The sequence below is a fragment of the Osmerus eperlanus genome, chromosome 25, assembly GCF_963692335.1.
Source record: "Osmerus eperlanus chromosome 25, fOsmEpe2.1, whole genome shotgun sequence".
Classification (NCBI taxonomy): domain Eukaryota; kingdom Metazoa; phylum Chordata; class Actinopteri; order Osmeriformes; family Osmeridae; genus Osmerus; species Osmerus eperlanus.
In genome coordinates this window covers 2,780,373-2,917,064 of record NC_085042.1, presented here as the reverse complement: position 1 = coordinate 2,917,064, position 136,692 = coordinate 2,780,373, and the positions used below count along the sequence as shown (strand labels likewise).

General features: G+C 46.5%; 4 protein-coding genes and 1 long non-coding RNA gene across 20 annotated transcripts in view; 4 read left to right on the top strand and 1 right to left on the bottom strand.

Annotated features, from left to right (window-relative positions):
* Positions 1-19,321, bottom strand: part of taok3a (TAO kinase 3a) — a 39,413-nt gene extending 20,092 nt beyond the window's left edge. For 3 of the 5 annotated variants that reach the window (XM_062451100.1, XM_062451105.1, XM_062451103.1), the window contains exons 1-3: positions 19,076-19,321; positions 2,585-2,663; positions 623-852 (exon numbers count right to left, since the gene is read on the bottom strand). In XM_062451100.1, the coding sequence (XP_062307084.1) occupies positions 623-760 (138 nt within the window). In that variant the 5' untranslated portion in view covers positions 761-852; positions 2,585-2,663; positions 19,076-19,321. Of the gene's footprint in view, positions 1-622; positions 853-2,461; positions 2,480-2,584; positions 2,664-18,615; positions 18,827-19,075 lie in introns of those variants that run through there. The other 2 variants (XM_062451101.1, XM_062451102.1) reach the window with 2 other exon arrangements.
* Positions 19,322-19,756: 435 nt separating this feature from the next.
* On the top strand, positions 19,757-26,815 carry suds3 (SDS3 homolog, SIN3A corepressor complex component). Of its 8 annotated transcripts, none has more exons than XM_062451120.1 (13): positions 19,757-19,822; positions 20,506-20,586; positions 22,384-22,453; positions 22,613-22,677; positions 22,771-22,842; positions 23,066-23,085; positions 23,248-23,404; positions 23,889-23,984; positions 24,172-24,233; positions 24,415-24,436; positions 24,568-24,673; positions 25,446-25,533; positions 25,787-26,815. In XM_062451120.1, the coding sequence occupies exons 4-13, from the start codon at positions 22,614-22,616 to the stop codon at positions 25,883-25,885; spliced, it is 786 nt and encodes a 261-aa protein (XP_062307104.1). In that variant the 5' UTR covers positions 19,757-19,822; positions 20,506-20,586; positions 22,384-22,453; position 22,613; the 3' UTR covers positions 25,886-26,815. The 8 variants fall into 8 exon arrangements, 6 of the variants coding, with proteins under 6 accessions (XP_062307104.1, XP_062307099.1, XP_062307101.1 ...); XR_009928498.1 differs by lacking the exon at positions 19,757-19,822 and having other exon boundaries at positions 20,382-20,586; positions 25,787-26,470; positions 26,519-26,815; XR_009928497.1 differs by lacking the exon at positions 19,757-19,822 and having other exon boundaries at positions 20,382-20,586; positions 25,787-26,487; positions 26,519-26,815.
* Positions 26,816-55,817: 29,002 nt separating this feature from the next.
* LOC134012222 (uncharacterized) lies at positions 55,818-61,239 on the top strand. Its single transcript, XR_009928540.1, has 3 exons — positions 55,818-55,930; positions 56,168-56,254; positions 61,206-61,239. It is a non-coding gene; the product is annotated as an uncharacterized LOC134012222 (long non-coding RNA).
* Positions 61,240-80,304: 19,065 nt separating this feature from the next.
* On the top strand, positions 80,305-130,774 carry srrm4 (serine/arginine repetitive matrix 4). Of its 4 annotated transcripts, XM_062451442.1 has the most exons (14): positions 80,307-81,002; positions 81,054-81,274; positions 115,873-116,013; positions 118,284-118,373; positions 118,482-118,565; positions 118,729-118,755; positions 118,950-119,000; positions 120,055-120,141; positions 123,939-124,074; positions 126,720-127,051; positions 127,215-127,418; positions 127,523-127,624; positions 127,914-128,072; positions 128,253-130,774. In XM_062451442.1, the coding sequence occupies exons 1-14, from the start codon at positions 80,937-80,939 to the stop codon at positions 128,509-128,511; spliced, it is 1,959 nt and encodes a 652-aa protein (XP_062307426.1). In that variant the 5' UTR covers positions 80,307-80,936; the 3' UTR covers positions 128,512-130,774. The 4 variants fall into 4 exon arrangements, with proteins under 4 accessions (XP_062307424.1, XP_062307425.1, XP_062307426.1 ...); XM_062451440.1 differs by having other exon boundaries at positions 80,305-81,274; positions 127,917-128,072; XM_062451441.1 differs by having other exon boundaries at positions 80,306-81,274; positions 127,218-127,418.
* Positions 130,775-131,099: 325 nt separating this feature from the next.
* hspb8 (heat shock protein b8) lies at positions 131,100-134,129 on the top strand. 2 transcript variants are annotated; one of them, XM_062451444.1, is made up of 3 exons: positions 131,100-131,263; positions 131,497-131,913; positions 133,936-134,129. In XM_062451444.1, exons 2-3 carry the CDS (start codon positions 131,523-131,525, stop codon positions 134,001-134,003), a joined length of 459 nt encoding a protein of 152 aa, XP_062307428.1. In that variant the 5' UTR covers positions 131,100-131,263; positions 131,497-131,522; the 3' UTR covers positions 134,004-134,129. The 2 variants fall into 2 exon arrangements, with proteins under 2 accessions (XP_062307428.1, XP_062307427.1); XM_062451443.1 differs by having other exon boundaries at positions 131,102-131,913; positions 133,936-134,127.
* Positions 134,130-136,692: the final 2,563 nt, after the last annotated feature.

Below are 136,692 nucleotides of genomic sequence, written 5' to 3'. Positions count from 1 at the left end.
TCTGCTTTCCTGTCCGTCTCTCTGCTTTCCTGTCCGTCTCTCTGCTTTCCTGTCCGTCTCTCTGCTTTCCTGTCCGTCTCTCTGCTTTCCTGTCTGTCTCTCTGCTTTCCTGTCTGTCTCTCTGCTTTCCTGTCTGTCTCTCTGCTTTCCTGTCTGTCTCTCTGCTTTCCTGTCTGTCTCTCTGCTTTTCTGTCTGTCTCTCTGCTTTCCTGTCTGTCCCTCTGCTTTCCTGTCTGTCCTCTGCTTTCCTGTCTGTCCCTCTGCTTTCCTGTCTGTCTCTCTGCTTTCCTGTCTGTCTCTCTGCTTTCCTGCCTTCCTGCCTGTCTGTGTCTGTCTCTCTGCCTGCCTGCCTGTCTCTCTGCCTGCCTGCCTGTCTCTCTGCCTGCCTGCCTGTCTCTCTGCCTGCCTGTCTCTCTGCCTGCCTGCCTGTCTCTCTGCCTGCCTGCCTGTCTCTCTGCCTGCCTGTCTCTCTGCCTGCCTGTCTCTCTGCCTGCCTGTCTCTCTGCCTGCCTGCCTCTCTGCCGCCTGTGTACAGCCGTCAGCAGAGCACAACCCTAACCGCCTCTTAAAAGACGAACCCCCCCCCCCCCCCCTTGCACCTCCACCTCCTCCATCTACTCACAAAGTACACGGCCCCGAAGCTGCCATGGCCGATCTCGTGCAGGTCACAGAACACCTCGGCAGGGTCATCCTTGAAGAACAGGTCGGCCGGCTCCGGCTCCTTGGGCGCCGCCCCCTTCCTGGTGGATGAGGGCATCATTGGCTAGACATGTGGAGGAGAGGGGAGCTTCTGGTAGCGGAACACGCCCTCCTCACACACACCCCCCCGGGGTCAGCACGGACCATCAGGAGCTGGAGGAGACACGCCACATGCATGTGCTGGTTAGGGTATTGTGTGTGTGTGCGCGCGTTGGTTAGGGTCCTATGAAATAACATCCTGTCTGTATCATACAGGAAGACATGCTGCTACTTGTTACATAGAAACATAGAGGAGGACAAACAAGGTGTGTGTGAGACAGAGAGAGAGAGAGCCGGTGTGTGTCTCGTTATTGCATCACTCCCATCTGTTTCCTTTCCCTCCTGTTGAGCTGAACCTCAGAAATTCACCCTGATGTAATATACACACACACACACACACACACACACACACCCACCAAACACACACACGACCCCCCCACCCCCAACACCATACACACCCACCTCCCACCGCCACCCACGACCCCGCCCACACCATACACACACCACCCCCTCCCCAGTGAACACCATACAGTGAAGAATGACAGAGTAACAGAGTTAAGAGAGATACAGTGGAGGGAGGGAGGGAGGGAGAGAGAGAGAGATGCAGTGGAGAGAGAGAGAGATACAGTGGAGAGAGAGAGAGAGAGAGAGAGAGAGAGAGAGAGAGAGAGAGAGAGCGACGGAGAGAGATAGAGGAATGGAGGGATGGGGGTCGGAGATGAAAATAGATCACATGCAGCAGTCACATGATCACCCTGGAGACGCTACCCTTCCATCTTCGCCATCTCTTTCCCACCCTCCCTCCTCCTCCTCCTCCTCCTCCTCATCCTCCTCCTCCTCCGTTCACACATGTGATGCAACATGGCAACAACAGGTTGAAACAGTGAAGCAGCAGTTAAGACACCGGGCCAGCCTGGACTTGGGGGATAATCGTGTGTGTGTGCGCGTGCGTGCGTGCGCGCGAGTGTGTGTACGGAGAGTAGCTGAACGCCATTGTACTGAGGGAGGTGATTAAGGAGGCAGCTTAGACAGATTAGTGGTTAGTTCAATCTTAATGGTGTGTGTGTGTGTGTGCGAGCGTGCAAGCTTCCAGGGGGCGTGTGAAAGCGAGCGTGTGAGAGTGCATACGGATGTAGACGGAGCAGGAAGGAGTGTGTGAGTGCATGCGCGTGTGTGTGTGTGGGCGTGGAGCTGCGTGGAGGAGGGGGGAGGGGATAGTAGTGATTCTGCTAGACTGGTTCGGTGATCATATGGACCTGGTCTCTCCCACACGCACACACACACACACTGTGCTCTCAGGCAGGCCCTGGGGGGATGGCGGGGGGGAGCAACCACCTCACATGCCACTATAACTTCCTTTCTAGAAGTACAGACATCTGATCCAAGAGAGCTGGAATATAGGTTACACACACCCCAATCTCTGTTTGTGGGCTCCCCAACTGGCTGTGTGTGACTCAGCAGGAAGCTCTGCCCCTGGCACTGTGTGTCTGTGTGTGTGTGTGAGTGTGTGTGTGTCAGCAGGATAAACTGGAGCAGGCTGGCTTCTCCCAGGTTTCCTTACTTCCGACTGGCTGCTTCAGCCAGACATCGGCATCTCGACACAGCACAGCACACACCAGACAAGCTCAACACAACACACCACTCACTTCTGGCTGCCTGCCTTACACGCTGTGTGTGTGTGTGTTGGTGTGTGTGTGTGTGTGTGTGTGTTGAAGCGGCCTACCTCACAGCCTGTGTGTGTGTGTGTGTTGAAGCGGCCTACCTCACAGCCTGTGTGTGTGTGTGTGTGTGTGTTGAAGCGGCCTACCTCACAGCCTGTGTGTGTGTGTGTGTTGAAGCGGCCTACCTCACAGCCTGTGTGTGAGGTGTGTGCTGTTCTTTCCAGGCTCGGTGAGTGTCTACAGCTTGTTCCTCCTCATCATGACCTGGAGTTAGAGAGACAGGAAGAGGAGGAGAGGAGGGGAGAGACAGATATGAGACTGGGGGTACAGACACGAGTTATACTAGGAACAGCACTAGGACATACAAACGCACACACAGGACACATTGATACACAGGACAAGCACTCAGCAGTAAGGCGGACCAGCAACAACACATTTTTTCAACAACTTTTGTCTACAACCACCCGGAGAACACAAACGATAAATAAAGGGATCCATTATTCATCAGCTGACCTTTGACATTCAGCAGAGAGGACCACTTCCTCTTGCTACAACCCCCTCAAAGTAGGGCTACTTCCTGTCACTGTCTCTCTCCCTTCTCTTGACTTCCTCCCCCACCCCCCTTCTCTCTTCCTCTTTCTCCCTCTTTCCCCTTTCCCCTTTCTCTTCCCCTTCCCCCCCCCAAGGCTACAGATTCAAAAAGAAACTTTAAATAATGAAGCGATGTCAAGAAAAGAGGATGACTGTATTGTTGCTTCTCAGAGTGAGTCTGAATGATTTATAAGTCAAGCTGACAGCAACAAGAGCCCGAGGAAACCAACACTCCGGCCCTCAACTCTCCTCCTGCACTCCGGCCCTCAACTCTCCTCCTCTCCGGCCCTCAACTCTCCTCCTCTCCTCCACTCCGGCCCTCAACTCTCCTCCTCCACTCCGGCCCTCAACTCTCCTCCTCCACTCCGGCCCTCAACTCTCCTCCTCCACTCCGGCCCTCAACTCTCCTCCTCTCCTCCACTCCGGCCCTCAACTCTCCTCCTCTCCGGCCCTCAACTCTCCTCCTCTCCTCCACTCCGGCCCTCAACTCTCCTCCTCCACTCCGGCCCTCAACTCTCCTCCTCTCCTCCACTCCGGCCCTCAACTCTCCTCCTCTCCTCCTCCACTCCGGCCCTCAACTCTCCTCCTCTCCTCCTCCACCTCCCATCCTTCAGCAGAAGAGGGGAGAGGAAGGGGTAGGGTGGGATGTGAGAACCCCTATTTTAGAGTGTGTGACAGTGTGCGTTTAATAGTTCTTGTGGGTACCAGCCAGAAGCCCCCTTCAGAACAGTAAAAAACAAGGAAAGTTTGAACTTGAAGGAATATTTTCTTGGTCCCTCTCTAGGTTAGGAGTTAGGGATGGTTTTAGGGTTAGGATTAGGGTTCAGGTTAGGTTTTGGGGGAATATTATGGTAAGGCCAATCATGAGGACTTTGAATGGAACTGGATTGTGAGTCCCCACAAGAACAGAATTACAAACGTGTGTGTGTGTGTGTGTGTGTGTGTGTGTGTGTGTGTGTGAGAGAGACTGAGCTGGGTCAGAAAACGCCTGGAAGTCAAGGACATGAGACATCACGCAGAGAGATAAGTACCCAGATCAAGAGGCCACAACTAGACAAGGGGGGGGGGGGGACAAGGAGAGAAAGACAAAAGAGAGAGGGACAAAGACAGACAAAAAGAAAGACAAGGAGGAAGAGAAAGATAGCGAGAGGGTGAGAGGTGAAGTGGCAGTCAGCAGTGATCCATTTGACAACTTTCAGAATCCTGGGTGTCTTTTTTTAGAGACAAATTTTAATCAGATTTCCACTGACGGTCTGGGGAAAATTAATTGGACAGAAATGGGAGCGTATTAAAGTCACAGTGCTCACTGTGAGAGGACCAGCATGGAAAGAGAGAAAAAAGAGAGGGGCGAGAAAGAAGGAGAAAGTTCATGAGAGACAGAGGAGAGAGAGACAGACGAGACTGGGGGTAAAGACATGACCTGCTGCTACACCTGTCATCATCTCAAAGCAACAGCTTTAAACAACGCCCTGTAAATCCAAATAAACGAATTATACTAGAGCTAAGAGTCCATTCTGAGGGGGGGGGGGAGTATATGTTAGAGGATAGAAATGAGAATGAGGTCCAGCCTGAGCCTGGGTTCAGATAGGGATCCCAGCCACAGCTCAGTCTGCTACTGCGCTGCTACAGGCCTTCCACCACACACACACACAGCAAGGTTGAATCCATGCAGCCCTTGTGGGTGAGTGGGTAACCTCATTTGGCTGTAGAATGTTTTGGCTTCCCTCTCTCCCTCCCTCACACACACACACACACGTCCCACTTTCACAAGGCTGCAATCGTTACATTTCTTTTTTTAGGAAAAGCCCTTTAGTTCCGACCCAAACTAGCAGAGGCTGTCGTGTGTGTGAGCGTGCCGTGTGTGTCCAAACATCGTCTGGATTGCAGTGCTCATTGAATACATTTAAAAAATAATTAAACATGGTCAAAAGAATAATAACACCTCTGCTGTGATGTGGGTCACTGTGAAAGGAGCTGAGAGAGAGAGAGAAAGAGAGAGACAACGAGAGAGAGAGAGAGAGAGACAACGAGAGAGACAACGAGAGAGAGAGAGACAACGAGAGAGAGAGAGAGAGAGAGAGAGAGAGAGAGAGACAACGAGAGAGAGAGAGAGAGAGAGAGAGAGAGAGAGAGAGAGAGAGAGAGAGAGAGAGAGAGCTTTGAGGGATGGAGATTGGACTCAAACAGACCCCTGTGTTGAAGACAAACACAATGACAGGTAACCCAGAGATCTCCCTACCACGGCCATCTCTGCAAGGGCTGCCATAGTGGACCGGGGCCTCACACAAACACTACAGCCCTCCTGCTCACAAGCTCAGAGCTGGGATGCCTTTCATGACTCATCTTCCCCAGGAGAAGAGAGATAGGGGAGGAGGCAAAAAATCTGGATTCACCCCAGGGCCTGTGATAACCTAGATACTTTCTAACTTGAATATGCTAAATACATTTTACATAGCTTTCCCTGTGTGTTTGCAGACCTGGGGTTGTACAGAGTTGGGGGGAGTCCTTGCTTCCTTATGGCTGGCCTCTATGGTCACCTCAGCTCCTGCTAGCATGTCTTTATGTTACCTCAGCTCCTGCTAGCATCAGCTAGCATGTCTATGTTACCTCAGCTCATGCTAGCATGTCTATGTTACCTCAACTCATGCTAGCATCAGCAAGCATGTCTATCAACTCAGCTCCTGCTAGCATGTCTTTATGTTACCTCAGCTCATGCTAGCATCAGCTAGCATGTCTATGTTACCTCAGCTCCTGCTAGCATGTCTTTATGTTGCTAGCATCAGCTAGCATGTCTATGTCACCTCAGCTCCTGCTAGCATGTCTTTATGTTACCTCAGCTCCTTCTAGCATCAGCTAGCATGTCTATGTTAGCTCAGCTCCTGCTAGCATCAGCAAGCATCTCTATGTTACCTCAGCTCCTGCTAGCATCAGCAAGCATGTCTATGTTACCTCAGCTCATGCTAGCATCAGCAAGCATGTCTATGTTACCTCAGCTCATGCTAGCATCAGCAAGCATGTCTGTTACCTTGGCTCATGCTAGCATCAGCAAGCATGTCTGTTACCTCAGCTCATGCTAGCATCAGCAAGCATGTCTATGTTACCTCAGCTCATGCTAGCATCAGCAAGCATGTCTATGTTACCTCAGCTCATGCTAGCATCAGCTAGCAAGCAGAGACACTGGGAAAACAAACCATACACACACAGCCACACTGATCAGCTAGCCTACTTTTTAGTAGTCTGTGTGTGCCTGACTGTGTGTGTTGGGATGATAGAAAGGCAAAGGGCAAAAGTTCATCTGTTCACATACTTGTCTCAGTCTGTGGGCGCGCACACACACAGTCAACAACAAGGAACCTCAGGGCCGAGTGAACACAATTAGAACTAGAGAGGGTACAATTTCTGGGGAAATTGTAGGGTGTGCTTGCTTGCGTCGGTTGCACAGGGGTCCGTTTTTGAATGACATTTTTACAACTGATATTTCTGTATATTTTATATAAAAATGCATAGGGCCTACTTATTATTTATAGAGATTACATAGATTTTGCTGCTCCGTTACAACTCAAAACACGAGTAAAGTGTATAATGAAATATGATGTCTTGTCATTTCCCCTGCAAGAGGCAGCCTCATAGCTGAATCAAAACGAATAAATTTGGCAGACCGGTCTAAAAATTGACCTAATCTCTATGACTTAAAACGTCCTTTTAAGTTTTCCCTTCTCATGATATTTTCAGGCATTTAGCCTACCGCATTCATTCATAATAAAGAACCCCCTTTGAAGATAATTCTACGACGTTACCGGCAGTAGAAGATGGAATCGCGATTCAAACAGTACCATCTTCTAACTGAAAATATGCCCCCAAAACGTAAATAAGCTTGACATTTATTTAGTGGAAAATCGCTCATTCATAAAAAGCTCACTGGTAGCGATCATTGTCAGTAACAACGCAAAATGCGATATAGCCCTGTGTGGAGAAACTGCCCCGGTAAATTCTACTACAGTACACTAGACTACTGCTGTGTTCGTCTTGGTAGTGATTGCGCTGGTTGAATTCGATTGAACGTTCCGTTGTACGGTTTAGGCTGAAATTAATTATTTTCATGAACAGATTGACAAAGTTTAGGCCGTGGCAATGAAGTTCAGGTTAGTATTCAGATAGTTTCACCACCTATTGAAAGACTTTTGATTTAAGTAAGGGGAGTGCCGAACATGTTCTGTCGCCGTTTGACTTCCTAAACAGCTGTGTACTGTAGATGTTTTTGTAGTGTCTCGCGTAAGCTACAGCGTTGCAGTGAGCAACACTGGTTTGAAACCACAGGTAATGATAATTTCACCAACAAATCGTTTACTTGTAATGTAATGTCATAATAAATCCTACAACGAAAATGTATTTGTGAGGAATGTTTATTTTAACGATTGAAAACAGATGCATCATAGACCACAGTAGTATGTGTTGCCCGGGCAACAGAGGCTAATGTCATGCTAATGCTTCAGTGAAATAGTAGACTACCGTTTCCGAAAGTAGATGTGGGCCTACTTCCTTAATAATATCAGCTAATATTGTACATTACATTTCACAATTGTGTTTCCCATCACAAAGTAAAATGAGTAAATAGTTATCACCCTGGCCTCTTTGCTTGTGGCGTTTCTGCAGCTGCCTTGCAGTAAAGCTATAGTTAGCCTAGCTATCCCCCAAGTTAACAGATGCGAAACGAATGTTCTGCTACAGGTAGTCACGCGTGTTTTCGTGACGTTAGTGACGTAGTGACGTTAGTAACGTCAGTGACTGTGGTTAGCAAATTAGCCACCGTTAGCTTCACTTTTCGCCACAAAAACTTAACTTCAGCCTAAACCATGCAACGGAACGTAAATAAAAATACAAGCAACTCAATCGCTACCAAGACGAAACTTTTGACACCTAGGTTGTCTATGTAGGCCAAATATTGACAAAGATTTAGGGGGGCAAAAATAAATAATAATAATAAATATATATGTGAGAGAACAAAGGTTGTGCTCTCGCCGAAGGCTTGAGCACACCCAACTATAACGATGAACAGAAAAAGACTGGAGGCATAGAGAGCAAGAGAGTGATAGCGAGAGAAAGAAAGAGACAGAAAGACAGGCTGACTGAGCTGGAAGAAACAAGCCAACGCTACAAAACATGGTATCCGTGGACCTTCTCCCCTGCTAGGGAGTCAGGTGGCTGAGCGGTTAGGGAATTGGGCTAGTAATCAGAAGGTTGCCGGTTCAATTCTCGTCTGTGCCAAATGACGACGTGTCCTTGGGCAAGGCACTTCACCCTACTTGCCTCAGGGGAAATGTCCCTGTACTTACTCTAAGTCGCTCTGGATAAGAGCGTCTGCTAAATGACTAAATGCAAACGTGTCTGGGACGTGGACGCTCCTCCTCGTGGTTTCTGGAAGCTTCTCAAACACGAATGAAGCTCGTCGTGACGACGTCTCTCAGCTCTGCACACTGGTGTGGCGCTCAGCCAAACGCGCTCTGACAATGCCACACTGGTTCCATGCTCACTGCCTCCTCACCCGGACGCTAACAGAGGCCACACAGGACTGTTAGCATATTTTTAACAGAATCCTGACATATTTTATAATCTGCTATCGTCACTCGATAGCCTACACTACATTATCGGGCCACAACAGTGGGATCACACGTGTGTACACACACACACACACACACACACACACACACACACACACACACACACACACAGCACAGGTTTATTCAGTTCAGATGAGGCATCAGAAATCCTCCTATTGAAATTTAAAAAAATCGGTTTAGTCAGGCACACCTCCTGTGTGACTCACCATGGTGGTCATAAGGGTCTTGGAGGACGGTCATTTGGTTAATCTGAGGTTACCCCGAGTTTAATCTGAGGATGATTGTCCTGAACATGAGGACTGATTTGCAGGTCTAGAGGTCATGGGTCAGGTCAGGCTAATTTCGTTTTACACACCAAGACGGGCTCAACACGCCTCGAGGGAAAATCCTTAAACGAAAGAGTATATTTTTAGGCTAAATAGTAGAACCAGGTTGAACAGAGGAACCAGGCTACACAGTGGAACCAGGCTAAACAGTGGAACCCTCATCGACAGAACAATATATTCCTGGCTTGGTCTACGACTATCAATTCGGTGCAGCATTGATTTCTGACTGGGCAGTCAAACACGCTCCCACACACTCTCTTCAAAGAGGAGTCTGTCTACATGGTGAGTAGGAGGGATGACAGCAGTATGATAAGAGCCCACGTGACAGTGTGGATTAACTCTGATTTACTGCCACTGTGTCAGGCTGCAGCCAGCACATCCCTGTGCAGGCTCTGACAACCCTCATATGCACTGTTCATGCGTGCGTGTTGCCCTTTGTGTCTGTATGTGTGTGTGTGTGTAAGCATCTGTATGGGTGTGTGTCTGTATGTGTGTGTACGCAGTGTATATTGCTCTGTGTGTCCTTTAATAGGTGTGTGTGTGTGTGTGTGTGCACAGGCCTCTGACACCCCAGTCTGTGGTGATCCATCTCTTTTGGCTGGTGTGTCACTTGGTCTGTTAGCCTGTCTGCCAGGACCATGCAATATGCATGACTCTTGCGTCTGTGTGTTTCCCCTGAGTGTGACGTGTGTGTCTTTATGAACCGGTCATCAATTCAGGGTCAGGGCACGCATGCACTCTGCTGTTCAAACACACACACACACACACACACATGTTACGACACTTTGTCAGTGGTAGCACATACTAAGTGATCTACTTCCAGTCATGTATGTGCATGTTGAGAAGTGGGGGAAGGGAAGGGGGAGGGGGGGGGGGGTAGAGCTGATAGGGGGAAGGAGCAGCTCCAAAGCCCAACAGGATTTTCCAATCAAGAGCAGCAGATTAATAGCACTCCGCTCGCATGTTCTGCAGAGACGGGTCGGCCTGGTCCGGTCCGGGACACGCAACGCAGGCTAGGGGAGGGTTTTGCCATCAAATATTAAAGAAGGGCAAATTACCACCCAGGCTCACGTTAGACTGGTGTGTGGAGTCACGCCTGCTTCTACCGGATTCCCCCCACGGGATCTTGCGTATTCTCGCGTGATCTCGAGTTTCGGCCGTGTGAGCTGGGGTTGAGGTTGGAGATGTGGAACTGACCTGGGTTGTGTCGTTAATAGTCCATCCTGAAATCCTTTCCTCTGACCTTCCCTAATGTGTGGACTGGTTAGCTGTAGCCATGGTCTCGTATAACTCGGATGCAGCGCCAACCGCAAATTTCATTCCCGTTAATTCCTTCGAACCGACAGAGGGGCGGCCTCAGAGGGATTGAGTTTCTCTCTCCCCCTCTTCCCTGGTTCTTGGAACAGCGGCGGTGATGTCACCATCCAGCCAGACTCCGCCCCTTCGAGGGGAGGCTGTGGGTGACAGCGTATTCAGGAGCCAGCCAGCCAATCACAGGGGAGGCCCTAACTTGAGCCCAGCGCCAGAGAGCGCCTTGGAAAGGGAGACTCGATTTCAACTCCCTCAAACAAAACAACGGAGAGTCAGGGATGGGGATAGAGACTGAGGGCTGGAGAACGAAGGAGAGCGAGAAATAGGAGAGAAAACAATAGAAAGACAGGGAGAGAGAGAAAAACCCAGAAAGGAAACAGCATCTAGGCCACTGAGTCATTTCCCTCGTGAGCATCTCTCTTCCTTTTTCTGTTTTTTTTCTTTTTCCACATTAGAAACTGACAGCATAAATTATGTACATGATCACTGGAGTTTACATGGAGCGTGGAGGGCCCATGGGTTTAGGCTGGGATTTCAGCTTTTATCCCTGTAAAGTCTGCCCGCAATTAATTTGGGAATTAATTCAGGCTCAGAACTCTCCCTCCCTCCCCCACACACAGTTTCATCCTCTCAATTTAAACACCCCTCGACCCCGCTCCCAACCAATGGAGAAAAAATAAATGAAATCACTACCAGGCTTGTGGTGTGAAATTGACATATTTCCACCAATTTCCCTAGTTATATTTTCCAGGTAACACCTTGGAGTGCTGTGGTGTTGATAACGTGGCTAGGGTTGTGTCTGGGGTTACTGGTGGAGCTGACCTGTGTCTGGAGGTGATGGTGTTGATAACGTGGCTAGGGCTGGGTCTGGGTGGTGGAGCTGACTTGTGTCTGGGTTACTGGTGGAGCTGACCTGTGTCTGGAGGTGATGGTGTTGATAACGTGGCTAGGGCTGGGTCTGGGTGGTGGAGCTGACTTGTGTCTGGGGTTACTGGTGGAGCTGACCTGTCTGGAGGTGATGGTGTTGATAACGTGGCTAGGGCTGGGTCTGGAGGTGATGGTGTTGATAACGTGGCTAGGGCTGGGTCTGGCTGGTGGAGCTGACTTGTGTCTGGAGGTGATGGTGTTGATAACGTGGCTTGGGCTGGCTGGTGGAGCTGATGATAGTGTGAGCTGATATCCCAGCCTGTGAGGTTAATGTCTTGTCCTGTTATGGTGAGGTCCATTACATAAAGAATCAATACACTCCAATAACAGAACGCTATCTCAGCATCAAACCTTTAAGCCCCGGGCAATGAATTATTTACAGATTCTTTTCAATTATTAGCAGCCACACACGCCTACACAAATACTGTATGGTCTGACTGATAGGACTGTACCCAGAGCAGGACATGGACCAGTCCTCTCCACTCTTCTGCAGCTGTCAGACACTTTATCACATCACCTCACAGAGTGGCATCGTAATTCGTCTGCATGCCATGTGTGTGTGTGTGTGTGTCTGCAGCCTGAGGCCCAATGTACAGCGATGGTTCGGAGTCTGACTGAACACAGTCGTATTAGACACTCATCCCTGAGTCATCGCTCAGTGTGTGTGTGTGTGTGTAGACCCCATCATGAGCGTCTGGCAGTGACAAGCCATCGTTGTGGCGGCTGGTTGACTGTACAGGAGGACATTGCTGTCATGGCCTCCCTGTCTCTAATCTCCGTATCTCTTATGTTGGACATTCATTATTTAATGGCTGAATCATTTTTGCTGGCAAACATTGCCTGGAAAAAGAAAAAAAAAAAACACCCCCATAAATTAGTAACACGAACACTTTACAATGCGCGTGCAGAGCACAAATACATCTAGAGGTAGAAAAGGGGGGGGGGGGGGAGGGAGAGACGGAGACAAAAGGAACCGTGCTCATGTTTATCTCCACCATATGAATCTAGTCTAGTGATTCCTTCACAGCGGGGGCTTCCGTGTTGTGTACTATATAATATGCTGTGTATTATTCTGTGTACTGTAGTCTGCTGTGTGACTCAGTCTGCACTAACCACCGGCAGCGCCAAGGATACAGGACCGTTGCCACGGCAACCGTCCCGTCACAACAGGAAGTGGCGGCTGGGTGGCCGTCACCCATGGCGCCGGACACGGACCTGTAGGAGGGCGTGTCACGGTCAGGGTTTCGACCCCATAAGGTCAGGGCTCGACCTCCAGCCTTCAGCTCATAGGTCGTCTCGTCCGAGCAGAGCTGCACATCTGTTTGAGACTGACGTGTGTGTGACATTTGCGTGAGTAAGAGAGGGGGAGGGGGTGGAGGGAGGGAGGGAGAGAGACATACAGAAAGGGAAGGATGGGGGGAGAGAGGATGGCACAGTTTTCAGCGAGTCTCAGTTTAATTGGAGTACTGTTCAGTTCAACCCCAGGCTGTCTCTTCATAGAGGCGTACAGAAAGCCAGGCAGCACGCACTATTAAGCAAGAACAAGAACCCCACAACTACCGAGTGGGATCCACGTTTCTCTGTTTCCTTATGGACCGTCGGGATGTTCATTCACTGGCAGCGCAGACACCTCTGAAGAACCAGAGACTCAGGTCACGGAAGTAAAGATGGTACACAACAGGACCAGAACCGTCACCATGACAGGACCAGAACTGTCACCATGATAGCACCAGAACAGTTACCATGACAGTCCAGTAAGCAGGGCTCAAAACTGTCCACTCCTACCACAGACACACACACACACACACACACATTTCAAACGTCAACCTTGATGGTGTCATGCATAAAAAGATGAAATCTCTCTCTCTCACAGCTTGAACACTGAGAGAAAAGAGAGACTTAAATAAAAATCAAGTTTAGCCTTCAGATTCACTGCTGGCTAACGAGAGCACGGACCAATCTCCCCCTGTGCAATCTCCACTTGACCCAATGGAGGCTGTCCAGTGACAGCTTCCAGCCCAGGCTTGGGTCTGGTGAACCATGACACTGCTCTGGGCTGAGAGAGTGTGTGAGTGTGTGTGTGCGCGTGCCGTGGTGTGTGTGTGTGTGTGCGTGTGCCGTGGCAGATGAAAGAGCTCCCCAGCTTGCTGACGTCAGGTCCTCATGTAGCCGACAAGCATGGCTAGCTCCTCGCTCGCTCGCTAGATTAGGAATCTGACATCATCCACTTGTGGTGCAGATGGAAAGAGCAGGATGGAGAGAAAGATGGACCTGGAAAGAGAGAGAGGTGGATGGAGCTGGATAGAGTTGTTTAGACAGAGAGAAGGGGAGCGCTGGATAGGGAGAGAGGAAAGCGAGAGAGAGGGAGAGGGTGGAGCTGCCTTCCGAGAGGACCTCGCTAGTTCCCAGCGCTCCGTGTGGCGCTCTCCTCCATCTCAGCCATCCCACTGGTGAATTATGCATCGGAGAGACACTTTAAAGAACGGACGCCGGTTAAAGCGGGCGTGGGGGACGGGTCTTCGCCGCACGGCGCCAGCGATGTGGAGCGGAGGGGGGGGGGGACGGGGTAGGCTGCTGGCGGGCCGAGGGGGGGGGGGAGGAGAGCCAAAAATAGCCCTCCGTGGAGGCGCGGCGCATTACCTCACCACACACTGGCATCAGCAAACCTGTCCGTCACAATCACCCTCTCCGCCAGCCATACACACGCCATGACACACACGCCTCGCTGTGCCACACACTCCTCAGTTGGTTTGTCTAGCCTTGGGAATCCTCCCAGCATAGGCTCATGCTACATACATGACACTTCAGTGTTGAAGCAGCCCTAGGCTGCAGCAGGACATGAGGGTGTATAAATACACCAGTCCTGGTCTGCCTCAACAGGCCTGGGCCCTGACAGGGGGAAGCCTTCAGCCAGGATGGTGTTGATGATGGGGGTGGAGGTGATGGGGGTGGAGGTGATGATGGTGATTGATGGGGGTGGTGGAGGTGATGTTAGCGAGGATGGTGGAGGTGATGATAGTGAGGATGGTGGAGGTGTTTGTGGTGGTGATTTTGATGATGGTGATAGTAAGAGAGAGCGAGAGAGAGGCGCTTGCAGCTTTCGTGCTAAGCAGCCTTGGACAGATGGGCAGCAGAGAGAATGGTGGGGCTGGATGTGAGGGGGCGGAGGGGGGTGGTTGTGCGAGGGCGGGGAAAGGCCCTCACTCATGGTCGCAGCTGCACTGCGGAGCGTAGAGAATGCGAAGGCAGCGTACAACCGCAGGGCTGTAATTAAGGTCGTCCTGACAAGAATGCCTCCGTCATGGTGGAGGAGGAAGGGGGGGCGGGAGGTCTGTGAGACAGCATGGAGAGAAGCCTGCGAGATTCCACCAGCAACACTTTGGATCTGTACGCTTTTGTCACATGGAATCCTGGGATACCAGCGAGGGGCCAGACAGTCCCTTGACTGGGACAGGAGACCAGGTGTTGAGGGGAAGAAAAGAAAATATCCTTCATTAGGTCAGCTAATGGCGCAAATGGGTCAGCACATGTGCAGCCTGACTGGGAGAGAAGCCACCATGGCTGCTCTGGTCAGACTGATGAAACTCTCTGCTGCCGACAGCTGTACCCTGCTGTACCCCCCCCCCCCCCCCTACCCCCACATCTCAAAGCTCCAAGTCTTCTGATTAAACTGGGCAGTCCCCAGGAGAGAGAGATTGAGGGGAGGGGGTTCTCACTGGGAAGGCATTAGCCACAGACATGTGCTCTTTTGGGAGACTTGAACCTGGTGGAACTTGAGACCCTGTGAGTCGACCCTGGTGCAGCTTGTGGGCCATGTGTGCCATGACTCCCTACGTGGTCATGTACAGGGTGGAAGGAGCCCAGCTTCCTCCAGACAGGGAGGAGCAGAGAGGGAGGCCAAGGAGACTAGGGGAGACTAGGGGAGGCCAGGAAGAACAGGGGAGGCCAGGAAGAACAGGGGAGGCCATGGGAGACCAGGAAAAACAGGGGAGGCCATCCTCAGGCCCTGCCCCAGCCTCCAGGCCTCACTGGAACAGCAGACTGCATTAAGGAAGCGCGAAGAACAGCTGATGCATGAAACACGCTTTGAAAAAAATCCTGCTGTTTTTCCGCACAAACACACACACACACACACACACACCTTTGACTGGGCTGACGGGAAAGCGGTTGTCTGGGCACAAGCGCTGCATTGACAGCAGTGAGGTGACCCTGAGCGGCACTCGATGTGAACAGAGCTGTCTATTGTCAGGGCCGGCTTGGTGGGGATGTGGTCAATAAGGCTAATTAAATATGGTTGCTGCTGCTGTGTGTGCAGTAATCCCGTTAGGAGAAACATCTGCGGTAAGGTTCTCTCACCAGGTTCACAGGACCAACCCTCGCTATGGCCCAGAAGCCTTACGTCCACAGAGATCAGCATTAAAACGGCACACATGACTGCATCTCGCCAGAGACACAGGAAGAAGAGGAAAAAAAAGCAAAGGGCGTAATTCTACTCGTCATCCAAGAAGGCATTCTTATATTAGACATGCTAAACCAGATCACTGCAGAACATTACGCCTGACAGCCACGCTTTAATATTTGATGCGCTTTGCTACCGTGGCATAAACAGCCAAACTGCTGCAGCGCCGCGGCTAAACTGACAATCTCAAGGTGTGTGTGTGTGTGTGTTTTTTTTTTAACAGAAGTCGAGCGTCTCTCACGTGGAAGAGAGAGAAGGGGGAGGGGGAAGACGAGGAGAGGGGAAGTTCAGCGTGTTTCCGCTTGTGGGGAGCTGTCAGGGGAAGAGGGGGTGTTGGTGGGGGGGAGGTAGAGAGGGAGGGAGGGCTGATAGCTCAGCCACCTTCCACAGGTTAGCCCCTCTGCCACCGACGCCCGAGAGCCAGCCGGGATCCGCTCGCCCTGGGAGTGGAGGACGCCGTGGAGGACGCGGCGGCGGCGGCAGCAGCTGGTGAACCATTCACACGTCTGGACCGCGACTGGAACCTGGCATCGGGAGGCGGTGCTGTAACGACCCTAGCAGGCCTCCGCGCACACAGCCTCCTCACGCACACAACTGCAACCCCACATGCCGGTCACCAGGGCCCCTTGACGCTGCAACCGGGTAAACTCGTTTGTGTTGACCTCTCCGTGTAGCCCAGACCCGAGGTGAAGGAGGGGACGGGGGGAGGGTGTCAGGTGACATCCAGGACGGAGGAAGCCATCCTCCGGTGCCCCCGGTCGGAGCTGCTAATTAGAAAGACAGGGGTCTGACCAGGACAAGAGCTGGCCTTTCCCGCCCTCCGATCGCCATTAAAATGTTTATCGTTATGCCATTTGTTGTTATGTTTAATGTGTATTCAAATGAGCCTGTTTGGGATGGCACCCTGGACGAGAGTGCCTGCGTTAATCCGCCTCAGGCAGGAGCAACGCAGTCGGCAAAAGGAGAGAAAAAGAAAAGATCAGAATTGGAATCGGGAACCATCCAGAACATGAGGTGCAGGGGGTCCCTGAGGACACCAGGGTTTAGAACCACTGGTCTACTACAAGCGATTGTGGGGTCTTTGTGCCTTGTCCTTGGGCCTGGGGAACACGCGTCTGGGCAGGACTGCTAGCTCTGGGGGAGGTTATGGCCCAGTAGGAGCAGACACTACAGAATACATCCTCTTCCTGCTGCCCTGCGATGGCTGACATCCTAAACACAGAGGACCTTGGGAGGAGAGCAAGACAGCGTGGGGCGAGAGAGGCCCAGCAGCAGCAGGAGAGCTCCCTCTCTCCTCTGATTTCTGAAAACTTTCTTCACATTCAGATTATCCAAAGCCTTTTCTACAGAGCAGTCAGTGTGTAGTGATTAAGCCTGTTGCCAGGATTTTAAACCTCCTCTCTGAAGTCTCAAAGTCTCAAGCCTGTGAGCTTCCGCTGCCTCGCTTTCTGCCTCCATGGGGGGGGGGGGGGTTGAGATTGGCCTGTCTGCCTCAGCTGCCTCTGACTGCCACTTGTCAGGAGCAGCTGATGTGGTTCCACCTCACAAAAGCACTCGCACTCCCTCACTCTGCCCTGCCCTGCCTCACTCCACCAGGCTGCCCTGCCTCACACTCAATCAGGGGCTGGCTGCTCAGTCACCCTTATGCTCCATCTGGAAGAACTCTGACAGAAAGCGCTGGACCATCAGTCCCGTTTACCGATTCCTACACATGTACAACAGAGCCTACTGCATTACCCAGACACCCCGGCTCATGCTTTTAGCTCGCATTAGTGACCTCACATCTGTGGGAGAAAGAAGAGTCCGGGGAGAACGACACCGGATGTAGGCATGGCATCTACACAATCAGTACAGCAGGCGTTCAGTTGAGTTTCAACCCACTCCTACCCCTCCCCCTCTCTTGCATGCACACACACACAGACCCGCACGCGCGCACACACACAGTGCTTTTTCAGCCTATACTTTCCCAGTGGAATGATGCTAAACATTATCTTGATACAATAAACATCAAATTGCCCTAGATAACAGCATTACCCGCAAGACAGAGGACAGACAGTTTTATGGAGCAGTGCTCTAATATCACTTTCAGTTCCACGTCCTGCTCTCGGTGTGTGACAGGGCAGGTGTGGAGCTTGATGCTGTCACCACTGTGCCTAGCAGAGACCTGTTACGTTCTCGTATAGGCACACTGAAAATGTGGACTGCACACATTCTACAGCACCTGATCGTTAACAACACGTTCACACTGGTACAACGGCTGGATAAAACGGTAACGGTGACAAAGAAGGAAAATGGATCAAAAGCCAGCTCTCTCGCAGCTCTCACTCATGCGCTTTACACACGGGGATGACATCATGTTGGGTCAATTTAGGTTTTGGTGCCGTTCAGCTGGCTATCTCCATCTGCACGCCGCCTCGCTCAGACGTTACAAGCGGACACGGCTTGTAAAACGAAACAAAGCACAGCCTTTGCCAGAAATCGCTGTGAACATGTAATGGAAAATCGAATATAATGCATTATCATTTCACTGTGAGATAGATGCGAAGCTCCGAGCTCAACAAACGCAGAGACAATAAGGATTATTCCTATGGTTGTCAGTAGCTACAACAATTGCATTTAACTAAGCTGGGGGAAATTCCCATTTGCAATCTAACAGTGTCTTTGCGAAAAAACGTTCCTTACTGATGTGACCCACATTAAAAAGACAGTTGGTCGAAGCGTCTCATCCGCAACAATGTATCATCCACTAATGAAAGCAGCAAGACTACAAGCACCCACAAACTAGACATCCTGTTACGTTGACGCTCCAGATGGACTCTACCGAGTTATCTTTCGGAGCAAAATTAAAACAGTCAGCAACTGAATCGGGATTTAGTATTCGGAGCCACTGTAGCTGTCCAACAAACATTTATTAGCCTTCCGTTCACCAAGCAAGTATTTTTTCCGCAACATTAGAAACTGACGTTTGTTCAAAATCCACTCACCCACAAGATCAGTTCCTTTGAAACACGTCCTTATGGTTTGCAATGGTCGCATCGATCCAAATACTTAAAGCAAGTGTGAACGATGTCAGTCCAGTCCACATAAAACAATGGAAGGAATTAATGCGAGCAGATGTAGCCAACGGGACAATTATTTAGCTTCAGTTCTACTACGCACTTAATTATCTTTTCGCCGCGTCTGAGTGACGTTGAGACAACAAGCGTTCAAGTCAACTTAACCGACCCCATGTCTAAAATGAAAAATGAATTAGTGGCAACTCGATAATTAACGCTAAATGGTTACACATGGTGCAGTCGACACCGCTTGCTAGCTTTGGACTAAAGTGAGACGATGGTTGGACGACAGCCGGCTTCTATAAGGAAGTCACTATCACGAAGCAAGCATTTCACAACTACCCCAAAATAAATACATATTGTAGTAGTATCTTAACGAAACACTGACCACTGAACGTATTGCTGGAGAAATCCACGCTTCCGTGAACATTAAGTCCAACTCCGGAGATGTCGGTGTGACTTTCAGAAGTGTTGTCAGTCAGTACTTCCTGGATGAGGGTTCGCTCCTCACCCCAGCACCAGCACAGCGCCTTGCCGCTGACAGCTCCTTCGGCAGGCGGAAACCAATTCAGATAATCTACAGTTGCAGGATGGCAAAGGACAGAAGTGACAGTGTCTGTGCTTCACCGCAAATGTTTAAAAATGCCATAATAATATGTTTTAACATCTGTGGATATATCGGCTATCGTTAACGAGTTTTATATGTAGCCTAATTGTCTACTCTTTATTTTAAGGCTCTTACATAAACATAGCCTATTTTTTTCTCTCGCGCGAATACGTTATTTTAAAAATGCATGTAGACTACTCTTGATATTCCTTTAGCCGTTGTGCTCATTAAGCAGGCAGTATATTTTGTAGTAAATGTAGCCTACGTGTTTGTGGACTAGAAGAATAGCCTACTCCCAATCGCGATGACTATATGAATGGCAGCCTACTCTTACCACAGCGCACGCAAACTCATGACAAAAACTACTTTCTGATTTAAACTAAAACACTCCTGTCCTCTGGTGTTTTATCTGGGTATTACAACACCAATAACCAATGCAAGGCACCTGTGGCTATTGTGAAAGGGCCCTAATCTTTTACTGGGAAATGACAGGACTGCGCAACATTATTGTCTTGGTGTGACACAAGGGTGAGTGGCAGGCAGACCGTATCGCATACGCAGGTCTGCCCACTTTATTGTTAATATGGACCAGGTGGACAGAACCATAGATATAAAGCCTTTATATATATATATATATCTATGGACAGAACGACAGTCGGCAGACGGGGAATGCGTAATACTGTCAGGATACGTATGGTTATAGACTCACAGAAACCAACTGTATGAAACTACATAGCGTGCTTGACTTTACAAACATTTACCTTTTCAAACTTTAAAGCGCTAACCCACAGTCCATTTTATGAATTTGTCTAGTCACATTTGACATAAATAGTAAACAAGTGAGCAAAACCGCGAAATATGTCCTGCTCCCTTTAGACTTACAACGCATGCCTGTTTGGAAAAATAATCTAAAATGTGATGATCTCTGTTATTATCAGTCATTGTCTGTGAATTCGGAAACTTATCGATTCTAACCATTATATATAGTTGCGTTTTGCTCTTAAATGTTTTCCTAAAGTAGTTTAGCAAATGTATTCATTCCCTTTTTTTAGTCAGGCGCACAATCTGCTTTTTCTGTAAGAGCCGTGGGTCTTTACAATTGTAGGCGCTGTTTTGTTCCGACCTGCCTATTCTATATCGATTGTTTATTTAGTGTTTGTTTACATTTTCAAGCCATATAATGGCTTCTACTTTACTATCACCAATGGTAGATTATTACAACGATGAAGAGGAGCTCGATAGTGTGGGCGACGATGATGATCGGAGCTTCAGGGGAAGAGACTCCGAAGAAGGTAGGCTAGACTAACGTTATTAGCGTTATGAGCTAGCTGCTACTGTAACGCTAATACGAATAGCAAGCTAGTTTTTTTTCAGTCTTCAGTCAAACAATTCCATGGAACAAAACATTTCATTCCGTTCGCCAGTGTTCAACTAGCTCCCACTCAATACAGTATGACTAGCGCAACAAAAACGACAACACATGCTGAAATTGCACGGATTCTAGACGTTTTAAAAGCGTGCAGCAGTACTAGCTAAATTTCTTACTATGTTGATGCATCGAATTATTACTTTAGCTAGCCAGCTAGTCTACGTACTGTAGTGCTAACGAGTTGTTGTGGTGGTTGTGCTACTTTGATGATGGTAGCAGAGTGTATTACTTTTTACTTCGCGAACCTTTGGTTCAGTCGCAAATAAAAGCTTTACTGTACCGTTGCACACACACGGCTCGTCGTGGGAGCTCAGTGGGCTAGCTAATAGTCTACTCACTCAGTTAGTACCTGCTTGTCGATACGCAAGAGGGGAGGAGTTCACTGTTTGCATAATCGTCACTTTTTAACAACGTTAGCCAGCTTGCTTGATGTCACTGGTGGAGGGGTTAGCCATCACATCGTCCTTGCTTGGTGATCCTGTGCAAATATATACTAGTATTACTAGCCTGCCGTGTTGAGTCTTAAGTTTTATCTATAACTAGCTAGGTTTAGTAATCGTTAGGTCATGTATACATAGAAGTTACGTTTGCCAGGGCAGTGTCGGTAAGAACAGTCAAATGCCATTGAAAGTTCACATTAGCCGAAGTCTTAGTTGCTGTCCTACACTACAGCTGTTAATTCCAAATGGCATCTGATTTATACTAGTCTAGATCACATTAGGAAAGTTGGCTAGCCTAGTTTCTTACAAACTGCATAAATGCCGAGGTCACTAGCTAGGGCTAGCAGCTAGTTGACCAGCAATTTTCCACTTGGTGTTAAGGGCGGCTAGATAGCTTAGTCTTCAAATGTGTATTACAAGTTTTACATAGGTATAAGACTTCTGATCTCAGCTGACATGTTGGTTAAGGCCGGGGCATTTCGCATACTTTGCTAGCTAGCTACTGACAGGTCACCGGCGACGGAACATTGCATTTTTTTTTGGTTTAATCCACGAGACGAGTGTCTATCTAAGGGAGTTTTACTGACGTTGATACGGTAGCAAAGGTTTAGGGTTAGATCCATTTTGACATTAGGTTGCCAAGTCTCTTCTGCGTTGTATTCGTGGATCTTTATTTTTGCAAGCTAAGTCGCTAGCTGCTAACGTTGGTTAAACTGCTCGACAGCTGGCTACTAGCTAGCTAGCTTGTACAGTAGTGTGACTGGTCACCATGCGGCAAATGCACGGCACTCAAGGTAATGACCGCATCATTAAATTGTTAATAGGTTGTCAATAACAAGCTAGAGCTGTTACGAACTAAAGACAGCAATATATTGGCTTGCTTAGTGTCTTATGGTATCTATTTGCTCGCCAGGCTTGTGTAATTATTATTGGTAATGGTATGAAGGCAAACTTTTCTATCATGATTTAGGTGTGACTTGCTAGCTGGTCACCTTGCTTAAATCAGAGCTGTGTCGGTGCTTAAGTCACGGGATCTTACGTGGCCCCCCCAGTCACATAATTACTTCTAGCCAGTAGTATAAACTATTTTGTTGGTTGATTTAAAAATGTAATTGTTGACGTCTACTATTTCCAACTGCTTGGGAAAGTATGGTTACTCACATTGAATGTGGTGGTCTTTACATGCCCTTCTCTGAAACTTTCTTTTCTGCCTTTTCCAGACACGGAGGATGCCAGTGAAACAGACCTTGCAAAGCATGACGAGGATGACTATGTAGAAATCAAAGAACAGTGAGTGTTCACCGTCAAGGCCAGTCACGGTTATCACAAATAATGTGAACATCACGTAGACACAATTCTTAGTTTGTCTCTGAATTTGAAGAAATATTGTTCAAAATATTAGTCTAGTGATTAAACCATTATCTGTATACTTCCCCCCCCCCACCCCAGAATGTACCAAGACAAATTGGCCTCCCTGAAAAGGCAATTACAACAACTCCAAGAAGGTAGAAAAAGTAATTTCATTGCTTGTTGTGTTGCTAAAAACTTCCAAGGTATTGGTTTTGGTACAAGTTGCAGAGTTATAGTCCTAAAATGTATTCCCTCAGGCACACTACAGGAGTACCAGAAGAGAATGAAAAAGCTGGACCAACAGTACAAAGAGAGACTCCGCAACGCAGGTAAGAATGCTGTGTCATGTTTTCAAAACTAATGTTTTGTCATAGTCTCTTAATCAATGGAAGTTTTCCGTGCTAGCTTTACGTACTATTCTGTCTAGATCAAGGTCACATTCTGTATCATAGCAGTGGGTGTTTTTATGATATTTAATCAAAGGTGATTTGATGTTGGTTTGTTAAACCAGTGATATCATTAATGAATAATACTTTGTTTTTGTTGCTACAGATCTCTTCCTACAACTCGAGGTAAGTGTTATAAGGTAGTGTACCCTGGAAGTCCTTAAAGGGCACTTCCACCTTTTGTAGTCCTTCTCAAATATTGCTCTCTCTCTCTCTCTCTCTCTCTCTTTTAACCTCCACCTCCTACCCTCTCTCGCCATCTTCCCTTTCTCGGCCCCTCTGTCACAGACAGACCAGGTAGAGAGGAACTACGTCAAAGAGAAGCAGGCAGCTGTAAAAGAGTTTGACGATAAGAAGGTAGAGCTGAAGGAAAACCTCATTGCGGAGCTGGAGGAGAAGAAGAAGATGATCGAGAATGAGAAGTTAACCATGGAGCTGACAGGAGGTATGAGACCAACGGCAAGATCACAGGGCAAATCTCTAGAGCAGGAATGAAAAGAAAGAAAGAAAAAGAAACTTCAGAAGAGGAAGATTCCTTTTTCTGCCCTTAGTGGACCGGGGGGGGGGGGGGGGGTGAGATTGGAAGAAGGACTTCATCTAAGCTCCCCTGTGTATCTTAGTATAAACCAACGATCCAATTAAAATGGCTGGTTCTAAGATGCATCCGAATCTTTAAATCCGACTGCCCCTCTGAGGTGTTAGACGTTTATGCTAATAGCTCTGTTCGCAAAGCTCATCTGGGCGCTGTCAACGGCATTAGGAATGTGAACCAAGATAGCGTCATGCTAGTGGTTGCAACTCCCTCGTTTCCATCCATACACCCAAATGGGGATGTAGCGACGCAGTTGCAGCCCTCCATGACGGTTGGCTGCGACCCAGGGGGCCGTCAGCTACCTGTCCGACAGCTCATCTCTCCCGTCCTCTCCTAGACTCCATGGAGGTGAAGCCCATCATGACCAGGAAGCTGAGGAGGCGACCCAACGACCCCCTCCCCATTCCTGACAAACGGAGAAAGCCGGCGCCCGATATCCTTTGTGCGCCATTACGACCATGCGTTATCCAGATGTTGTTATCAGACATGAATTGTAGGGTGAATCCATATCAAGCGGGGGGAAAAATGTCACGAAGAAGCCTCGTCGTGTTGATGCGTACGGATGGTTTTGTTGTGCGTATGATTATCTGCAGAACAGCGCTGTCCTTAACTCCCCTCACCTCAGTTAAACTACCTGCTGACAGACGAACAGATCATGGAGGACCTGCGAACGCTCAACAAGGTGAACCCTCCTTGGCCAGCGTTCTAAGAACGCTCCTAAGAAGCTCTTAGCGTTAAGAGCTTCTTAAGGAATCTTGGAAACCCGGCCCTTCTCATTCTCTTCTCTTTTTCTTTTTTTTTTTTTAAAACAATGTAATTTCACCGGCACGTATTTTAACCGTCCTATATTTGTTCGCTTACAGCTGAAGTCGCCTAAACGTCCAGGTATGTCAGTTCCCTCCCTTTTTTTTTTTTTTCCCCCCGCAACCTTTATTTTTGTATGTTCTCTCGCCGTCACTTGTTCAAGTCCCAGGCTGAGGTGAGAGGTGTTGAGAAGGTTTTGCTTTCCTCCCCAGTGTCCCCGTCCACTCCAGAGCACCTGCCCACCACACCCATGGAGACCCCCTCACAGCGCTACGAGGCCCGCATCGAGGAGGGGAAACTGTACTACGACAAAAGATGGTACACGGTTTCATCATACCAATAGCAATGGTCAAATCCCCATGAGAGATCAGTATACATTTTTAAAGGTGTTGCAGTTCATAAACTGTCCACTAGATGGCCCCAGATACATGTAAATCCTCAGCAGGAACTAACGTTATTATTTTATGTTTGTATTTATTTGTCTTTGTCTGATATGGCTCAGATATTTTGAAAGGACTTTGTGGACTTTAACATGCTTTCGGGAGGGTTTCCAAACCAGAGAGGTACAGTAGGTTTTCTTAATCTCAGTATTGGGATTACAACATGGCCGACAGATGACCAGTATAAACGGACATGGACGGATGTGTCATTTGTTTGAACGGTAAACACCTGACCGAGCGCAGCATCTGGATGTGGAGCAGACCAGCTGACTGGTGGCTCCACCCCTTTGCTCTGTGGGGAGAGGGTGAACCATGAATAATTCCCCTTGAAGAAGAGGGACACGGCAATAATATGCTCCTGTGTGATATTACAAATTCCTCCGACTTTCGCGTAGGCTCCTATACGTTCCTGCTTCATGCCTTTCATGTGGGCGCTGAAGTGTGATAGGGAGGAAGGGGGAGAGAGACCTAAGCAGCCATGCTCACCTGCAGACTGTGTGTCACACGACTGAGGCCAAACAATGGAGGAAGTGATCCCCAACACAGCTGCAGAAAGCCTAGCCAGAGAGACCCTGTATTACACCGACTCCTCTGCCTGTCCTGGGTGTGACTGCTGACTCCCACCTAACCGGTTGCTGTTCCCTGGCCAGGTATCACAAGAGCCAGGCCATTTACCTGGAGTACACCAAGGAGAACACCAAGATCAGCTGTGTCATCAGCTCTGTGGGGACCAATGAGGTGAGCCGCACACTCTGATGTCATCATCACCTGATGTCCTTACTTCCTGTCTCCTGGCTTACACTCTTGCCTTTGACTGAATAAAGTCAAATGAATGATTGAAACTCAGATTGAACTGAAAACACTTGAAAAGCGATTTGACAGTAATGTACTATTAATGTATATATTTGCTGAGTCATGCGTACTGGGTGTATATGAACTCCTTGTTGCTCCTACCTGTGGACGGACTAATGAACCCGTTGCTCCTCCGTAGATCTGGGTGAGGAAGACGAGCGACAGTACGAAGATGAGGATCTACCTGGGGCAGTTACAGAGGGGAGCCCTCGTCATTCGCAGGAGGTCGGCAGCATAGAGGTCCCCCCCCCCCCCCCCCCCCCAAACCCCCTCTACCTGTCAAGCTACTCATCCATCCATCCCATCACAGTCTGGGTCTGACCATCCTGGCTCCTTCCATCTCCCACACCCCCTCCCCAAACATGTGCCACTCAACCACTTCCTGTTTTCTCAACCCGTCGGGAGCAGAGGATTGTCGTCATCCTCAGCCTAGCCCACCATCAAGCACAGGTGGCTGCAACTTCTCGTGCGTACGTGCGTGTTCGTCTCGTGTTGTGTTGACCTGGTTTTGTCCAGGGTTCTTCCGTGACCTACGCCAAATAACACCTCAGTCCCTACCTGCCAAACCATGTGTATCTATCTGCTATGAAGCAACCACAGGTGTGGTAGATCTTCAACACGCGTACAGCCATGTTGCTGACTCCTATCAAACAATTTGACATCTAGTAGTGCCTGGGAGGCAGAGGCTGGGACTGGGTTTGGCTGAAGTCTTATGTACACTTATCCTGGATCTGTAGTTTCTTAAACTCTGCTCTCGAGCACGTTGCTGAGTTTCATCCGTCAGCCAGTGTGTCCTGTCATCCAGCGTGTCCTGTCATCCAGCGTGTCCTGTCATCCAGCGTGTCTGTCATCCAGCGTGTCTGTCATCCAGCGTGTCTGTCATCCAGCGTGTCTGTCATCCAGTATTTCAAACTGTCATATGTTGGTCTGGTAATTTTTTTTTTTTTTTGTACTTGTGTGTGTTGAACTCTTGTTTCTTATGGAAAAAATATATAATGTATTGCATTGAACTTTTTTTTAAAGGTTTTAATTTTGTATCTGTTCTGACAGTTCATGGGTTTAGTTCACCTTTGTGGATTATCTGAACTGTGTTGCACATGGCAAACAAAAGTTAACCATTTGTTGATTTCTTGTGCGTTTCATTCAATAAAAATGTTTCTGCCTTTTGTCAATGGTTTCTAATTTCTAAAGGAGATAAAACATCTTTCACCCACGAATCATCACAATTCTTCTTAAAACACACAACATATTGATCACACCACAGAAGGCATGCATTTGTGGGTGGTGATGGACTCCTGTTTGCTGCTGTCCTAATGTCAAAACAAACAGACACATTGGTGTTGCACACTTGTCTCTACTTGCCAAGAACAATATCCATCATATATCATGCCTTATCCTGTCTTTCGTCAGCCCTGGGCTGAGAATGCTGACAGCTCATTGTCTCGCTTAACCACACGACCGTCGAATGGAGGCGATCACCGTTCGTTTGCCTCATCGCTTCAGAGTTTTGAAAGTCAAGATCCGTAATTGCTTTGTGCTTCATACAAGCCAATAAATAACAGGGGTTTGTCCGCTTGTCTTGGTTGTCACGCATTTGCTACCCAAGCGAAAGGCTGTTTATGTTGTCTATGCTAACAACAGGTTTCCGGCTTTCCTTTACATAGCTGAGCAATTCCAATTGTAATTTTCTTGCTGTTGTGATTGTGTTTGCATGCGTGAACAGAGGACAAATACTGGGTGACTTATATTTTTCAAATTCTACATCTGAGTCATGGAATAAATCAAGCAATTTCAAAAACATGAGGAAAATGTATGAATAAAATCAGATCAGTGGAAGAGAACAATTGATTTCTGATACATACCAAGACAGTATCTCATGGCACGAATAATTGCTTTGTGCTTCAAACAAGCCAATAAATAACGGGTTCGTCCGCTTGTCTGTGTTGTCGCGCGTTTGCTACCCAATCGAAAGGCTGTTTATGTTGTAATAACAGGTTTTCAGGTTATCCTTCACATAGCTAACCAGCGTGAGTGACGGCTCTCCCAGGACATTAATTGATCCCAGATCAATAACTCATCTCTGGGATTTACAGATATACCGTTGGTTGTAAGAGGCCGGTTTATAAGGGGGAGTTAACAAGATTCACATTTACATTTAAATGCTGCGTGGAGGTGTGAATGTCGATGTTGTCAGGATCAGGGTGGTCCTGGGGTCATGCAGAGGTCATCAGGTCCGATTGAAGGATGTTTTCAACCATCTGAAGGTGCATGGGACCAACTTGTCCTCCTCTTCTTCCTTCCTCATTCTCTTCCCCTCTTCTCCCCTCTCGCCCTCTTCTCCACCAACACATCCACACTTGTGTGTGTTAACATCTGTAAGTCTTGTCGCTCCTCGTGATTAGAACATCAGATCTGCAGGCCTCCTGCTGGCTGAACGACTCAACGGTTTTGATCTCACGAGAGAGAAAATGCACGACTAAGCAAGGAAAGATGTGAAGTTTTGGTGTTTCCTGCTAATGAATCCATCATGAGTCGATGCCTCATGCTTCACATCAATAGAGGAGACAGTGTGTCCAAAAATATCTGCAGACACACCCTCCTTTAAATCTCAAATCCCTACCCCTGGTACGCTTTATGTACCCTAACTCAGTTGGCTAACCAGTAGAGCATATTTCATGAAATAACTACTTCCTGGTGCTGTTTTGATGTGTGCTTGTTGCTTGAGCAAGTCACCCAGGGCATCAATAAAAATCCCTCACACTTTCAGTGTCCCAACTCTGCCTCCTGCTTTCATCCTCTGGGTAAAGCCAGCATTCGCTCCACCAACAGCGAGAGCATCAATACATGACTCCGGGAAGCGAGCAGCATTCTGCTCAACGCGGTATGAAGGGAGCGGAGTGGGCTAGAGACGACTCAGACTCGCCTGAGGTAGTGTGTCGGGTGGAGACTCGGAGAGCTCGTTTAATCGGTCTCTGGCAGGCCCACATACTTCTGTCTGGTGGGTTCAGTTTAGCGGCTAGGCTGATCGCTGCCTCTCGGATGTGAGATGCGTTAACGCACAGCGCTCAAATGCAGATAGGCCTACCATAGAAACTTTACGCAGTAATGCTTTTTATTCAAGCATTACGAGCTTGGTCATTTCCATAAGGGACAATTGGTGTGGGATCCTGTGTTTCCGTGAACATACGGAATGTTTTCCTACGTTCAATAACAGTCAACATGCTGAGCAATTCCAGTTAATTATGTAATATTTATGCTGTAGTGATTGTGTTTGCATGCGTGAACAGAGGACAAATAGCACATACTGGGTGACCTATATTTTTCAAATTCTACGTCTGAGTCATGGAATAAATCCTTATGTAAAGCAATTTCAGAAACATGAGGAAGATCTATGAATAATATCAAATCAGTGGAAGAGAACAATTGATTTCTGATACATACCAAGACAGCATTGCACAAACTGTCACGAATATATAGTATGAATAGCGAGTTTATACATTCGCTATTCTATACAGTAACCTCCCTCAGCCTAGCACAAATCCAAACATGAATACTGAAATGCAGGGGCATAGGTTTGTTTTCAAATGTGGATGGGACAACTTTAAAAAAAAGTTACATTAAATGTTCTTAGTAAAACGTGGGGGGTAGGACAATTGTTGTTGTTTTCAAAAAGTCTCTCTCTCTCTCTCTCTCTCTCTCTCTCTCTTTCTCTCTCTCTCTCCCGCTCTCTCTTTCTGTCTGCGTCACTCTCTCGCTATGTCTCTGGCTAGATAAATGTCAAGGATACTGGATATTATGTGTGTGTGAGTGAATGGCAGGATGTGGCATAGTGTGTGTGTGTGTGTGCAGGACAACATTGGTGACAAGATACCAATGGTTACCTGTGAACATCTGTTCCACCCATGGATCACAGCAAGGTGTACAACAATAATGAAAATCCTTTGAATACAAATAGCCAACCTCCTGCTGTACTGATCAATATATTTAAATGTTTGGGTCCTCTGTTATTGATGTGTATCAGTGTTCACAAGCTTTGCTGAACTCTCAAGAAGAAAGTATGGGTCTGTGCTGTCTGCAGGAATGGATACAAATTCTGCCGCAGTTCTCGGCAAGCCTTTCTCCCAGAATCACACCTCTCCCTTCTCCTGTCACAGTCTATTCCCAGACTTACAGTTAACACTCTCAATCGGGAGGGTTTACGCAGCGAGTCGAAACTAAAATAGAGCTAATGGTTGTGATCTGGTGGAATTCAGCATTGCTGTGTAATGTGTTAGCATTTCAAATGTGTTCTCCAATGTGTTAGCATTTCAAACAGATAGCATAAGGAGTACTTCGGCCTTGTTAATACAGATGGTGTTAGCAGTATAGTGGCATGCTGATTGGTGCAGGCAGCAGCAGAGACAGACGAATATTCTGAAGTCATCAACAAAGAATAATAAAATCCCAAAACTCACATTCCACTCAAACGACATCTCATCCTCCACACTAGGAGTGGATTGGCACAACTAAGTGATAGAACATTTGACTGCAGATCAAAAGGTTATGTTCAAATCCATCCTCGTACATCCAGACAAATACAAGCTCCTGTTAAATTTAAACATTATTCGTTTTATCACCATGAGTACATTCTGGAACGAGCAACCTTGACCATGCCTTTGGGGCCGAAACTGAGATCACCCTTTTGCAGATAAAGATTGGATGCGATAAGACAAGATATCTGGAGAGCTATCTTCACACCAACTCCCCAGGCTCCTCATATTACCAGCGCCTCCTTAGCTCTCTCCTCCTCCGCATGCGGCCTCTCCCCCTCACCGCATGTTTTATTCAGCAGGGCTGGGAGAGGGAGACTCTCTGTCAAGGGCCGTGAAGGACGGCCGACTGCCTCGCCGCTCTTCTCTGGGTCTGCCGAGTCATCACTGCCGACCGGCTCGGCTCGTCCCACCACTGCCGGACTCGCGCCCGGTCTCCTCGGGTGTCTCCTTGGTTTTGGACCCAAACAGATTAGGGAGAGAGGGAGAGAGAGCTTCCCTGCCCCATAGCACCCTGGCTCAGGCCTGATTTGAGAGGGAAGTCAACATTTTCCAAAACTGGGCCCCCTCATCCACACACACAACAGGATGGGGGTGCGACTTAACCGAACAGAATCAACCCCCCCGGGGGACACCTGTACCCTTTTACCCCGCCCTGATGGCAACCCTGCCCTGGCTGCTCTCCATGGAGCGACGGAGCTGGGGGCAGTATGTATCTGTCGTCTTCCTGGAGGGGGCGCGTGTGGGGGATTCTCGGGGTCGCAGCAGGTACTGCCCGCTGGGACGGGTGTGGTGGAAGGAGAGGCCGATGCAGGGAGCTGTGGATGGTTGTTCAGCTCTCAAGTGGAAACCTCTGTGTGGTTTGTGGTGTTGTGTGTTTGTGCCGAACAACAGCACAGGAGAATGACATTTCCATTTGACTGCTATTCACATAACAAGCCTTTGAAATGTAGTACAGAGTAAATGCAGCAGATAATCAATGACTGAAGTATTTCTGGATGCTCGTTTAAAGTAGTTAAAAAAAATAGTATTTTGGTAGAGTCCTTGTCAACGTCTACCATGCGACCTGGGCGCACCTCTGAGCCACTTCAACGTGTTGTTAGTGACAAATGGTATTTGTGTTTGTGGGGTCAAGCAGAGATCTTGTTGTTTTCTAATCTTGTCGAGGCGAGCCTTTTCGCTTTCTCTCTCTCGTTCCTCTCTTTATCTCTCTCTCTCTTTCTCTGTGTGTCAAAGTGAAGCATGACATCATGGCAGCGGATCGATGCTCCCCTGCTCCCTCTCATGTCCACCAGGCCAGCGTTCGACAGCTATACAGGCCTGGTGTTTGTACAGTTCACAACTTCTTCCTTGTAGCTGAAAAGAGTGTCGCTGTGACACAGTCCATTCAGTGGTCCTCTTGTGCAATTAGAATCCTTCAGGAAACAACAGTACAGAGAGTGGATGAGCGGTCGAATCACGGGTCTGAGTCAGACAAAGAATGGAAACACTGCTGCGAGGACAGCCAACAATGTCTACTGAAGAACTGACACAGAGAGAATCACAGAGAGACATACCGAGGGGATCACTAAGAACCAGGAGACACATGCAGAGAGGATCAGTAACAACCAGGAGAGACATGCAGAGAGGATCAGTAAGAACCAGGAGAGACATGCAGAGAGGATCAGTAAGAACCAGGAGAGACATGCAGAGGGGATCGCAGCCTCTCAGAGCTCCACTACAGATAAAAGGAGGATGCCACCAACTAATGACCCTTCCGTTCCCCTCCCGCTTCCCCCACCGGGCAACTCGACCCCCCCCCCCCTCTCCCCGCCCTCCAGATGTCATTAGAGCCTATTGAACAGAGACCAATTTTCTTCATCCACAGTCTGAAGGGGTGGGGGACTGGGGTGATTAAAGCCCATTGATTGAGAGACATCTGAGGGCTGTTTTTGTCCTAGGCCCTGAGTGCTTGTCGACACAACTTCTCGGCTCATCGCCGAGGCGTTAATGGATTCCAACAGCCTTCCTCAGGTTTCTTTATGACTCGTGACAAAGACAAAATGTCAGTTTGTTGTCGCCCTCTCCACTGAGTTGTTACCCTCACCCTGCAGATCTCAAGAGCCTTCCTCGCTTTCTCTCTTGCTCACTTCCTCGCTTCTTAGCTGTCTATCTTCCCAGCCACCTAGCTCTCAACACTCCTTAGAAATGTTACGAACATTTCTATGCAATACAAATTATAAACGTAACGTCACAGCATTGTACGTTAATATATAGATACCAACCTATATTACAACATTCCGGTTTTAAAATCAAATAGGGATATGCCTAGAAATGTTATTTTTTTCATTTTAGCAGTTAGCCAGGGGGCCCCATTATCATCCGTCCAACCACTTTCAATAGAACATTTTCAAGTTTGACATTGCTGCGCAATACACCTAACACTAACCCTAACCCTATGCTACACACAGGCCTGGTTCTAGCCCACTTTTGTAATTTTTTTTACATATTAGCAGTATAAAGATTCAATTTGGTGCTATCTGAGAGAAACTTTGATTTGCTAAAACCAGCGAGGTGAACAGAGCAATCTAGCGACACGTGCTGCTACAGCTGTGTGCTCCTCACGTGCAACAGCCTACAATCCAACACTAACCGCCCCCTCTCCCAAAGAGCAAAAAAAAACAAAAAATGAAAACGTTTAAATTTTAAAACTAAAAATGTCAAATGCAGTAACTCTAGCTTCCTCGATTCTGAGCTTCCTAGCTTCTTTGCTTCTTAGCTTCCTCATTTCCGATGGAGTTAACCCTCCTAGAAATCCAGCCTCACCTTGACTACCGCATCACAGACTCAAATTGGCACTCCCCTCTGTCTCTGTGTTCCTCTTTATTAGGACTGAGATCCCCCCCCCCCCACCACCACCACTGCCATGGTTACAAGGTATTGAGCAGTGAGCAGCAGGGGGAGCACCACTCTCCTCTCTCTCTCTCTCTCTCTCTCTCTCTCTCTCTCTCTCTCTCTCTCTCTCTCTCTCTCTCTCTCTCTCCTCTTATTAGAATAGAGAGCGAAATTACCTCCAATTAGTGTTTCCATGACAACGTGGCATGATGTAATGATATTCTTAGTCCCTCAACCACACTCTCCATTCCCTTCTACCCCCCTCCTCGTCTTAAGTGTGTCCTGCTTGTCAGGGAAATTGTTTTCCGTCAGTCTGCATGCAACTGCCTGGGAGCGTTCAGAAGGCACTGTGACTCACAATGATGAGGGGGGGGGCTCACTTGTTTTGCACTTTGCCTGGGTTGTCAAGCAGTGGTATCATATCCAGCATTGTTCACAGATGACTGCATTAGACGGGGGATCAGTCGTAGCCTTTGACGAGAGCCACAGGAGGCCTGTTTCAGGACGGTCTCTGTGAAAGTTTCCCAGTCTCGCCGCATAGTATTAGGAGCGATTACCCGGCTATGCTCTCTCCCTATACGTCAGCCAACACATGCAGACAGGAAGCGCATACTGATGACCTCACTTCCTGGCCCATACGAATTTTGGAACGCTCAGCATGCACAGTTCTGTTTTCGAGCTGGCCGGAATCTAAAACAACTGAAGGACACCTGAAGGACAGACACCACACGTGTTTGAACTGACGGATGGAGGACACACACGTCTATTGAAGCCGGGCGTGAGAGGACACACAGGGAAGCTGTACTCTTCTGGACATCCACACCAGAGAGACTGTGTCTCTAGATACGGGAGCTTCACGTGTTGACCTTCACGGTCACTCTCCACATGGCCGTTCTTTCATCTGGTGAACACGTCTGGTCTGGTCTCTCTGTTCATCCCAGGGTATCACCTCCGCTCTGGTGTCTCTGTACAGCACAGTGGTGAAAACAGAAGCTCCAATCAAGGGTAGACGTGTTAGGTTGTCCTTCCAGGAAGCTGGTGTGATGCCACTTAGACTGGGACTGCTGGAAGCTGCTGTTGATTGAGGCTGTGTTAATGAGGAGGTGCGCTGGTGGCTGGCAGGGCTGTGAAACGATGCTGTTCATATGCAGTGAGAGGCGTTGGTTGTGTTTATGGGGTGAAATATCCCTGTCGAGTGTGTGTGTGTGTGTGTGTGTGTGTGTGAAAGGTTCACTTTGAGTCTTCAAGAAAGTCAACAAATATTGTAATGAACTGCAGTGTGTGTGGGAGTGTTTCAGAGGCCCCTGGCAGGCCTTTGTTCTGATGTGGTTACGTCTGATTCTGGTACTGGCTGGTCCACTGGCTCCTGACCTGCAGCTCCGACAGAGGGGAACACATGAGAGTCCCATCCAAACAAACTTGTAAAGGTTGGACGTTATGAGACAGCCAAATAAACAGCTGTGCATTCACCTCCCTTCCTTCTTCCTCGTTTTGGTCTGTCTTTCTGTTTGTCTGGCTGGCTGTCTGGTTACTGGCTGTCTGTTTGCTGTCTTTCTGTCTGGCTGCTGTCTAACTGTATGTCTGACTGTCTGAGTCTCCGTCTGTCTGTCTGACTAGCTGCTCTGGAATACCGTTCTGTGGTTGGCTGAGGTGTGAGTAGGTCTGAGTGCCGGCAGGATGGATGGCACAACAGAGTCCCAAGGTCCTTCTCCCCACAGGAAACACATTATTGTGCCATTTATCCCCGAGAACAGAGACACACCATTATCGTGAGCACCATTACCTGTGTTGCTGGCTGCAGACTGCAGAGGAAGATGGCTGCTGCAGTATTTTACATGGTCAGAGAAAGACATGTTTATTCAAATGCTAAGGCGCAAAGCATTCATTATTTTCCATTTAACTCACGATTTGATAGCTTAAATCGTGTTTGGACTTGGGGGTTGATCAGTGACCATGAATCTATTACCTCGCTACTTGATGTGATTGTGTTGGCAGAGATCGATCATTTACATAAAACATATGATTCTCTGTTTTTGAGATTCTCAACACAGACACACGTACACACATGGAATAAATCACACTGTAGTCAACAGAATCAACGATTAATCAACATTTCACAGAAGCAGCGTGATAATAACTGAAATTATGCTATTAAGAATTACATGATTAGGCCAAATAGCTTTTCATGTCTGATAAGGACAATTGTCTCTTTGGAGATCACCCAGAATGCAACGCCTGAGGGTTGGGGATGAGGGTGGGGGGTGAATGTGTAATGGGATCTAACTGATTAGTTGTCTTATCATTGAGGGAACGACTGCAGATATGCAGTGACATTTATGGAGATCAGTGCGACAACATCTTTCATAACACATGAAAAAAATCATGTAAAACAAAGTGTTAGGTAGACATAGAAAATAACTTCAAACGACGCTTTGACTTGATTCACAAGAAAGACAAGCTCTGGCCTCAGAAAGGTGATTGTACAGGCAAAATCTGCTTTTACATCTGAAGTTTGAGTTGAAATGAACTTTTAAATGCTGTCAGTGAGCAAATTTTGGGATTTGGTTGTTGAATTGTCGGTCTGTGTTTTTGATTTGTTGATTCATTCAGAAGAGAGACTTTAAGAACCAAGGACAGCAACCTCTTTTACACTTTATTCCTCTCTTTTTCTCTCTCTTTTTTTTTCTCTCTCTCTCTCTCTCTCTCTCTCTCTCTCTCTCTCTCTCTCTCTCTCTCTCTCTCTCTCTCTCTCTCTCTCTCTCTCTCTCTCTCTCTCTCTCTCTCTCTCCCTCCCGCTCTCTCTCTCTCTCTCTCTCCCTCCCACTCTCTCTCTCTCTCTTTCTCTCTGTCACTCTCTCTCTGTTTCTAGAGCGTTCTTCAATTTCTGCCCAGCACACTCATGGTTAGACTTTAGTGACTAAATTGTCACGGCAATCATCGTGTTACAATCAATTCTCAAACTTCACCAGTCACACTCAGATGCAAACAGGACACACACACACACACACAAACACACGTTGCAGTCAACAACTCTCAAGACAAATAAGTGAATCAAAAGAGAAAGCGTGGCATGCAGTGTACTTCCTGCAGCTGTGAAGATGTGTTTTGAGATAAACGGCGTCTGGTTCCTTCATGCCTCGTTTCCAATGAAAAGCTTCAATCCCGCTAAACTCACCGGGAAACTCCTATCACACTCCCCGGCACAGTTTCGTCTTCATGCACTTCTAACAGAAGTTTTACAGTTTTTCTCAATTGCTAAGACACATTTCTTGAATGTGTACTGTGTTTTCTCCAAACTCTAAACACACATCTTCATACTTACACTGTTTTGGCCAAACCCTTGACTTTTGACCCAAAATCAAACACTGTAGTCAAAACCATATTATCTGTCGTATAAACCTAACTTTGCATTCAAAATACACACAAAGCCCTCAAATAAATTCAACCTTCTGAATACCCTTTAGACACTGATGGGCGGATTTGAAAACACTATTATAAAAAGGTTTTCAAGAACCATTGACTATAACGTGTCCCTGAATTTTAGATATGTTCCACCTCATGAGTTTGACATGTCATAAAACTCACAATTACTGCAATTGTCCTTCTTACAGGCTGTTTATTTTCTATTTACATTATACAGCAATTGCATTTTGAGCTCTTGTTACTGTAGTGGTCACAGTATACAAATAGTAGTACTTTTAGTCAACAACACAAATATATTGCTCTAAATTGTAATTTGGGGAACAAAGGCTAAGAAAACAAGGAAATAAACAAATAATTGTTGCCTGGGTAACAGAGCTTGAGTACAGTACTGTTCATTGTGGGTCAGCATCCTATCTCTGACCAGGGTCAGGCCAGAGATTTTCCTCAACATCACAGGCAATGTTTTCTCTAGCCAAACAGCAGGGAAAATGCCCCTGAATGCCTGAGCCATCCATGACAAGACTCAAGAGCAATGTCCCCACAAGCTTCTTCCATGGCTTGGAGAAGGTTGTTCTGTCATAGGGATTTCTGTCATAGTGTGGCACGGATCTCATTTGAGATCCCTTGTCCACCTCCTCTCATTTGGACAATTATTCCTTTTCTTCTTATATTTGCATCCATGATTTAAAAGTACAGATGAGCTTACCTTTGTATTCATTCCAAACCCCTGATTGCTTGTTGAGTATATTTGCTTGTTAGTGCTTACACATGGATAATTGGTTGTTAAGGGTGTTTGAATTGCACTGTTTTTGGTTTACTTATCAAATGGCAGTGTTTTCTGAATGACATAATGGTGATAATTGTGTCTTAAAGTAAGAGGTGTGTTTAGACTTTTGCAAAGAAGTGTGAATGAACCTGAGAAATGTGTCAAAAAGGGTCAATTGTGTGTAAAGATTGGGGTACATGGTCTTTCTGCTGGGATTTGGCTAAATGGTTTTGTGGGGATGGCTTACACATACCATTTAGGTGTGTTAGCAATCGAGAAAAACTGTAATAGCTGATAAAAGACAAACGTCTCAGCAAGTAAGAGTTTTCTATAATTTGATTTGTTTGTTTCCAGGGAGTTGAGAGGGAGCTCGGCTCAGAGAGGAGAGGCGCCTTTTATCTCCGCGCCAGAGACGGAGAGCATGACAGTAAACAACAACGGTGCCACTCGTCAGCGAATCGCGTGGTCAGCGACGGTAGCTCCCCCGAAAAGTGTCTGGCGTTTATGAAAAGACAAGACGATTATAGCCTCACCAGCTCGCTGCATTTGACGTTGCTTTGATATTCAGCCAGTCGGTTAAATAACCCCAACATTTTATTTTTCATGCATTACACAGTGAATCCAGCAGACCTGGGTGAGGGGGAGACAGGAGGCCTGGCTTGGCCTCGGAAGAGAGGATAACTGATGTGGTTCTTCAGGCGCCGACTGCAGATGGAGAGTATGTTTCCCTGGGTTGAGATGCAGCTCTCTGAGATAAGTGAATCTTCTTTTCTCTCTCAGGCCATTTTGTCTGTAATGGCCAGGTATTCCTCCATCAGTCTACAGACCTGGGATGACCCCCACTGCTTTTTAGTTATGTAAGCTTTAGAGGATGGTGGATTGGACGAGTGTGTGTGTGTGTGCCACTGGCAGTGTGTGTGTATATCTAGGCATGTGTGTGTCCCTGACAGTGTGTGTGTCTCTAGGCAAGTGTGTGTGTCCCTGACAGTGTGTGGGTCTACCTAGTCATGTGTGTGTGTATTCAGGCGTGTGTGTATGTGTGTCCAGGATCAGAGGGTTGATGGGGACAGCTGTGTGCCCCACACAGAGAGTTCATCTGAGAGGGTCATGAGTAGAAGCAGGGAAGGATGAACTCAGCTCAATAAAGCTGCCAGAATGATAGACTACCCACAGCCCTGTGCGTCAGCTACAGAGACAGGGAGTCCGGAAACCTCCATAGCGAGAGTAAACATGGGATGTGCTGTTGTGACGGACACCTTCCACAGAACAGGAGCAGAACAGTGTGCCATATTCTGTACGACCGGCCTCCTATTCCCAGACACACACAGCACTGAACCCCCCCCAGTGAATGGATTCTTCTTTGTCGAATTCAGATATTATTCAACGTGCATAATCCCCAGGGATGTTAAGAGACTGGGTGTGGATGCAGGGTTACCTGGCTTCAAACCCGGAGGGCAGACCTATAGATTCTGAACATGTTCGAAAAAAATGAAGGGGGGGGGGGGGGGGGTGTGTGCATGGCGTACGAGTCAGATGCATTTCATCACGCCGCTCCCCTGTTTCAATCCCACAATGCCACGGTGTGGAACGTGTGAGACGAGCCAATCACATTAGCTGTGATAAGAATGGGAGCGTAGGGCATGTTGCCAATTTGAAAATAGATCAGTCTCATCCTCCCGATTGGTGAAGGACGAAGCAGAGACAGATGTGTCTGTGTCCTGCACGACACGCCTACGATTGTGCGCCTGTCGGACTGTGTGTGTGTGGCGCTGCCTGTGCGTGTGTGTGTATTTATCTACCTGTGTTATTCGATGTGCCACTGAGAGTGTTTATCCATGCGTGTGACCGTGTGTGGATTGATCTATGTGGGCTACTGTGTGTATGCGTGTGTGTGTGTGTGTGTATGATGTGTGTTAGTCTTGATCAATGTGTGTGGGGTCTTGTGTGGTTACCATCATCTTGCCCCAGGTGGAGTTAATGAGGGAGAGGGAGTGACAGGCCAGCGTGACAACATGACCCTCCCAAAACACCTAGCATGTACTGGTTATGGTTTGGTCAGCATATCCATTCAAAATCCGAAACGAAAGATGTGTATGAACTTGGCGATACAGTTGACGTGGACGGAAATCTGAATTTTGGCAGAAAGTCTTTTTTTGGCACGACTCATCAAGAAACATGGAAAAGGGTGAGGGAAGAGATGAAAGAGCACGGATACAAGAAACATTTTCAGCTCTTCCCGTGTGTTAGAAACTCTGAGGAATTCTTCGTGCACTAACGCAGAGGAAGAATTCTTTGGTAGTTCTCTCTGCACAGAACGGCTTTTGAGGAGCGACCTTCGACGCGTCGTGTCAGTGATGAGTCATTGAGGAAGACGAGCCTGGCTCAGCTGTGCCTGTGAGACAGAGGCTCAGCTAATTCCAATGGTTTAGACAGACCAGAGGCATTGTAATGTATAAAAAGCCTGAACATTTTCACAGAAAGAAATAAGGACTAAAACTTTGAAGCATTACCACGGCAAAACTAATCGGTTGGCTCCCTCTTTGTGAATTTCAACAGAACAGAGCGTGTGTTTAGCCGACTTTGTTTTTCTGAGCAGAGGCTGATGCAGGATACAAGGCCTTGAAAAAGCTCAACTGTATACAACGAATGTACGCTCTCGCAAACTAAAGACCACTGTGTGGAAAATCTATTGGAGGTAGAAAAAACCCATCAGCACGAAGGTTTTAATGCCCAACCCTAATCTGATTGGACGATGCTATATACTGTACCTATAGAATGTCTTTATGAACAGCACTTTCCAACAGCTCTCTGTGGTTTGACATCGTTCTGTAAAGTTCTATTCAGAGGCTCCTTTCTTGTTAGCACTCGGCTGTCCTGCCAGTGTAGGCCTACAACAAGAGGTTGAGGGCAGACATGTCCTGTGGTCAGTTGTGTTCTGGGCCCAGTTCTAGTACCACCCTTGTCCTCCTTACCCCAGCCCAGAGGGAACAGTCTGAAGCTACTTGCCCTTGACCTGTCAGTGATTGACAGCTCTGCCCTTAAACGAGATGAGTGGATTCTCCCCTCCAGAAAGGATTAGAAAGAAGACTTCAGCCTGAGGTAAGCTGGCTCTCTCCTTCATTCTATCTTTCTCTGGAGGGCACACACACACACACACACACACGTATGCACACACACACACACACACACACACTCACATGCACACTCAAACACACGTACACACACACACACAGCCAGGACATTTATGCACCATTTTGTCATGATGTGTGATCTTTAAAGAAACATGCTCGAATATATTACAGTCACTCTTCCCTTTCAGTCTCGTGGCTTGTCCTCTAGGGTTTCAGTAACAAGGCCAGGCCAAGTCCTGATATATTATTGTGCTAATACTAACCCTAACACAACATTGCTGATTCTGGAGAAGAGAAATGGTTTCCTGGTCCTCTTGAACAATTATATGGATCCTATACAGAGTTCTCCTGGTCCTAAACAGAGGTTTCCTGGTCCTAAACAAAGTTTTCCTGGTCCAATAGCAGAGGTTTCAAAGACTCTTGTCCCAGTTTAGAGGTGTGGTTAGTCCAATGGCAGTCTGCATCAGGGTTCACCTGACACAAGAGGGTTTTATATCATTTAAACCAGAGAGCTCCTGACTGGCAAGGTATTACAATTCTGCTCTTGGATTTGTGTCTAGACTCATTTATCGATTAGAAAACTGCAGAAAGCAGTTATATTGTTTTTCCTACTTTAAAATGCATCAGTGAAAAGACCTAAGGGCCGTCATGACAAAGGCTTCCAAGATAGCTGGCAGTTGGTTGAACTAAACTCACGCATGACATTCTGTTTTAACTTGACGTTGCTGAGAGAGGCCTCACTTTGGTTTTTATCTTGTCCTTGTCATTTCTGAAAGCTCCTTCAGACTTTCTCCATCTTAAGTGAGAGCCACTCGCAAGCTTTTGTTGTTTTTTTTCTTCAGTCACCCCCTGTGAAATTTCCTCTCAGATGAATGAACAGACAGAAAGAATGAACACTTTTGATTGTCAATTTTGTAGGGAAAGTGTCTGATATGTACTTTGGCTGTCATGTCCGCTGGAGTGTCTGTGAAAAAGCTGTCACAAATAATAACGCAAAGTTTGAGAAGTTGAGCGTGAAAATTGAGGTTTAAAAGGGGCCCAAGCAGCGTTTCAAAAGTCTCTGAATAGCATTACCTTGACTGCCAAAATGTCATCTATTAGGGTGAAAGGTTTCAATCCTCATGGAATAAAGTGGAGGCTTTAAAATAAATCTATATTTATTTTGTATTTGGATGTATCCTTTTACAGTAAGAGTGGTTCTTATGGACAACTCAGGGTCTATTATATGGTACAGTGGTTCTCTAAAGGAATCAATACCTCAATCAGGACCCCAAAAATGTCCCCCTGTCCCTGGTCTTATGCTGGTCTTACCTTATTGAAAACCATAGAGCCATAAGAGGCCACCTCTGGGCAAGGTTGCTCTGGGGTTATGCGACTGTAACCGTTCCAACCTCATCTACTGCATCGTAAACACAAATCCACTTTCAAATCGACATTTCAACCAGTGGCTCGGTCGTAAAACAGCGTCAACCGAATCAAACACAGGATGGATGTTTTCAACAATGAGATGATGGGTGTCGGGGGGGAAATCTGGTGAAGGATGAAGATGGAGGGCTGGAGATGGAGGATGGAGGATGGAGGGATGGAGGATGGAGGGATGGAGGAGGGATGATGGAGATGGGTCGGCCACAGAGCAGATGGGACCAGATTTCGTTCCAGCCGTCATCTTCTTCAGTCCGAGAGGCATGGAACAGGCCGTACACATGTTGCTGTGTTGCAGAGATCGATGGGGGCCGTGGAAGAAGGGGAATTGTGTGACAGTTGGTTTTGTTTACCTGGGTAATTGGGTCGAAAAATCAATGTCTCTTCTCCTTCCCCCAACTCTGCTTACAGGACAGCTTTGTACAACATGGTTTCCAAAAAAAAAAATGGCTGTGACCTCTAACCGTCATTGTGTCTCTGCGGATCTTTAAAGCACATATCGTCTTCATAAGCTGATTTTCTGATCGGCCTGCAGTGCTACATGGATGGTAGAGCTCCTCCCAAGGAGATAGACATCCCACACACTCAGTCATTCTGCCTCAAAGGAAACGGCCTCCTGCTAGCTTTCTGACAGCACACATCAGCTCATTTTAATGATAATTGTTCTCATAATAATGACTGGCTTCAGTTTAGATTTCCAGCTCACGTGGTCACATGCTCCAATAAAATTGTAAGACAGGAGGGTATAGCTCAGTGATTGGAGCACTTGCACTGCAGGTCTAGAGGTTGCAGGTTCAACCCCCCCCCCCTGTACTGTACTGCTAAATGAATATGTTAGTATCGAGAGTGATAAAGATCAACTCGAACGCTTAAATGTTAAATAAGGACAAAAGTGATAAGAACACTAGACTGAGACTGGAAAGCGCCTTGACAAAAAAAAAGTATGTGCCCTTCACCCTCACATCTTTTTGTCTCTGCCCAACATGCAGCTCTGACTGGATCGACTGAGCACATATTCCAGCTGGATAAATCTAGTGAATCTGGGTTCCTGCTGTCGCCTCCGGACACAAAACGGCTTTTTTAAGTGGGGGGGGGGGGGGGGGGGGTTGGGAGTAGCGCTCTGACTCTGCCCCAATGCATTGTGGGCCTGGTGGTGAGTCACGGCGCGGTGTGTGCGCTGACGGCTTTCTTAATGTCAGATGGAATTTCCCCGCGGTGGCGCGAGATTTAATTGAGGATGGCACTTTCTTGGGCAGCGGCTTCAACAAAGGCGTCTTCCAGCCCATCCCTCATCTCCTGTTTGTTTACGCTGAGACTCAGGGAGGAGGCGTGGCGGCTGGGACAGAACTGGACAACCGGGCAGGAACCAAGTGTCGCTTTGAAACATGGATCACTGTTTTGGGTCGAGGAAATCATATTTTGGGGGGAGGATGAAAGGGCTTGAATCGTTTTTTGTTTGTTTTCGTTTCTTCGTCTTTTATTAACCTACAATAAGATGGAATGCAGAGAAGGACTGCTCACCTCTGGATGATGTCCAGCTTGTGGTGGTAGCGATGATCAGTGGCAGTTCTAGACAAATTTAACTGGGGGGGCCAAGTGGGGCCAGTGTTTAATCAGAGGGGCACATACAAAAACAGAAACAAATGATATTTAAACAATACTTTAATATGTTTCTCTAACTTTTTTATTTACTGGGGCAAAATAAGGCTGCAATGTCCCTTCCTCGTTTCATGATGACTACTAGAAGAAGAAAAACTAAAAAAAAAAAAGAAAGAAAATCATTTTATTATTCAGTTAGCTCAGGGAGACCACTAGGGGGAGGGCAAGGGATTTTTTTCAGGGGCACTGGCCCCTGTAGTCCCCTGTGTAGAACCGCCACTGGCGACGATGCTCCCGTCTGTACGGGAGAGAGGGGAAGCAGAACGTAGAGGAGCCCCGTGTCACCCCAGGCCCTCTCCCAGAGTGGCAAGCCCATGAGTCAGTGGCGGTCACGTTGGCTTTTCCTTTCTCATCGTGCTCTCAGTCTGAATGAACACACTCAGTGCCTTCCGTGTATGGAGAAGACACAGAAAAAGCTTTTACTTCAGTACACGGCGACGAGAGAGGCTCAGAGAGGCAGGGAGCGTGAAAGGAGATTCTTCCAGGCTGTCTTTCAAAGGCTCAGCTGGGGTCATAGTTCCCAGAGGCGGACTAGACAATCAGATTCCCTCTGGGACCTATGTCCTATTTCACCATGGTCATACACATTCATGTCTCAATATAATACATATTGAAATTTTACAATACTGTATAGACACCTTGCAATTATTATAATAGTATGGAACAGTAGCTCAGATACAGTCCCTGTATCACATTGAAAGTGAACTCAAGTTCACACATGTATAGCTTGTGGTGTAAAGAGAGAATGAGAAAGAGAGCATTGATGTATCTTCTAATATCTTCTTTAAAGATATTTTCTTTTGGCATTTTCATCAACTTTAAGTTGATATATCTTGATGGGGTTTTCTCTTGATGCCGACAGGAACATGGATGATGAATGACATCATTGTGAATTCATTAGAGATGCAGTCCCATCTCTATCATTAAAGACATTGGAAGATTTCTGCCAGTTTTCATTTTCCTGCACCATATATCGTACTTGACGTTAATTGCTTCAGACTTGAGTAGATGCATGCATGTCGTATTAGTGTTCATAATATCCATGTTGTTGCTGCCGTCCTGGTGTTCATCTTCTGGTTGGCCGAAGCTAGCCGCAGTGTCACTGAGAAGGACATCAGTAGACAAACCTGGATTGACTCTGCTGGTCTCTATTTTAGATTACAATTGGGACAACGATCGCTGCTGCCTTCAAACTGGCTTTTTTTCAGCTGTTGTCAACGTAGAAAATCTATGCCCTGTTCCCTCTGTAGAAGAAGAAAAATCTATGAAGTGATTTTCTCCTTTTATAATTTTCTCCAATGCATATGTGACTTTCCATCACCCCAACTAAACTTTTAAGAAGGCAATTATTGACATCTTAGACAATGGATGAACAATCTGTGCAGTAATCTGCTTTAATGTCTCCCTAATCCTCTCCATCTTTTATGCGATTGGACCAACTATGAAAGTCCAATTTATCTCTGAATCCACAAGTCCACTCTATCTCTTTGAAAAGTAAAAGAAAGTCGTGCACCACTTATTTCATTTTAGCTGGAAAATGAAACTGCATATTGATCTGAATTCCAAGTTGGACTTTTCACAGAGTTCCAAAGCTGCCCTGCGGCCACAAGCATTAAGGAGCCCCAAAAAACAAACACTTGTCTGTAATCACCATGAAGTCATGTGCGTAGTCCTAGCATCGCAGCAGTCGCAGACAGTCATGTCTGATATTAACATCTCTTTCATGTTTAATTGCTCAAAGTAGTCGCGACAATGAAAACGCAATAAGTTAGTAAACAACACCTCTTTTCTCCATCCCTCTTCCTCACTCCTCTCATCTCCAGGTTCTTCCTCGGGTTCAAACACGTCCAATTAAATTTGCATTTAGAGTGGAGGAGTTTGTGGACGCCACTGGAGCAAAACACAACATCTGAGATTGGTGGCAAGTCTTGAATTGATTCTGCTGTGATCCACGCCGGATTAATTCACCGTGCCTATTGCGATCCGTCCGCCAGAAGTGATTGTAACTAAACATCTTAGTAGTTTCATTATGTTTAGAGATTACCGGTGTTGATGTCTTAGATCTGCTGTTCCTACTGTAGTTCAGTCCATGACGGGGGGGCGAGAAAAAAAAGTCTGCCGAGTCCACAGAAGCAATCAAAATCATCTACTATCTGACCTCCGGGTTTTCCTATATTTTCTCAACAAAACAGTGATATGCTTAAAGGACTTTGGTAACAGACTACAGAACCTTTGTACTCATTAAGTGCTCAGACAGAACGAATACATTTACATGAATAGAGACCGAGAGATAGGCTGGAATGTCGAGTTCCTCCTCTTTGACATTTGATGTTGACCTTCAGCTTCCGTGTTTTGCACAGGCATTGTTCAGGTCTCTTCAGGGTCCTGCCCCAGCTGGAATGAGGCTGCATCTTTGTTCAAAAGACCCTGCTTCGAGAGGAAAATACTTTTTCTCTTTTTGCATTTCTCATGCTTTATTAGACAGTTTGTAAGTGACGTGTGACAGGACAGGCAAGGAGAAAGCGAGCATGGGGAAGACGCATGCAACAAGGGGCCAAGGTTAGATTCGAACCCAGGCCTCTGTGGTAAAGCTTCAGCCTTGATATACACAGATATCTAGTGTTCTACCTGTGCTCTCCCAGGAAGCTTTAATTATCAAAAGATTGGTGATATCTGAAGGAGCTCTGTTTGATCGGTCGGTCATCCAGACTCCTTCTCCTGGGCTCCTGGTCGGAAACTCCTAGCCATGCAAGGGAACAGCACAGAAATACCAGACAGAAAGTCCTGCCCTTGTGTCTGACATTGGAACACATTTGTCAATGTAACACCAGCATCTTTCACCACCCTTATTCAGGATGAGCAACACATACCGGTTATAAACTCCATGCCTGACCGGAGGGCTGTCCGGCGGTGACAGTAAACACGTGCGTACACACCCTCTGTCCCAGTTGTGTCTGTTGCGCTGTGTGTGACCGTAGGAACAGGAGTAGACAAATGTCTGGCACCTAACGCCGCACGCTCCTCTGCGAAATAGAGCCACGCACCGTTTAACACATATTATTCCCGCAACCATGAAACGCGGGGCCCGACATCCATCTCCTTCTTCTCTTATGCAGAGTTAGAGGTCAGCGGGTTTTGATGGAATATGCACCCTGTCTGTGTGTGCTAAAGGGAAGCCTGATTTCAAGGTAGACTGCCCTGCAGTAATTCACCATCCCTCAGTCAGTCCACCGTTCGGAGGCACTCATTTCTTTCCCAGGTGCTGAGTCTGTCCTTCAGGGTCTCTGCATCTGACTTTGAAACAGCCTGCTGTACAAGACTCCCTCCAAATCGACGCCGACATCTTCTGTCTGTGTGTACTGTGCTCTGTGATCCTGTCGGACCGCCCCCGGGTGACGAATCAGTCAACGGTCGACGTCTTCAATGACGTCTTAATGGGAGAACGCAAAAATGAAATGATGTGACGAAGGCAGTGTTTTTATCACCGTAACTCACCTTCACGCTCCTCCTCTCAAATGCACGTTCGTCAAGACCGAACAACGCTGGCTATCGATCAGATCCGCAGCAGAGGAGAGGGCGGCTCTTCCGTAAAGCCAGCTCAGTAGAGAGCGCCTGGGCTTGCACCCTCACCACCCCTCTAACTGTACCCCTGTCCAGTGGACAGTTCCAGGGAGCAGCTCCGTGACCCCGTGGCCCAGGGAGGGACCCCCGAGGAGGAAAGAGGGTCGTCACACAAGGGGGTCGGGGAGTCCGCTGGGTCAGAAGGGACCGCGGGTGGGAGCCGTCCAAGCAGGTGTCGTTAAGAGACGGCCATCTGTCATGCATTCCATCTCTCCGCCCGTCGCGTCCATCTATCAGGGGCTGGCTGGGCTGGGAGGAGGGTGTAGGGGGGGAGGAGGGTGGAGGGGTGGAGGGTAGGGGGGTGGAGGGGAGGAGGAGTGGAGGGGGGATTGGGGGGGAGGAGGGGTGGAGGGTGGAGGGGAGGAGGGTGCAGGGGTGGAGGGGTAGAGGAGGCTTGTGTCCTTCACACCACTCTTACTTAATACCTCAGCCCCCTCCAAGCCCTGATTCCTGAGAGGCATCGACACTCTTTGGGTTTCTTTTCCAAACAGAATCCTTTTTTTGGCATAGAAACCTGTTCCAATTCAAGACGTTTCACACTGATGCTGCTGTCTAGAGCAGACAAACAACCCCGTGTTTTCAGCACGGCCTCAAGACAAGGAAAGAGGAGCGTTTATGTGCCAGTTCTGACAAGTTGATTGTCAAGAGTCCGTGCAAATGGCCGGTTGTTTGGAGAAATGCGCAGCGTGGCTGGGCCGTGGGGGGACCAGGGTCACCCAGCGAGGCTGACGTTTAAAGGGGCAGCGGAGTGGTACAGGCCACGCTCACTGAGCCCCGCCCTGGGCACTTTACAGGAATTGCAGCTCCATTTAAACACCACTCATGCCATCTTGTTCTTCCTCCGAACGTCCATCTGACTCATTGCATTTCAACTCGAATTGTTCTTTCAAGGAGCACGGTGGCTGTTTTCAGGAAAAGCACCACTTCTCTCATTTTGTCATTGTTCCTTTTTACACGTGTGCTTCCTGATTAGGATTTATGAGAGGATCTTTAATTATGATGTCTAATTGAACTGAAATGACAGCAATATGGTCTGCCGTATTCGCATAACAGCAAATCAATTACTGGGCTCTCCCTGAATTACATTAATTGATGTGAAATTAGCATCACCGCCTCCAGCTTTAAGCCTATTATCGAATGATTACATAGCAGAAATAACATAGGAGAGGGTATTCATTCGAACAATTTCACACTCCAAAAAACGCATGCGTTTCGTGGCAAAATGACTAAGCATGCCCCAAACCACTCCAGCACGTTGAGGACATGACTAAATGTCAATGTTACTGCGTCATCTTCCTAAGAGAGGTAGGACTATTCCCCTCACAGCAGTTTGGTCTCACACACTATCTGACCTGTAAATCATCTCCCCCAAAATATCCCTTCAAAAACAAACTATTACCCACTAACTCTTGATTATCCTGCGTACCTCGGACGCGCAGGATCCCCTAATGTGACTGAGTTCTACCCCAGGGGAGGCTGCACTCCATGCAGAGCGCTTTCCAATTACCACCACCCCCAATCCCCCACACTCACACACGCTCCCCCTCAACCCTCCATGTCCCCTCTGTGGCCATGACTCCTGTTAACAAGGAGGGTCACAGGCTGTGTGAAGCAGTGAAGTGGGCCGAGGTTGGGGGGTGGGGGGTGGAGGGAGAGTGGGGTGTCAGGGAAGATATTAATCACTGGTCTAACCGTGATAATCGATATTAGGGGGCAAAACAGCTAGACGGGAGGAGCAGTTCAGCGAGGAGTCCCATCCCTCCAGAGACAGCTGTTGATACAGAGCGATGCAGACCATAGTCTGGGTAAACACATTCATTTGTACATTTCTGCACGTCTAGTAAAACAGTCGTTACTACCCAGGGAGGACATGGCCAGTCTGAGCTCAGCTGTAGTTGCTCATGTGTATCTCCAATAGCATCTCGCACTGCTGAATCAATAACTTTCCATCTCAAGCAGGAAATTAATCATAGATGCCTCCGATATGGGCTTAATGAATTTACAGCTCTGCGGGGGGTGGGGGGATGAAATGTGTTTGATTATAATAAATGGTTCTGGCTGGCTGTGAGAATTAAGCTATTGAGGCGAAGCTTCGTCTGGAAGAAGTATGTGTACATCGAACGAGGACTGGTCTCGCCCTTCTCAGCTCTCCGATCCAGGGGAGGAAGAAAAGGGCCTATAACTCACTTAGATAACAAACATACAAACAACAGTATGCCAGGAGGGGACAGGTGTCTATCACAAGGACATTGGGAGACACAGGCCCTCTCAGTGTCCAGGTAGACAGTGCCTGAGTTAGCATTGTAGCTAACACATACTGTAGCTAGCTTAGCAGTGAGAATACCTCCACCCAACCCTGGGTGAGACACCCACAGGAGAGCTGGAGAACGGATAAAACGCGCAGGCAACCTGGCAGACAATCGGAAACAAACTCCTGAGTCATCGCTCTTCCATCTCTTCTCTCGCCCTCAGCTCTTAAAGGAAGAGCTAATCACCCAAATGGACTATGAATAAACATTTGGCCTTGAAAGATAATTGTTCACAGTTCGTCTTGCAGGTTAGAAAGAGCTGAATGTTGGATTTAGACCGGGTTTCTCGTTCACGTTTATAAAGATTAATGGTTGGATGTTTCGCAGCAGACGTGCTGCCTGAGCTGGTCAGGAGTTTCTCTCTGGTCAGGCCTTTCTCCGTTCTAAGCGTAAAGCTATCATGCTTTTGGACTTGGAGACACCTTCTACAATGTGAACGCACATTCTGAACTTGCATAAATGGATGGTAAATTAAATTAAATTACCTTTAGCCGTATGATGCAATTGTTCCATCCGACTTTCCAAAGAACACTTCAACCCTAACCCTTATTAACTGCTATTCCACAAAGCATTCTCTATTTTGACGCCTACATATCATTCTCTGCATACCGATGATTACCGAGCTTTGGTACATCTCTGTCGAACACAAGCGTCAGACTGCGGCCGTCTTCAACCTGCAGATCTATACACAACAACGGCTCTAATAACTTCGAGAGTGGGTGAGTCGCTAAGCTCTCCCCAGAGTGCCCCAGAGATGGAAATAGCTATGAGCCAGTCGCACAGCTTGAGATGTGAAAACACAAACATATCTGGCATGTTTGAAAAGCCTTTCCTTGGTAGTTCACTTCAGTGCCGACACCCAAGGCAGAAACAAACACACAGTACTATAAGTACTAAGTACAATACTAAACGTATAGTCTGTATGACTGTATCTCTCTGCATGACAAGATTAGCATGTCCTGAAGGTCCGTATCTTTGGAGGACTGTATCTCTGGAGGACTGTAGTAGCATGGTCTGGATGACTGATGTTGACGAGGCTCCTTCTCCATCACCCGGTATTCTCCACCCCCCTGTTCTTGTTGGAAGGAGTACCAGCCAACCAGAGAGCCTTTGAAGTCCTTATGCACGGAAATGATTCTCTTTCCAAAATGTGACAGCACTTTGTACTGAAAAACGACTGTCATTGGAATTCTAATGCCTTTTTCTGTTTGTTTTTTTGCGGACGTGGACTGAACCAAGAGGATTGTGTTGTTCCGTCAGGGACTCGGTCGGGGTATCCAGGACAACCAAGCTCCCTGGTGGTCTCTGTTGTGTCCTCTCGCGCAGAGAAGATGTGTGACGGCCATGCCACGTCAAGATGGCACCAGGAGCTCAGGAACGAGCTGAGCTTCTCAACCCAACCTCTTCATATCCGAAGCGTCAGGCCTAATTGGGTTCCCGCTGGGTCGAGGCAGAAGACGATAGATAGACACGGCATGCTCCTCATCACCATCTGGGCTTTGTAACGCCTCAACGGGACTCCATGACTTCTTACGTCATTATCCGGCGGGGATTCTCAACTCCTTCTTTATCTCTGATTCATGCCCGACGAGACTGACTAGAGATGAAGACCCAGGGAATACAATGGACCTGCACTTGTCATGAGGGGCTGATGAACACATTTCTCAACAGTGCCCCGTAATGCCTCCCCTACCCCGCCCACCCCATCGCCACCGCTGCCTGTGTTTCCATGACAGTAGCTCCTCCCCCCAGACCATGCCGAGCATGCTGACTGGCGTGTGTGTGCTGCTATCAGCTGCAGGACAGATGTGCCCTCTCTCTGGCAGCCCCCCGCTCTGGCATCAAGCCAAGGCCCCCACTTCACACAATACACTTCCTGCTTCCATTCGCCGGCCAATCGGAGGCTGCCAGCTCACTTCTCCCCACGCTGGACGTCCCTTCCGTCCCTCCCGTCCACGGTGGAGTCTGGAGCCCACCAGGGGACGCTGTGTTCCTGCCCAGAGTATGAGCCTGCTGCCCTGGCCACACATCTGACCAGCCCCCACCCACCTCTCTGGAAGCCAGCCCCCCTCCTTGCTGGCACCAGGGAGGGGGCCCAAGCTGCTTGGATTGCTGCACCCCATTCAGACCAAAGTGGGACAAGCCACCCCCTCCCCCACACACACACACAAGCCCCCCACCCTGTCCTTCCCTCCTGACAGACTACGATGGAGTGAATGGATGAAAGAGAAACTGCGAGCGAAACGGGAGACAACAGAATTGCCGAGTGGTTCGTTGTCGGTGCTGTTTATTCACATGTTAATAATAAGACAAAAGTGATCAGACACTACCCAATCTGATTACTGCGTCTTGTTGACATCAGAAAGCGTAGCCTGTTATCAGCACTCACACACTGACTCAGGCAATGGAGGGAGGGAGGGGAGAGGGAGAGGGGGGGGGGGGAGGCAGACAGAGAGTGGGAGGAAGGGAGGGTAAGGGAAAGAGTGAGATTTGGAGGAAGGGAGGGAGAGAGGAGGGTGTTAAAATGGAGCCAAGCAAAAGAGAGATAGTCAGAAGGACTTGCAAAAGGATCCCTGTGAGGATGATGGCAACTAGGAGAGAAAAAGTGGAAAGAGGGCCAAAGAAAGAGAGAGGGGGACCGTTGGCACGGAGAGATGGAACAGGAGATGGAGGAGAGAAGCGAGGGAGAGGAGCGAGGGAGAGAGGGAGCAGTGCAAGAGGGAGCTGATGACGGCGAAGGGAAGGGGAGAGATTGATGTCCTTCCCAGTCGCTGTCCTGCGAAACGCCGCCGCCAGACAAACTCCAACGACATTGGTCGGTTCGACGGTATTGCCGGCTCACCGTCTCTCTTTGGCTCGTCTCTCCCCCCCCCCTGCTCGGCTCTCCTCCGCTCCGTCTGTCATCCTCCGTTCCACGCCACATTCATCAGAATCTCTCTGGGCCCTTCTTCTTGCATCTGGGAATGTAAAGGGATCAATGCTCCTCTGCGGAGGTGTAAATCACCTGTTCACACCGCGCTAGCCAAACAGCCGGCTCTGTCATCACAACAGACCGCGAACCGGGAAAAGCAGCTTTTGAGGGTGGGGGACGGGAGGAGCAGTCGTATGATGGCGCCTGGATGGAATAGGGAGTGTGTCGGGTCAACGGTTTGAGTCCAAAAGGTCCAGTTTGGTGTGAAGTTTTGTATGCCTGCGTTACTGTAACGTACACGCACACAAGAAGAATCCAAATGATGGTCATCACTCAAAACGATTTGACGACAGCACTGGTGGTTTATACCCAGTGACCTCACCTAGGACACACGCTGAAATGGCTTTATTAGGGTTCTGTCAGTCAACACAGCGCAAGGGTCTCCTCCCTTGCTACTGATGTGGTACAGTTTGTCCTGCAGTTCCCCCTCCTCTCTCTCCTCAGACATCTCTATCTCTCCGCCCCCCCCTCTCTCTCTCTTCCCCTCCTCTCTCTCTTTTTTCTTTCCTCTGCCATTTTCCCTCCTCGATCTTCCTCCCCTTTCCTGCTTTCTCCCTCACTCTCTTCTCTCTCTCCTCCTCTATCTTCTTTGTGCGTCTCTCTATCTGTCCGTTCTCTCTCCCGACTGACAGGAACTAGAGGCCGTCGGTCGTCTCTCCTTTCTCGCCTCTCTTTTCCCTCTCTCCGCTTTCTTTCCTCTCCTCTGTCTCTCCTCCCTCTCTTCTCTCTCCTCAAAAGCATCCGGGCCTTTTGTATCCAGCCGAGCGGCCTCCTCTCACGGTCTCTCTGCTGTGTCAGTCTGCGGCGGGCAGATAAGACAAGGTGACAGGAAGACGGCCAAACACGGACTCCTTCCTGTCCTCTTCACATGATTTCATTTCCGTATCCACTGGAGACGGGGGGGGGGGGGGCCTTTGTCGGTAGGGCGTTGACGTCGCCTCCTGTCCTCTACTTGTTCCTCGCTGATGGAGATAACAACAGCTCCGCTCCTCCAGTCAGCCGCTGTGAAGTGTGTGAGAATGCAGCGAGCCAACCTCAAGGCAAACTCGAATGCCTGTTAGTTAGACAGACTTCGGCATGGCCACACTCCCAGTTAACCTTGACAGGAGTGTGTGGGTAAGTGGCACGAGAACACACACACACTCACACGAGGTCACATTCACACGGACATGCACGCGCACACACACGTAAAGTCAATCGCACACTCAGACACATACATGGATACAGTGTATGGACCTGTATATAAACGACTTTTTGCTTGCTTGCAAAAACAAACATTGAGTCCACCTAATCACTGCCCGTTTATCTGGGGCCAATACATATGTCCTTAAATAAACGACACCTCGCCCTCTCACCCACTCTCATCCAGACCTGCATGTGTTCTCACTTGTATATCATCCCACACTCTCACACACATGCACGTAGACACATGCACACACACACATTACCCCCCCCCCGCCCGTCTCCAGTGGATACGGAAATGAAATCATGTGAAGAGGACAGGAAGGAGTCCCCCCCCCCCCCCCCGCACACACACACAGCACAGAGGTTGAGTCAGTCCAGGCAGAGCAGAGTCTGGGAGGAGAGTCCGAGTGTGTTGTTGGAAGATCACCCCGTTCCTCCAGGACCATGGGCCAGGCACAGGGCTGGCTGTGATAAGGGTGTCGGCGCATCACAGCCATGTGGCCTTGGGAGATACAAGAGAACACAGAGCCATCACTCTCTCTCTCTCTCTCTCTCTCTCTCTCTCTCTCTCTCTCTCTCTCTCTCTCTCTCTCTCTATCCCTGTCCCTCTCTGCAGATTCAAGGGTCCAACATGCCAGAGCAGATGGGCTTCCAGACACTGGGACAGGATTAGGCTTGCTTGGTCGTGTAATGTGTGTGTGTCCTCCAGTGGTTCCCCCCGCCCGGCCTCTCCAGAGCCAGGATCAGGAAGGGCCTCGTCCTCACCCTCTCAGGCAGAGCTCAGAACCCGCGGTCTGCTCCTCTCTTCTCCGTTCCGCTTAAAGGACTTTCTCTGATGTTCCAGGACTTGGACTTATTTTGTGTCTTTCTACTACTTTGGAATGTGCTCCTGAGGCTTAGACAACTGTGTGTGTGTGTGTGTGTGTGTGTGTATGTGTGTGTGTGAACACAGGAAGATGAAGGATCTGATGGACTGTAAGACACTACTGTTAGAGATGACTAGACTGTGTAGAAAACGATGTGGATTTGTTCCTACATAAAGTCTGTATGCATGTGATGTGTGTGTTCCAGGAACATTTCACAAAGAGTGTGTCTCCATCTCCAATTTGGCGCACACGCACACACACACTCCACACTCCTCTCACCCCTCTGCAACCCTATGATGGTTTGTCTGCGGACCATGACAGACCAATGGCATCGCCACGCTTGGCTTCACCTGTTGTTGTGCTCACTGGAACACGAGTTGCGGGCAGAATCATCGCTGAGGGACGCCGTTCAGGGTTAACAGCTTTTTAACGCCCCCAGATAGCACTACAAAAGGCATTCTGGGAGATAGAGGGCTGGCAAAAATGGTTTTAAAGTTAGAAAGTCACTGGGCGTTGGAGGGTTGCGAACTTTGAGTGTGGGTTGTGAGGAGTTGAACATAGACTCTCCCCGGACCGTTCTTGCACTGATCTCTGGGAGTTGCGGTTTCAACTTGGAATGAAACAACAGAGATCAGATGAGAAACCCACAAAGGTCTAAGAGTGGCTGGGGGGTTGTGAGGGGGGGAGGGGCTACAGCGGTTCACGTTCTGCTCTGTGATTTCCCAGAAGGCGGTGGGCTGACTGAGATTAGATCCCGGCTGCAGAGTTTATACATGCAGTCACCAAGTGTGTCTGCTTTAATCCAACTGGACTTTATTCATATAACTTTGTTTAGAATAAACATACAAAAACAAAGATGCAAAGTCAACAAAAAATGGCCTTGAACAGGGAAAAAGACAGTGTTGGTTGTTGATTGAATTCACGTCCTGTGGGTCATTAACTTTGTAACTCGTCACTTTAGTTGAATGACCTTGCAGTTTGAATTATTAAAGCCTCTGGTTTGACGAGACAGGTGAGGGTTGGTGTACCAAAGCTCACAGTTGCTGTGACAAGCCTCTGAGAGAAATATGATTTTTATGTGTGTCCTACTGCTGTCTGCAGGCTCCATGCTCCCCTATGCAAAGGGTCAACACGAATACAACTCACTGACCAGCACACAGAAGACCATTGTTGACATGGCAATCGACCATGTCAACAAAAAGGAACATTCCAAACACATAAATTTCGAAACAACAATTTATACACCACATGTAAGTAATGCTTCATTTAATGACTATTCTGAGACATGTCTAAGCTCTCACCTCAAAGCCTTCAAACGTATTTGAAATCAATGTTGAGTCGAATGTAGTTTGTGAAAGGTGGAAGAATCATAAGTTTCTGTCAACGTATTTTTTGTACTTTCATTTTTTTTTTTTACAGATAACTGAAGTGGACACCTACTTTAAAATGTATTTGAGGGAGACAAATTGTTCCAAGATCAAACAAACGTTAAAATATGAACACCGTCCAGATTGCCAGTTCCGAGGGGTGAGTCCCAAAATGTTTTTGACTGGTAGATGATTCCGAGCTTGTTCTAATAAACCAAGTCAACCATTTGTAATTGTCGTTCAGCTTTGCGGCCACCAGTTGACATCATCCTAACAGATATATTGTACTGCATCTCAGAAAAGATTTTAAATAACTCTTGCCCTAACTTTTAAATATCAAACTAAGCCATGTCTGTCTATTTACCTGCCTGTCTATCTGTCATCATCTCTCATGCAGAAACGTTTCAACTGTGTTGTTTGCAAGAATGCCGAGTACAGCAATTACATTGACTGTCTGCGCCCAAGATCTGCAAACATATTAACGGTAGGTGCCCACGACGCGAATCGCTTGCCTTCCCAGTGCACCACGCTCATGGGACGTGTCCAGACAGATGAACGCAGAGTTGTTGTTCTCTAAAGTCACTGAGTGAGTTTACATGCACACTAATACGCCGATCATAACCCGATAATGGCAATAATGCGATTATTAAACTGATCATGTGGACATCTTTATCTGATTTACAAAGTCGGGGTAATGTCTTAATCGGCGTATTCATAACCCGATAAAGACACCTGGAAGTTTGCCCAATCTTTCGATTCTTTGATGCATTTCAACACCTTACTCGGATTTCTTTCGGTTTTTGGAAACGGCGCATTAGTGATGGGAATTTTTAGTCTTTTTAGTGATCCGGCTCACTTGGATCAGTTCACTTAAAAGAGCAAGTTCATTTGGCTCTCAAAATGGCTCTTCGTTCAGTTTTTTTTAAATCACCCTTCATTGCAAATAATGATTATGACCAATTTCTAATCAGCCCAAATTATCAAACGCCCACAATAACATGTACTACTGTAGCCTTAGTAAAGCTGTGGAAAGTTAAACTTGTATTTGTTAATATATCTTTCACTGAAAATTATGCATTTTAATCCTGGCTTCATGCATTAAAAGAATAAGTGCAAAATCTTGTTAACAAAGCACTGGATCTAGTTCCAGACGTTGTAGCAGTGGTCCCTGACTTCGAGGTGGTAGAGGAATCATTAGCATTATGGAGCTAAATCAGGGCCAAATGTTTTGTTGATTTGAAAAACATCAACAAAACATATAGTTGAAAAACTAAAGCTTGACATTGAAAATTTAAGTTTTGTTTTAAAACGTGAAAAATCAAACCATGTAATCAAACAAAAAATAAGTGTACCAATTTTTCTGCGAGAACTAGAATGACTATGACTGAATGCTTTCTCAGCATGGCGTCTGCTCCGCCAAGGCAACACGCCATGCAGACTGCCGAGTGAATACTGTGGTGCATGCATTCAAAGTTGTACGTGGACGTGGGGAGAAGTCATTGTTCCTGCTGAACTGCACAATCTGGCACAGTTTATTGCTCTTGTAGTGTAATTTGTAAAAACGTTGTCACTGGCATCAGTTTGTTTAGTAAAAATCACATGTATATGGTGGATAGAAAGCATTCAGTCATAGTTCTCGCAGTAACACCATTTCTTGAAGGCAACATGACTGAGGAGAGTCTTCTGCCTTCTTTGTTAGGCTGTCACTCATAATTCCATGCCCCTCTGTTGAAGCCACGCCCCCTATGCAAAATCGGGGTCAGAAATCTGAAGCTGAAAAAAACAAAGTTAAAAACAGATCTGAAACTGAAAAAGATTTGAAGCCGTAAAAAAAAAAAGATTCTGAAAACAAATATAAAAGTGAAAAATAATTCCAGAATTTAATCTAAATGTTATTCAAACTGAAAGAAAAATTGTTACACTTATTTTTAGTTTGAATACATGGTTTTATTTTTGAAATTGTAAACCAAAACTTACATTTTCAATTTCAAAGCAAAATTACTAGTTGCTACAGAGAGGATAACTGTTTAACGTTTTTTTTTTGTGGTGCTAGCATGCTCATGCAACAAAGTCGTTACTTAGTAACAAGTAGCCTTTAGAAGCTAGATGCCGAGCGGAGGTTTGTAATATGTAGCTAGCCTAACCAGAAGGATTCAATGTGTTTATTGAATGAAGTGACTGCAGTAGGGCCGACACAGGAAGACACGGCGACACTTTGTTGCAGAAGGATGATGGTGGTGCAAGTTTTGTCTGTGGAGCATACAACGAGCCTGGAAACGATGTTGAATATCAACACCCTGTATTTTTGTACGCCCTTCGACTGGTTAGCTCCTGCAATTCCCACACAGCAGAAGTAGTTAGCTAGCTCTACAATTTACCAGGGCTAGGTCTGAATCTAGGTGCAAAACGGAGCAAAGCTGCATGTATATGCAGGTAGCAATGCTAGTGCTAAATAACTATTTAGCTGGTTGGCTCCATGACGCCGATTCCCACACAGCAGAAGTCTAGTAGTTAGCTAGCTCTACAATTAATCGGGGCTAGGTCTGAATATAGGAGCAAAACGGAGCACAGCTGCCGCTGTAGGTATATGCAGGTAGAAACGCTAGTGCTAATAACTGGTCGGCTCCATGACGCCGGGGTTAAGTAAGTAGGGCTTGTGAGACTGTTCACCAAAAGGGGAACCCACTTGTCTAGCAGATTAAGACATGTTCGTAGGTACCTAGCGAAAAGTAGCCTCAACTTTCTTAGAGTTTCAGCTACTGTACTAATGCTGAGAGCTCGCTGATATTGCTGTCTGTGTTACTAGAACGGCTTATCTATGCGTCGTTGCTGACATGGTGACGTTAGGCTAGCACTGAGGTCCCTTGGTGCACACAAGGCACTTTTTGCCACAAAGACTTAATTCAAGCCTAAACCGTGCAACGGAACGTAAATCCCAATAGAAGCAACGCAATCGCTACCAAGACAAACCTTTTGACATAAGCGTTGTCTATGTAGTCTAAATATTGACGGGTCTATGTAGTCCAAATATTGACGGATCCTTAGCGGTTGGAAAATAAACATTAATAATATATGTGAGAGAACAAAGGTTGTGTCCTTGCCGAAAGCAAGCACACCCAATTACACATGTGTACGGAGTACTCGTAGCTATTATTGGCATAAACCAACAATTGCTAGTAGCTACTCGGGTTTCTCATGGTCATGTAAACGCACTCACTGTTGTAGTTCGTATAACGTCATGGCAAAGTGTGCAGACTTGGGTTTACGTAGATCAATATTTCGAGTAGGCCTACTCGAAATATTGATATCAAATACAACTTTAACACACACATTAAGCAAAAATCCGATACGCTGGCTAGATGTAGCATGATGTTATCTGCTATACACACCATAGTTCTGGCTCTTTCTTTTACATTTATTTACATTTACATTTATTCATTTAGCAGACGCTTTTATCCAAAGCGACTTCCAAGAGAGAGCTTTACAAAGTGCATAGGTCACTGATCATAACAACGAGATAGCCACAAAACATTGCGAGTAGCCAAAACATGAAGCACACATTGTGAACAACCAAAGTAAGTGCCAAAGGGAAGAACCATAAGAGCATGTAGTTAAACAAGTTACAATTAAACAACATGAACTGCTATAAGTGCAAGTGTACCTGTGAAAAAAAACAAAAAAACAACAATAATAAAAAACAATATATCACAGCGAGTACAAACAATTTTAAATCAGTTACCACTAACCACAAGAGCAACAAGTCTCTGAGCAAGAGTCATTGTGATCCTTGAGGGAACTAACATCGGGTCAAGCGAACCATTCCTAAGTACCGTTGTACTCCCGGAACAAGTGCGTCTTGAGCCTTTTCTTGAAGGTGGAGAGACAGTCAGTGTCTCTGATGGAGATGGGGAGTTGATTCCACCACTGGGTGGCCAGACAGGAGAAGAGCTTGTGTTGGGACCGGGCGGTCTTGAGCGGTGGGACCACCAGGCGGTTGTCTGAAGAAGACTTTTGCTTCGTATTGTATAAGTGAAAGATTAAAAGTTGCAGTATGCGATCGGACGCAAAAGCCACTACAGTGCGTGTCCACTACAGCAACGCGAGCGGCGCAATGCTTTCCTTTCATTTGGTGAAAATGAGTGCATTGTGTGGAGCGTCGCAATCCAAGTTGAGATGTTCTCAACTTTATGTAAATGAGGAGCGATTTTCGAGAGCGTTGGCCAATCGGCTTGTTTTTGTGTTTCTTGGAACGTAGAAACCGTTGATCATGGTAAACATTTCTAGCTTTCACAGTTTCAAGATGAAGGACAAACTGATCGTCTGTGTGGCTGCATACCCAGCCCTGTTTGATACGTGTCTGTATTCGTACAGAGATGTAAACAAAAAAATAGTGGGGTTTATGTCATCTTAAATTCAGTCTCGTAACAAAACGTAACTTTGTTCTGTGCTGGATAGCCCCGTCGGTGGTACATGACTGGTTACCCGGTGGCATAGGCCTACAGTAACATTTAATCTTTCACCCTGAATACAATTGTATTGTGAGTAGTGGATAAGATCATGCTACATCTAGTCAGTGTATGGGATTTCTTGCATCATGTGTGTAAAAGTTGTGTTTCATCAATATTGTCAAGATTTGGTCTTCCCAGCAATGCCTTGAACAAAGATGAGAGCTAACCGCTTCATAGCCCTCACAGGACAAACTGTCTTATTTAGACTTAGCTCTGGATAAGAGCGTCTGCTAAATGTAGACTTTATATTATTTTCAATTACATCATTATCAAAGTGGCCTAGCAAGACATTTTCCACGAGGGGGAATCCCCTGCTTTGGCAAACTGGTGTCTCACAGTATGCCGACTGAATGTTTTGGGGGGGTTTTACTCCAAATGATGAACGGGAATGAATGAATGATGTGAGAGTGCTCCAGGTGGATGGGACTTAGGGTCTTCAACCCCTTTGACCTCAACGTGCCTGGGAAGCAGTAGGGTAGCTCGAGTGTAGAGGAGGGAGTGGGATGCAAGACATACAAGTGGCTGGCATAGATAAGTTGTATTTATAGTAAGCTACTGATTAGACTGGTTCATACATTTGATTAGCTGATGAGCATCAGTTGTGTAATTGAGATGGTGATCAGGTGTGTAGACAAAGTGGCAGATGGGAGTTGTAGTGTGGTCAGGTCATGTATATTAGACATTTCCCCACTCCAACACACCTGATTTAAATGTTAATGTTGTTTTGAAGTTCTGCAGAAGCCAGATAACAACAATTCATTTGAATAAGGTGTGTTGGAACAGGGAATCATCTAAAACAGTACATCTAAATACAGTATAGTGAGCCCGAGATGAGTGTTGAAGACCACTGTTCTAGATAGTCCAGGCCCTACCTGTACAATTTTCTTCTGAATTTTGTTTAACTAAATCTTCTGTGAACCTTCCCAGAATGAAGAGGAACGAAATCGACACTGCCACGTGTACCATACCGGGATGGGTACCATTGGATCCTCCCCGTGATGGGAAGCCAGTGCAGGGAGATGAGGAGCGGGGTAACATGGGAGCGTTATGTGCATCATCACGGAATAACTGCATATATCTGACAAAAAACACACTGTCTTTAGAAAACTGGGTCTCTCAGTGGTGTAATACATCTCTAAAGAAGATGACAAGCCATTGCTGTAATAAAATCAAGATTTTATTTACCTGATGAGATGCTGAGGTATTTTTCTTGGGTCAGTTTTTGTCTTGTTTTGAACATGGAAACAGTTACTGTAGACTCCTTCAGAGGTGTGTGTGCTGCATTTCTGACCAAAATATGGATACTTTTACCTGGTTTAATTGTAAAGTCATACCCTTGCTAAGACTAAATAAGATTGTTATCATCATCTGTTAAGCATTCAGTAATCTGTGATACCGTATTTCTTCGATTTAAACGCTGCCCTCGAATAAACGCTGCACCAAAAATTTACATTGTGTAATAAACGCTGCCCTCGATTAAAAGCTGCACCAAAAAAATCTGAAAAGTTATTTAATTGGTTTAATTAAAACACGGTATTTATTACACAAGTAAATCACAAGTGTAGGCTACAATGTACTTCGCCACTCGCGAATTCGCCTTTCATCAACCCCAAGTTGCCCCAGCAACGAAGCATTGTAAGTGGGGTCTTTGTAAAAGCGTTGTGAATGGTTCGCACTTGTACTCCCAACTAAACACGCGGCTTCAATTTTACACTAGATATACAAGGCTTTGTGTTTGACCTCCTTGTCTATTCTTTGTTTGTCTATGGCCCCACTACAGCTACAATTCACTAAATCTCTCTTACTAATTAAACTCCGCCCTCGAATAAACGCCACACCAAAAATGAACATTGTGTAATAAACGATGCAGCGTTTAATCGAAGAAATATGGTAACTTTATTTGACTGTGTGACCCTCATACTGACAAAGTGAATAATCTACAGGAAGTTTTATCAAAAGTAGAGCAGGGTTCCACCGTTATTCATGGCTTCTAATGAGTACTCCTGTTTTCTGTGTTTTGTAGCTTCCTGTGCAGTGTGTTACACCCTCACATAAATACGCAAATACCACCAAAGTTTGGTTTAATTGATTGATCCTATCACTCCAAATCAAACAAACTTGAATCATAAATATATTAATGATATTAGAGGAATAAATAAACCCAGCTCCATGTTAAGCTTGAGTGGCTTCCACTAGGCTGATCGTTTCATTTTCACGACTGACAAGTAACAAGAAAGGTCCATTTGTCAAACTCCCACATCCAGAGAAAAGGCCTCGAGCCTCCAGCAGACCTTCCCAGAGGCGGTCTGAGGGTAATTATGAGCTGTGTCATGGAAATTTTGGAATACAGTTATAATGTGTGTGTTTCATATATGAGGAATGTGTTTTAACGGAAGTCTAAAGTTGATTAAGAGTCAACTACATTTGGTAGAGATGCCATTTGCAGTTTTATAACTAGGAGACGGGAAGTCTGGGTGACCTGAGAGAGTTCTTGTCACCTGGGGAGGAAGAGACAGTTGGTCTGGAGACAAATGTGGATTCAACTGTATTGTTATTGTGATCTGCTGCTCTGACCCTTCCTCTAGACTTGTTTGAAGTGGCCCACACAAAGGACAGTTGACCATTTGACTGGTGAACCCCTGTGGTTTTACTATCTACTGGTTTGGGGAGAGAGGCCACAATAAAGAACCGTGGGAACTTGATATGAAGTCACTGTCACTGAGCAGTGCTGACCAATCACAGAGTTCAGAATAACCATTTGATCTAAAGTTTATATAAGGCAGGGTTTTGGGGTTGTTCTGTATCACTCTGGCGAACGACCTGTGGCTAGCACCTCCTTCGTTATGACTGATCACAAAGTACTTTGTTAAATCTTGATTTGTACAAGCAAAATAAATTTATTGTAACCGCCATCTCTTGACTATTCAAATCTACACAGTGCCGCTAGAATTTTTCCATATCACTTGGTGGCCCGTATGGGGATCCTCGCCTGCTCGGCGTATCACGGACAAGGACTCCCTTAGAAAAGGTGATCTGATCAATCCGGCATTGCCGCCTTTACCTCTATCCAAAATTTTCAGAGAAAGCGGGGCCGATTCGAGGGGGTGCTTGACTGGTTGCGCTTTGACTGACGCGGGATCCTGAAAGAACCGGTAAATATTCTTTTGTGGCTTCTGTGTAATTTGAGTTGTCTAAATGTGTGTAGTTTAGACTATGGTCAATAATTCGGTTTAGTTAGTAATAGGGCGGAGACTGGAGAAGAGCTTTGTCCTGTACGTGCAAGTCGTACGAAATTAATAGGGCGGTGATCGGAGAAGATCTTTCGTCCTGTACGTGCAAGTCGTACAAATTAATCGGGTAAGGCCGGAGAACTTATCCTTTACGTGAAAGTCGTAAAAAAGCATGCAGGGAAAGTGTGCTGACGAGCGCACAAAAGGGTGATAAATTCACATGTTATATCGTGTTATGTGTCTTTTGAGACCCTAGGATTAGAATATGTTGGGTTAGTGATAGTTTGAGAAATTGTATTGGCTTTGGTGGTCATAACAGTTGTTATTTATTTACGGCCAAAACGTGATTCTAAGTCCCGAGAGAAAAGTATACTAGTCAGCTGTGTGAGTGAGAGTGTTTACAAAGGGTTTGAGTCCCTGAAGGTGGAGAACAAAGAAAAAAAAAAAAGTGAAGAAAGGCCTGAATTATGAAATTTCAAAGTTAGTAACGCGCGCGTGTTCATTTTTTGTTTTAATTGCAAGTTATGTTTTTTGAGGTTAAAAGAAGTATGAGTAACTAATGGTGTCTATTATTCAACCTATATACAAATTACAAAAATCAAAATTTTAATTATTTTTCAAAACTTTAATTATTTTTCGGTTTGAATATTTGTAATTTATGATTGTGCAGTTATTTTCATTGAAAGTTGTGAAGTCGGAATTTAATTGTTTTTAGAAAAGAAAAGGGGTAATTGTGTCTTTATTTTCCGTTGTTGGTTATCGCTTATGGATTGTAATTCTGAAAATGAATGGTCTGGAGGCAGAATTGACCTGTCCAAACATCGATTACATGAAGCAAAAGTATGGTAACGATAGTTTATTGCAAATGCAAATATGGATTGATAAATGTGGATTTTCGAGTGTGGAGTCGTTTTGTTTTAAGGACCTTATTGTATTGCGAAATGGGTTCGTGGAGAGAAATAGATACACGATTTTTTTTTGAAGTGGAGAAAAGAATAGATTTTAGCCTGATTGGAGAGCTTTTTTTCTGATTGGGTGGAGATAGGTAGAGGGATAAAGAAATATTAGGACAGAATAGTGTGGGGAATTTTTCATCTATTTCCCCACAGATTCACGATTGAGATTTTCTGGCTGTTCCGCAAACAAATTTCGCCTCATCCGCAGCCAGGGGTGTTGCGGCAGGATGCGCGGGCGCATGAGGGTTTGCGGGAATGCGAGAACAGAATACGAAGACGTCAGACATTTGCCATTTCTTCTGACAGCCGGTTATATCTAGGAAAAGTCAAGAAAGTAGGATCCTGGAATGTTTTTTATAGATTTGCTTTGGATTCCCGCAAAGATTGAAGCTTGTGCCTTGACTTGCAATTGCCATTGTGTTTCCAAGAAGGAAAGGTTAAAGTCCTCTCCGGAACAAAGGGTTTGAGTCCCTGTTGTGTTTGGAATAAGCGTGTTGTGGGCTATGGTCAAAGCTGATGCAGAGCGTGTTGACATGCTGTTGAAAAAACATGTAGGCCAACACGAATTGCTAGGTAAGGTCAATCCAAAATGCGTGCTTTAATTGTGGGAATTTGAGCAACATGTACGTGAATGTCCGGAGATGTGTCATCTTTGTTGAAAGTTTTCTGGAAATTGTGAGCGAACTCTCGCAAAATCAGAGGGGTTCGTGATCGGAAGTTGAGTTTCGAAATGGTGGCGTACAATGTTTATCGGTTGACACTGTTGGTAGAGGAGAGACGATTGTTTTACAACTCTGTGTTAACCGTTATATGTTTGATGTTAGACTTTACATCGGTCTGATTACCGCCAGAAGGCATTTGTTTTTGAAGACGGAGGCATTCTGTTTTGAAAATGCTAATGTTAATTCTTTGACTGAATTCTCCACTTGAAAAGAGGCGCATGCGCTTGAGCCTAGCGGAAGTTGATTCTTTCAGTGAAGCTCTTCTGCGTGCAGTGCCCACACGTGAGTGCAAAAAAAAAAAAAAGAAAATATCACTCATTTTATTGAAAATTTGACGTTGAATTGTGAAGTATATTGGTTGGGAAAACAGATGTGTGTTTCTGTTTCTTTGTCGAACTTAAGAAAATATTGTGAGTTGCCATACTCTTGATTTGGAAATTATGTACAGACCGATTTTCTATATTATGAGCTTGATTCGTTGTTGAATAACGCGCTGGAAATTTAGTGTTTGGGTAGGATAATTGGTAAAAGGCCAGTTTTGGCAATAAAAGCGGTATTCATTTGAAGAATTACAATCCCGGGGTTATTGAAACTTTTATAGAAAGTTATGTGTTCAAACGTAAATGTTATGTTGTTTAAGGAATATTTTTGTTTATGTCTGGAAATGTTCGATGGTTTTTAATTAATTTTGTGGAAGTTCACAGATGTTACTGTTGTTTAAAGAAATATGTAAAGGGTTATGAAGAAGTGATTAGAAAGATTGAGCCAGTCCGAGGGACTTAAGTGTATACAAGGGGAACTAGTTAGAGAGACTGAATTGCGATTGTTGTCAAGGGCAAAGGTACTACATATGTGTGTTTATTGCTGCTGAGATGATTTGTTGAAATGTGTTGGGTTTGGTGGTATTCATATTTACCTATTTAAATGGACTTGAAGTTGAAGCTTTGTCCAACCAGAATGCTAATACATGGGTAAACTGTCATTCTCTGGCGAGTGATATTAGGTGCATTTGTAGATTTCGGAGCCAAATTTTTATGTTGAAAATAAAATAGTACTAATGGTTGATAGAATTGTAAAGGTTGTAATTGTAAAGAAAATCTAGGCTGTGACTGTTGGTTAATGGCTAATGGTGAAAACGTGGAGGAAGTGCATTTTGTTCTGTCCTGAGACAAAGGAGAGTCCAGGAAGTTGAATTTGCAACTATGGCAACGACATTGGCCAACAAACTAACACACCGACAGGCGGGTACAGGCTAGTAAAGGAATTGCAGCTTTATATTTGAGATCCAGGATGAGTAACCGCATGACGCATGCGCAGATGGAAATTGAGAAATTGACTAAGACGAAAATTTAGAGAAATAGATAAATTTGAAGCGAATTTACATATTAATATGGTTACTTTTGAAATATGTTACGTGATGAGTATTTTGAGACATTTGCTAACAAGGTTTTTGTTTGTTTGAGGACATTTTAAATGAGTTTCAGAAATTCCGAGGAAAGGTGGGGGCTACAAAAAAAAGTCCCGTTACGATGAGTTTTACAAAGGTGATCCCAGAGGGTGTAATTCTGCATAATTATGTGAGTATTAATGGTGAAAGATGTGTCCGTTTAGATGAATTCGAAGTTTGGTGGTTTACGAATGTATGATTTAACATTTGTTCTAAATCCTAGCCAAACAGGGAGGTAGGAGCCTTTCCGACCAGAACTTGTATTTACGAGCGGAAAATCTGTGGTGTGTGATGGTCTCCATAAAAATGCAGAAATTAGACCCTGGTTCATAAATTAGTTCTAATTGGATTGGAAAAGTTATACTTTAGCAAAATTAAGTGAATAGCTGGTAAACGCCAACCATCTGTGTTGTTTAAAAGAAATGAAAAAAGGTTGAGAGTTTTTGCTTTGTTCCAGAGCGCGCTGTTTGATGCGAGTTTGAAATGCGCGATTGTTTATTTGAGTTGATACACTAACAAAGAGTAATTGAGATAGCTGGTAAATATAGGAATATTCAAAGGTGTATACATTACATGCTTTGATAAAACTTTTGAGGAGTTAAAGAATAAGGTTTTGTTTTACGGGTTTATGTTAAATTGGGAATTTAAAGGTTTAAAAGAAAAAGGGAGAGTTTATATTTTATTTTGTCTTAAGGGCATGGTACAATGTTTTGGGATAAACAGTTAGGCTGTGATGAGGTTGTATCATTATGGTATTGGTTCATAAAGAGGGTTATGATAATTTGGTTTTGAAATAATTTGGGAAGACTCATTAAGTCTGATAAATTGTGGTGTGATGGTTGGAACGAAGTAGCTTGTTCTGGACTGCAGCCAAAGCAAGTTATGAAGTTCTACCTATCTAACCTATATAGAAATATAGATGGGGTATAAGTTTAGTTAATGGTTACATTAAGAACATTTTATGGTCTATGTTTTATTTTGGAATCATACAGATTAAATTCTGGTTTAGGGTAGTGATGCTAGTTTTCTACATGTCTTGGAAAAAGAGAGAGTTTATTTGGTGAATTTAAATACAGGGAAAAATTAAAAGGGAATATGAAATTTAAAGGTATTCATTTGAACTGTTCCTAAAGGTTTTTTGAAGAAAAGATAATAAGAGACTAAAAGTTGAGGATATTCGTAATTTGGCTGTTTTCTAAAATAGTTTTATTTTATACAAATTGGTTCAAAAGTTGGTTGCTTCAGTGTAAGCTTGTTAATTCATAAAAGGGAAAAGAGTTAAAATATTTACTGATAGTTAAATACATCATTGGTGTTACATATGATTTTGGGAAAGGTATGGAAACAGGAAGTTTCTTAGTTTGATCTGGGACACAACTTGCTGTATGCAAATGTGGAATTCACTCTAACAATTATGATTATTCCACAGGGAAAATGCTAGTGCTGATACTAGCTGGAGCAGTTTCTAGATTGCCTGAATGCATTGATGAACTAACTAGAATATGTTTTTGATGTTGATATGTTTACAGGAAGTGATGAGATGATGTTGCTATGTCCGGATGAGCCTAACTTGACAAATTTGGGCTTACAGGACTCTTTTGAGGAAAATTGTTGTGTGACCTTGATACAACATTTGTTACAGATTCTTTAAGGGAAGCGCAGGCTTCTTAGAGAGGAAGAGGTGACGTTTAGGAATTTATGACTGACTGATGACTGACTGATCCAAACAGAGTGACTATGGGGGTTTTATGGTTTTATGAATTTAGTTTCAGTAGTTTGGATTTGTGATAGGATTGTGAGGGTTTGATATGATATTGCTGAGTTGAAAATATTGGACTGTATTTAACCCAGAGTGAGAATTTTGTTTTGTTTGAGTATATTTGATAAGAATTACAGAATACAGCGGACAGATGGAGAAAGGAATGGTGGAATGGAGATTCGAACTTGGACAAATCCACAAGAAAATGCGTTTTGGAAAAAGGAAGGATATGAGAATAAAAATGGAGGTTGTATGGTCTGCATAAAACATTTATCTTGAGATTTTGCTAAGTTAACACATGGAAAGATCATGCCTCTACAGTTTGTGTGATATCAAGAAGAATGCATTATTTTAGCATACAAGAGGATTTGTAATGGATGCATAGTCATTTTGTTAATACTTCATATGTGGGACAAGTATTATGAGAAAAGGAATTTAAACACGATAAGCTTCACAGTTAAGGTTAGAGAAACCATTTGGGTATTAATAGATGGATTTTGTAGAGTTCAATTTTTGGAGAAGTGATACTGTTTAATGATTGTTGATGGGAAGAAGTTTTAGACTTCTCAGGGGCTCAGTGATCAAGCTTTTGTTAATTTAGATTATTTTCGATGGGATTTTTCTTTGAAGTTATGTACACACTTGTTTAAGGAAGTTATTTTGGTGTTGAAAGGATTCAACATTGTGTTAATCACTTCAGTTGAATGAGAGAACAGAACTTTGAAGACTAAGTCAGACGACAAGAAGTCAGTTACCTTTAACTCTGTGAGAATGTGCTTGTTTATCACTGTGCAACCTTTTTGGAGTCTATTTTGTGTGAGATTCACAGGCAGGTGAAGGAGGCTATTCCTATGACTGGACCGCTGCATGATTTGATACCAGAGGACTGGATCGTGGTGAAGGACCTGAAACGCCTGGTAAAACCCAAGGTGGACGGGGCCATACCAGATTCTCCTGACGACTAATCCGGCGGTTAAGATCGAGGGGAGAGCAACGTGGATACACGCTAACCAGTGCGTGCACCTTGTCTGGAGACGGAAGCATTGGATACGCGTTCTGCGTAGTACCAAGGAAATTTCCGAGCTGTACGCGAAGTGCAGTGTCGTTGAAAGTTGCCCTGAGCAATTTGATCGTCGTTTGCAATCGATTCGACTAGACTACACCGCCTGACAGAAGTTTGCCTACATCCAACTGAAGATGGCATCCGTTCCGACAACCTGGACTTTGTGGTGTACGGGGTACAATGGGTTTTGTCTTGAGACTAGCATTTCTTATGTTAATGTTTGAATTATTTTTCTTAATTAACTGTTTGGGTTTATGGAATTGTAAAAAAAAAATATATATATTTTGGAATTGTCATGGAAATTTTGGAATACAGTTATAATGTGTGTGTTTCATATATGAGGAATGTGTTTTAACGGAAGTCTAAAGTTGATTAAGAGTCAACTACATTTGGTAGAGATGCCATTTGCAGTTTTATAACTAGGAGACGGGAAGTCTGGGTGACCTGAGAGAGTTCTTGTCACCTGGGGAGGAAGAGACAGTTGGTCTGGAGACAAATGTGGATTCAACTGTATTGTTATTGTGATCTGCTGCTCTGACCCTTCCTCTAGACTTGTTTGAAGTGGCCCACACAAAGGACAGTTGACCATTTGACTGGTGAACCCCTGTGGTTTTACTATCTACTGGTTTGGGGAGAGAGGCCACAATAAAGAACCGTGGGAACTTGATATGAAGTCACTGTCACTGAGCAGTGCTGACCAATCACAGAGTTCAGAATAACCATTTGATCTAAAGTTTATATAAGGCAGGGTTTTGGGGTTGTTCTGTATCACTCTGGCGAACGACCTGTGGCTAGCACCTCCTTCGTTATGACTGATCACAAAGTACTTTGTTAAATCTTGATTTGTACAAGCAAAATAAATTTATTGTAACCGCCATCTCTTGACTATTCAAATCTACACAGTGCCGCTAGAATTTTTCCATATCAGCTGCAACAATTGTTTATTTTCAGGAAGTACATCAGTAATCCCATGGTAACTGTGGCAGCATCGGTTGGATACAGGCTGCCCCCCACCTACACACAATCTCAAAACTAACTTCCGGCATGTCGATGTGGCTGAACTTCACCTCACAGTTGAAACTGAACACAGAGGGTGTGCAGGCACTGCAGCATACTTAGCATTAAGTCATTCCATCTAAACTGGCAGATATGAGAGCCTGATGTGAAGCACATTAGCTTTTTCTTCTCTCTGCAATGGGATGACTAACATGAGATACATTCAGAACAAACACATGCAGAACGCTCACACACACATACAAGACGCGCACACACACACAGAACACTGACGTACAGAACGCACACGCATAGAACACACACGCACTGTACCCAACAGACACAGAACACACACACATGCAGAACACACACATACTGAACAGTCACAACACCCAAATGTTACAGTGCATCCAGGAAAACGCATGCACAGTGCGTTCAAAAACAACCCCGGAATGTCAGATGCGTTTTGAGGTTACGTAAAAAACCCTGCGCTCCTGATAAAAGGCTCTCATGGTAAACAGGGGCTCCGTCCAGCCGTCTCCTCTAGTCTGCAGAGTTCGCAGGGACACACTCGTCTCCCTGATGCGTTTGAGGGACTTACTCACATCTTCAAGCACTTTCCCTGCGGCGGATGTTTGTAAAGGATCCCACACGGAGAACACTACCTCTCTGAGTTGTGACAACAGGGTGGCCCAAGGCCAGTACAGATCAGGGGCCGTCAGAGCTGTCTTTTGTATTCAATTCAATACATGAAATCGTTATTGTCCATCACACAATGATAGAAAATGGTCTTATCTTAGGGGCAAAAAGGAAGAAGCATAAACCTCTGTGAAAGACCTCTATAAAAGAGTACAGGGAACAGATATACACAGAACACTGTGGCCTCACAAACTAAAAGAGTACGTTTTACAGTCCAATAGGCAAAATCAAATCAAATCCCACTATTTTCAATAAGGTTGTTTCAATAAGGGTCTGAGTGTGTATATTGTGTGTGTGTGTGTGTGTGTGTGGTTAGACTGAGGCCTACACACTGAGCCTGCAGCTTTTACACACAGTGTTGCTGTGTGTGTGTGCTGCAGTGATATCGGAAAGTCTTTACCCCCTTCTGGTTTGCTGTGCTTCCAAACTCGGACCGAAACGACTTTTAAGACACAGCTCACAAGGACTCAAGATCAAAACAATGTATTGCAAGGATCCTCTGCATGAACTCAGCAGTTTCAGATGAATAATGTCCTCCATTCAGGAACAGAAATTAGGATGTTGGACCAGAGGGACTCCCTTTCTGACCCATTCTGCTGACTTCCCTTCCTATAAGATGTGGTGACTCTGCGCTGTGGCTAGTAAACGCAGGCCATTCCTTCACTCCGAAAATACTAGTTAGACACTTTTGCTGGACTTTCTTTTAGCACTATTTGCATGCCGCTTTGGATAAAAAAAAAAAGAATGAAACGTAAACCGTGACATCACCGTATTCCGCACATCCCTGACCAACATAGACTTCGCTGCAAATCTATCCTTTCCACACAGCAAACGTGCTATCTCTCTCCTGCTTCTTGTCTCAACCCTCTCTCCGCTCTCTCTCACTTTCTTTGCATGACAAAGGATCCTTATGATTTGTGAGGATTTGAAAGCTGTTATGGGTAGAACTCTGGTATTTCTTCCATAGCGGACACATTCTTCGATACTTACACATCCAGCTACCAGTACCCCTGACATGCTGATAAGTAATGCAATTAAATGGACTGTATTTCACTGAAAGAGGACTTATTTATTCGCTGTAAAATCTCATTAAGAGTCTGTTCCGCAGCATGCCCTGCAGTTACGTTTATACTAGATCATTTCACGTACATATGAAGGTTAATTGGTAATTAATTCTAATGTATGTCCGTCACAGAGAATTCAGTACTCGATGTGCTGCAGTACCTTGTAGCCTGTGATTTGAAATAGAAATACATTTAATGAAAATAAACAAATCAAGTAATCATTTTTAACTAAGTAGGCTACTGCACATTGACAAAGAAGCCATTTTGAAATATCTTTTTAAAAAGACTTGAAGACAGAACTACATACAGTAAATATTGCCACAAACAGCTAGCACAGTATACAATACAAGTTGACATAAATCTAGCTAAGTTTGATATTGAACATAAACGTATAGGCCTACGAGATGAAACCATCAAACAGAGCACCATTTGTCTCATACATCCGTTTAATTGTTGTTTGTTCTGACCATCACTATTCTGGAAGATATTGCATAGAGAAAGGCCAGGGAGATGGAAGCTAGAGATGGGGAAGCCGGAGAGAGGCTGATGGACAAAGGCCGAAGAGAGGCCGGGCTGAAAGGCTGAATCAATTTTGGCAAAATAAATGGAATGTCCGAGGTCAATTACCTTTCCTCACTCCCCCATCCTGAGAGGAAAAGAGAGAAAAGAAGAGAAGGAGAGAAAGAGAGAAGGAGTTCAGTCTGCTCTCAGAGACACTGGAAGTCTATAAATGAAGTACCATGCAGGATTGTCAACTAATACCTGTTCTTACCACCTGTATTCACAGATAAGACCCTCTTGGAAGGTGAGTGGGGTTGGGGGGGGGGTCTGGGATGGAAGAGGGTGAGGATGGGGGCATGTGCTGGAGGACTGAATAGATGGAAATCTACAGAAACAGGTTGACTTCATGGCTGCTGTGTTCCAAGCACGAATGAATAGAACTGTATGAGCAGATAGCATTGAGACGACAAACTCTCAATGATGTAAGAACACTTATGCAGATGCATGAGCTGAACGGTCACTTTAACGTCAGTCTAAAATACTCGTTAGACTTGTCTAATCCCATTGTGTATTATATTGTGTAAAGCATGCATGTGTTTAATGTGGGTTGCAAACACAGGCAAACAGGCATCCACAAAGTTCCATACGTAACCCCAACCCTTAATCTGCCAACGTTGCAACACTACGGCTTTTCCATGTTCACATCGCAGCCCTCTGCTTGCTGCTTTACGGACATCGCTACCGATGACCCTCCAACTGCAGGCTTAGGCCGAATCCCATTTCTCTGTCTTACCCCTTACCCCTTTGTGTACCCCTAGCCCTTGTCCCTCGAAACAGAGTAGTAGGGCTAGGGGTGAAAACATACCCCTATGAAATGAGACACCACTTGGTTACAGTTACGTCATCTAGCATGTATCGATGTCTCCAAAGCAAGAGTCTTATGCACTGATATCAAACGAAATTCGCTGCTAATGGAGTTTAGTTAAAACTGTAGACATGCATGGAGTCCATTCAAGGCTAGTCAGAGAAATGCGGGACTGTTGTGCAAATCAGCAATGTAACGTTAGCGTAGCAAACTAGCGATTTTAAAAACGTTTCAATTACAGTTTTTCTCAATTGTTTACACACAAATACTGGTACTTGAGACACAATGACCACAACATGTAACTCATGCACCAACCCCATGAACCAATTCTGCTAAACTAAATGTTTATTACTGAGTTAAATTATTACCTTTTTGGATATCGTACTCCCTTACTGCAAAGGATTTTTTTCTTTTACTATAAGAACCCTGTAAATAACTCTTTGGAATTTGCTGTGAACTTTTTTACACTGCAAGCCAAATTTTTCCTTCCCAAACAAAAATGGCTACAAGGACGGCCATGCTGTCGTGTTTTTCAACTAGAAATGGCCACTCTTCTTAATTCTCTCCGTTTGATAAAAATTAACCAAAAAAATGATAGACTTTTATGCCTCCTTCACACAGTTGTTAAAGGATAACAAATTCCTTCCTCTTTGTTCCGTGTTTATTATTTATTTCTATTTGTTTTCTGTTGTCATTGTTGATTGTCTGTATATACTTTAGTGTACTGGTGTACAAGTATAATGTAGGCTGTCATTTGTATTTATGTATTGTCACTAAGCATTAATTAAAAAAATAAAAAAGATCGCCGCAGCCGCTACTGCCACTATTGCTAACATTGTTGGCAGAAGAAAAAAAAGTGGTCACCTTTGGGAGGGTGGCAATAAAAGTTTTGTTTTCCTCCTTCTTCCGTATTTTTGCTGCACTGCTAACATATAATCGTTTCACAATTTCATAATATCGTTTCAAAGTCTCTCGTTTCAATCTTTCTCTCTTACTGTCGGGTAACTGATTACAGTTTTGAGAAAATGGGTGACTGTTTCAAGAAATGGGTTTTAGCAATCGTGAAAAACGGTAAACACAAAACCTCATCTTCAAGCACTATTTACAAAACCTCTGAATCCTCTTGCAAAATGAAACTTTCGCCTCAAAACTGTTTTACCTGTACTCAAAATCAAACTTTGCCTCAAAACAGATTTGCCTGTGCTCAAAATCAAACACTGGTCTCAAATCATAAACAAAGTGATCAAAATGATATACACTATCAAGCAGTCAGTAAACAATACACCAAAAAATAGAAAACACATTGTTCAAAACATATAGTTCTCAGGGGGAAGTACATTTTTAATCTCAAAACAAATTTCATATTTATCCGTCATTGTCTTTTGATGAACGAAAACATGTAACGATGGCGCTAGAGGGCTATAATGGAGTGGATGCTCAATGATGTGATGCCGAGAAGAAGACCTTTTTATCCTGTGTCCCATACACCGCTCGACTACAGGTTTTATTACTACACCTCCAATCACAAAACATCTCAAAATTGATCAGAAATTATTACTCTGCTTTGCGCTTTGCAATTTATTTTGTTTTCTTTTCCTTGTATCCCTATACAGTACTGTACCCTGCATCTCACAACTCACAACTCACTCTTGTTCTTTGTTGATATGAACCTGCAACCAGTCAAAATCTATTGAGCAGTCAGTACTGTTACTGTAACAAATGGAAAGCACAATGATCAGGGGCCATACCATTTGTTCATTGTACAGTATACAACCTACAATGCACTGTACTACAGTATACAATATTGTAGCGACCCACGGATTGGTCGCTGTTAACTCGCGCTGTTGGCGCAAAGGATTGTGGGTGGCGCAATTCACATACTTGTTTCATGTTTAATTAATGTTGCATGCATGTTTGAGTTGAGTGTTGTTGTTCTGTCGATTAGGTTTGTCAGTGGATGATGTATCGATGTTAGTAACTATAAGTTGTCGTTGTTGCCATAACTGTGAATTGTATGTGAGTTAATGACTTGTTGTTGGCATTCACATGTGATTGGAGGTGTTGTAATAAAACCTGTGGTTGAGCGGTGTATGGGACACAGGATAAAAAGGTCTTCTTCTCGGCATCACATCATTGAGCATCCACTCCATTATAGCCCACTAGCGCCATCGTTACAATATTATACAGTAAAAGGGACAAAAATCAAAGGAGTAAACGTGATCAATGTGCTTCTTCTTGTCTTTGGGCTGGGTCAGGCCAGAGCACTTCATCGACATCACAAGCAATATTTTCCCACCTTCAACAACCTGTTTGCTCTCTGAACTGGCTTATATTGGTTTTGTCACATCATTTGAAACAAGTAAAATCAATTTTGAGTGGTTGTGTTTAGTCAATGACATGTTTTATCTATTTGTATTTGATTGTTGCCATTTGTGTTTACCAGTATGGATGACATGTGCATTAGAGTGAAGAATGTGTTTTGAGAATGAGAATGTGTTGAGTTTTGCTGAAAAGTCTGAGATCTGCAAATTGTGTTTTACCATGTGAAATGATTTAAGGTATTGATAACAGACTGCACAATTAGTTACATGAGTTTAGGCAACTGAGAACTTTGTTCAGCCAATGGGTTTTAGTGTTTTAGCAATTGAGAAAAACTGTAAGCTACCTAATGTGTTTCGCGCTGCTGGGCTGAGAAACAATATGGGACAAACCATTTGTGCAAGATAGGGGGGTTTGGGTTTGTCTCGCACATGAATAATATAATGGAAGGCAGGATATTTTTTTGTTTACATGTATGGGGAGAAACATAAATATGAAAAATAACATACTGTACTATATTTAATATTTTTGTAAATTCTATGTAGCGGAGGTGAAAATTCACCTGGGCGGCTGCCTACTGTGCCTAATGGTAGAGTTGGTTTCACCCCTCTAGTGTGGTCAGGTGAGGGGAAGACCTATTGGGTCAACTATTGGTCAACTAGCATGCTGGACTACAGCATTGACGCACACCTATTGATCCACCCTACCTGCCGACAGGCATCCAAGTAGTACTGAATGCGTCTGTCTGTCTGGCAATTCAAATTCAGACATCATTTTTTCATAACAGAAGAATACACTTCACCGTTTACAGTTATCACTATTCTGTAACACACCCAGACGTGCGTAACGGTAGGTTTCCATGGCGACCAGCGTTGAGGTGGTTGTCGTGTGCAGGGACTGTACAATCTGTGTTTGATCTCAGATGTACTTGGAGGCAGGATAGGAAGACTGCTAGCTCGCTATGACATGATGAGTAATTACTCTGAGGTGGATGGCTTTGCTGCTTTCATTTAAGGCGTTCTCTCTGTCTCTGTCTCTCTCTGTGTGTGTCTCTCTCTCTGTCTCTTTCTCTTTCTGTCCCTCTGTTTCTCCCTCTGTATCTGTGACGGGAGTGTATGGGGTGGGCAGGAATGCATAATGAAGCTAATGGAGGATCCATTTACACACATCACATGATTGACTTACAACCACCAGTGAAGTGTCTTCCACTGTCAGCTGTCTGGAGAGTGTTCAGGTCCAGGAGATTGAGACGGCAGGAACATGACGGAGCGAGAACATCCACAATCACCGCCTGCACATCTAACAGGCGTCCCTATTCAGAGAGGGTGCGCACGACCGGTGAATGTGATGTAACTGTTTTGTTCAGACAGACTTAGCTTTTCTCCCTTCCTCAACAGTCCACCACAACAGGGAAGGTCCATCGTGGTTAGTCGACAGGTGCCAAAAGGCTGTTGATCAAAACTCAGCCGTTTCCATACAGCCTTTCCAAAATATGTAACAGCTAGAAAATGGAATATCTTATCAGGCTGTTGCAGGCCGAGCCCACAGCATGGACTTTGACTTTACATTTTAATGAAGGTTGCAGGAGTAAAACATTAACCCAATCGAAAATCCCCCTGTTTTTTTTGGCAGCATTAGCACCCCCACCCCTCTCAACACACACACACTCACACACACATGCACACACAAACTGGACGCACACACTAAGTAAACAAGGACTGAATCCTCTCGACGGGTCATTTCTTCACCAGTAACACTTTTTTCTTCCAAAAAATAATCATTCCTAGTTCATAATAAAAAAAAGCTGCCAGCGCTGAAACTAGCTCTAATGAAGCACGTAGCGAAAAGGTGATCTGAGGTAGATGACTAGCAGATTTATGTAGGAGGGTTTTTCATTATACATGCAGAATTTTTTACCAAGCTTTGGCAGTTTTAGAACTGTAGGTTGTTGCTATGATCCGAGTCTTAGTGGTTGTTTTTATGGGAGTTTTCCCCTTTGGTTTTAGCACCCGGTCATCAGTCTCTTCCTTACCAACAGCAGGTGGAAACAAAGGCATTAATAACGTGCAGGGCAACACAATTCTGACTGAAACCTATTATTTCATGAGGAAGGGGCACTACAACAAAATTATTTATTTTCCACTGAATATTTCTGAGACAAACATCAAAACAAATCCATGAAGGTGTTTTCATTTTCCCGAACCACTGCAATTACTCTTTGTTGTCCAAAGCGAGATACCCTGCTGAGAAGAACAATCTCGACACACAATCACAATAAATTCCTTCTCTCTCTTGTTTTTCTGTTAACTTGTTCTGTTCTGTGGATGGATGGATGTATTCACCCACTCCTGAGTCCATCATCACCGTGTCTCAAACAAGCCTTGTTAGTACTGAGAAGAACAGTTGTTTGATTGATTGTAGACTACTGGTTGAGAGACTGTGTTTACAGATTCCCTTCAACAAGCATGAGCCGCACCATAGTCACGTCGCACTCCAAAGCAACAGGTAGGCGGTTATCGGTTTCTGAGTAACAACAACATTGATCAGTGTTTCTGATGGAAACAAGCAGAGACACAGAACAATGCCTTCATCTGTTTCCACTAGATTCTCAATTTCACATTCTTATGTCAAACAGGGACCACTAAACAGGATTACGTCTTGTGATGACAAACACATTCGTCCTTCTCTGCACATGGAAAGAGTTCTTAGGGTTGTTCGTCATCAACTTGTGTCATGGCTGTGTGTGCATCATCCGGGTGGGCAGCATTCTGTGTGTAATAGAATGGACTGACATGGAGGGGGGGGGGGAGGTGATATAACTGGGTTAATGTCTGTACTTTCAGAGGGTACCTTAGGATTGCAGAATCACTCCATCCCCTGCTTGGCAAGATGCGTGCAGATTGACAAATGTTTTGAAATGTTTTCATGCCACTGACTAATCAAACATGTGTACTCAGCCCCGGCACAGCAGGTGTACTGAGACAGTCTGGATGCAGCATGTTGCTACATGTCAGGCAGCTGGCCTTCTGTTTGTTAGAACCCTGCACTTGTGAGACCCAGAGAGGGGTGGGGTGGGGAGGGGAGGGGAAGGGAGGGGAGGGGTGAGGGAAGAGGAAAGTGGTTTGTACTGAGCTGTCTGTGTGTGTGTGTGTGGCGGGAGTCAGATGGCTGAGCGGTGAGGGAGTCGGGCTAGTAATCTGAAGGTTGCCAGTTCGATTCCCGGCCGTGTCAATTGACGTTGTGTCCTTGGGCAAGGCACTTCACCCTACTTGCTTCGGGGGGAATGTCCCTGTACTTACTGTAAGTCGCTCTGGATAAGAGCGTCTGCTAAATGACTAAATGTAAATGTGTGTGCGTGTGTGTGTGCATGGGTCCTAAAGCAGGAGAGGCTGCACCCCCCCGGGGCATTGTGTCAGGCACATGCCCTGGCTGCTCCTCTCAGACCCAACCCTTTGTTATGCTAATGAAGGAAACCGGCCTGGCCTTTTGTCCAACACACAGAGGAGGCAGAGATGAGAAAGAATGATAAAGAGAGACAGAGTGAGGGAGAAAGATAGACAGAAAGAGAAAGAGAGAGATAGGAAGAGAGAGAAAGGTGTAGTGAGATAGGGAGAGAGAGGGAAATATGTAGAGAGAGAGAAAGAGAGGGAGAGAAAGAGAGATGGGAACAGAGAGATAGGGAGAGAGAGGATGATGGGGAACTAGAGAGAACAGAGTGACAGATAGAGAGAGAGCGAGTGAGAGAAAGAGAGCAAAAGAGAGACGTATGAAAGAGATGAAAGAGAGAGAAGGACACAAGGTGTTCTAGTCTTCCTGACCTGAGGCAGCCAAAACAAGCTGGGAACACTCTATCACACACACATACACACACACACTCATTCACAGACACACGCGCAGACACTCCACACACACTTACACAAGCATACGCCACATGCGCACACTCTCCAGACACTCGCACACACTCTCACTCACACACTCCACACTCACTGACACACACATACACACCCGCCGCCTCATATAGCTGTGTGCTCTACTTCACTCCTGTTCAGATCCCGGTCTGCCGCCGGTGTGTGTGTTTTCTGCCTCTCTTCCGACTAGAAAACCACTCTGGCACTTTATACTTGCTCATCAACGAGCCTCCCACCACATTAGAGGACCATGCTGCTGTAGGATCCTTGAGCCCCGAGCTCACTGAAGACAAGGAAGGAGAGAGGTGTAAAGGGAGAGAGAGGCAGAGAGAGAGAGAGAGAGAGAGAGAGGGGGGGGGAGAGAGGGGGAGAGAGGGGGAGAGAGGGGGAGAGGGAGAGAGACAAAGAAGGAGAAAGAAAGAGAGTGAGAGGAAGAGAGAGAGAGAGGAGAGAGATAGGGATAGAGAGTGTGAGAGAGAGAGAGAGAGAGAGAGAGAGAGAGAGAGAGAGAGAGAGAGAGAGAGAGAGAGAGAGAGAGAGAGAGGCGGAGAGGGAGGTTAGAGAGGGGGGTATATAGAGACGGACCCGGCAGCAGATGTGACAGAGGGGGGGAGGCTGTAGCAGGAGAACAATAAGCAGTCTAGCAGCAGAGTAGCAGCCTTTGTCCGGGCATTCTCCCTCCACATGCTCCCGCCGAACACACAGCAGAGAAAGGGACCGCGCGAGGACCCAGCCAGGAGACAGGAGGGGAGCGAGAGCACACACTAACGCAAGGCAACCGAGGAGCGACAGCAGACACAGAGGAGAGAGAGAGAGGAGCGAGGGAGAGAGAGAGAGAGAGAGAACAGCCCAGCAGACGGGCGGAAGAGGAGCGAAAGAGGACATAGAAGAGGAGCGGAGCGACACGAGAGAGGGAGAGAGAGAGAGCAAGAGAGAGAGAGAGAAACACGGACACTTTATCCAAGCTCCAGCCTGCCCCTGGGTTGTGGATTCAGAACTTGGACAGCTCCGGAGCACTTTCAGCACCCAGCCAAGCACGTCAGCTGTGAGTCTACGCGAATGTAGGCTGCTGTCAGCCGCCAAGCTGTCTCGGTCCACCATCACCGAGGGGGTGTGGAGACGTCCGATCCACATGCAGCCCTCCTGTACTTTGCAGGAGCCCCCCTGCGCCCCCAGCACCATGGCCAGCCTCCCCAGCCTCTTCAGCCTCCCTTCCAGCCTCTCTGGTCTGCCCTCCACCATCCCCAGCCTCCCCAGCCTCTTCAGCCTCCCTTCCAGCCTCTCTGGTCTGCCCTCCAGCCTCCCCAGCCTCGCCAGCCCTCTCCCCAGTAGCTTGGTCAGCTTGCAGGGGCACCTGGGCGAGAAGCAGCTGTTTGAAAAGTTCTGGAAGGGGACCTTCAAGGCTGTGGCCACACCCAGACCAGAGAGCGTGATTGTGGCCAGCATCACGGCGAGGACCCGACTGGCTAGGTGAGTTTACCGGCTGCCTCTCTCTCTCTCTCTCTCTCTCTCTCTCTCTCTCTCTCTCTCTCTCTCTCTCTCTCTCTCTCTCTCTCTCTCTCTCTCTCTCTCTCTCTCTCTTCCTCTCTCTCTTTCAATTGTCTCTGCATCTCTTTCCCTCTTCCTCTATCGCTCTGCCTCGAGTGTGGTCTTTTGTCATCTTGACGTGAGTTGTGGGTCCGGGGGGCTGTGTTCGGCGTGTGGATGGGACCTTGAGAGTGGGTGTGAAGAAGTCTGGGTTCACCAGAACACCTGTCTGGTTGTGATCTCTAATCATCTAGGATGTGAAGAAAGCGGCTTGAAATGAAAGCAGTCAACAGTACCAATATATGCCGTGTAGTAGTACACATCATATTTGTGTATGACTGAATAGTTGACGTCTTATAGTAGAACATGGCTATGTTCAGCTAGCTTTGTGTTTAGAATACAATTGTATTTGAATGTACTCACACAATACACATGTACGTGCACATACACACACACACACTACACATGTACACACACACACACACACACAGGCACACCCTCACACGCATTCACCCCACACACACACACACACACACACACACACACACACACACACACACACACTACACATGGCGGGTGGCTTCCTTAATATAACCTTTAAAAAGCAGACATGACGTTGTCTATGACTCCTCGCTGGTGACATGGCTGTGCCAGTCTGTATCCCCTGCTGTGGCTTCTACCTAGGATCCACACACAGTCAGGGAGCGAGGGAGAGACAGGAAGAGGGAGAGAAAGAGAGAGAGAGAGAGAGAGAGAGAGAGAGAGAGAGAGAGAGAGAGAGAGAGAGAGAGAGAGAGAGAGAGAGAGAGAGAGAGAGGGTGGAGGACATAGACGGGGTGGAGAGTGAGGAAAAGGGGGAAGAGAGAGAGAGAGAGAGAGACATAGGCCGACAGTGAGAGACAGAAGAGAGAGGAGGATGATGCGTGCTTCCCTTCCCCTAACATGTTCGCCGTCCCTCTCCGCCTCCCTCCTTCCTCGACCCAATCCGTCCTGATCCCAGCCTCACAACAACTCTGTCTCAGTCCAGCCCACCTTGACACACGTGTTTAGCAAACACTGAACATCCCCCAGCAGGGACTGGCGCTTGCGAACGCAACTCACAGACACACACCGGCGTTTCTTTCCGCCGTCGTAACGAGTTTTACTACTGACGACCACTGTAATTGTATCGTCTTGACACAATATAAGCTCTCTCTTACAAGAAATTATCCAGCCTAATGGGGATTAGAATGCCCCATTTCCCTTTACGTTCAACATGGGTGGATATGAAGGACCGCGAAGCGTTTAATGCGACCAGAAGGGATTCCGCTGCCCGCGTGCGGAGCGGAGCAGACGGCGCGGACACGACCGGGTCGTTTTATAGGCAGACGACGGCCCGACGCACAGCCGACCTCCGTCACGGCCCGGTCCACCGGTTCAACGGAAACAAATCTCCACTACGCACCCCCACCAACCCTCCCAGCCCCCTCCCCCACTCCCCTCCCTCCCCCCCCCCCCCCCTCATCCCCCTCCCGGGCCCGGACTGAAATGGGATCAAATCGGAGGGAGGGAGGGTCTCTTTTCTATTTCTGTCGATGGCACGAGAGAGGTACCGGCCCTGCCTGGAACTGAGCAGTGCTAACAGAGCTGTTGGGTGTGAGGGGGTGGGGTGGTTAGCTGTCTCCTCCATTTGAGTCGTTTCGTAAAGCACCCCCCCCTCCCCCCCCAGACCCCCCTCTTCCTCCTGGGAGTGGGGTCATCTGACAGTGACAATGATGCGAGCGCGTCAGAGAGAGAGAGAGGGTGGGACGACAGCGGCAATTACAGCAGGACAAATGCTGCTCCTTCTCCCGGCCCGGCGCCCGTGACGTCGCTCTCCCGCCACCCATCCTCGGGGAAGGAGGAGGGGAAGGGGATGGTGCCCGTGGTAAAAAAATGAGTAAACAACAACAACAACAACATCTGGGATTGTTCAACATCCCCGGGAACAGTTGATGGCTGGGCTTGTTTGTCTGCAGTGGGGGGTGCTCTCTCGCACTCTCTCTCTCTCTCTCTCTCTCTCTCTCTCTCTCTCTCTCTCTCTCTCTCTCTCTCTCTCTCTCTCTCTCTCTCTCTCTCTCTCTCTCTCTCTCCACTTAACACTCTTCTTTCTCTCTCTCTCTCTCTCTCTCCCTCCTTTAAACACTTTTCTCCATCTCCCTCTTCCACTCCATCTTCTTTTCTCTCTCCCTATCTCTCCCTATCTCTCTTTCTTCAGGAGGACGCATTATTATTTTGGACTGTACTTCCAACATGAAGGGGTGAAAAACAGATGCTGGGCTAATCCAGGGATGTTTGGGGCCGAGAGAAAGAGAGAGAGAGAGAGAGCGAGAGAGATGTTTCACGTTCAATCAGCGTCTCTCCCTGCTTCCGTCTCCTCCACTGTCCCTCCCTCTCTCTCCTCCCCTTGTCCTCCCGTTCACCGAATGTCACTGAGGCTCGAGAGTCACAGTGGAGTCATTAGACACGGCCGTTTGTCCTCCCCAGAACCTCCTCCGCAATCCTTTCACCCCGGGACAGAGAGCGAGAGGGAGAGAGAGCAAGGGGGAGAGGCAGAGAGGGGGAGAGATAGAGAAGGGGGAGAAGGAGGGAGGGAGATAGGTGAGAAAGAGAGAGGGGGAAAGGGATGTAGAGAGGGGTAGAGGGAGGGAGGTAAGGAGGGAGGGAGAGAGGGGTAGAGGGAGGGTGAGAGGGGTGGAGGGAGGGAAGGGTAGAAAGAGAGAGAGAGAGAGAGAGAGAGAGAGAGAGAGAGAGAGAGAGAGAGAGAGAGAGAGAGAGAAGAGAAAGAGAAAGAGAGAGAGAGGGATGAGTATGTACAGCTGGGGGTCTCAGCCTCTTTAGCTCTGCAAGCTGTTTTTGTTCCAGCGACGCTCCTCATTAAAAATGCAGGCCAGCAAAGAATCAAAGGGGAGGGGGGTTAGTGATGCTTTGGGGTGAGTGTGTGTGTGTGTGTGTGGTTGGGTGTGTTAGTGGGGTCCTGTCCAGCAAGGAGGCAGATGGCAGGCAGGGGAAAGTCTCTGTATGGGTTGTGTGTGTGTGTGTGTGTGGGGGGGGGGGGGGGGGGGGCATGGATTGGGGTTAAGGGTGTGTGAGAGGGCCAATCCTCTTAACCTGGCAGATGCAGCTCTATCGGGGTGAAGGGTAGTATAGCAGGTCAGGGGCCACTGACTTGTTACATTTCCTCAAGGACCAAAACTGGTTTAGAACGGAGCCATTAAACAAGTGGATGCCTGGTGTCTGTGTGTGTCTGTAACAGTCCCTCACAAACTGTCCCCACTAGATTGTCTCAAATCCACAGGCCAACGACAGCAATTTAGCAGCGAATTCAGTAACGAAGGGACAAATCAAATCAATGGAATCGTCGGTTGAATCTCTCCTGGTTGGCTGCCTCTCTTTCCGTGGCTGTTTCGTCTTCCTTTTGGATCATACCATTCTCCCTGTGGGGGGGTCCCCTGATCCTATATAGGTCCACAGACCACCCATATAGGTCAAACCATTCTCACTGTGAGGGTCTAAAAAAAAAGATAGTGAATGACCGACAGAAAAAAACCTGACAGGAGGATGAGAGCTTGAAAGGAAAAGAGGATGAGAGAGAATGAGAGGACAATTGAGTGAGAGAAAGATGGGTGGGAGGAAGCAGTTCTGATGGAAGCTCGATGTTTGTCACCGGCCAGGAGTGAGATATCTCTGTCACACAGAAGGAAATATCCGCAAAATAATTCATTACAAGCATAGACGGCATTCTTCCCTCAGAAGGTTTTTAATTTTTCTCACAGCTCGACAACAACTTCACTGGAAATACGTCTTTTTGAACCCGGTCCGTACTGATCATGCAGCTGCAGATCTTAGAGGGCTCTTCTGTCACATCCGCGCCATGCTTGGTTCTTTGGGAACTTCAGTCTTTCGGAAACATTGAGAGGCTACACAATCAAGTGTCGACAGGCCTTACCAATTGTGTTTAACACAGAATATGTAAAAGTGGTTATGTGGTATAAAAGCCTGTTGTCTTGTGCTCAGCTGGAACACTTTGATATTAAAAATAAAATGCATTGACATTTCAAAACGACTCTTGGCATTTAAAGCCATTTATGTTGACAGAACTGTGGGTTGCTTCAGTGGTGCTTTCGTGTAAGACCATAGATTCCGGAGAGCACTCCAGCGTGCCATCATAATGTACATTCCACAGGGCACATCTGCTAGAAGCAAAAAGCCAACAGTGAATGGTTCTCTGTAAAACAGCATTGAGACGGGCAGAAGATGAACCACCTGGACGAACAGGACGTTCTGGATCTCCTGAGCGCTCCTCTCTTCAGTGGAGTTTCACAAGTAGCAGCAGTCTGGATCACGTCGTCGTCATGATCGTCATCCTCCAGATTCAGGTGCTCAGAGAGGCTTGAGTGTCCCAGGACAGCACTTTTCACCTCCTTACATGGCTCGCTACAGGCTTGCGTTTCCTTTCCAAACAGCTCTCTGGGAGAGGGGTGGGCGGAGCCAGGGAGGGGGGCCGAGGGGAGGGGCCCAGGGAGGGGGGGGGCAGGGAGGGGTACTGGGGTGTAGAGAGGGGGGCACAGGGAAGATAGGGGGATTTAGAAATACAAGTGATATTCACAAACAGGAGCATGTTCTAGGAAGGCGCTATAAAAAAACGGATACTTTCCCTGTCTCATTTAGGCCGGTTTAGCTCAAAAGAGAAAAGGTAGAGGGAGGAAGGGGAGGGAGGGAGATGAATGGAGGTAGAAAAGAGGAGGAGATGGGCGAATGCAAATCAAGCTTGACTTTTAATAAAGCTGTGTGGTGATCAATAGAGTTAACGTCGACATTATGGACCGAAGGAGACAGTACTACACCACCGTAATGAGGATATAGACCAGGGGAGACACACACACAGTCCCTGTAAGAAGTCTCCCACTTCCACTGCTGTATTCTCACCAGCACATAAACCCAGTCTTAATCCGTCAGTGGAGGGAGAATCATTACCACAGCATCAGAGGAGCATGTAAACGGCTGCGTGACCCTTCAATGACCCCAGGGTGACAGAAGAGGTTAGTCACTGCCCTGTCTTCCTCCTGCTACTGACCCACAAGGAGAGCAGTTCATCTCCCGGACAATAGAAAGGTAACCCTATACTCCGAGCCATCATTAAGGCCATGCAGTGGCATAGCCGCGGGTCATTACTACCTATTATATCACCCCTGACCACTCTCCTTATGGTCTTTTGGAGGCTTGCTGGACAGCTGGGTTAGTTTCTACAGCTCCCTCACCTGGAGGCTAGCAACGACTCTAACGATCCGCCCTGCACTAAGAGAATACATTTCGAAAGGTTTCTGACGCAATGAGATCTTCCTGTACTACTCTGAGGAAGTACTACTAATGCTTATCTTGACTACCCTGACCATCCTTATCCTGACTCTGGAAAAGGAGTGTCAAACATAAGTGTTCGTATCCCCCAAACCCCTTTTCCCCCACTCTGCAGCGCATTGTGTTGCCTCCTGATATGAAATGCGCTATATTAATAAAGTTTGATTTGATTTAAAACCTTGTGATGATGTTGAGGGAGATGGAGATTAACCAGAGATAGAGGATGATTCTGAGGGAGTGAGATACTGACCAGTGATAGAGGATGATGCTGAGGGAGTGAGATACTGACCAGTGATAGAGGATGATGCTGAGGGAGTGAGATACTGACCAGTGATAGAGGATGATGCTGAGGGAGTGAGATACTGACCAGTGATAGAGGATGATGCTGAGGGAGTGAGATACTGACCAGTGATAGAGGATGATGCTGAGGGAGTGAGATACTGACCAGTGATAGAGGATGATGCTGAGGGAGTGAGATACTGACCAGTGATAGAGGATGATGCTGAGGGAGTGAGATACTGACCAGTGACAGAGGATGATGCTGAGGGAGTGAGATACTGACCAGTGATAGAGGATGATGCTGAGGGAGTGAGATACTGACCAGTGATAGAGGATGATGCTGAGGGAGTGAGATACTGACCAGTGATAGAGGATGATGCTGAGGGAGTGAGATACTGACCAGTGATAGAGGATGATGCTGAGGGAGTGAGATACTGACCAGTGATAGAGGATGATGCTGAGGGAGTGAGATACTGACCCGTGAAAGAGGATGATGCTGAGGGAGTGAGATACTGACCAGTGACAGAGAATGATGCTGAGGGAGTGAGATACTGACCAGTGACAGAGGATGATGCTGAGGGAGTGAGATACTGACCAGTGATAGAGCATGATGCTGAGGGAGTGAGATACTGACCAGTGACAGAGGATGATGCTGAGGGAGTGAGATACTGACCAGTGATAGAGGATGATGCTGAGGGAGTGAGATACTGACCAGTGATAGAGGATGATTCTGAGGGAGTGAGATACTGACCAGTGACAGAGGATGATGCTGAGGGAGTGTGATGAAGAAAGTGTTTTGTCCGTCTCTTCATAAACGGAGTGACTAAGTTCAGTTGAGTTCTGGATTCTACTAAGTATTTATCAATCTGCAGATTGGGAGAGGAAACCAGTCTTCTGACCATAAAATGACAACACCAAGCTTAGGTCTCAACCAGGTCTCTCCGCTCTGAAAGCCGGAGGACCATCTTTATAGGGCACAAGAATGTAAACATAGATTGTGACAGTCAGGCAGGAATGACGTTACAACAGTCTCAGAGATAAAGATTCACTGCTCCCAACACATGACAACTCTCACACTAGAGAGTTCATAGTTGGAGTTCTCCTAGTAGTCATGACAAGGAAAAGTTTAGCCAGTACCTTCTCCTGACCCCGAACATCCATTAACCTGACACATAGACACAATATACTCTCATTAATAGCAAGCTTACATGAGAACGTACTAACTAGTATCCAATGACTAGTTCTATTGATTAGTGAATAATGTAAGCACACAGGAAATCCCAATTTCTTCCACAGTCCCCCCTTTTGACGTTTAACGTCAACACAACAAACAAGTTTCATAACATTTCAAAACCTTAACAATCAAACAATACTTTATCTGCTACTACTCAGCACAGCATACATGATTATAGGATTTGAAGAAGTATTAGGTAGTACCCAATCAGGCGAAAAGTACAAAGTCAATGAAGTGAATAGCTTTTGTTTAGTTCTCTAGATAGGGCTCCTAGAACTGACCTTACCGCTCCTTCTATTTTCCTTGTTCAAAGTTGCATGGTATTATACACTTTGGTGATATTGTGACCTCCGATTCATCCTAGTAACACAGGCACCCCCTAGGACCTTACAAAAGAACTAGTTTATAGCTATTCACTTCATAAGCAAACAGCATAATGACAGTTTATCAATGATACTAGAAACATAGGCATATTTCTCTCCTGGACATAACCAAGGGTCATGCTCTCATGAGCTCAACACAGCATGGTATAGATCAAACACTGTTCATAAATTCAGATTATTTCAAACAGTATAAAAGTAATAAAGTAACCACTATCTTTAATTATTGTTCACCGATCTGCGGTTAAGGACAGATCTATTCAGATTGCATACAGCATTGTATATCAGTTGGAAAATAGAAGGAGGCAAATGGCCATCTTTATTACATTGGCAAAATAGTCACTTGGTACTTGAGAATACATATCAGACATTTCAATCATTCCCAGGGCAATAAAGTAATCATCAGTCTTGCTTGCTTTGGTCTGTGGCTTGATCTGGGCTACCATAATCTTACTGGCAGCCTTACGAGAGCCTACTGCACAGCACTGTACACAGCAGGCAGTACACATCTTCCAAGCACAAAACACAATCAGCACAACAACGACTAACATGCCAAATCCAGTGATTCCAATTTGAATGATAGTCGAAAAGAAACCCCCCTCAGAGGAGGTCAGCCAGTCAGCAAAATTCCAAGCTTCAGGTTCCCCCAAATCTGAAATGATCTCTTTAATGTGCGCAGCCATATTTGTGATATTAGCAGATTCATCTGGGATAAAAGTACAACAGTCATGACCTATCACAGCACAGGTACCTCCCTGAGCTGACAACAGATTATCCAGTGCCATACGGTTCTGTAGCACTACCTGCCTCATGGCCTTCATCTCAGAAGCAACCGCAGTTAAGGCGTCGGCTGTCTCATTACCAATGGACTCCAACCCTACTGCTAAGCTCCTAATATCTCTAAAGGCAGTGATAACACCATACACAGGGAGAATGGCAGCTGAAAACCGTGAAAAGTGGCTGTGTACTTCGACTCCAAGTGATGTGATCCCAGCTTCTTAGCATCTGCATTAATAATACTTCTCTTGTGGCGGTGCCACCAATGTTTGGGCAAGGGGTGCAGAGGCAACCCATCTACAGGTCTGAGGGCTCCTACAATAAACCCAAGGTAACATGTTCCTGACCAGTTGGCTGGCAGGAAATAATAAGCACTCTTACCACATACCCACATGGTGCCATTGTTAGCTGCATGAGGCACCAAAAATTGATCTGTTGTTATACTTATTGGTTCACCTTCAACAGGCAAATCAGACAAATTTGTATAAGCATATGTAGACACAGTATGATTACACGTGCTGTTCCCCAGTGCCCTCATGTCCCGTTATGAGTCAGACATAACCAAGCAGGTGGAGCATAGGCTAACCACAATGGGGGTGAATAGGTAAACCCTTTAGGAATATGTCGCTTGTGTACAGTAACATTTTTCACATTCAACCCAATACAAGGCCACCTCCAGATCTCACACATATCTGCCTTAGAGAGTGGGACCGCTATCCAAGGAGAGGTTCCTGCGTGTTGGGGAATCATACCACACACCCAACAAGACCCATTTCCTCTCATTTTCCGTGCAGTCATTTTGGCGGTTTTTAGGAAGGTGTTGGCGAAGTATTCAGTCTTCATGTGTACTCCAAGGTGATGGGTGTCAATGTTCAAATCAGTTTCTTTGGGAGCATGTAATAATGACTCTGGTAGTGGCTCATGTCTGCGATATCTGTGGACTCGTGCGTCCGGTATCAGTAAATGTCTGTCAGGTGTGTGCGTCAGTTTATCTGTGGATGTCATCTCTCGTCGTAGCTCAGGCAGCGGCCTCGGTTTCCTTGAAACAACCGAGGGCCTCCGCCACAGTATCCTCTCGTCCCCGTTCTGGGTGCTGTCATCTGCTTCATGTAGAGGCCGGAGGGAGACTGAAAATGTCTTCCCCTCTCCAGGCTCCTCTCTCTGGTTTCCCATCTGGGTGCTGTCATCTGCTTCATGAATCACACATGGGGGAGAGAGGCATGGTAGCAACAGCAGCCCCTCTCTGGCTTTCTCCACATGTGACTCACCTTTCGACGTCTTCAACACCTCCGGGTGGGTGCTCTTTGGGACCTCCTTCTCGGCGCCCCTGGATTGGAATGCTGGATGGCGGGATCCTGGTTTTGGCTCAAATCGGTCCGCTGGACTGGAACCTGCTCCCGGATCAGCCGCTGCGAACGGGTCTCCACCCCCCTTGGTGTACTCCCGGAGGAGTAACCCGGTGGGGATGAGACAAATGGCAAGTTGGAGGAGGTTCCATTTGGACGTGCACCTGCTCCTCCACTGGCCCCTGGTTCTCCGTTGGGACCCTCCACCGTGTTGTTCGGTGGAGGGGCCGTTTTGCAGTGTGTCGCATGGATCCATGTCGGCCGACCCTCCACTTTTACCGCTGTGTGAGTCACCAAGAGAACCAGGTATGGACCGGTCCATCTCGGTGAGAGGGAAGTCCTCCGTTTGTGCACTTTCACGTACACGTAGTCTCCCGGTTGATAGGGATGACATGGCTCTCCAGCGGGTTCAGGCAGGGCAGCTTTCACCTGTGAATGCACAACCCTTGCTGCTCTAGTTAGGGCATAACAAAAGTTTAACATTGTATCATCCATCTGGTGGATATCCATCTGTTTCAATGATAGTGGGGGAGAGACTGGCAATCTCATTGGTCTCCCTAAAACTATCTCGTGTGGAGAAAGTCCATTCCTCCTCTGGGGAGTAGATCTCATGGCCATAAGAGCTAGTGGGAGTGCATCAGGCCATTTTAGGCCAGTCTCTTCACATATCTTGGCTAGTTTGTTTTTCAAAGTTCCATTTTGCCTCTCCACTGCCCCTGCAGACTGTGGGTGGTAGGGACAGTGGAAATGCTGGTTGATCTGGAGCGCTTTACAAAGTTCCTGAACAATTTGACCTGTGAAATGTGAACCTCTATCACTGGACAGTCTTGTGGGGATCCCATATCTACAGATCACATCTCTCATGAGAATCTTGGCTACCGTGGTAGCATCAGCTTTCCGACATGGGTAGGCTTCTACCCATTTCGAGAACATGTCAACAATTACAAGTACATACTCAAAATTACAACACTTGTTCATCTGAATAAAATCAATTTGTAAATGCATAAAAGGACCACTTGGTGGCGGGTGGGCTGCGTCTCTTCTCTTTGGTCCCTTTCCGGGATTATGCTGCTGGCAGGTATGACACTGAGCACAATGTTGCTCAGCCTTTGTGGAAAAACCAGGTGCAAACCAATCAGTATTTACTATTGAGACCATACCCCCCTTGCTCGTATGGGCACAGCCGTGCGCCATGCGAGCTAACCAAGGGAACAATGCACGTGGCGCCACCACGTGGCCGTCGGGGTGGCTCCACACTGCCGAGGTTGGATCTTTCACACAGCCAACGGATAACCAACCATCCCTCTCAGTGTTATCAGCAGCGGCTTGAAGGTCCGCCACATCATGAAGAGAGGGAGTGTGTGTTTCCGGTTGCTGGGACACAGAAAAAATAGAGACCTGGGACACGTCAGAGGATTTGGCCGCAGCCTTTGCTGCTAAATCAGCTCTAGCATTTCCTCTTGAAACATCATCTGTATTGTTACTATGAGCCTCACACTTAACAATAGCTAGCTTTTTCGGTAGTAGTATTGCAGATAACAAATTATCAATCATCTTTCCATTCTTGATTGCTCCACCTGAGGAGTTAATGAAACCTCTTTCTCGCCATATGGCACCAAAATCGTGAGTAACTCCAAATGCATACCTTGAGTCAGTGTAAATATTTACGACCTTGCCGTCTGACAAACAACATGCCCTTGTCAATGCAAACAACTCTGCTTGCTGTGCAGTGCATTGTGGAGACAGTTTACCAGATTCAAATGTCTCACTGTCCGTGCAGACCGCATATCCAAAGTCTAGGGAGCCATCCCATGCTCGGGACGAAGATCCATCTACGTACAACACAAGTTCAGCATTATCATTAGGTTTGTCAAACAAATCAGGTCTGGGTGTTAGCACTTTATCGACAACCATCTCACAGTCATGTGGTTCACCATCATCAGGGGTGGGCAACAATGACGCTGGATTCAATGGGGAGCATCTATGGATCGTAATGTTACTTTGAGTCAACAAAATCAATTCATACTTTGTAGCTCTGGTGGCTGACAGGTGTTGAGTTTTGGTGCGTAACAGAAGAGCACTTACTGCGTGAGGAACCATCACTGCCAAGGGCGACCCCAGCACTATATCTGTAGTTGCTTCCACACATGTTGCCGCAGCACAGACTGCTCGTAAGCACGGGGGGAAACCTGCTGCCACAGTATCTAAAGAAGAACTCACATATGCGATTGGCCTCTTAAGATTACCATGCTTCTGGGTCAGTACACCCTGGGCAAACCCTTTGGCCTTGTGGCAGTACAGGCTTGGTGTAGTCTGGCAGACCGAGAGCTGGCGCCTGGGCCAAAGCCTGCTTGAGAGATACAAATGATTTATCAGCTTCAATGTTCCACAACAAATGAGTATCAGTCTGGCCCTTCATTAAATCGAGGAGAGGTCTAGCCAACACAGCATAATCAAGGATCCACTGACGACAATACCCGGCTGAACCTAGAAAAGATTTGAGTTGTTTTGGTGTTCTAGGCTTCGGTATCAATCGGATGGCCTCCACTCTATCAGGAGTCAATAGTCGCTCTGTACCTTTGAGTGTATGGCCCAGATACTTGACCTCCTCAGACCATAACTGCAGTTTTTTTCTTTGAGGCCTTGTGGCCCTTCTCAGCCAGTGCCTGAAGCACAGTAATAGTGTCCTGTTGGCAGGAGGCAAGATTCTTAGAACATATCAATAGGTCATCAAAATACTGCACCAGAGTAGAGCCGGCTGCTAAGGTGACATCCTGGAGGTCCTCTCGTAATGCTTGACTAAACAACGTGGGTGATTCGGTGTATCCCTGTGGCAGAACTGCAAACTTATACTGGACCTGGCGAAATGTGAAAGCAAACAGATACTGGCTCTCTTCTGCAATGGGAACAGAGAAAAAGGCACAACATAAGTCGATTACTGAGTAATGAGTTGTGTCGGCTGGAATGCAGCTGAGTATCGTAACTGGGTTAGGCACGACAGGATGTGTTGGGATAACACATGCGTTGACTGCTCGCAGATCCATAATAAACCTCCAAGTGTTTTTACTGGCCTTCTTCAAAGGGTAAATTGGGGTATTACATTTGCTCTTACAACGTACAATGATTCCTTGTGCTAACAATGATTCAATTACTGGCTCAATTCCCTTTTCTGCTTCCTTACTAATAGGATACTGTGGTTTGTTCGGCAAAGGTTTTCTGGGATCTATAGTTATTACAACTGGGATAGCGTTCTTAATGCGTCCTACATCATTTGCATGCTCAGACCATAACTGCTCGGGCACAGCTGCTAACAAGGACGCATCTGTGGTGGACAAGTCGGAACTATCTCTGCAGTCCACCAATGGAGCTGTATGGGAATACAGAATGTGATAGGCCAAGTGTTCCTTCTCCTGAGGAATAGATAAGAACACTCCATCAGTAGTGCATTTAATGTCACAATTCAGTTTGCATAACAAATCCCTTCCCAACAGATTTACTTCACACCCTGTAGTTAAAAGGAACGCATGTTCATCACTCAATGGACCAATATCAACTCTTAACGGCTTGCTAACCACTGTTTGAACAGGAATCCCAGCTACTCCCACTGCATTGACTGTTTGTCTTGATTTTGGAAAGTTTGGATAGTTTTGTGTTGCAATAACAGATCTAGTTGCCCCTGTGTCTATCAGAAAAGGAAGGTCTCTGCCTTCCACTCTCAACGTTATCATAGGTTCATTATCACTAGACACAGTTACTACCGGCATACATGTTGATGTTTCGAGTCCTAGGCCTCCCTATTGTTGTTGTGGGTTCTGACCTTGAGGCGGCTCAAACGGCTCAGCATCATGCCACGTCAGCTGTCTCTGTTGGGGGCGATGATTCTGGGACTGTGAGAAACCATTGTACTCAAGGCGATACTGTTGGTTAGAGGGGGACAGGTTGCCATTTGACTGCTGGGGGTTATTACCAAACTGCACTTGCGCCTGAGGGCAATCCCTCGCCCAGTGACCTTTCTTCTTGCAGCGTCGACAAACATCCCAATCCACCTCATCTGTCTGTCTCCCCCCCCTCGAGTTTCTCCCTCTTCCTCTACCTTTGCCCCTCCCTTTGAATCCTGTGTCCTGTTGTTCTAAAGAGCTTATAATCATATCTAAGCTTATACCATAATCATATCAACAGTTTTGTTCTCCCAATGCAGAACCTGTTTCTTAACTTCTACCTGGAGTTCAGGGAGCAATCCACACATGAACACATGACAAAGTGGGACAGGGGAAGCGGCAGCTGTAAACCCAGAGTGTTTGTCAAAAATCCTAGTAAGCCTTTCCAGGTAATCTGTAGGTTCCTCATCTTTCCTCTGTTTACAATCATACACTTTGCTCCAGTCCAGAACACCAACTCCCATTTTTGGTATCACAGCTATCAAACGGCGTTTAAGTGCTTCATATGTTCCATTATCGAGTTCAGCGTTTGGTGCAGGCCAGACTAGTGCTACGTCATCCTCATCTGGAATCAATGCTTTCAGTTTTCTCAACACTCCAGGCTGGAGTGCAACCTCTAGCAATTGATTCAAATCTAGAAAAGTAGGTCTGTGTGCATTGATAGTTATTTGCAGCTCTCTTATAAATTTTCCTGGGTCTTCTCTTATGTCAGGGAAACCCTTTCCTAGCTCCCTCAGCTCAGTCACTGACCACGGGCGATAAAGGTATATAGGCTGTGCTGCATCAGGACCTGGATAAGCTCGCATAGGGTACATGGGCACTGGTGGGTCCAACTGGTCTGTATTACACACCTTTCGTGTTTGATGTGTATGGGGCTCTCTTTCTTTGCTTGATTGACGTGAACCCCGAGCTGATCGCAAACCCCGACCTCTAGAGATTACCCTTTCTGTATGTCGCTGTGGGTCTTTGCTCAACTGTCTCAATTTCATCAGCAGTAGAGTTTCTTCTGTACTTAAGTCTGCCAGATCCATCACATCTGCAGTAGTGCTTGTAGCAGCAAGTAACCCTTCAACCTTTTCTGGTAGATTCTGCGCTGGCTGCACCTGGCCCGCTGCTTCACCTAATAATGCATTTTCCCTGTCTCTGGCTCTCCTCTGCATAGCCACAGCCATAGCAACAACATCATCATCATCGTCGGAAAATAGGCTACAAATCTTAGGTAGTAGTTTCCCTTGAGCGCTACCTTCAGCCTGTTTCACAACTACTGACTCCTCACAAGTTGTTTTGGCACTGTTAGTCTGTTCAAGCAACTTCATGTTAGCCTGTGCAAGCAATGTCTCGAATTCCCTCACTCTATGACTTTGTTCGGTCTGATCACTTCTTAACACTGACTCCCCGACCCTCCGTCTCTCAAAGTGCTCTAGTTCAATTCTAGCAGCCTCTTGTTTGTCTCGCTCGAAACGTTCTAACTCACGTTTCTGTTCATCTTGTCTCTGTCTCTCAAGACGCTCCAGCTCACTCCTAGCTTCTCTATCAGAATCAGTTTTAGCTTGATCTGACCGTATTTTCTCAAGATAGCCAATGCCACGTCGTCTCGTAGCTTCAGTTAACCATATCATAAACATTGGCCAGCTGACAAATTGTTTACACGTCCGACTTGTTTCCTTGTCTTTCAAAATCGCTTTTAGACTCTCCAATATTTTTACGTCAAACGTTCCCTCCAACGGAAAACAATGTGTCGGGTCATGATTTGTCCACGCATGCCATTTCTCAATGTTTGACACTGCTTGAATATCATGTACATCAAACATATATCGGGCTGGACTGTACTCAGGTAACAACGTCTCTATCGTTCTCGCAGTGGAAGCTAAATTACCCATACTGACTTACAATGTAGGCTATCTGTAACAAAATCTCATAACGGTATGAAGCCAACTCTATTGATTTACTGCAGCAAGAATCACACAGCACTTTAGAACAGTCACAAAATCACATAGCAATGTAAAACGGTCACATAGCACATAGAAGAATAAAAGAACTACAATATAACTCGCTAGTGAACTACAAATATGGCCTTTTCAAGCCAAACTATCCTCGCCTTCCGGGCGCTCAAACATGGGACGCGCATACAAAAAACATCAACTTGGGAACGCGCCTACAATAATTTCCACAACTCCGTTACGTCATGAGTAACAAAATAACCACAATTCGTGTTTAAGAGAGACGAGCTGATCAATAAACTGCCAGTCTATCTTTCCCTCAGTATTTGATTGTGTCCCTCGCTGATCATTTAATGCCAAGTTTGTCAGTTAAAATCCTAACTGTCCCTTTACATTGTCAAAGTATCCCTCACTTGTTTAAAACCCACGTTACCCTTAAGTTGGTCTCTCGCATAAAGCCTTTGACCCTAATACATTATGACCGCCCACCTACTGTGCTTGAAAACCCAAAACAAAACTTAATACAGTTATAATTCATACCGAAAATAAAAAGGTCCCAATAAGATCTCTGTTCAAAAAGAGAAAACCCTACAACAAAACTTAATACAGTTGCAATTCAACCCAAAATAAAAAAGGTCCCAATAAGATCTCTGTTCAACTAAAGTTTTCAGCTTTAAACATGCCTCTCAAAAGGTAACATATACATTTCTTTGTTTGGTTCACCCCTGGTCTGTATTCCGTAAAACCATATTCTCTGTTAACAGATCCTTACCCACAGATCAAGAATATGGATTATTTTACATACTTTCCAATACTTCACGTGACCAGAGTTCTTGTACGCTATCAGAGTTTACAGACTCTGACCAAGACAAAGTAAAAATAGCAAGTCAGTTAATGACCCAAATTTACTAAACCAAAACTCTAATATTATCTTCCTCCTGTTGAGGCCTAGCAGACTCGGGTCTGCTAAGACCAGGATCCCAACTGAATGTCACAATAAAAGGTTCTTAAATGTTTTACGTTACCAGCATCGCAGAGGGACAGCAGGCGCACCAAGCATAAAGCAGTCCGTGAATGGTTTTTTTGAAAAAGGATCCCCTTACCTTTTGGTTTTGCGCGTCACGGGTTCTGCTTTACACTGGTGCCGCCGTGGGTCTCTCCTGGATCTGGTTCTGCAATCCTGCCGCTCGACAACGCCAATTGATGAAGAAAGTGTTTTGTCCGTCTCTTCATAAACGGAGTGACTAAGTTCAGTTGAGTTCTGGATTCTACTAAGTATTTATCAATCTGCAGATTGGGAGAGGAAACCAGTCTTCTGACCATAAAATGACAACACCAAGCTTAGGTCTCAACCAGGTCTCTCCGCTCTGAAAGCCGGAGGACCATCTTTATAGGGCACAAGAATGTAAACATAGATTGTGACAGTCAGGCAGGAATGACGTTACAACAGTCTCAGAGATAAAGATTCACTGCTCCCAACACATGACAACTCTCACACTAGAGAGTTCATAGTTGGAGTTCTCCTAGTAGTCATGACAAGGAAAAGTTTAGCCAGTACCTTCTCCTGACCCCGAACATCCATTAACCTGACACATAGACACAATATACTCTCATTAATAGCAAGCTTACATGAGAACGTACTAACTAGTATCCAATGACTAGTTCTATTGATTAGTGAATAATGTAAGCACACAGGAAATCCCAATTTCTTCCACAAGTGAGATACTGACCAGTGATAGAGGATGATGCTGAGGGAGTGAGATACTGACCAGTGATATAGGATGATGCTGAGGGAGTGAGATACTGACCAGTGATAGAGGATGATGCTGAGGGAGTGAGATACTGACCAGTGATAGAGGATGATGCTGAGGGAGTGAGATACTGACCAGTGATAGAGAATGATGCTGAGGGAGTGAGATACTGACCAGTGATAGAGGATGATGCTGAGGGAGTGAGATACTGACCAGTGACAGAGAATGATGCTGAGGGAGTGAGATACTGACCAGTGACAGAGGATGATGCTGAGGGAGTGAGATACTGACCAGTGATAGAGCATGATGCTGAGGGAGTGAGATACTGACCAGTGACAGAGGATGATGCTGAGGGAGTGAGATACTGACCAGTGATAGAGGATGATGCTGAGGGAGTGAGATACTGACCAGTGATAGAGGATGATTCTGAGGGAGTGAGATACTGACCAGTGACAGAGGATGATGCTGAGGGAGTGAGATACTGACCAGTGATAGAGGATGATGCTGAGGGAGTGAGATACTGACCAGTGATAGAGGATGATGCTGAGGGAGTGAGATACTGACCAGTGATATAGGATGATGCTGAGGGAGTGAGATACTGACCAGTGATAGAGGATGATGCTGAGGGAGTGAGATACTGACCAGTGATAGAGAATGATGCTGAGGGAGTGAGATACTGACCAGTGATAGAGGATGATGCTGAGGGAGTGAGATACTGACCAGTGATAGAGGATGATGCTGAGGGAGTGAGATACTGACCAGTGATAGAGGATGATGCTGAGGGAGAAAAAGAGAAAGTCCCTTAAAAGGACAGTGATCGGAGTTGACATAGGGAAGGAGGATTTTCACCCGCACAGTCGCACAAGAGTTGAACATCATCATACACGCTCAGATGATCTGAGGTCATTGTGGCTCACAGCCCTGAAACGAGAAAGACTGTGGAGGAGGGGTGTGTGTGTGTGTGTGTGATGAACTGACCAGGGATCAGTTACCCTCGACAGGATTTAGTTAACCATCGTCCTGGGGAATGATCCGCTAATGTCTGTTGGCTACACCTCTCGCAGGCAGCCTGCATGCATCACTTTCCACGGAGTCTTGCTTCCACAGTCACAAATGTGCAGTGTCGCAGGATTGGTGGGGATTAAGAAGCCCACTTAAAACCAGACTGATCCGGTGTGTCGGTGAAGCAGCCTGCAGCCTTGTCAGAGGCATGATAGCTAGCCATGGTGCTTTGTGGCCTGTCGTTCACATCGCATTTTCGTGGGCTAATACACCTGGGATAACGAACCCGAAATACGCCCCCCCCCCCCCTTTCAAGAGCAGGAACCAGAAATGTAAAAATGATACACAGAGACAGATCTGAAATGAATGTGCTGTGAAAAAGTCATAATCTTAATAGGATCCGAAGTGCTTTGGGGGAGAGAGGGATGGTTATTGCTACATCCAACTGGATCGCTCCACGAGGTAACGCAATCGCTCATAATGACGAAGCCGTTTGAATGACTTCCCAGCCAGAAGATTGCACAGAGACCCAAGACTCATTAAATATTCATCCCCACACTCAGCTAGGTTATTGGAAAAGAAGAAAATCCTGTGTAACAGGCCGTCGAAGAAACTCCCTGGCGGCAGATTCCTGTCTGAGGTGGATACAGGCAGGAGCGCAATATTTACAACAGGTGTGCCCGCGCAGGGACAGCCAGACAGCGGGCGTGTCGTTAAAACTTCAGCTTCCCAAGCTTGTGTTTTGTCTCGGTGCTTTACTTTTGTCATTTAACCAATCCCCTTGCTCCCCCTGCGTCGCCTCCCACTTGCCAGGCACGCGGTTTTCTCCGTAGCCAGGCCGCTACCCCCCCCCCCCCCCCCCCCCATCGCTCCAAGCGGTCGAAGGCCATTATGGGAATGCAAACTTATCAAAGTCAAACCCTCATCACTTAAATTAAATCATTTCAAGGCTGACTGGCCGCCGTCCTTTTTCGTTTCTCATTTCCCCTCCCTCGCACATCCTCGTTTTCAGGAAGGCGATCTGCCATTCACGGGGAAATTGCCCCCATTTGCATAGCTGATGGCAGCGTATGGGGGAGAACTATTTCAGTGTCTATGTCACACGAGGCAATTGGTTGATGGGAGAGGTGGAATTAATTGGCCTCCTGTTGTAGTACTTGTCCTCCCCTTCCTCCTTCCTCCCTCCTCCTCCCCTCCCCCCCCCCTTCCTCTGTACTCCTCTCCTTCGTCCTCCCCCCTCTTCCCTGCCTCCCCCCGCGTCCTTCCACCCTCCATTAGCCGTCCTCCTCTACTCCATCCTCCTCTCTGTCACCTTTGCACCTCTCCTCGTTGGCAGAATGTCCCAGAGCAGCGGGAGGAAGAGAGAGCCCGAGTCTCGTGGCGGGTCGCCGCGACGACGCAGCCGTCAAGGTTGAAACCTTCCTGCGGATGTTGACGTGGGCTGACCCGTGAAGAAGAAGCCTCTGGGACCGTCTTCTTTCGATACCTCTCTCTTTCTTTCTGGTTCTCTTAGCCTCGTCGGCGGCGGCCCGTCTCTGAGATTGAGCCATTAGAGCCCTGAGAACTCCCAAACGTGATGTCGGACCCTTTGTTTGCTTTTGCACTGCAGGCCCGGGGGCCATGGATGGAGTGTTTGTTCCACTGTTCTCTGTATGAGGTCAGGGAGTCCTCAGCAGTCAGGACGAAACACTTATAAGATTCATGGGACTCAAGAGACACAATTCTGCCTCCAAACAGAATAGAAAGCAAATGCAGAAAATCGGGGGAATCTAGGATTCCGTGCATGCGAAAGTCGTCGAACGATGTTTGTCCGGAGCCAGGAGGAACGCTGGGAGAATGACGGCAAAGTTCCCTGACACATCTTCCCGGCTCGGTCCTCGGGTGATGGTTATGCTGGCTGACGGCCCTGTGGACTGAACGCCTATCTGAGGAGCGATTAGGGAGAGCGAAGTGGACAGGTCTGGCTTCGTCCCGGGCTGTAGGGACGGAGCTACGGAAGACCGCGGAGGTATTCTCATCTCCAGTTGTGTGTGGTGAAATCGCTGCACGCCGAATGCTGTTTGGCTCCTTCAGTTCAGCGCTGATGACTTACTCTACAAAGTGGTTCGAAAAAACATTGGCCGGGCTGTTTGAAAATGTGTCTGGGCTGAGGGCGATAGACTGCATTTGACCGCTTATTTAAATTTATCTTGCATGGATCTCTTGCCGATTCGAGGGGATGTTTTAAGCCTAATTAAAGAGGGGCCTCAATTATTGTCTCACAAGCAATTTCAATGGATTAATATCCCTTTTGATAGGAGTTTGGAATACTCCTTTTCCTAACTTTTTAACAGACCAATCTCATTCGTTTTGTGTCGACATAAAAGTTATCACTCTCTTCTGATTCATTTGAAAAACATGAAAGCCTTCCAGATAGTGGTGTAATTAGCCAGCTATTTTAGGGTTTCAATTAAATATATACTCCACAGTGTCCTCGTGAAAGTAATGGAATTGCTTTGTCTCTAAAACTCTTTGACTCTGAAGACAGTTTAAGGAAATCTAGTCGCAGTAAAACCCCTAGATCTGACTACAACCGGAGGATCGGAATTAATCACTGGGCTTTGATCCCATAGACTCTCCTGTCTTTGTCGAAATACGTTCTCACTCGCAGAAGCTGTTCAATTATTTAAACAACGCCCCCATTTGTTTCTTTCTCCTCTCTGGGTTCTTTAAAATGTAATCCTCAGTCAGATGATATACTGTGGAATTCGGAAAAGCATTAAATAAACATACTTGGAATGTCTTCAAGCTTTTCCTCATGAGTGGTGTTCCCACCATGAACCATATACGTGATGATGATATACAAGAACAGCACATCCCAAAGCACCACTCATAGCCATTGTGGAGTCTGGTGTGTACACACAGTCTCCTGTGAGAGTCAATGCGCTAGGGGCTGTGGATTGATTGCGGTTTATGCTGCATTGCCCTCATTGGGTTTAAAATATGCAGCTTCAGCTGGTGTTGGTGGCCTTTCAAGTGATGATTTGCGTAAACAAATGAGTCCTGGCTGGTGTCATAATGCACCATCCCACTCACTCTAGCCAAAGGACATTCATAATAGACTTAGATATCAAAGTCAGAGGCTAGAGGGACATAGAGCATTTTATATAATCTGTTTATCAGAGACCTTGACTTTCATTTCAGACACTTTCTTCCTCAAGATCCTCATTCGTATGCGAGCTGTGGGCCCCAGCCATCTCAGTCCGATGAAATGCAACTCAAGACTTCCTTTAGTGAGAAGCAACATGCACTGCCTCTCCTCTGTGACACGGACCACCCTTGAGAGTGCTGTTCCTCACAAAGCCTCGGCCTGATGACAGTAAAGGGTAGGAGGTATCTGGCTGTCTCCGAGGATTCAGGCTCGTTCCCTTCTCCGCGAGCCCCGTCAGCACTTTCAGAGATCGACTTGTTTACACGTCACCTCCCTCACGCCTCCCCTCCCCTCTCCTCCTCACCCTTCCTCTCCTCCCCGCTTCACGTACCTCTCCTTCTCTCACCGCCTCACCCTCCCTCTCCTTACCTCACCCCCTCAGCCTCCCTCATCCAAACCCTTTCCCCCTCTCCTTTTCTCCTCCCCTCCCCTTCCTCGATGATGCACCTCGTGCCCCAGTTCTGATTCCATCTCCGCCGGCGAGGTGCTTACAGGACGGCTGTGGAGGAAAAGCAGATTAAGGATGTCTCCGGCGTTGCTCCGCCCAGCGCTACCCGTGTTCTCCTCCGCGATCCGGGGCGAAAGAGCGACGGCGTCTGGGATGGAGAGGGGGCTGTCACGTATCTCTGGCAGACTGATGGGCTTGTTCAGCTCACTCCCTCCGAAGCCTCAGGGATCACTCTCTCTCTCTCTCTCTCTCTCTCTCTCTCTCTCTCTCTCTCTCTCTCTCTCTCTCTCTCTCTCTCTCTCTCTCTCTCTCTCTCTCTCTCTCTCTCTCTCTCTCTCTCTCTCTCTCCATCCCTTCAGACTTTCATCCGTCTCTCACAGAGAAGAGAGAGAGAGGAGGAGGAGAGGGAATGGAAAAAACGTGTCATTGTGTTCGTTCCCATTCGAAAGGTCGTCGCCCCCCCAAAGACCCCTCGAGTCCACCTGGAATGCTAATAGAACGGCACGCCTACCTTGTCGCAATCGAACACTTCATGATCCGGCATGAAGATGAGGAGCCGAGAAGGCCAAGTGGCCCCTGTGACCCTCGCAGGCTTCCATACGCAAAATGAAATCCCAACAAATCAGTTTCATCCAAATTCTGCACAATAACGTCCGAGGCGATGACCTCTCTTTGTGTCGCTGCCTCCAACAGGAACTGAGCTGTAATTCCGTAGCGCCTCGGACAACATATCTTGAACATGTATAAAAAGATAATGAGACGAATTGAATATGTATGACAGCGGTCCATGCTGAAGCCGGCTGGCTGCTTTGATAGATGGGGATTACGCTCTAATACGCTTTAAACCACCTCTTTCATTGAGTCACTTCTAGCCTTGACTCCACCATTTTGACTTTTTTCAATTTTATTGTGGTTTACTGGTCATACTGTTTCTAGGATTGAACTTTACAATCGATGCCTCTGGCTGGATGAGGTACTTACTGGTCTTGCCTTCTGAGATGAATCGATGGGTGATTACATTTCCAATATTGTATTCTGTAGATAGTCCTAACAAGGTGTATTAAAACTGGAGTAACCTCGTTTGATAAAACTTCAAACATAAAGTCCTATAGAAGTTCTTTCATTCTGACTGGACTATCTCCACAAAATACAACAAAAAAGGGTTTATTTGCTCATGTGTCATACACTCTCTACTTCTTCCAAATTCACAAAGCACAGCGGCTCCACAGACAGCCTGGGCACCCCTGGGTCCTAATCCCCCGGTGTTAATGTCTTTACCTTCACCACATTAAACCGAATTAAATAATCCACTTGCCCTTGAGCTCAGAGACACATCCTGGACGGGCCTCAGCAAATTGAATGAACCTTCTTCCCATAAAAAGCTAATGGACTCCCTGTGATGGGCCCACTAAATAACACAGAGAACAGGGGAGGTGAGATGAGACAATTTATTACTCCGTCTTTGAGAACAACCCCCCCCCCTTCCCGCCTGCCCCCCCACCCCCCCCCCGCCCCCATCCCCCCACCGAGGGAAGGTCACTGTCTCATTGATCAACTTCTCTCCCGTGTGGGAACGGTAATTAGGCGTGCCAACACAGACCTGGGTCACCTCCAGATGCCTCGGAGGATGAGCCGGTCTGACAACCCTCAACGGGGCTCTTCTGACATCGAGGCACGGAAGAGCGTCGTCGAGGCAGCGTCGTCGAGGCAGAAAACAGGGACTGCTTCTCGCTGGGAACGGCTTCGAAAGGTTTCGGCCACGGCGAACCGTGGCATTTGCGACGCGGGATCGGCCTATCTGCGGCGCGCTCACCCCAGCGGGTTCAGCAATGTGGAAGGCTGGGTCGTGTTACGTGGTTTTTCCGGAGAGATCCGGATCTTCTTACCTGCTCTAATTCATACAGCCAGGCAGCACCGCCCAAGATCATTACCACAATAAAGCGAAGAGTGCGTGTGTCTAGCAGGGTGTCTTGATTGCTCTCCGTCGCTGTCTCTAACACTCTGTGGCGGTGCGATCGGCGCGGTCACGAGGAACGGAGGTGCTGAGCCGCTTATTACACGGCTGCCTGACACCTCCTCTGCCTCGGAGGAAACACAAGCTTCTGTTCTCCCTGGTAAATGGCAATGGGGGAGGGGAGGGTGGGTGCTCAGGTATAGGGGGGGGGGGGGTAGGGGCTGTAGGTGATGGGGGTGTAGGTGATTTCACCACAGACAGCAACGTGTGTGTGTGCGTGTGATTTGATGGCTCAGCGATAGCACAGAGGATGGATTCTTGTGTGTGGATGAGGGGCTTCTGAGGGCAACGCCACCAGAGACAGGAGCAGGTCTCAAAGGCGATGGAGATGCACACTTGAGACCCACGCAGCCCCCATATGCAAATATAGAAAACCCAGTTGAAGGCTTGCAGATTGACCTCATCCAACTAAAGGCTTCCTCTAGACAGCCAAGCAAAGGTCCAGGCCTGAAATACACCGTGTCACTACGGCTTCAAAACTAATTAGTCGGCTAAGCTCCACCCCCACCCACTTGTGGATGTTCCAGGGGCATGCTGGGATGTGTGGGTGGCTGTGCGTCCATCTGTCCCTGTCCTAATCCACAGCCAGTAGGCGGAAGGCATCTTTCTGAAGGGGCTGCGGGGGTTGGGGTGCCCCCCTCCAGGGGTGAAAGACTGTGGAAGGGGGGGGGGGGGGAGCCCCTGGTGGGAGCCAGCCTGTTCAGACAGATGGCAGGGCAGGGCTGACCAGCGGGAGGATGGCCAGGGTGCACGCAGAGTGGAAACACAGGTGACGTCAGACCAGGCGATGATGGAATGTTCTAGAAAGGACATTGCATTGTGACAACCTGTGTGCCGTCTGAAGGGACGGATGCCTCGTAGATGTAATGTTACCTATTTAGATTAGCATTGCACAGTCTTCCAGTTTAAATCTGCACCCGAGAGGAAATGTTTTGGTTGTGTTTTTTTTTTCTTTTTTGTCTTTGCGGTGTAAACCAACAGGAAGGTTGTCAGCAGGGGGCTAACAGCCCTGTGGGGGTGTCGCAAGCTTTATACACTGCAGCCATCACAACAAATCTCTATTCAGCGCTGTAATGACCGCACTAACGCACCCCGCAGAGCATTCTAATCTGCATCCCGTCACGTGATCGTAATTTAAAGCAGACACTTTTACTGTGGCTCCGCCCCATCATGAATAAGACATAGAGGAGAAAATCTCAACATCAAACTGAGCAGATGTTCCCTGTCACATTCTGTCCTCTCTGTCCTCTCTGTCTGTCTGTCTGTCTCTCTCTCTCTCTCTCTCTCTCTCTCTCTCTCTCTCTCTCCTCTCTCTCTCTCTCTCTCTCTCTCTCTCTGACAGCTTTCCCTCTCCTTTCTTAAGAACCCATGAATCCACTGGGGGAAATAGAAGTGAGTGAGGTGCGGTGCAGTGCAAGTGCCGATTTTTATTTACATTCTTCAGTGTTTCCTGCCGTGGGGCTCTCGTCAGGAGAGAGAGAGAGTGACAGAGAGACACAGAGAGAGAGAGAGAGAGAGAGAGATAGAGAGAGAGAGAGAGAGAGAGAGAGAGAGAGAGAGAGAAAGAGACTGCTGGCTGTGAAGTTGCCCGTGTGAACAACACACAGAGCTGTGAGTGGAGAGGGATGAGGAAAGCACAAGAGAAAAAGAGGAAAAGATAGAGACAGAGAGAGAGAGGGAGGGAGCGGTAGAGGGAAAGCAAGAGAGAGAGAGAGAGAGAGAGAGAGAGAGAGAGGAGAGAAAGAGAGAGAGAAATTCCAAGGGGCCAGAGAGAGGAGGAGAGAGAGAGAGAGAGAGAGAGAGAGAGAGAGAGAGAGAGAGAGAGAGAGAGAGAGAGAGAGAGAGAGAGAGAGAGAGAGAGAGAGAGAGAGAGAGAGAGAGAGAGAGAGACCGGAGAGAGAGAAAAAGAGTGAGAGAGAGAGAGAGCATGCTCTCTTGATCATCGCTGAGCACAAACCTCGGGTAGTGTACTAATGCCCTAGCCTCCTCATAACACCAGCTAATTACCTTCACATCCAGCTCCTGTCAAGACCACCTCTCAGGAGTCTCTCTCCCACGCACACAGAGACCCCCGCTGTCCTCTGGGTGGCTCTCTCCCTGCCATGCCTCAACTCAAACACAACCTGTTTACTGACACAAATTAGCATGGGGAGCCAGGCAGCTTGTTACAGCTGAGTTGCGGCGGCGAGGTGCGGTGTCCGGTTGTGCTCCAACAACACTTCCTGTATCCCCTGGCAGGCCCTGACAGTGGGCAGCCTCTCCACCAATCGGGCAGATGGAAGAGAACTTGATGGGACGTAATTGGAGCGCAGCCGAGCAGAGAGAGTCAAAAGCAGGCCTCTCACACACACAGCTGCAGCTGGTGCTCTGTCGAAACAGCTCCGAAACTGCTTCCCATTTCCATGCTCTGGAACTCAGATTTTTACTCATTATTTTCTGTTTGGAAGGAATGTTCCCTGTCCAATTAGGTGCTAAAGCTCGACTCAGATGGCATTTTATATATTCCCAGCCATCCTTTATGCCCTTTAGAACACAGCTAGTGATGGAATGAGTGAGGGAAAGTTTTTGTTTTGTTGCCAAGAAAGTTTGACTATCCCAGCTTCTGTCCTTTTTTGAAACGGAGACAGGGACTGCGAGGCCCAGAGTTACTGAAAGCTTCACCTCCAGCATCTGCCTGCCGCCACAAACCCAACATTTCATTGGCTTCCGACAGCCCCGCCACCATTCTTCGAATCCGATTGGCCGGAAGTCGGAAACGGATCACTTCCTTGTCGCCGTGCGCGGAAAGCCGATGGGACCGAGACACCACCTCTGAGTCTCCTCACGCCGCCCGATTCTTCTCCCCCCCTTTCCCTTCCCGCGGATATCAAATGACCTGCTGTCGTCGCGCTTAGGTTCTCCGCCAGGCGGCTGCGCGTCGAGCCGGGGTCGTTGCCGCAGCCGCGCCACGCTAATTACAGACGGAGCGCGCCGAATGCAGCTCGCTCCTCCCCGTGACATTAGCATAGAGAGGGCTGCGGCGCTCTCCGCGACGCTGTCAGCACAGGAAGAGCCGCAAGGAAGTGCCAATTAAACCGTTTCGCCCCCCCCCACCTCCCGCCCTCTCCCTCCCGCCTCCTCTCTTCACCCCCGCATTCCGGCTTCTGCCTCCTGATAAAGAAGCCCCTAATCATCTGTAACTTGATTTAGAGAGAAGTCTATCGAGCACCAGCTTGTGCTCAGGGATTCTGACGTTTTTGGGGGGGGTTTTTTTGCCCCCAGATGGTGATGATCCAGGCTCGAAATAGGGCGGGGTATTTTAAGATGTTGAATTAGCGTTGAACGGGCCCCAGTTGCAAAGACAGGAAGCTGTTGGTGTGTCAGTGCTGGATTCTGACAGGGGGGCCCGTGCTAGAGAGACTGCCCTAAGCCTTCAGCCTCACCAGGTGGACCAGGGACCCCCGAAGGGGGCTGTGGGGTCACCTGCCCCCTCCCCAACCCCCTCCCCCCCTTTCCAGGAAGAATAGAGAACCCTCTCTGACCAATGGGCTGGACAGGGGGCAGAGGCCCAAGGCAGACTGGAGCTTCAGGGAGACAGGGAGAGGACTCCACAGCTTCTGTTGCTGGACAGATGAATTCTGCAGTCCACAGCCAAATCAAGCTACTAGAACAGTAATTAGGTTTAAGAAACAGCAAATCCTTTTTTCTTCTTTTTTTCTCCTGAAATTACCTTTTCATTTCTGTTCCCTAATGATATTTCATCCGAGACCAAACTTATCTTGCTTTCTTCTCACTATCCGTCATTCTCTCCATCTCTCTTTCCATCTCTCTCTCTCTCTCTCTCTCTCTCTCTCTCTCTCTCTCTCTCTCTCTCTCTCTCTCTCTCTCTCTCTCTCTCTCTCTCTCTCTCTCTCTCATCACACTCTCGGCTCTCCTCTCTCGCCGCCTCTCTCTTCCCTCTCTTCGTCACACTCTCTACTCTCTCTCTCTTTTCTCTCTCTCCTCCCTCTCCCCTCCTGCCTCTCCTCCCCTCTCTCCTCTCCCTACCTGCTCCCAGGGGAGACATGGCCAGTGGCCCCTGTGAACAGGAGGGCCGTCCTGTGAATTACAGTTTGGGCGGCGTGGAGAGAGAGAGCTGTGACTCAAACGGCCCTCGTCTCTCGGCCGAGTCCTCTGGGCCCGCCTGCGTGCGCGGCGCCGAGGCCCTCCGGGCCGTGATTCCGATGTGCGAATGTGTTTTCCGAGTGATTTCATCCACAGCTGCTTTCACAGCCCTTGATGTGCAGAAGATCTAATAACGAAGCAAAGAAGTCAGTCATCGTGTATAAATAGTGTGTTCCAGGCACGGTGTCTGAGTTGGTTGCAGTGCTTGGGGGTCTTTGAAAATATGACTTTATGTTACGTATTTCTATTGAGAATGATTACTGGCATTTACAATTTGATATTCGCTGATTTTTATGACCTCACTTTGTGAGGCTTCATTATTTCGGTTCTTTGCTGCCATCTCCTGAAACGTCTTGTACGTTCGATGATGTGAGCACAAATGAGCTCGACAGCCTGCTCAACCGTTAGTAAGATGGTAATAACACAACCGCTCCACACAGAACGTTAACACCGCGGGCCGGTTAATGCACACAGCGCATCGTGAGCACAGCCAACAACACAGCGCGTACACACAGCACAGCTAAGACACACACACAGCACACACACAGGGAATCTGTGACTTTCCTCAGAAGGATCAGCGCCGAACAATCCAATAGGTGATGCATTTCCAGGAAGTTAGCAGCCGATTGCGTTGTATGGATCCTTTCTTTGTATCCTTTGTGAGCACTAATTCCTGTTCCTGCAACATTGATTTCCGTGTGAGGTTAATGTGCCCTGTGTTGTTAAACACAACCCATCTTTTACTGGGCGGTTGAGTGTGTAGTAAAAGTCAGATTGGGGATAGCCCTGAGTTTCCTGGGTCCAGACCAGTCACACTGCCTCTCCTGTCTACAGGAGAGGAAACAGAGACAGCAAACAGGTTTTTATAAAATAACCTTCCAAATTATTTTTCTAGCCCATTTCAGTGTGTAACATGACTTAACATTTCAGAAGGGCCACTAGGCATCAATACCACAAACCCAAACTAAGAACGCAAGCACCCCCCCCCCCCCCCCCCACACACACACACACACCTGTGTGGAAGGAACTGTAATTATTCATAAACACAGCTAATCTAATTATGGCTCCAATCATGCTCCTGGCATCGCGGGCGTCCTCCATGACCTCTGTTTCTCGCGGGCCGAGCGCCGTTCCTAGGTAAACACTTCCATAGCTCGAGGCAGAGGGCTGACAGAATCATCTCATTTGTTCTGTTTGGGAGGAAGTGATTGCAAGAGAGAGAGGGAGAGGGAGAAGGACAGGGAGAGAGAGGGGGAATGCGAGGGAGAGAGAACGAGAGAGAGAAAGACGGAAGAAATGCTATAATTTGATTGATGTGCGGTCCGCCGAGCGGTGGACTTTGTTGTAATTACTCTTTGTGCTCACCGTGATAAGGAAATTAATCAAGCCATTATGTTGCCCCATTTTATCATCGGGATTAAATAATTGAATAAAACAACCTCACTTTTCTTCAAAGTCACTTACCGCTGTGATTTGCGTGGAGAGGTGTGAAATCTTACCTACCAACCCAGCTCTCCTCCAGTTACCTCCCACCCCAGCTCTCCAGTAGGCTGTCTGATTCCTAGCAGTTACCTACCCGACCGTCGTGTTGTTATGATCCCCCAAACTGTCACGTACCAATAGAGGACAATGTTAATGCTACGCAAATGCAGAATTCAGAACGAGTGGGACTTCACTGACTACTCATTTGCACATTTTCACTTTTATATAAAAAAATGAATAAATATATATATTTTTTTGTCTCCAGCCTTTAGTGTGCGCCTCTATGCATCAACAAGGAGAAGGGGATCCTTCACTGAATTGCTTCGCCCGAGGTTTCTCTCTGAAGAGTTATTTGGTTATTTTTCTTCTATTTTAGGGTTTTTGGGTTGGTTAAATAGGTGCTGATCTGTGCATGTCTGGGAAGCCCTTTGTGACATGGCTTGTAAAAAAGGACGATCCAAATGCATTTTGATTTGATCGTATTCGACTGAGAAGAAAGATTCATGTTAACATCATAACCCTCCTCAGTCTGTCATCAGCCTCCAGCCTGGCCCCAGGGCAGAGACAAGCTAGCGCTGTGACAAGCTAGCATTTACGCTTATCTCTGTACCTAGCACTGGGAGAACTCGCAGTATATACGACTTTGTATTTAAATACGAGGGACCTCTTGACGTTTGACTCGGAGATGACTGACTGAAGGGTTGGCGGACTGAAGGCACGATGCTAATTTTCAGATCAGCATTCGAAAACAATGAGGCGGACGGCCATGTTTTGTCGACTCACCGTCGACCTCTCTCTGAACCTGTACAGTGAAGTTGGACCTTGCAATTGGACCAAACTCAAAGAGACAGGAACCAACGAGCTGCCGGCGACACCTCCTAACAGCAGCTGAGCGGCCATTAAATCTGTGGTGTCTGCTTCCATCATTCCGCCCAACCATCATGCACTGCAGGAGAGCGAGGCGGCCAATCAGAGCAGGTCTCAGCTGCCCAGATGGATTTGCGTCCATCCCCATGATTCATTCCAACAGGGGTGTTTCTTCAAATCAATTATCTACCCGTGTGTGTTGCGGTGAGCTGTTGAGGGGCCCATGAAATGGGATTCTTTTCTCTCTCTTAAGCCAGGGCCACCTTACAAGACGTTTTCAACCGGGAACGACTATGAAAAGATTGAGCAGTGCACTGTTAATGACGCAGAATCACTCACTGGCCATTTTGCGTTTGTCATCCTGCACATTGCATTCTTGGTTTGATAAATTCCCAGTTTTTTTCCCTAATTCATGCTGGTCACAAATTAAAACGTCAGTGGCTGTTGAAAATGTGTGCAAACAACTACCCCCAATAGAAGAAGAACGCCTGATTTAATCGCGACCTCACTGACTGGGATCAACTAGGTCGCCATTTGCGACTTATACTCACACACACAAACGTTCACAGGAATCTCACAGCTCTGGCTTCCTGCAAACAGGGAAAACTCTATCTTCCACATCCAGTGGACGCTCTGTTGACGGATTATCTCCGGAAACATGGCATCTCCTACTGAGGTGGCGAGTGAAGTGACCTGTGTTAACCCTTGTGTTATCTTCGGGTCATTCTGACCCATCAGTCATTGTGACCCACCGTCGTATTGCGACAGATTTACCGCATACAAAGACAAAGTGAAGCATTTTCTTTTAACAGCTAGGCTGTCTCAGACCCCCCACATTGCAAAGGTTAAAAGAAAATTATTTAAATTTGTTTTTGTATTGGGTAAAATTGGGTAAACACAACGATGGTTCGTTATGAACCTTTGGGTCATGTGACCCGAAGGCAGCACGAGGGTTAAGGAACACTGCCCCAGCTGGGAGCTCTCCACCCGCACTTGTTCTCACTCCTCCGCCATATGCTAACTCTGGAAGCAGCCGCATGCTAAGACGGCATCTTGCTCCTTTGAGACGTCCAAGTGTGCGGTGCGTGTGTGTGTGCGCGTGCGTGTGAGTGTACTGGCCGTGTTTGTTCCGTATGTGGGTGTGTGTCGTACAGCCGTCTATGTGTGTATGTTATGTACGTGTGGTGGACTGGCCACTGCTTCACATAAAAGCTCACAAAAGCATCCCGTACACCAGCTAACCCCACAACTTTCATTCCAAAATAAACTTCCCCAAGTGCCATGCTTTCCTTTATTGGTGTAGATATCTAGGGCAGTCTCACATTAAAAGTTGTTCTTGCTTTTATTATGAAACTTAAACAGTATTAAGTGTAATTTAACACTGGGTACACAGGAACTGCCACCTCTCTCTGCTGGTAATTGTAGTGCTAGATCATCTCACTCTGTTCTAATTATCACCACTATCTGGACTCCAACAGTAATGGTTATCAATGGCAACCACTAGCTTTGACAGCCATAATGAAAAGACCATTAGCCTTTCCTGAACTACAGGAGTGGCTAGGGAACTTTTAAATCACCCATGGCAACATGGAGTGAGAAAGCACACAACACACACACACCACCACACACACACACTCGCACGCCACTACACACACACACACACACACACACACACCACCACAAACACACACACACCACCACAAACACACACACTAACACACCACCACAAACTTGCACGCCACCACACGCACACCACACACACCACCACCACCACACACACACACACACACACACCACCACAAAACACACACTCGCACGCCACTACACACACACACCCACCACACAACCCCCCCCCCCACACACACACACACACTCTCTGTGGGTTGAAAGGAGCTCAGGAACAGCCGGCTCCTCCCCCTTTCGGTTGCCAGTAATCAGGCTGACAGAGAGATGTGTTCATCAGCTCTTATTGTTAGGGTGCATGACTTAGGATTTAGAAGGCAGAGGTGACAATGGCCAGATAGCTGGATTACCGCTCATGTCTTTCTTAATAAGGAATCAGCTCATCTGGTCAACATACTATTGAAGATGTATAAATACGTCCTCTCCCTCTTCTCTCATGGACTAAGTATGCCTCTACTGAAGCAGAACTGCTGGGGGAGCACACATACACACACACACATCCTCATGGACAAACACACACACAGATGGTGGTGTACACAGGTCTAGACAATTATGAATAAAATGCCATTCGCTGGTTTGACTATAGTATCATGATAGTAGTTGTTAGTGTTTGTGAAGGAAGGTGTGATGCAGTACATCTTTGTTCTGGTTGTAATGATTCTGGACCATCTGTCACCACCTGCCCTATCTCTGGGCGCCATGGCGACCAGCGGGGGCATGTGACAGAGCAACGGAACCCACACGCCAGGAGGGATGAGTCCCTCATTCTGACAACAACATAAACAAGCCCCCAGACCAGCCCCCGGCAACCAGTCTCCAGAACCAACCCCCCAACTCCCAGAACCAGGCCCCCGCAACCAGTCCCCAGGGCCAGCACCTAACCCCCCAGGACCAGCCCCCAGCCATGGCTCCAGCCCCGGCCTCAATCCAGCCCTAGCCCCCACCACCAGCCACATAATGGAAGGTCATCCCTCTAAAAGACACAAATAGATACAGTAAATGTGCACAGTACCAACATATGCAGACAGAAATGCGACCGGAGAAGCACAGAAGCGGATTTAGCAAGGTAGCCTAGCCCTGTGTGACTACCTACCTGTCTCATCCCCGCTGGGCTAATCTGAGGATTACCGTCCCCCTAATTCCTATTTAGAAAGACCTGACGTTTCAGATGCACATTTAATCCTCTCTGTGTTGGCTTCATATAAAGGCTTTGTTGTGTTGTCCTTTCTGTGGTCCTCTTCCTGTCTTTCATTAACTCTGCTCGAAGAGAGTGGCTGTGGCCCTTTCAACAAAAGACTTTCGCACAGTTGGAGACCAGGGTGTGCAGAGGTAGTGCGTGTGTGTCTACGTGTGGAGGGTTGGTGGAGAGAGTGACAGATGAAAAAAACCTGCCCTATATCCAGGTGTTCATAGCTTTGAGAGTTTTCAGAGTCTAAATTGGGTCAGTACAGGCACAGACGGGCCACGATAGAAATGTTCCAATGAAACGTTTCAGCCTTTCATCAGATTTTCTACAGTTTTTTGAGGTGGACAATTAGCATTTTTGGTATCAAAATATCACTTCATCATCCTCCTGATGCTGCTACTCTTCGTCGCCCTCGGCCCTCCTCTTCGTCGCCCTCTGCCCCCCTATTTTTGTCATCCTCCGACCTCCACTTCATCTTCCTCCGTCATCGCTCCTCTTGCACATCCTCCGTGAAGGCCGGCCTGAGTCAAAGCTCCATGGCTGCTACTCTCCATTAGCCCTGAGACCCAGGAAGGTCTGCAGGGGTGGCAGGTGAAGCAGGGAGAGAGAGAGAGAGAGAGAGAGAGAGAGAGAGAGAGAGAGAGAGAGAGAGAGAGAGAGAGAGAGAGAGAGAGAGAGAGAGAGAGAAGTGAGTAGGATGCGGAGGAGGCAATCAAGGTCTAATCTTTGGGTCTGATTATCTTCTCATTAGAGTCAGGGGGAGCCTCTCCAGTGAGAGAAGGTTGTGCAATTATGCTCAAATCTCCTGTGACTGGAACAGGGCCTGATGAGCCGAGGCACATTCTCAGACACGTCTGATCACTGCACTTTATTTAGTCCTCGTGTCTGAGGTCTTGGTTGATGCAATCTGGTGTGCTCAGAGAAGGACATGGACACTGGTCAGGAGGCGAAAAGAAAACGAGGAGCTGAAACATTCTTCAAAGTGGGGGAAATGACTTGCTGCAGAAAAACATGATACAATGGTTTCATTTTCGTTTATTTGCTTTGCTAACTGTCCTGAGGTAGAAAACTAGGCGATATCAGGATATTGGAAAGCGCATACAGTGTTTATTTGCTATTCAAGCCCACAGCTTTCCGTGGAGGTCAAACTCCCGATAGAACCCAGCCTCCTGTTGCTAACCTGCTAAGTCACAGATGCAGAAAAATATAATTTCCCAATAAAAACCCAAACCAACTGAAGCGTGTAGATAACAGCCTTTCAGCTGACGTCTCATTTGAATGGTGAATATCTGACCTCCGGGGCCGATTGCGTTCTTTCTGGAAAACAGGAAATAGAAGTCTCGCGTCCTTCCCCCCTCCTTCCGTCCTCCGGTGCCCTTGTCCTCCCATCCTCCATTCCTTCCCGTCTCCTCTCCTCCCACCCTCCCCTCCTTCTGTCCACCCCTCTCTGGCCTCCCTTGATGGAGAAAAAGAGAAACCGATTTTTTTCCCCTTTCACCTTGCAGCACAGAGACGTCGGTGTGTCGAGCCGTCAGTGTGGAGGAGAGGAAAGGGGAGGACACAGACGGCAGGGTGGTCATCTCTGATCGACGGAGATGCATCCGAGACAAGAAACGCAAGCATGGCTGCCGTCGCCGGCCACGGAGGTGAGTCTACCTTTCTCACTCTATTTCACATACACACACACACACGTCACGGCAGGTTTGTTCAAAGATTCCCTCTCCTGCGAGGGAGGGAACGAGGTACCACAGGAACGATCTATTCCATTTCTGGAAACTCTTGTCAGAAGTCGTCCCTTAAGAAAACGCCTTTGAGGCTTTGCTGTCTTTGTAGTTGAGAGGAGGCTGCGCGTCGAAAAGGAGCCATGTTTCCTTCAGTTCTCTTACAGCGCGTAAAGACTGTCTCATCTTCACTCTGTTACCCAGCAGCCTTTGCATAAAGCGTAACCCATTTCTCATTAAGGCGTGGAAGATAAAAAGTTTCCCTTCAAAAGCAGGGCCACCTAGAGGGTGTGCACTCCTCTGTAGAATCACAATCCAAACACTCAGCCAATGTGAGCGTTAGTAGTTAGCCGGAGCCCGGTGGAAAAATACTTCAAGGCGTTGCAACATTTTGACCTTTGTTGTTGAACAGTTATTAAAAACTTTTGATAAGTGTCTGCTAAATGTATCAATTGCCTCTGTAATTCAGTTCCGTTCCATTTGATCCCAAAACAAGTGAACTGCCTTAAAAATATTTTCTATATTTATTTTATATTTTACATTTACATTTAGTCATTTAGCAGACGCTCTTATCCAGAGCGACTTACAGTAAGTACAGGGACATTCCCCCGAGGCAAGTAGGGAGAAGTGCCTTGCCCAAGGACACAACGTCAGTTGGCATGACCGGGAATCGAACTGGCAACCTTTGGATTACTAGCCCGACTCCCTCACCGCTCAGCCACCTGACTCCCTCATATATAGATATTTTACTATCTATCTAGTGTGGTCAAGTTAGCATTAGCCAGGTTAGCATTAACCAGGTTAGGATTAGCTAGGTTACTATTAGCCAGGTTAAGCTCAGCCAGGTGGAAGGCCTGAAGCAGAGCTCATGGTTCAGCACAAGACAGAATTCAGTCTGCAGTCTCATTGGCATCCATAACTGTTTCACATTGCTAGATACACACACACACACACTCCAACCTTCCACCCATCCTCCCACACACACACTAACCATCCACATTTCCTCCTGCACAAAGACAAACCTCAACCTCCCTCCGTCTCTCGCACACACCTCCTTCTTGCCAGCTAAGAAGAAACAGCTACTTTTGCTGCAAATGCAAATTGCTTCTCTACTCCTGCAAGAGTTGGCTGGAGGTGGTAATGAGTGACAAAGCTTTCTCATTACTGGAGAGGCTTTCTAATCAGGCCTAATGCATTTCAGCTGCTAGAGTTGAGAGAAGTTACCCCAGCAGCTATCATTCGTTAGCGCCGAGGCAGCCACATCCAATCACACAGACACAAGGTCCCCAGAGCGATGGCCATAGGCCAGATCTGTTTTCCTCTGGGAGGATCCGTGGTTAGAATTACACTTCTAATAGGTCTTTAGTGGTGTCGCTCTCTCAGCGACTCACTCTGTCACTCTTACTCTTACGCTCACTCTCTCACAAACTCGCTTGCTCACTCACTCACACTCTAACTCACTCTCTCACTCGCTTTAATTCTCTTACAAATGCATTCACTCGCTCACTCATTCACTGTCAAGCACACTCCCTCAATCACTCCCTGGTTGGTTGTCTTTGTGTGTGGGTGTGCATGTGTGTGTGTGCGAGCATGTGTCTGAACAATGTGTGTGTCTCTCCTCTGTATTCTCTATCAGGAACATCACTCTCCAGTCTGATTGTTTACCGAGGCTATTTAATGAGGCCTTGGCAAAACGGCACAAAAGAATTGCATTTAAAGGCCCCTACCTGCACATCTCTCTTCATCTCTCTTTTCCCCTCCCTCCCTCCCTCCCTCCCTCCCTCCCTCCCTCCCTCCCTCCCTCCCTCCCTCCCTCCCTCCCTCCCTCCCTCTAGCCTCCCCTCTTTTCTCAATCTCCTCCTGAAAGGCAGAGCCATGGTGGGTTGTACCAGCGCATTACGGAGATGGAGGGGTTGTAGTGGTTCTGGTCAGGTGTTTGTGTGCTAGAAGGCCCAGGTTAAGCTCAGTAAAGGGCATGGAAGGGAGAAAGCAATAGTCATTAAAATATCACATTCACCCATTATGATTGTGAATATCCTGCAATATCATGCTATTATTCTATATCCGGTGGCAGAAGAGAGAAAAGTAACCACTCCATACCTGCCTCTCTTTGCCTGGAGAGAGACCAGTAACCCCGCAATACCTGTAAAGAGACCAGTAACCCCTAATCTCTCCATACCTGTGTTTTGTTGCAGCCTGTCCCTGGTGGGTGACATGTCTCCTCGTCCTCCTCCCAAAGGCAAGAGGAAGAAGAGGAAGTCTGAGCGCAGGAGGAAGAGGAAAAGGTCAGCGCCGCACGCTCGATCAACCCGCTCTGAACAAACAGGAAGTAACAATCCTCAAGGAGACCACAGCCCTCAAATGATGTGTTTGTGTGTGTGCTTGTGCTACAGGTCTCCCTCCTACAGCCTGTCACCACTGAGGAAAAAGAAGAAGAAGAAGAAGAAGAAAAGTTCTAAGAAAAGCAAAAGGCACAGGTACGTTTCATAGACGTAAAAAAAAAAAACAACATAAAAACCAGCAGTTTGTTTGCTTTTGTTAATTCCTCTTTACTCTCCAGAGACCAGCACCACTTGATATGTACATTATGTATGAGTGCTTTGGTCTATGTTTTAAATTGTGTATCTTTTTCTGGTCTAGGTGCTCTTCAAAAAAGAATAAGCACAGGTATGTGCCCCCATGTGAGGCTGCATGAAGGCAACAAAAATGTCCTGTAAATGTGTTGAAAGGGTGTTCAGGGATTTTATTGCTAAATAAATGAAAGAATTTTAGTCCTGGAGGCAGCAAGGTCTTTCACAGGAACAAGGTGATGCTTTATTGATTGCGTTGATATTCATCCTTCATGTTCCTCCTCTCTGTAGCTCTTCAAGTTTGAAGAGAAAGAGGAGAGAGGATCGAAAGCAAAAGAAAAGGTTAGTCATTGAGACTTCACTTCACCTTACCAAGATCACAACTCTCCCTCCCTCTCCTCCTTCTCTCTCTCTCCCATTCTCTGTCCCTCCTCTACCTCTCTCCCTTCCTCCCTCCTTCTTTCCCTCCCTCTCTTTACCCCTCTCTCTGCCTCCCTCCTTCTTTCCCTCCTTCTCACTCTCTCCCATTCTCTTCCATCCATCCCCTCGGTACAAATAGGCATTCAGACAGAACCAAAGAACACACTTTAGAAAAGCATCTTCCAGACTGCTTTAGAGCTTGCACACCAGACACAGCCGCCTGGCTTTCATGTTCTGAAATCACTGTAAAGAGAAAAAAACAGATTAAAAGGAGGGGAACACAAAGCAAGAGAAGAAAGGGGACAGAAAGAGAGTCAGAGAAACCAATTTCACGCTGTGAACCTGCAACATTTATAATTCTTCCGCCGAGCGCTGAACGGCGTTCCTGAACACAGAGACCTGCTCAGAAGCGGCGACTTCGCTGGAGAGGGTCTCGGCGACAGCGCCCTTAAAAAAAAAAAAAAAAAGAACACCTCACCCTTCTATTCATCTCTTCGTCCTCCTCTTCCTCTGTCTCCTCGTGCTGCCTGGCTGTACACCACCTCCCTCCCCTCTCACCCGCTCTCAACAGTCTCCCCTCAGAACATCTGTTTTCTTCTGCTCTTACGCAGTGTTCCGTACAGGGCAGGAACACTGTATTCAGACTGAATTGATCTGATTGGCATAGCCCTGCCTGCTACTACAAAGAAGCTTCCAGCAGCGCGATTGGTGTTGTCAATGTGTGCCAAGTCACAGCTCGGTTAATCTACTGTGTGACATTATAAATCACTGTGCTCCAAATGTCCAAGATTGTTTTGACTGGCATGGTGTAGTGGGTCAAGCTGTCGTTTGACAGGATCTATGATTAAAACGACTGGTTGCCTCCTCTCCTCTCCTCATGCTTTCCCTCTCTCTTCTCTTCTGCTTTCCCTCTCTCTTCTCTTCTCTTCTGCTCTCCCTCTTTCCTCTCCTCATCCCCCTCTCCCTCCTCCCTCAGCTCACGGAGCCACTCCCATCACAAAAGGAGATGCCGCAGGTCCGAGTCCGACAGTTCAGCCTGCCGTTCCTCCAGCGCAGAAAGCAGGTAGGCTCACAGACACGCACACAAACACACACACACACTATGGATGTATCGGAACCCTAATACCGATTAGCACCGATGATGCTTTGTAAACGGATAATAATTTGTTCTAGTTTATCTCTAATATTCGGATGATATGAGAACTCTTGTGCTCAGCCCAAGCTAGATAGAGAACGGGTGACCGACAGCAGTGGTATAAGCACATGGATGAACACATCAACGCTAGCTTTCTCTACCTTTGACAAACACAAAGGTGTTCGGTTGTTCTGCGCACCATTCTGTTTTGTTTTGTGAAGAGCCGGCGCTGTATCCTAAAAGCTGTGACCCCAAACACTTATTTACATCTTGACATATCATTTTTTATTATTATTATTTTAAGTGTACTCTATATTTTACAGTAATATCCCCTCACGTTTGTATCCTTTAATAAGCCTTTTTGTCAATACACAAATAAAGGTTCTTCCGGTTTAAGCCCCATCCACTTCCGGTTTCTATCCGAATACAGATAACGATAATTTAGGGGGAAAACAGATTCAGATAATGGCATCTCTGCACACCCCTAACACACACACACACACTCACACACACACTTATCTGATCATATGAGCCTGGTGTTGCTAGGGTGATGAGTGATTGGCAGGTGGCTGGGGGTCCAGACTCTTATCACAGCTCCACAGGAAATTCGAATCTCAGATTAATCCACACAATTAGAAAGACATATTGCCAGGACAGCCTCCTCTTGCAATGTCAGAGATATAGTTTGATGGATTTGGCAGATTACCTTGGGTGGAGTGGTTTTTAATCCACTGGACCAACCGACTAAAATTTGAATTTCGGATTAGTCCATCAAGGTTGATAGTAAAGACTGAGTGTTCCCTTGCTAAGGCATTCAGACAAGATCTCTAAATTAACTAAAGCAATTAAATGAATTGGATTGTTATCAGTATGTCTCAACTTCCAAAAAATTGGGGTTTCCCCTTGATAATTCAGTCACAGTGTGAAATTATAATTAATCTGTTTGTGAGCATACAGATTATCATTCATACATTTTTATTCATTCATTCATTCATTCTGGAAACAGGGACAAAAATGGAGCCTGTGTATGATTCAAATTGAAATATTTTTTAGCAACAGAAGATTGCTTTTAAATCCCCCTGGATCTCTCCATTATTAGGAATTTTTCTGGGACATTCAGCAACGCAAATCATTACTAAAATTGAACAGCTCTCAGTTTGGCGTCGCTCTCCTCTGGAGGCGTGTTTGAGGGTGGCCAATCACAGGGAAACGGCAAGCTTGTTTCAAACACTCCAAGGGAAACAATCGTCCCATTGGAAAACCGTTACGCAGCAATTCCATCCTGTAATTGCATAATCTTGAATTCCGCCAATAAAGACCTCCTTACATGTCAGTTGGTATTCACAGCCATACTAGTGCGGATTGATGCACTAAAACTGCCAGACTATGGAGGCTTTGCTGATCTGATACAACAGTCTGTTGAGACACTTCTACTGTCCGACCTGCTGACACAGTCTGTTGGGACAGTTTTAGCAATGGTTACGCTAGTCAGGATAGTCCTTTTGGGCCAGTTGCAGTGGCGGCTGGGAAGCCCCCGCAGCCCCCGCAAGGCGGGGGGGGCCCCACGCCCTAAGGGCCCCGCCCTGCATATCAAAAATCAGACTAGGCCTATATAAAAAAATACAGATTAAAAAAAACAAGGAAAACACTTTGAGGGCGCTCATTTAGAGCCCCAAGTTTCAACTGCCAGGTAAAGGAATTCCGTAATGTAGGCAACGTAACAGATCTAAATAGGCTAAATAGTCTCAAAATCCCTGAATCTGGCAACAATGGCTTTTGCGTATCTTACGTGCCTTTTGGGCCATTACGCCTATTGAACGCGCACATTTAAAAAATGCTAATCATTAGGCTACGTTCTGCTAGATGACTGTAGAGACATGAGTAAAAGAAAATATGCACGCGGTGCTCAAAAGCGCAGCAATAAACTGTTGTCTGAATAAGTTCGAGCAAAACACCCGAAGATTACACACTCCAGCCAGAGAGGAATATTATCAACATCTCCAGACGAAACACTACCGCAGCCGCAGGTAGCTAGTAGCAGCACGTCTTCACCAGCAACCAACAAAAAATATACTTGCTTAGCCTACTTATTGGCAAGAATAAATGTTTTCCTTTCCTCCATTGATTGTGTGTTATTTCGACGATGCTATCCTTGGTGCTGAACTATCAGAAGGCTAGTGCTGTCTTTGGTTTTGAACAATGACAAATGTGTGGCGGCCTGCGGAAACTCTTCACATCGTGAACATTTGGGTCTTTCTGGGTATTATACATATTTGGAAACTACAAACTATCCTGAATACAAATATGTTTAAATCACTCAGATATCTTTATCACAACTGAAGTTACATACTTTTAAAGTTGACCTGTGTCAATAAAGTGATAACCGAGAAAATTGCATTCCACTCCGTTTCATTCTAATTCTGTGGCGAATATGGAAAGGAAATCCTTTTGTTCGTAATCACGTTGTGAATGTAAATGTCAGTTTAAGTATAGGCTACATTAATAACTTCTCAGCAAGTTATTTTTAAGTTTAACAGCCTGACTTCAATTGATCAGTTGTTTGGGGCTGCTGCAGCACTCAAAAGAGCAAGCAAACTGAGCATTTGATTTGAAATGGCTTGGAAATCTTGCTAGCTGACATGTCCAAAAAACGTTGAAATTAACAGTTTTTCAGAAGCTATACTTTTTGTACATTACAATGAAGTTTAGGGTGTTAACTATAGAAAACATCAAAAATCTAAATTTTGACAGAAAACAATTTTCGATCTTTTATGGCTTATAGCCAGCAATGACCGCGCGGCCGCGACATCCGACGGGTTTCCGCAGGATGCCACACAAATAGGCTGCTATTGTGCTTTTGTTATTTTTAAACTTTTTTATTTCTCTCACATTGGTGAATATAGGCTATATTTAAAGGTAGACAGCAATGTATAAGATAGGATGGAGATACATTTTGAGTGGATTTAGGGGAGGGGCCTCGAGCTCCAACTTTGCGGGGGGGCCTCTGCAAAGTCCCGGCCGCCACTGGCCAGTTGTAGCATGGTTAGACTAGCCACAACAGTCCTTTTGGGCCAGTTCTGTCAAGGTCAGACCATGCAAGCCTGTGCCTGGGGGCTATGTGGAGACACGCTGTCTGTGTGAGCTCTGCCGAGCTGGAGGGCTGCAGGGGGAGTCGGCAAGCTGCTCAGGTCGGCGCTCCCCTCAGCTGCCGCTGCTCCTCGGTGCAGCGTGGCGTCTGGTGCTTCTCCACACGGCTTCAGGAGCGACGGTCGTCTGGTCTCCCGCTGGAGAGACCCCCCATCCTGTCATACCTAGCAAGACGAGCAGGAGAGAACCTGAGCGAGAGCTTTTCGGGGAGAGCTAGAATAGAACAGCTCCAACGTACAGCAACTGGTGCATTTGAAGACCTCTCATAGAATCTTTTTTTTGTTTATTTCATACACTGATTTTGTTGGTAATTGACTCTCAAGAGATCAACACCAGCGAACATGTCTAGAATCACTGCGTGAATGTGAATGTTGCACAGTGGTGTGTGCTATTACGAGAATAATAATGTAACAATGTATTCGTTTATTAGACACTTTAATCCAAAGCAATGTACAGGGGAGATTTGGACCTGGGTCCCTCGATCAAATGCTCTAACCACTGAGCTACAGCTGACAACATAACTGTTAGCCTACATCGTGAGCAGTGACACAACGGCCATCCTTCATGTTTGTGTGCAGGAGCCACCTGGACCGGTCCGCCCTTAGAGAGGTCGCCACGGCAACGTTGGAGCACAGGGGACACCCGTGGGGACCTACGGCCAAGTCAGTCTGTAAAACGGCTCCGAGCCATCGCTTCGTCCTATCCACGGGCACCGTAAGTGTTCCAGAAAGCTCCGAGACGAAGTACAGACTCACAGTTACTGCTCTGATGATGTGGCCGTGTAGAACTGCTGACCTGATCTCCAGCCATGAATTCAGAGGCAAGGTTCTGGTCATTAGCATTAGATATTTGGATACGGACCTAAAGGTTTGGGACATGAATCCCTGTAATACATTTTTTTCAATTCTTTTTTTTATATTATTGGTGATACGATGAGTAGATGAAGCCTGACATTCTCAAATATTCTTTGGGCATACAGTATACAGTACCACATATTTGTAGTCAATGGCTTCTCTCTTTTGATAATTTTTGTTAGAGGTTGGGTTGCTCCGGAACAAATTAATTTTCCATGGCCTGTGTCCAGGAGTAGAAAGAATAATGAATCTCCCATTCAGTAGCAGTGTCATCTGTTTCTTGTTTTTCTGTTTGATCTAACACCATCATGCAGGGTAGTGCTTAGCAACAATGATGGCCTGGGTATTTCCTGTTGATAGGCTGCTAATGATGACGTGTGTACGACATGTTAGGAAACTTTTCTTTCTTTTTTGGGTCAATACTAATGAGGCATGGATTAGAAACATCATCATGGCTGCAGGCAAAACATTTTTTGTTGTTGTTATTTCTATTGAAATAAAGTATTTCATTCTATTTGCACTAAATCACTATCACTTACTCTACTACCCTAGGGTAGTACCCTACCCTACTTGTCACTTACACTCGTAGCACATCAATACAAAATAATATATACATTGTACCTCTCAATGACAATGTAGTCACACTTTCTTTGCAATACTTTTTGAATTACTTTGTCCCTCTTTTTAATGAGAAAACAGACCAGCTATGTCCACTAACTAATTCTCTCACGCTCACCAATGCATGAAAAACATTTAATTTCTCTCCAGCAATCATTAAATTATGCTAATTACATCCACAGATGTTTTTAATCACACAACACAGGGTTTGTAATTGAAAAATGGAAGGCTAAGCTATATGTTAAAGCTATTCAGAAAACCTGACCCCTTCTCTGAGAGGAATCTATGTAATATATGGGTACCTAGAAGTGGCAATGTATCTGAAATAACACTTATCTATGATTATAATGCTTATTTTCATGGGTTTTGATTTAATTGACAATTAATTAAAGTGAGTTAGTCCTTCAGAGACAGTGACATTGTTAATGAATCATTGATTAAGGCAAATTATGTCCTTGAAATGCAAGGCCATTTTAAAAAGTAAACATTCCATTATTTCAGAGAAGGCTGGATTACTCCAGTATGTTTGATTCAGTATTTCTTTCCAGTCAACCCATACAGGAACAGGTGGGTATGACATCATTTGGACACAAATGAACAAATACAATGAACATGTTTTTTTGTTTTGTTTTTACCAAACAAGTCTTCAGTTCCTACATTTGTCCATTTACAGTAGGTAGTGCTGCCAGTGAGATATGTTGTTTATGAAGTAAACCCTATGTCCTCTGAATGTTAAAGAGAGGCTGTTTAAAAATATGAAACAAATTATACAAGTACTTGCGTAGACTAGTAGCTCTCTCAAGTACAGATGACCTCAGGTGTCCTCCCTGTCCTTTAAAAACCTAAACCCAGAAGAAGAAAGGGAAGTGACTGACCAGTCCCCTCAGGTCTGGATCAGACTTCTCCTTGGGTCTCTCCGTTTGGGACTTGGTCTGGCGCTGCAGACTGTGTAACCTTGAAGTGGCCGAGTGATTACTCTGCGATCAATAGATAGAGAGATCACAATCTATGTGGGACCAATCTATAGGCTGAAAAGGTTACCGGCTCAGGTGACTAGCTTCCTGCCCCTTAGGAATACATTAAGACGAGCACCATTACGGAACAACATGCCACTCAAATTCTAACTGGCTCTGGGTTTGAAGAGAGGGATACTGTCTTTATCTTGCCATTTACGACTCTAATGATGCCCTTATGTTGCCCGCTCTTCCCTTTTCTTACACCTACCTACTTAAGGAGGAAATCTTGATTGGTAAGTCGATGCTATCCCCAGACTGAGGGATTTACTGTAGGTCGCTGCAGGGTCATTTGTTTTCTTCCTGCAGGGCAAAAGCACAGTGATCTGTCACATAATGAGGGCTTTCTGTACAGTAGTTAAACTGATGGGATATCTCTGTCTGAAATTCTTTTCATCTTTTTTTTTTTTTTTTACATAATACCCATTTTGTGATGTTTTTTCAGTGTTCTTTACGAGAGGCTTTTTTAATAGGGCTATTGTTTTATCTCTGTTTCCTCTTTCTCCCACTCGAATTAGAGCCGTTGGTAGTTGAAGTCACATAGTTTCTATTTCAGTTATTTTAGCTTTTTGTTGTTCCTTTCTTATGTTTGTTTTCGTTCAAAGTTAATAAACGGAAAACCTTGAGTTTCTTTTAATTTAGTTGATATTATAATTCTTTTAACCTTATTTGCATGCTATGAATTTGCATGAAGTCTTAATCTTTCAGAGTTTTTGGCCCAAAGCAACAAAACAAAAAACTATTTCTTCTCTGTGTTTTGAAGGTAAATGTGTGCCTTTGTAGAATATTCACAGTGCATCAAACAGGTAGCAGTCTGAAGTCACCAAAAACTTCTGTGGATCTAAAACAACTCTGTCTTACTGTCTGTTTACAGTCTTTACCAGCAAAACCTGGAGTCAAGACTTTAAACGCAAAAGGGATTCACCATCACACTTTACCACCTCCGAGCAAAGGACCACAGGATTACGATTCTGGGAATGACACGTCTTCACCGCCATCGACTAAAACCGGTGTTTCACGGGTAAATGGCACCGGCGACAAAAGGATCCTGTGCCCAGCACTGGCCTCTCTGGAGAAGCAGAAGTTCCCAGAGGGAGATAATGCATCCGACTCAGGAAACTCTGTGACCAGCTATGCTTCCCTGTGCAAAACTCTTCGCGTGGAAGGTGGTTTGGTCTCCTTTATTCTCAACAGGAACTGCAAGAGGTGAGCTTTGGTGGAGACGACAGGCATCACCTTCAATTTTTCCCTCGGTGTCTTCCCCTCTTCCCTCCCTTCCTTCATTAAAACAGCTGCCGTGTGTGAGCCAAGGAGAAACGTGCGATTGTAAGTCCAACTAAGGGCCTGCTGGGTGGCTGTGTTCTTTCAGCAGCGAGCCGATGACCCCCAGATGCGGGGCGACGGTGGCGGTGAGAACACAGCAGAACGCCGTCTCCCCGGCGAGGGCGGACGCCTCTTCGCCAAGGCGGACACGGGGGCGCTCGTCCAGCAGCAGGAGCAGGAGCCGGTCCTCGGGGAGATCCAGGCGCTCCGGACGCCGCTACTCCCGGAGCCGGTCGCCGTCCTCTGCCAGGTCAGTTCCCTCAGGCGCGAACGCTGAGTCGCCTCAAGGACCAGCGTGATTCGGCCCGGCTGTGTAGGGCTTCGCTGAGGTCATTGTCTCTCTGCTGTCTCCAGGTCGTACTCGCGCTCTGTGAGTTACTCGGGCAGTGTGAGGAGGCGAGGGAGTGTGGGCAGTGGCCGCTCCAGTAGAAGCTACTCCACATACAGTCCAGACAGGTAGGATACTGCCGTGAGGAGAGGTGATGAATTTAGCGGAATTTCATTTCACTCGATTTTCCGCCTTTTAAGCTAACGCCTCAAATCATTCCTGGACTATGCAGGTCATGTCATTTGATCCGACCACACTTTATCAGTGGGATTTTGACATTTCCGTTCCTCTGACATCTCCATGTTCTGGTTTTACTGTTCAAACATGAAATGACAAGGGCGGTCCTACCGTACTTTGGAGTCCTCTATCGACATTTACAGCCAGCTGGTAAAAGCTTCTAAATGATTGTTCTTGTAGCAGAGTCAGAGAGCAGAGGAGGCGCAGCAGCTCCCGGGAGAGGGACGGAAAGAGCAGCCGGAAGAGTACCAGAAAGAGGCACAGACGCAAGTCCTACTCTCCCATGAGGAAACGGAGGAGAGATTCTCCCAGCCACCTGGAAGCCCGTCGCATAACCAGGTACACGGCTCTGACCTTCACAGGTCACCAACAACACCATCATCCTTCTTAACACGTCAACGAACGCCAACATACGTTAGACAGGGAGCCCAATCCGAGTGAGAGAGGACACAGAGTGACGTTTACAGAATGAATCTCTCTGACCCCTCTCTATGTTCGCGTCCGACCGCTTATCCGCAGCGCGAGGAAGAGGCCCATCCCTTACTTCCGCCCCAGTCCCTCATCCAGCAGTCGCTCCGGCAGCTTGTCGTTGTGGAGCAGCCTCTTCACCCGGAGCCCAAGCCGGGGTCGCAGCCTCAGCCGGGGCCGCAGCGACTCCAGCTACCGGAGCTACAGCCGCAGCTCGTCCTGGAACTCCATATTTGGCGGGCGGAGCAGGAGCCGGAGCCGATGTCGTAGCTACGTCTCGTTGGACGAACCCGGCAAGGCCCGACGCTGAGCGTTCGGCTGGCTGGGGCTACGGGAGGAGGCTGAGTCCGTGTTCCTGGTTCCCTGTGTCAGCAGGAGGCCGGGGGAGGTTAGGGTCCGCCAGTGTGCCTAGGCCCTGGGAGAGGGTGGGGGAGGCTGGGCCTGGGTTTCCCTGGGAGAGGGTTCATTTGAGGCGATGTTGTCCACAGTCTCAACAGGGACCATCGTGGGGGAAAGATGTCATGTTATTTTTGTTTTGGTGTTTGTTGTGTGTCTCCCAGCCTTTTCCATCGCAATGGCTAAGACTGTTCCTACTCGTGACTCTCCTTGTGATCCAGTCCTAGAATAAAGCCAACCAGGGCATTGTTTTCAGCCTCAAGGTACATTTAGTGCAATGTAATGTCCAAGCTCTACCCTGGGATGTACACCAAAGCTTCACTGGGGATCATTGTAGTGATGGAGTCAGAGAGACGTTTTTCAGGAATTTGCCAGAAACTATAAATTTTTTCTGATGTCTGTGCTTCAGAAAAGGTAGAGAGCAAACATGCTTCCTCTGAAAAATAGAGGGAGGCAGTAAAGTTGACGGCAAACAAACTGCCTGTCAGCTCAAATGCCAGATTTATTTGTCCTCTGATCAAGTGAAAAACAATTGAAATGTCATGTCGGAGAATATGATGGAAAACAACCTAAATACCATACACGGCTGAGAAAGTGGCTGTTGATGGAAAGATCCTAGAAAATATCACAGAAGAGTAGGGTGTTTTTCGACACAGCCTCCAACTAGGACAATGTGGATAGGATTTCTTTAAAGAGGTCTTTAAAAAGATCTTATAGCAGTAATGTACGTTTCTTCATCATTTATATATTTAGCTCATTGTTGATTCGTCTGTCCATCTATGTATTTGTGTGCATTCTATTTATTTAAATCCTTTGACTTGAAGAGGTTGAAAGGGGTGTCCATCACTGGTTAATTATTCTGTGGTCTGAAAAGCATTGATGTGTTTGTTATTTGAGCAGAGCCAAACTTGTACCTCATGTGTCGTATGTATTCGTTTGGCCCATTGAAGGTCAGTTTGTGAAACGCACAGTTTGATGCATATTTATCATGTGTTTAATATTTATACACTTGTGTTTGCTCCAGTTGAATCGCTTTGTTTCTATGCAACACCATTGTATTGTTTTATGTCAATATTATGAGTCTGCTGTAATGTATGCATCCATCAGGGCAAAATATCTCAACTAATTACAATCAAACTCAACTAAATACAATCAAACTCAAATAAAGAGACATTCACAATGACATTCAAGTCACCATGGAACCCCATTAACAGCACAGTCACCTGCAGGTTCAGTCAGGTTCCCATTGGCTTCTCCTCTCTGTTCAGAGACTGGCTGAAACATCAGTTTCTGTTAGGGAGTTCTACTGAAGGTTCCCTCAGTAGAAAAGAAATATGGACAGGAAGGACACAGAAGACACTGTAAGACACTGGGTGGTATATTACAAGATGAGGTGATCAGAGCTAAAGAACAACTTGAAATGTTATTTGAATATTCTATGCATCAGTTTGCTATGTATTGACGGTCCTATTTATTTATTTATTGTCAAATTTCACCTTGTGTTCTAAGCATGAGGATCTGCTCTATTTGCATTGTACATAGATTGAGATGAGTTCCCTCAGTGTGCACTGATCACATGTCCAAGGGTTATGAAAAAGGGACTTAAGGACACAACTGATGTATGAAATACCTTCTCCCAATACCCCAAAGTCATTATGTAAACTGTGCAAATGAATATGAATTAGGCTACTGTGCTGTAAATAGGCATTTGACCTGTGTATGCTCGTCATAAGAGGGGTGTGATTTCGTCTATTTCATTTAGAAATATGTGAAATGGTTTGCTTTAACTGCACTGGTATGAATTCCTGTGATGAACAAGGCCTCCTTGCCATCAACGTTGCATCTCTATTTTTTTGTTTACCGGATCAATTATGGTATAGAAACTGAGAGTGAAGCTTAAAATCTCTGACCGTGTTGTGTTTTGAAGGTTTGTCGCTAGGGGCAAAGCAATAGAGATATGTGTAGGTGTTTAATGAGGCATATGCTCTCGTTTCCATGCGAACGGACAGCCATTGAAGCCAATCAGACGTCACCGTGAAAGTGTTTGCTTGACATCCTGTAATCATGTTTCACTTGACGTGTCCCAACCATGATCCTGTAAAATAAATGTGTCCTCCATATTGTGTCTGGAAACTATGTAACTAAGAATAAAAATGAATATTAAAATCCAAGTTTATTCGACCACTTTGAATTTGAAATATAAAAAGTTATAAAGTATATATATATATATATATAAAGTTTATAGGTTTAGTTGATAGGTTTAGGCCTACTGTAGGCCTATATTGCGAATGGTAGATGCATGCGATGTAGTTTATTAGTTGTGAACCCCCGCTGTTCACACTGACTGAGCATATGGGTTGCGAACTTGAATCATTATTGTTTTATATGTGTGGTGACATCAGTGTGCTATAAAGTAATGCGTTACCGTGTCTTCTATTAAAAAGCTATGAGTCACAGTGGGAAGTGGTTTCAACACACATTGCTGTGCTGAATGACTGACACCGAGTTGAAGACTAAACTTGGAAAAGTTGGGAGGGTCTTCACTTGTCAGCTGCTGTGCCTAGTTGAGTCCCGATGCACCTCGCACTTTCTGGACATTGTTCCGTGGCCCTCCGACTGTAGCAAGTTGCTGAGAGTCGTATATAACACACGACCGTCGGATTAAGGTCAGTTCGTTTTTGTGACAAAGGGTTTTCAAAAGTCTTCATCCTTGAGCCAGAAGATCTGATGTGGTGATTTGGTGCGTAACGGTTATGAGCCCGGAACAGGAAGGAAACAGATATAAGTTATAACCTATTTCAGGAAATAACAGATTTAGGATTTTATTTCTTGTCCCGAAGAACTTGGACAACGACATAACTTCGCCAGTGTAGCCTATAACGTTTACCGTAACTTCTAGGCTTTTGGTGTGCGGGACAGTTGAACATGGCTGACGGAGATTTCTACACCATGGGAAGTCGGCAGAGGGTACCAAGAGATCCGTTCAGAGAGCCATCTCTCGCGTCTCGGTTTATGGAGGATGACTTTGGACTGCCACCTTTCCCCGACGAGCTGTCTATGGACTGGCCGGAGTGGACTCGTCCCACGCGCCTCAGCTCGCGCCTCAGCACGCCTTTCTCAGGCAGTTTACGGTCCGGCTTTCCCACGCGCTTATCCACTGGCGCGTCTCCTGTGTACAGCACCAGATACAGCGAGTCCCCCAGAAGTTCTCCAACGTTGACCCCGGGCGAGCCCTGGAAAGTTTGCGTTAACGTTCACAGCTTCAAACCAGAGGAACTTAACGTCAAAACTAAGGAAGGTTTTGTAGAGGTATCAGGTGAGAAAGTCCCTTTGTTGACAACTTGAAAGGCCACAATCCAGCTACCTAAATTGGCCTAATATAATGCATGACATAATCTTAACACCTTTCCATTAGAAAATGTAATCTACAGTGTAAGCCTACTGATAAGTCTGAGAATCAGTTTATTACAGGCATCCAAGATAAAAGTATCAATAGAAACATGTTTTGAGTCAGTATAATTCCAGTTATATTTTCTGTAGGCCTATGGTTGAAATCCGTTCCATGACTTGCAGATGGCCTGCTCAAGCCTCCACACCTGTTCAACTTATATGGAAATAAGGACCTTGACGATGTCTTTGTTGACAATAAGTCAATCTATTATTAAATTAAGCACTGGACCGAATGTTCTGGAACGATCCTTCCTCTTCCTCTCTTTAGCTTAAAAAGTACGGATTTAATTTGAGCAAATGGCAGGAGAATGTGAATTCTATAGATGTACCGGAGGTTTCGCAGAATAAGGCACGCTTCTGTTGGCTCAGTCACAGGTTTTTTTTTTATACATTGTCGGTATGCCAGTTGGGTCATCCAGTCAGTGGCCTGCCACAGTGACTTGACCTCGTTCTAAAACCGTGCCTGAGTGAGTTGTCCACGTGAAGAGCCCAGAGCCTGGGACTTCAACCCAATCTTACTGTTTTAGTATGAAATAACCACAGCCTTCATTTCCTACCTCGTCAACTCTTCTTGAACAAAGTGCCCAAACTTCTGTCCTTGGAACAACTTTTTAATGAGTGTGGGGCTATGCTGTATCCAGCATTCAGAGACAAATGTTCTTTGACAGCTGCTGTGTTGGGAGGAGTGTGTGTTACTGGGGGAGTTTGGAATGTGGTGTGGAGTCTGTGAGGGAGGGAGAGGCTGGGCTGCTAGATATCTGTTAGTATTCTCTAGCTAGCTCTTAGTATTCTCTCTACAGTAGGTAGCTGTTAACACTTTCTGCTCAGGGCCTAGCAGCTAACTAGCTGTTAGCATTGTTTCGTAGACTAGTGGCTAACCAACCTGGGAACCAGACCAATCTGCCAGCTCATGTTTTATTTGCTCTGGCAGATGGGTCTGGCCACCCTCCCATTCAAACCGATCCCCTCTTCGTCCAGAGTCTGGTCAGGCCAATCACAACCGTCCATCTGATATGGGGTGGTTTTAATGACTCTACAGAAGGACGCCGTTGAAGCGTTTTCATAAACAACCAAGATGACGTTTTGTAGCTCGGACTGGTTGAATCCAATCCATCCAATTGCGTCCAGAGCTGAAAGGTTCCAGTCCAGACCCATTTGCAAGCGCGCTAGCCGAGACTTGCGGCTGACTAGCTGTTAGTACGCTCTCTTCGGTCTAGCTAGCGAGCTGTTACTATGCTATCCTCAGGGTTAGCAGGCTAGTGATCCAGCCCAGTCTGGCACTTTCCACAGGTGAAGACGTCAGTGGACCGGGGTGGTTTGCTCCAAGGGTGGGGGGAGGTGGCAACACTGACATTTAGCAGCAGCAGCTGCAGGAGAGAACTCATAAACAGCAATGGGATGTTATGAGGCCTTAGTTCTTCACCCTGGGGAGGGGAGGAGGTCTGGTTTCCAAATTGCTCTGCCTGGCTTTACCCCAGTCAGAATCCTCTGCGATTGTAAGTGAGTCACCTCTTCTGGGATGGAGGGAAGGGGTGTCTTTCATCATTCTCTTCCTTCGTCATCAGACTCCAGAATGTGCTGGAACACCCCAGAGCCATCATTTCAAGGCTTTATGCTGTCATGGAAGTCTTAATGAGCAGCAATCTGCCTCTGATCATTTGTTTGGCTATCGATAAATCATGATCACGACTCTCAAATGTCCAAACTGACAGGACTGAAGTCTTGTAAATATGGAATCTCCTGTGTTTCGACTCTGTTGTGGATGGAGCCAAATGTTTAATTGTTTAATTATTGTTGACCTCACCATGGCTGTGCCCATAGGGAATGGGATCATTTGAGAAGGTCGTCGAACTGTGTTGATGAACATGTGTGCTGCTGTCTTCCACAGGGAAACACGAGGAGAAGCAGGATGAGGGAGGCATAGTGACCAAGAACTTCACAAAGAAGATACAGTGAGTATTCATCTCCTCACAGACCAAGAATAGGTGGTCAACACTGGCTCTCTCACGACACCTTAATATAGTTTAACTTCTTTTAGTTTACATTTACTGGAATTCAACCATCGATTATCATTATGCTCAAACTTGATTGGTAAATATAACCATGATTGATAGTTCAAGGTACAAAAAAGTTACTTGGTCCGTTTGTGTTGCAGTTGAGGAAGAGAACATTTTTGTCGTGACGATACTCTCTCACCCACCTAATTACTCTTGTTCGCTAAACAACACTGTCCTGTCATGACTGCATAAAATGGCCGCTCACAACAACACAGGGCATAGGAGGTTTCTATGGCTGTCTGGCATCTATAATTAGACTGTTGGAAACTTCAAACTGAAGTGTTAACCGGCAGCCCAGGACACTGCCTTTCTGCCGTGTCACTTCAGCGGTATTCATTTCCTGCTCGCTAATTAATAAGCAGCTGGGCTGTGCTTGCACGACTCTTCATATCACAATCCCTTTAATTGGGAGCCCCTTGAATACAGTCTGGGCTCCAGCTATGCAAAAAACCCTAACATGGGACAGATAGGATGGGGGACTGGTTTATAAATAACTGTCCTCAATACACAAATCCTCTGGCTGAACACTCAGAGGAGAAACATTCCTTCTCTGCCTTATGTATATGCATGACATACCGGCACCATATCAAAAGTAGGATGACTTTCTCCTCTCTCCCCCACCCTCCCCTTTTTAGACATTTAGTTATGCAGCCTCTTCTGTTCTGGGTCTGTGCTCAAAGACCAGAGTTTAAGCCAATTATTAACAAAAGAATGTTAAAGAAATATATATTTATATTTATATTATATTTATATTAAAGAAAAGTATTTTCCGTAAATGTCCTAGGGCAAAGTTTGGGGTTTTATTGCAGATTAACAAGAGTCCCAGTTAGTGTTGTTCCTCTGGTGGAGTTCTACAGTCATGTTAGTCCAGGATTGTATGCCTGTGGGTGGACCACTGATGTCACTGTTGCTCAGTCTCTGGCCCAGTGATTTATTTGATCAAACAGGACTAGTCCAGATTGATTCAGTGTCTCTCTACTGCTCACGCACGCACACACACACACACACGGCATCTCTTCCCTCCAGCAATGCTTCACTACTAAATCAGAGAAAAAAGTTTTTTGGCAGCCGCACAGAATCAATGCGCGAGATAAAACAAAATGTAGCCCGAGGCAAACCCAGTCAGGAGGCGGGCAGATAAGGGTTGTGTCTGTGTCCCTGGTAATATGTCTGCCCTGACTGGCTGTGGCAGACAGAGGAACGACTGCTGGCTTCACCAGTCTCTCCTGAAATAGGTGGAGGGGATAATAGACCATGATCTTTGTGGACCCTGTGGGGGGTGTGTGTGTGCATGCGCATGGGTGTGTCCACTCACAGGCTTCTCCACCATTCCTCCTTGACATACAGTTGCCAGCAAGCCAGTGGCATGTCTGCGCTAATGAAAAGGAGAAAGAGAGAGATAAGGAGAGATGGGCAAGAGAAAGAGAAATGAGGGAAGAAAGAGCGGGGCCTCGATAGAGAGGGCTGACAGGACTGCTCGCCCCCAGCTCCCAGTGGCACTTGCAGCTCCCACGGAAAGTGCAACCAGACTTTATTTGGCCATGTCGTCTGACGAAGACCAGAGTCAGTCTGTTCCTCTCGCTCAGCCGCTCCTTCTCTCTCTCTCCTCTCTCTCTCTCTCTCTCTCTCTCTCTCTCTCTCTCTCTCTCTCTCTCTCTCTCTCTCTCTCTCTCTCTCTCTCTCTCTCCCCAGTCTCTGCCTCCCTCCTCCATCTCTCGAGCTCTGACGTCGTGCTTTCCTAGGGAGGAAATGCGACGGGCGTGCGTGGGCGCGCGTGCTCGCTCGCGGCGGACGCGTTTTCTGCGGCGTGCGTGCAAGAAAGCATGGGAAACGTGCAGGTCAACGTCGGCAGAGGCCTGAAACTGGACTTGCGCGTGAGCAGGGTGCATCTCAAGGTCGTGTGTAAATCACCGTTTTTGTTTGTCTGACACGGTGCCATCCCGACTGGCACCGCACTCCTCCCCGCAAGACGCTGGATGACATCTGGACCATCACATTCCCATTGGGTTTCTTTAAACTCGCAGCTCACCCCACTTCTCAATTCTCTCTCTCTCTCTTTTTCTCTCTTTCCCTCTCTTGTTCTCCATCTCTTTTCCCTCTCTCTCCCGAGTATTTCTATTTCCCTGCACACGCTACGAGAAAGCCTATTTATGCTAATCTACTCATAAACGAATCACATTTGCAGTACAAAAGAGCAGAGAAGGAAGTGAGGAGAGGGAGAGAGAGAGAAAAAAACGAGTGCCTGACATGAAATTGGCTGTTGCCCATCTGTCTGATGAGCTGATTAACAAGTTTGCAGACGGGAACTTCAGGTGATAAACTTTCCATCAAACAGACACTCCCTCGCTTTCTCTCCATCCCTCTTTCTTTTTTCTCTCTTTCATTCTGTCAGACGGTCTCGCTAATGTACATTACTCAGTAATGGAATCTGCCTTGGTTTCTCAATTCCATACTTGGAGTTTCTCTCTCGCTTCTTTCTCCTCTCTCTCTTTCTCTCACTCTGGTAAGGAAGACCACTCGCGTGGTCTCTTCCTCTTCCTTCACACCGCTTGACGTTGGCCAGAAGAATATAATGAAAAACCCTGAAA

What these genes read in the sequence shown, in the direction of transcription:
- suds3 (XM_062451115.1), top strand. Translation starts at nt 20,475, where the DNA reads ATGGCTTCTACTTTACTATCACCAATGGTAGATTATTACAACGATGAA. An exon ending in ATCTCTTCCTACAACTCGAG is followed by an intron (nt 23,086 to 23,247) that starts GTAAGTGTTATA and finishes CCTCTGTCACAG; the next exon opens with ACAGACCAGGTAGAGAGGAA. An exon ending in ACCTGCGAACGCTCAACAAG is followed by an intron (nt 24,234 to 24,414) that starts GTGAACCCTCCT and finishes GTTCGCTTACAG; the next exon opens with CTGAAGTCGCCTAAACGTCC.
- srrm4 (XM_062451439.1), top strand. Translation starts at nt 80,937, where the DNA reads ATGCAGCCCTCCTGTACTTTGCAGGAGCCCCCCTGCGCCCCCAGCACC. An exon ending in TCGTCCTATCCACGGGCACC is followed by an intron (nt 124,075 to 126,719) that starts GTAAGTGTTCCA and finishes GTCTGTTTACAG; the next exon opens with TCTTTACCAGCAAAACCTGG. An exon ending in CGGTCGCCGTCCTCTGCCAG is followed by an intron (nt 127,419 to 127,522) that starts GTCAGTTCCCTC and finishes TGCTGTCTCCAG; the next exon opens with GTCGTACTCGCGCTCTGTGA.
- hspb8 (XM_062451444.1), top strand. Translation starts at nt 131,523, where the DNA reads ATGGCTGACGGAGATTTCTACACCATGGGAAGTCGGCAGAGGGTACCA. An exon ending in AGGTTTTGTAGAGGTATCAG is followed by an intron (nt 131,914 to 133,935) that starts GTGAGAAAGTCC and finishes TGTCTTCCACAG; the next exon opens with GGAAACACGAGGAGAAGCAG.